The following is a 101,226-nucleotide window of genomic DNA, read 5'->3' as shown; positions in this document are numbered from 1 at the left end:
CTTTTAAACTTTAAATTCACTCTCCTGGAAAATCGTGTTTTTTGAGATAAGACGTTGTTGAAAGGAGTGATTATGATTGCCATAGGCGTATAATTTGATATACAGTATTGCCAGAATGTGGAAAAAATAACTAGAAATATATTTGTTTTCAGTAATATAATTAATGTTAATTGAAAATAATATAAAGATATTTAATTGAAATATTATATTATGTCCTATAACACCCAAATCTTTAGACAAGTTGGCAACGAGTAAACGGAATGCTTATATATGATCGCCATAAGCGTATAATTTAACATACAGTATTGCCAGAATGTGAAAAAAAACTAAAAATAAATTTATTTTTATCAATATAATTAATGTTTGTTGAAAATAATGTGTACAAAGATATTTAATTGAAATATTCCAATATGTCCTATAATACCCAAATCTTTAGACAAGCTGGCAGAATGTTTGTATATGATCTTCATAGGCGTATAATTTGACATACAGTATTGCCAGAATGTGAAAAAAATACCTAGAAATATATTTTTAGTAATATAATTATAGTTTGTTATTATTAGCAATTGTTATAACAATTTTATGGAGAGAATATTCATAGGCTTATATTTTATTCATATTTAGTATTTGGACTCACATTAAAACTCGACGTTTAGCATTAATTAACTGGAGATAACTAATAAAAAAATAATTTTTTTTTGAAATACTATTCAAAGTATTCAAAACATAGTACGACAAAAAAGATCGTAAAAACTTGATTGTTAAAGAAACAAAGTGAATATACGTTCAGCATACGAAGCAATTATTTCAGTTTAAATAGTCCCTAACTTATTAAGAAATTTACCAAAAAAAAATTACCAAAGACCTATTTTTTTATTAAAAAGGCAGTCTCTACTAAATAGATATCGAATAAATTGTAAAAAACGCATAATTGATTTAAAAAACTATTAAACGACTTTACTTAATAATGAAGCAAATAATTTTGTTATTTTAACTACGTAAACTCAGTTCAAAAATAAAACTTAAAAATGTCGTATTCAAACACAGAATAGATTATAGTCCATTCATTCGACATTCGAAGCAATTATTTCAATCGAAATAGTTCCTGAGTTATTTGAAAATCTCACAATTTACAAAAATAGTTACCAATGCCCTATTTTTCAAACCTACCAGCTAGACAACACACAATACTACCATGTATTGCACCTGAAGTCATTGGTACCAGATTAATTGATTATTATGATTTTTAAACGATTGTCGGCTCCTGTAAAAATACTTACATATGAAAGAACAACTCCTGATTGAAATGATTTTTTTTACTTGTACTACAACATTAATTTTCACAAAATTTGATAAATTGATAGTTACCAAAATGGCGGTTTGACATTCCATTGATGTCCTATTAAAAATTAGTAAACGTTGCCGGATTTAAAAATGTGTCAATTTAAAATAATTTTTTTAATAATTATGACTTGTAAATATAAAATCTTGTAATTCGCAACTGTGATTGTAAAACAAATCGAATCTTTCACTCATTAACTGAAATTAAAGAAAAATGTTATGTTTGTCATATCTATAGTGATGTCATTAGAATCAACTTGTAATGTTGCCAAATTTATCAATATATAATTTTTTTAACGATAAATACCATGATATTTTTCGTAGTATATCTAACCAATTATATTTATTTATTAAAAATCATATAAATTTATACATTTTATATTATTTCCATATACAACAAAATTGATATTTGTATTTTTAATTAATTAATAAGAAATGAAGTACGTAACTTGCTTACTTTTAAAACCGGTTGCATATTTACGTTGTCAGATATTTTATTTTACCAGAAATAAAGGAGTAAAAACAAAAATTTAAATTTGAAAAATACTATTTCGAATCTTTTATTTGTAATTACTACATTTATAAAAAGTATTTTGTTGAATATTTGTAAATTAAGTTTTCAAGAGTTTACTAAGTTAAAAAATAAAATTGTATAGGTAGATAAGCGTTTCAGAAAATAAAACTGACGACGTTATTTTCTTACCGGTATGTTCGGTGTTCTGTAGTTGCTGCCGCCGAAGGAAGACGCAAATGAGATAGCATATTAAACAATTTATGTACTAGAGAGAGAGAGCGTTAAAATAGATTAAATAACGAACAGTAACCTCGTTCGTTTCTATAACCATCGCGCCGTTGTCATATGTTTTAGTTTATCAGGAAAAAACAATAAGACATTTTTATTATAATTATTTTATTAGCTATTAACAGTCTTATAAATTATTTTTTAAAAGAATCTTCTATTTCGTGCAACGGTCTACCTTTAGTTTCGGGTAAAAATAAATACACAAAACTCGTACCTACAAAAGCCACAATACCGAAGGTAAAAAAAGTTCCGTGAGGTCCGTAGTTTTGGAACATATCAGGTACGCATTTAACCACACTAAAAAACGCCAAAAAAGCCAGTACAGACGATATACCACTACCGATACTTCTATGTCGTAAAGGAAACAACTCCCCCATCATCGCCCAAGGTAATGGTACAAAACCTATAGATATAAATATTATATAACATATAAGACATAGTAAAGGTACATATCCAGAAGATAATCCAGGGTGTGTTTTAACTAAATAAGTGTATAAACTGAGGGTAAATAAGGGAATTGTGGTACCAAATCCGCTTATCAGAGCTAAGGAACGTCTTTTTAATGTTTTTAATAGAACACACGCTATAGACGACATAAAAAGCCTCATAATATCGATGATGAGAGTAGCTAAATACTCATTAACTTCATCCCCTATAGTATCCCTCATTATATTCACCGAATAAAATGTTATAGCGTTAATACCGGCCCATTGATTCGCTACAATATACACAGAAATTATCCCTAACGGTTTCCAAAATTCCGGTTCTAAAAAGTTGTCCAATTGCACGTTTTCTTCTTGGGATTGTTTGTTTTGACGTTGAAGCATTATTTGGATTTCTTTTTTTGCTTCTTCGGTATTGCCTCGACACCAATAGAACGATCGTTCTGCTTCTTTTATTTTTCCTTTGTCGGCTAACCAAGACGGGGATTCTGGAGTGAATAGCATCGAGATTTGGCTTAAAAATGGTAGGATTGAGCATATTAGAGCCGTATTTTGCCACGACAGGAAGGTTCCTAACAGATGTGATAGAAATAAACCTGAAATAAAAGTTTTACAAATTGAAAAAAATAGAAAAAAAAAGTTTTATAATTGAATATTTTTTTAAAACACTATTTAGTATGATTTATAACAATTAAAATCGATATTAAGTCATCTTTATTTAGAAAAAATGTTTATTTCCTATAATATCTGTTGTTAAATAAAACTTGACAACGTGGCATTAACAATATATCATGTACCTGGTCATAAAATATTGAAGTAGTTTTTTATTTTCATGAATAAATTGAATTAAAATTTGTTTATTATTTAGAAATGAATTCCACTCTATTTTTGGTAATAAAAAAATCGAAAAATTAATATTTATTACGTTAAGTTAGGTTAAGTGTACATTAGGTTAGGTTAGGATTCTAATTATTCATGCTTCATGAATGAAAAAATTTTGAAAATTCTCAATAATTTATAAAAATTCTTTAAATTACGAAATTCAATTGTTTTTTTTTGCAAATTGTTCGTTTTTGAAGTACTTTCCAAAATAAGTCATATTTTACGAGAAAAACAAATTTAGCGCAGTTTGAGAAATAGATCGGGAAATTTATGATTTTTGTTTTTCTTTATTAACCAAAAAAACAGTTAAAACTTCAGTTTTTTAAATTAGGTGTCATCGAAAAAATGAACAAAGGGGAAAAAATTGTTGAAAATGTCAATTTTTCGATTGTTTAAATAATTTTTATTCGATAAATTTATCAAGAAAACGTCAATTAATATATTTTAAAATTTTGTTAAAAATATTAATTTCTCATAATTACTTTTGTTAAATTCAACTTGGCATCACAGCATACCGTTAGTAATAGATTATCACCGTTTTGATGATTTGTAATATGTTCACGTCATAATATATAGGCGCCATATTTGAATAATTTTATACAGTTTATTGCCACTCAAAAAATGATTATGAAAGTAATAAGAGAAATTTGACTTGCAATTTATATCAAAATAATATAATAATAAGATGTTAGCTATTATAATATATAGTCTCATGTCTGAAAAAAGAAAAATTTAATACTTTTTTGGTTAAAAATAAAAACCGTAAATTCTCTAATTTCAGTCAGAAAACTCTACTAAAAATTTTTTTTCAAAGAATGTATTTATTTCAAAAAAATACATACAAAAATCAAAAAATTACAAAAAATAATTAGTAAATATAATAATTTGAGCAATTTCTACATATTATAAAAAATTTTGAAAAAGTTTTTTTTTTAAATTGATAGAAAATTAATATTTACAACTTTTTTTTCCTTTTTTTACTCTTTTTTTCACTTTTTTGATGCACTTAACAAATATGCTCGAAACCACTTTCTTGGTTGATATTACCTAAAATTTTGTAAATTTGTAAAAATTGGTCCAATTATGATTACCTATTATTTTTCTTTTGCAAAATTTTCTTTTTTGTATCTAATTTTACAAAAAAATATCAGAATTAAAGAAGAATTAATAGTTTTTAGAGACAAATCGGAAATTTATGATTTTTGGATTTTTTATTGGCCAAAAAAGTGTTGAAATCTCGATTTTCAAAACTTGAATCTCATTTTTTTTTTCAAATACACTAGAAAAATACACAAAATGAACAAAAAAAATATCAAATTGTTTATTTATTATAAATAAAAATAGGCTGGACCCAATTTCCAAACAATAAAGTTCATAATAAGACCCAGAATGTATTTTAAAATTAAAGTTAAATACGTTTTCCCTTCCTACTAACACTTTCTGTAAACTTAGAGTAAAAACTTTCAAGCTGGCATCACTGTAATGCTAATAAATTTCTTCTTCCATAAAACGATAATTATTGTTCACCATTGTGTTACGTCACACTTACCAGTACAATATGGCGTCAATTCATAAAATAATTACTGCTGATCAAAAAAACTGATATTTACGTCGAAATATAAGTTAAATAAATATAAAAAACTTAATCAAATATTCTTTATGTTGTAAATGATAAATTTGATGTTTCTATATTCAATATATTATCATATTTTAGTGGTGTCACCTACCGAGAAGTGGAACAATTAATAATTTATTGTAATAAAATGTTTCGCAAACAATATTTTTATATATGTATAAATATATAGAAAAACGAACCTAAAGAAACGGAGAACGATATACCAGCTAATAAAAACCCCCTGTTGGCAGGATCAGACGTTTCTCCAATATAAACCCCTGTGACAGATGCGAGCATTCCGGTTACGAATCCTGATATGAACCTGCCTGTAAGGATCATTTTCGTATCTGTCGCTAAATAAATCAGGATCCAACTGAGGAAAGTTGGTAAACAAGCTAGAGTATGTGTCCTTTTTCTGCCTAATTTTGCTGAAAAAAACCCGCCGAAAGCGGAGCCCAACGCCATCGGGAGAGCCGCCATTGACGCTTAAAAAAATTAAAAAATACTCGTCAATTTTTTTTAACACAAAATCTTCGTCTGAAGTATGAAAATATGTAGTTCATGAATAATTCTCTATTACTATAAAATAAATTAAAATTCTTGAAGGCTTTATTTGATTAAAACATATCAACTTTTTTCATATCAGTGTTCCCAACTCTCAAAAATTTATCTCCCTAAAGCGCTAATAAAAAAACCCTAAAATCCCATCCAGCAATTACTAGAGATTTCCCCTAAATAATTTCATTCACCAACATTATTTTTTTAAATTCTAAAAGTGTATTTTTTCCCAAATAACCATTATCAATAGTTTTTTTTAATAATAAAAAATTTAATTCTTGTAGATTCTCTCCCGTACTATACAGTGGAATTTCTTCACCTTTCTAGTCCGGACCTGTTTCCACGTCATTGTATATTTTTGTAAGAAGTTTTTTATCTTTAACTTTAGGTGTTTTAACGAATGGATTACTGATAAACGTATAAATTGAACAAGAAAATAACTAATAAGAATCAACGTATTTGTAGTAAACATAAATGCAGTTTTTAACCACAAATTCTTACGAGTATGTGTTAGACAACATGGCATTATCAATTTTGCACTGCTAGTAACAAGCAATCCCACTAGATGGCACTAAGGCGGTGTATATATATATAAAAACGAATAAGATTCGGTAGATAAAATTACCCCAGGGCCTATACTATTTAATTTTTAATTTGCCTGATTTGAAATAAAAAAAATTAATAAATATCTAAATCTTACGACGGAATATCCCAATTTCAAGAGTTTTAACATTCTTAAGAGTCTGAAGTTTTCTAATTTGTATTTCAAGAAAGAATTAATATATAAATATAAATTAATTTCTCTACTTGGCAAATACCTCTAAAAACATGTAATTCCATAATTTTTCTCCCCAAATTGAAGTTGGGAACCCTGAAGTCAATAAAGAACAAAAAATTATAATATAAAATATAATATAATATAATGTTTTTTTGAATAATATATTTTTTTGAGAAAGTACATGAAAAAACGACCATTTTGAAAAAAAAGCAATTGAAAATCATACTTTGAACAATTTTCACGAAATATTAAACTTTTTTTGAGTTGGTTATGTTGGATTAGGTTAGGATTTCCTTTCTTCATATTTAATGTTCCAAAGGTTTTTCAAAATTTCTGATAATTCGTGAAACTTGTTTTAATTACGATATTCAATTGTTTTTTATTCCAAATTGTTATTTTTATGTAAGTTTCGAAACAAAAAAATAGAATATAAAAATTTTAAGTACAGTTTTCGGAGACAAATGGAGGAATTTATGATTTTTGGATATTTGTATTGACCAAAATAGTATTGAAAAAAAAATATTGAAGAATATATGTCTACAGTTTCCTGAAATACAATCAAACATCCATTTTCTAGCTTTGCAGATGAAAGTAGAGATGGCGTTAAAACAAAATCATAGATATACAAAATTAATGACTAAGTTTAAGAGAATGATTATGTAAAACGTTTATACTCAAATTATTTTGTTTGTTGAGGGTAAACAACGTTTCATCAACTATTTTCTCACTTTATTAAATTTGTACTTACGTAAAATTCTTAAATCGATATAAGGAGTTACTTAAAATTTAAAAAAAATTAAAGGTCAATGTTTCCTCTCAACATATGACAAGTGTAGTCGCCATAATGTAATATCGGTGGTTTAAAATTTCGCACTGTTTAATAATAAATGTGAAAGCAAAACAAATCTTGCATTAAAACAAATTATTAATGGTAATGTACTTGATCACGATTTAGACGAAGCGGATAATTATAAACAATTAAAACGTTATTGAACAGCCATAGGCGTCCGCTAATAGTTAAAAAAAGTGCATTTAGCTGCAGTTTTTAGGTCAGTTTTCAATATTTACTTCAAATGATTTATATTGTGTTTAATATTTTGTGGGTAACAAAACTATAGTACTTTCATTTTTTATTTAAAACACTCTGTTCTAATAATTTATTATGGTGTTGAGGAATTATTATTAATTAATAATTAAAAGGTGATTGAAGAGGCAACTGATTTGGAGGTTAGTTGTCAATATCGTTCATAATATTTTGTTGGTAACACAATTATAGTCCATTCATTTTTTATTCAAAGCACTCTATTTTAATAATTATTTATGGTGTTAACATGTTTAAATGATTATGTAAAGCATATTCATCAGGAAATTTTTTACGCTTACCAATCCATGATGCTTCTTCTTTATCAATAGATATAGTGCCGTTGTTTAATGTTTGTAGTTGGGGTAGTAGAATAGCTGAATATCCAAATGTCATACCGGAACATATCGTTAACAGCAATGGCCCCAATGCAACTAAAGTCTGTAATTTTCGACATATACATAAAAGGATGAAAGCGTATTAATTAATTTTATTTACTATTTCACATCAATTATTTTATATTGAGAACCCTCGAAACTAGAGGAGCTGACAACAGTGCATTTTTAAATAACATTATCCTTAAGTAGTCTGCAATTTAATAATTATAATTAGTATGATATACGAGTACCTGTTTTAAAAAAAGTGTATGATTCAATCCAAAATTAACATTTCCATCTTGACTTTCGATTTTAGTGTCTTTTGAACGTAGTTCTGATGGAAAAAAACTGAGTCGTAACCTGGAAATCAAATTCAAATTCTAATTTAATTAACAAAAAATCGTGATAATTGGATTTATAGTGCGTTTCATGAAGTAACGTAACTAAATTTAGATTTTTGTAACGAGGGGTGTTCGAAAAGTATCGGACATGACAGCAAATGACAGCATTTGCGCTGGAAGGTTTTTACCATAATTTCAACCATTTTGGATGCTTAATTTGTATTTGATAATCGTATATGAAAAGGAATATTGGAAAAAGTTAATCAAAATTATACGGTTATTATAGAGACAATCACCCCAATTAACTTTGGGTCATTTTCTTTTTGTATCATAGATTAATTCAAACTGATTCGTATTTATATTAAAGACGGTAATTTCGTGTCACCTCGTATATAATTTACAGTGATATAATTTCCGATTTAAATAAATATTTCTCAATGTTACCTGACAATTTCTCTATGATTGAATATATAACAAAAGATATTATACAGTTTTTACCTCCGTTAACTAATTGATACAAACATCGTCAAATTAATGGTGAAAGTTTCACATTATTATTCATTATTATCATTACATACCGTATTCTTATGTATTAAATATGTCAACGAATCGCGTTTATTTTGCGAGAAATTTTGTAGAAAGTGCTCGCAATTTTTCGTAATATAGGTTAAAACTTATTAAACAACCAACGCCATCTATTGTAATTAATCCAGGGTCTAGTACGTGTATTGACGATTCTATTTGTAGCGACATTTTGTTTTGGTAGTGCATAAAATCACTTTTAGCACAAATGTCATACCATATTTTTTGTATAACTGCTCTATGGATTACGAATGCTTTATTATTTCAATACTCTCTCAATACATTGGACAAAATATGGACGGAGATACGTAATAAAAAATATATATTTTGTCCGTCTGAAACCGAATTCGAGTTAACGCTGTCTCGAAAATGGGGGAGAGCGGAGATATTGACCCATATACCAAAAATCGCTGATTTTGCATTTATTTCACTATTTTCCGAGAAAACTATGCGTCCCAGCGGAGAACTTAACTCGGACGAGTTGTAGATAATTGAATTTCTCCCAACTTTGTGATTGAACATTTTGTCGTACGTTGCATAGTTAAGCCGCTAGAAGGCGCGCAGAAAATTTCAAAACTTATTTCTTCCATTTTATGGAAAACTATGCTTTTCCGGGGGAAATAGTAAATGACCAAGTTGTAGCATATGAAATTCCCGACAACTTTTATTCGAAACTTTTTTCTGATTAACGCATATTTTCGTCGCTAGGAAGCGCGAAACATTTTGAAAAATCAGTTTTTCCAATTTTCCGGGAAAACTATTCGTCCCAGCGGAAAAACTAACGCATATGAGCTATAGATAATTAAATTTCCTCCAACTTTGTCATTGAAAATTTTGTCGTACGTTCCATAGTTAAGCCGCAGAAAATTTCAAAACTCATTTCTTCAATTTTCTAGAAAACTGTGCTTTTTTGGGGAAAATAGTAAATGGCAAAGTTGTAGCATATAAAATTCAACTTTTATCCTAAAGTTTGCTTTGATTAACACATATTTTCGCCGCTAGGAGGCGCGAAAATTTCCCCAAAATCAGTTTTTATAATTTTTCGGAAAAACTATGCGTCCTAGTGCAAAAAGTTGATTAGCAACCTTATAGATCATAAGATTTCGCACAACTTTTGTCTGAAACATTTTTTCCAGTTCTGCTTAGTTTTCCCGATCGTCGGCTTGGAAAAATCATGTAATTGGGTATTTGCGTTTCTTCCGACCCCTTGGCGAATAAGTTACGATTTTTCAGAAAAAATGGATTGAAAAGTTGTACAATACAGAATTCCTGACAAAACGTTTTTCGCTGGAACGCATAGTTTTCTTGCAAAATAAGAAAATAAGTGCAAAAGCAGCGATTTTTGCTAAATGTGTCAATATCTCCGCTCCCCCCTAATTTTCGAAAATGCAGTCGGCCAAAATACATCGGAATTGATTGGTCTCGTTGCCGTAGGGAAAATTTCTCTGGAAAAGATTTAATCAACTTTATTTTGGGCACATATCATCGGTAACGTATATGATTCAGTTTTATGTAACCTCTGCCTAACATTGAATACACTCAAATTAAATATTTCACTCACAATTAAGACTACGTCCATGTACAGTCATCTTAAAGTATCGAAGTCGAATTTATTATTAGTCAACAATCAATACAGATGCAAGAAAGTGAAATTTCAAGGTGACAATTTTCACGGTGTTAGCTAATTCGCTATTGTATAAATTTCTGAAGGATTAATTCGCAATGTTCATTTGAGTGAGCAAATTTTGCCATTTCTCTTCAAAATATACCATGAATAATTCGGAACTATGCTGGGGATCATTCTCCTGAACGGAATTTTGTTCTAAAATTTTTCCATAGTTCCATCAATTTTTATTAAATAGCCAGCTCCATGGTTAGAAAAACAACCCCAGATCACAATTAAACCATCACTTTGCTCAATTATTGGGACAACACAGTCCAGCGTAATCTTTTCTTGGACTTAAATTCTTCGTTTTTCGAACTTGTAACTCGTAGCTCGAAACCTTTTTTGAAATCTTCTTCAGCCCAATCTCGATGGACAAGGGTCCATCGCATCTGTTTTTTCCTGTTTTGTTGCATTAGCGGCCACCATGCAACCCCTATTCTCTCAGTTCCCGTTCTACTGTAGTCAACAATGAAGGTTTAACTCGGGTTTTGTTAACTTCAACGCGGATTTCCGCTATGAGTATTCAAATTGATTCCCGTCTTGATCAACGCATTTACGGCAAAGTTTCTTAATGGAGAAGCAGGTTCGGTGAGGCAAGTCAAGCTATCCGCGAAATGTTTCAAATTCTTCTCCAATTGCAGTTCGGAGGTTTGGTTGGTGGTCCTTCTGCATAAACGCGATCCTTGAGAAGGACCCACAGAAAGCAATCACAAGGTGAAATGACGGATGCTCGCCATTGATAAATCGTTGTCCATTTGCCCATGTAAATCTTCGAGAATTTCCAAATAACTTTGGCCCGTCACGTCATCCTAGTACGAGACCTGTCCACACACTCATAATTTGATTAGGTTTAATTTTTCTTCAGCTTGAAAGTTGCTTTTGATCGAATCTATGTAATCTCAGGTAATAATAAGTCGAAGGTACGTGTTTTTAGATGTTGAATAATCCTTGAACCGATGGTAGACAAAAGCGAAGCAATCAAAATTTGATTAGAACTCTACTTCCTTGCTTCAAAGCAGCGTTTGTTGGTGTTTGAAAAAAATCTATGGTTTTATCGTTTAATTGTTTTTATTCATATTATTTAATCACCAAATAATTGGTTATTTATTATTCAACTGTTTCAACTTCTATAATTTTGTTATTTTGTTCTAAAGATGAATTTAATTAATGCTTAACTAACTATTAATTAATATTTTATAGAAGATAATGTTAAATAATTATTTACTAGTATATATAAAACTTTCTATTGATTGTTATTATAACAAAATTCTCACCAAAGACGAGTTAGTTTTTTTATTTTGCAAACAAGCAAGCGATTCGACTCTCCTAGCAGATTTAACATCGATATCCAGGTCCAAGGTCATCTTCATCATGTTCTCCATATTTTCTTTGAAGATTTTCTCATCTTTTCTAGTCTAGTATCTCCATCTACTCTATCTATCTCTATTTGCATGAAATATCTTGCTCGGTTTCCTTCTGGATCATTCCATTTTATTTCCTTGCTCCTTTTTAATATCCTTAACCAAAACTTGTACCTGTGGCCTCCAACAACTGATGGGACCTAACCGACGAAAGTCTCGTTCCAGTATGGATCTCGTACGAAGAGTTTGTTTCGTTTCAGTCTCGATCTCGTTTCAGTCTCGATTTTACTGAATTAAAGAAAAAAGTCTTGTTTCATTATGGATCTCATTCAAATGAAGGGAGAAAATCTCGTTTCAATCTGGATTTCGTTGAAATGAAGAGAGAAAATCTCGTTTCAGTCTCGATTTCGTTGAAATAAAGAGAGAAAATCTCGTTTTAGTCTCGATCTCGTTGAATTGAAGGGAGAAAATCTCGTTTCAGTCTCGATTTCGTTCAAATGAAGGAAGAAAATCTCGTTTCAGTCTCGATTTTGTTGAATTAAAGAAAAAAGTCTCGTTGGAATATGTGATATTTATTTTGAAGAAAAAACTGCCTTCCACTGCTGCGAACTAGATCCAAGCAGCTGTGTTGCTTTGGAAACATCTAAATCTTGCTTGTAACTTGTACTTGTGGCCTCCAACAACTGACTGGACACAATCGGAGACTTTTGAAATAAAGAATAAAGTCTCGTTTCAGTATAGATCTCGTGCGGAGAGATTGTTTCGTTTCAGTATGGATTTCGTCCAAATTAAGGGAGAAAATCTCATTCCAGTCTCGATCTCGTTCAAATTAAGAGAGAAAATCTCATTCCAGTCTCGATCTCATTCAAATGAAGGGAGAAAATCTCGTTTCAATCTCGATCTCATTCAAATGAAGGGAGAAAATCTCGTTTCAATCTCGATCTCGTTCAAATGAAGGGAGAAAATCTTGTTCCAGTCTCGATCTCGTTCAAATGAAGGGAGAAAATCTTGTTCCAGTCTCGATCTCGTTCAAATGAAGGGAGAAAATCTCGTTCCAGTCAAGATCTCTTTCAAATGAAGAGCGAAAATCTCGTTTCAATCTCGATCTCGTTCAAATGAAGGGAGAAAATCTTGTTCCAGTCTCGATCTCGTTCAAATGAAGGGAGAAAATCTCGTTCCAGTCAAGATCTCTTTCAAATGAAGAGCGAAAATCTCGTTTCAATCTCGATCTCGTTCAAATGAAGGGAGAAAATCTCGTTTCAGTCTCGATCTCGTTCAAATGAAGGGAGAAAATCTCATTCCAGTCTCGATCTCGTTCAAATGAAGGGAGAAAATCTCGTTTTAATCTCGATTTCGTTGAAATGAAGGAAGAAAATCTCGTTTCAGTCTCGATCTCGTTCAAATTAAAGGAGAAAATCTCCTTTCATTATCGATTTTACTGAATTAAAGAAATGTCTCGATGGAGTATGTGTTATTTAGTTTGAGAAAAATACTGCCTTCCTAAGATAGAATCTCCTACCGGGGAAATTAGGGTTACAAGTTATAAAAAAAATTTGACATTTCGATCTGTCGCGGCTTTTTTTTTAAATGTGAAGTTATATTTTGATAAAAACCGCAAAAGTTGGAAATTTATACCTGTTTTTTGAAGAAAAAGATCTAAGAATTTAACATGAAGAGAATTTTCTAATACGATCCCTCGTTTTTGAGATATAGGACTTAAAGTTTTGAAATTGGAATTTTGTAGGCATGTTTTCTACATTATACTTTATGAATTTCTAATAGATGATTACGTATGTCCATGTAGGGTATTTCAAAGAATAAATAATTTTATACTTCTATCTAAAGGACAGGAGCGGATCTTGCCTGATTGTTAACGATTCGTTTCTTTTACAGCGACAATCTGTACAAACTAAAGATAGAAAATAACTTTGAACAATACAAAAAAATAAATCAAATTTAGGTTTAAAAAAAATGACACTATTAATTGGGGAAAGTTTACTGAAAATATTTAGTGATGTTTACTAATAAACCCTTTATAATTAATTCAAAACTTACCCTTTCATTTTTTTGTCAGCGTCTATGTTTGAATACTTTCATTCCCATAGCACTTGCATTCACTCGTCACGATGTTCACCATGAATGAAACTGAAAATCAAGGTAAGTTTCTCCTTCCGATCAGTACCACCCAGGTACTCCTACAAGTAACCGTTATTATACGAGGTGCAAGACACGAGAAAACGTGAGAATCGTACATTAATTTTGAAAAGGAGAAGTCTCGGTTATTATTCAATAATATTTTTAACGCTAATAAAATAATTTGATCGTTTTTAATTGATCCGAAACCCAAAAATGAAAGTCAGAACTTAGAGGGCTATTTTGTTAATGTGAAATATACGAAATTTTTATTTTATTCATCTGATATTAATGTAAAAAAGGACTCAAAAATTTTTCGCCAAATCGGTCGATAATTTTTTGAGTTACAACACGAGAAGTTTTCAAAAATATAGTTTCGATATATGTATTCAGAATGTAGATCAATTTTTTTTATATAAGGATGCTTTTTATCAAAACTGACTCATAAATATGATTTAGAAACTTATTTTGAGAAATAATTATTTTAGTAACGAGAGGAATCGACAAATTTAGTTACGAGACGAGACGATCCGGCTCGTCTCGGATGTAGCTTCTGCTACAGTTATAAATGACAATGGAAAATTTACATGTTTGCATACAGGATAAAATATAACTATAGGGTGTTGAAGTTGAAACTATTGGTTTGTTATTTTCATAATATCTCATCTTGTTTTATCGAATTTGGTATATAATTACGCTGCGGGATGATTTGGGAATTTTGTTTTAAATTATTTTAGTTTTAACACCTTTAATCGAGTTGAAACGAATAAAATTTGTTACGAGATGAGATCAAAACTGAAACGAGACCTTCTTCTCTCATTTTATGGAGATCGAGACTAAAATGAGACTATTTTTTCTCATTTTAACGAGATCGAGACATTTATCTCTATTTTAACCAAATCGAGACTAAAACACAATTTTGTGCGCAATTTTAAGAAATCGAGAATGAAACGAGACATTCTTTGTACATTATAACGAGATCTCGACTAAAACGAGACTTGTTTCCTTATTTTGATCCATATCAACCGTGAAATGAGATTTTCTCCATTTATTTTATCGAGTTCGAGATTATTTTTTCTCATTTTAACGAGATCGAGACATTTACCTCTATTTTAACAAAATCGAGACCAAAAAGCAATTTTGTGTGTTATTTTAAAGAAATCGAGAATGAAACGAGACATTCTTTGTACATTATAACGAGATCTCAATTAAAACGAGACTTGTTTCCTTATTTTGATCCATATCAACCGTGAAATGAGATTTTCTCTATTTATTTTATCGAGTTCGTGATTATTTTTTCTCATTTTAACGAGATCGAGACATTTACCTCTATTTTAACAAAATCGAGACCAAAAAGCAATTTTGTGTGTTATTTTAAAGAAATCGAGAATGAAACGAGACATTCTTTGTACATTATAACGAGATCTCAATTAAAACGAGACTTGTTTCCTTATTTTGATCCATATCAACCGTGAAATGAGATTTTCTCCATTTATTTTATCGAGTTCGAGATTATTTTTTCTCATTTTAACGAGATCGAGACATTTACCTCTATTTTAACAAAATCGAGACCAAAAAGCAATTTTGTGTGTTATTTTAAAGAAATCGAGAATGAAACGAGACATTCTTTGTACATTATAACGAGATCTCAATTAAATCGAGACTTGTTTCCTTATTTTGATCCATATCAACCGTGAAATGAGATTTTCTCTATTTATTTTATCGAGTTCGAGATTATTTTTTCTCATTTTAACGAGATCGAGACATTTACCTCTATTTTAACAAAATCGAGACCAAAACGAAATTTTGTGCATTATTTTAAAGAAATCGAGAATGAAACGAGACATCCTTTGTACATTATAACGAGATCTCAATTAAATCGAGACTTGTTTCCTTATTTTGATCCATATCAACCGTGAAATGAGATTTTCTCTATTTATTTTATCGAGTTCGTGATTATTTTTTCTCATTTTAACGAGATCGAGACATTTACCTCTATTTTAACAAAATCGAGACCAAAAAGCAATTTTGTGTGTTATTTTAAAGAAATCGAGAATGAAACGAGACATTCTTTGTACATTATAACGAGATCTCAATTAAAACGAGACTTGTTTCCTTATTTTGATCCATATCAACCGTGAAATGAGATTTTCTCCATTTATTTTATCGAGTTCGAGATTATTTTTTCTCATTTTAACGAGATCGAGACATTTACCTCTATTTTAACAAAATCGAGACCAAAACGAAATTTTGTGCATTATTTTAAAGAAATCGAGAATGAAACGAGACATTCTTTGTACATTATAACGAGATCTCAATTAAATCGAGACTTGTTTCCTTATTTTGATCCATATCAACCGTGAAATGAGATTTTCTCTATTTATTTTATCGAGTTCGTGATTATTTTTTCTCATTTTAACGAGATCGAGACATTTACCTCTATTTTAACAAAATCGAGACCAAAAAGCAATTTTGTGTGTTATTTTAAAGAAATCGAGAATGAAACGAGACATTCTTTGTACATTATAACGAGATCTCAATTAAAACGAGACTTGTTTCCTTATTTTGATCCATATCAACCGTGAAATGAGATTTTCTCTATTTATTTTATCGAGTTCGAGATTGTTTTTTCTCATTTTAACGAGATCGAGACATTTACCTCTATTTTAACAAAATCGAGACCAAAACGCAATTTTGTGCGTTATTTTAAATAAATCGAGAATGAAACGAGACATTCTTTGTACATTATAACGAGATCTCAATTAAATCGAGACTTGTTTCCTTATTTTGATCCATATCAACCGTGAAATGAGATTTTCTCTATTTATTTTATCGAGTTCGAGATTATTTTTTCTCATTTTAACGAGATCGAGACATTTACCTCTATTTTAACAAAATCGAGACCAAAAAGCAATTTTGTGTGTTATTTTAAAGAAATCGAGAATGAAACGAGACATTCTTTGTACATTATAACGAGATCTCAATTAAAACGAGACTTGTTTCCTTATTTTGATCCATATCAACCGTGAAATGAGATTTTCTCTATTTATTTTATCGAGTTCGAGATTGTTTTTTCTCATTTTAACGAGATCGAGACATTTACCTCTATTTTAACAAAATCGAGACCAAAACGCAATTTTGTGCGTTATTTTAAATAAATCGAGAATGAAACGAGACATTCTTTGTACATTATAACGAGATCTCAATTAAAACGAGACTTGTTTCCTTATTTTGATCCATATCAACCGTGAAATGAGATTTTCTCTATTTATTTTATCGAGTTCGAGATTGTTTTTTCTCATTTTAACGAGATCGAGACATTTACCTCTATTTTAACAAAATCGAGACCAAAAAGCAATTTTGTGTGTTATTTTAAAGAAATCGAGAATGAAACGAGACATTCTTTGTACATTATAACGAGATCTCAATTAAATCGAGACTTGTTTCCTTATTTTGATCCATATCAACCGTGAAATGAGATTTTCTCTATTTATTTTATCGAGTTCGAGATTATTTTTTCTCATTTTAACGAGATCGAGACATTTACCTCTATTTTAACAAAATCGAGACCAAAAAGCAATTTTGTGTGTTATTTTAAAGAAATCGAGAATGAAACGAGACATTCTTTGTACATTATAACGAGATCTCAATTAAAACGAGACTTGTTTCCTTATTTTGATCCATATCAACCGTGAAATGAGATTTTCTCTATTTATTTTATCGAGTTCGAGATTGTTTTTTCTCATTTTAACGAGATCGAGACATTTACCTCTATTTTAACAAAATCGAGATCAAAACGCAATTTTGTGCGTTATTTTAAATAAATCGAGAATGAAACGAGACATTCTTTGTACATTATAACGAGATCTCAATTAAAACGAGACTTGTTTCCTTATTTTGATCCATATCAACCGTGAAATGAGATTTTCTCTATTTATTTTATCGAGTTCGAGATTGTTTTTTCTCATTTTAACGAGATCGAGACATTTACCTCTATTTTAACAAAATCGAGACCAAAAAGCAATTTTGTGTGTTATTTTAAAGAAATCGAGAATGAAACGAGACATTCTTTGTACATTATAACGAGATCTCAATTAAATCGAGACTTGTTTCCTTATTTTGATCCATATCAACCGTGAAATGAGATTTTCTCTATTTATTTTATCGAGTTCGAGATTGTTTTTTCTCATTTTAACGAGATCGAGACATTTACCTCTATTTTAACAAAATCGAGACCAAAACGCAATTTTGTGCGTTATTTTAAATAAATCGAGAATGAAACGAGACATTCTTTGTACATTATAACGAGATCTCAATTAAAACGAGACTTGTTTCCTTATTTTGATCCATATCAACCGTGAAATGAGATTTTCTCTATTTATTTTATCGAGTTCGAGATTGTTTTTTCTCATTTTAACGAGATCGAGACATTTACCTCTATTTTAACAAAATCGAGACCAAAAAGCAATTTTGTGTGTTATTTTAAAGAAATCGAGAATGAAACGAGACATTCTTTGTACATTATAACGAGATCTCAATTAAATCGAGACTTGTTTCCTTATTTTGATCCATATCAACCGTGAAATGAGATTTTCTCTATTTATTTTATCGAGTTCGTGATTATTTTTTCTCATTTTAACGAGATCGAGACATTTACCTCTATTTTAACAAAATCGAGACCAAAAAGCAATTTTGTGTGTTATTTTAAAGAAATCGAGAATGAAACGAGACATTCTTTGTACATTATAACGAGATCTCAATTAAAACGAGACTTGTTTCCTTATTTTGATCCATATCAACCGTGAAATGAGATTTTCTCTATTTATTTTATCGAGTTCGAGATTGTTTTTTCTCATTTTAACGAGATCGAGACATTTACCTCTATTTTAACAAAATCGAGACCAAAACGCAATTTTGTGCGTTATTTTAAAGAAATCGAGAATGAAACGAGACATTCTTTGTACATTATAACGAGATCTCGACTAAATCGAGACTTGTTTCCTTATTTTGACCAATATCAACTTTGGAATGGGACTTTCTCCATTTATTTTATCGAGTTCGTGATTATGTTTTCTCATTTTAAGGAGATCGAGACATTTATCTCTATTTTAACAAAATCGAGACCAAAACGCAACTTTGTGCGTAATTTTAATAAAATCGAGATTGAAACGAGACATTCTTTGTACATTATAACGAGATCTCAATTAAAACGAGACTTGTTTCCTTATTTTGACCAATATCAACTTTGGAATGGGACTTTCTCCATTTATTTTATCGAGTTCGTGATTATGTTTTCTCATTTTAAGGAGATCGAGACATTTATCTCTATTTTAACAAAATCGAGACCAAAACGCAACTTTGTGCGTAATTTTAATAAAATCGAGAATGAAACGAGACATTCTTTGTACATTATAACGAGATCTCAATTAAATCGAGACTTGTTTCCTTATTTTGATCCATATCAACCGTGAAATGAGATTTTCTCTATTTATTTTATCGAGTTCGAGATTATTTTTTCTCATTTTAACGAGATCGAGACATTTACCTCTATTTTAACAAAATCGAGACCAAAAAGCAATTTTGTGTGTTATTTTAAAGAAATCGAGAATGAAACGAGACATTCTTTGTACATTATAACGAGATCTCAATTAAAACGAGACTTGTTTCCTTATTTTGATCCATATCAACCGTGAAATGAGATTTTCTCTATTTATTTTATCGAGTTCGAGATTGTTTTTTCTCATTTTAACGAGATCGAGACATTTACCTCTATTTTAACAAAATCGAGACCAAAACGCAATTTTGTGCGTTATTTTAAATAAATCGAGAATGAAACGAGACATTCTTTGTACATTATAACGAGATCTCAATTAAAACGAGACTTGTTTCCTTATTTTGATCCATATCAACCGTGAAATGAGATTTTCTCTATTTATTTTATCGAGTTCGAGATTGTTTTTTCTCATTTTAACGAGATCGAGACATTTACCTCTATTTTAACAAAATCGAGACCAAAAAGCAATTTTGTGTGTTATTTTAAAGAAATCGAGAATGAAACGAGACATTCTTTGTACATTATAACGAGATCTCAATTAAATCGAGACTTGTTTCCTTATTTTGATCCATATCAACCGTGAAATGAGATTTTCTCTATTTATTTTATCGAGTTCGAGATTATTTTTTCTCATTTTAACGAGATCGAGACATTTACCTCTATTTTAACAAAATCGAGACCAAAAAGCAATTTTGTGTGTTATTTTAAAGAAATCGAGAATGAAACGAGACATTCTTTGTACATTATAACGAGATCTCAATTAAAACGAGACTTGTTTCCTTATTTTGATCCATATCAACCGTGAAATGAGATTTTCTCTATTTATTTTATCGAGTTCGAGATTGTTTTTTCTCATTTTAACGAGATCGAGACATTTACCTCTATTTTAACAAAATCGAGATCAAAACGCAATTTTGTGCGTTATTTTAAATAAATCGAGAATGAAACGAGACATTCTTTGTACATTATAACGAGATCTCAATTAAAACGAGACTTGTTTCCTTATTTTGATCCATATCAACCGTGAAATGAGATTTTCTCTATTTATTTTATCGAGTTCGAGATTGTTTTTTCTCATTTTAACGAGATCGAGACATTTACCTCTATTTTAACAAAATCGAGACCAAAAAGCAATTTTGTGTGTTATTTTAAAGAAATCGAGAATGAAACGAGACATTCTTTGTACATTATAACGAGATCTCAATTAAATCGAGACTTGTTTCCTTATTTTGATCCATATCAACCGTGAAATGAGATTTTCTCTATTTATTTTATCGAGTTCGAGATTGTTTTTTCTCATTTTAACGAGATCGAGACATTTACCTCTATTTTAACAAAATCGAGACCAAAACGCAATTTTGTGCGTTATTTTAAATAAATCGAGAATGAAACGAGACATTCTTTGTACATTATAACGAGATCTCAATTAAAACGAGACTTGTTTCCTTATTTTGATCCATATCAACCGTGAAATGAGATTTTCTCTATTTATTTTATCGAGTTCGAGATTGTTTTTTCTCATTTTAACGAGATCGAGACATTTACCTCTATTTTAACAAAATCGAGACCAAAAAGCAATTTTGTGTGTTATTTTAAAGAAATCGAGAATGAAACGAGACATTCTTTGTACATTATAACGAGATCTCAATTAAATCGAGACTTGTTTCCTTATTTTGATCCATATCAACCGTGAAATGAGATTTTCTCTATTTATTTTATCGAGTTCGTGATTATTTTTTCTCATTTTAACGAGATCGAGACATTTACCTCTATTTTAACAAAATCGAGACCAAAAAGCAATTTTGTGTGTTATTTTAAAGAAATCGAGAATGAAACGAGACATTCTTTGTACATTATAACGAGATCTCAATTAAAACGAGACTTGTTTCCTTATTTTGATCCATATCAACCGTGAAATGAGATTTTCTCTATTTATTTTATCGAGTTCGAGATTGTTTTTTCTCATTTTAACGAGATCGAGACATTTACCTCTATTTTAACAAAATCGAGACCAAAACGCAATTTTGTGCGTTATTTTAAAGAAATCGAGAATGAAACGAGACATTCTTTGTACATTATAACGAGATCTCGACTAAATCGAGACTTGTTTCCTTATTTTGACCAATATCAACTTTGGAATGGGACTTTCTCCATTTATTTTATCGAGTTCGTGATTATGTTTTCTCATTTTAAGGAGATCGAGACATTTATCTCTATTTTAACAAAATCGAGACCAAAACGCAACTTTGTGCGTAATTTTAATAAAATCGAGATTGAAACGAGACATTCTTTGTACATTATAACGAGATCTCAATTAAAACGAGACTTGTTTCCTTATTTTGACCAATATCAACTTTGGAATGGGACTTTCTCCATTTATTTTATCGAGTTCGTGATTATGTTTTCTCATTTTAAGGAGATCGAGACATTTATCTCTATTTTAACAAAATCGAGACCAAAACGCAACTTTGTGCGTAATTTTAATAAAATCGAGAATGAAACGAGACATTCTTTGTACATTATAACGAGATCTCAATTAAAACGAGACTTGTTTCCTTATTTTGATCCATATCAACCGTGAAATGAGATTTTCTCTATTTATTTTATCGAGTTCGAGATTATTTTTTCTCATTTTAACGAGATCGAGACATTTACCTCTATTTTAACAAAATCGAGACCAAAAAGCAATTTTGTGTGTTATTTTAAAGAAATCGAGAATGAAACGAGACATTCTTTGTACATTATAACGAGATCTCGACTAAATCGAGACTTGTTTCCTTATTTTGACCAATATCAACTTTGGAATGGGACTTTCTCCATTTATTTTATCGAGTTCGAGATTATTTTTTCTCATTTTAACGAGATCGAGACATTTACCTCTATTTTAACAAAATCGAGACCAAAAAGCAATTTTGTGTGTTATTTTAAAGAAATCGAGAATGAAACGAGACATTCTTTGTACATTATAACGAGATCTCAACTAAAACGAGACCTTATTTTGATCCATAACAACCCTGAAACGAGATTTTCTTCATTTATTTGATCGAGATCGAGACTGAAACGAGATTTTATCCCGCCATTTCAACGAAAATAAGACTGAAACGAGACGACATTAATTTTTCCTTTTAACCAGATCTATACCGTAACTAGTCTCTTCTTAATAAGAAGCGTTCATATGAAATTAGAAGAAAAATTAGTTTCACACACAATCACAATCATTTATCACAACTTAACACGTTATAAGCGATTTTTATATTTCATAACGTGTGTGGATCGCTTTAGGAAATTTTTGTTGGTTTTAAAAAAAATATTAAAAATAGCTTTTAAATACTAATTTTAGGTTACTGTCCAAAAAATAAACTTCTCAGAAATATATTAATATTTATTCTCTATTTAAAATTCGTTTCTTTTTGCAGGTATGTTCATTTTTAAAAGCATGTTATTCACGAAATCGTTTTCTCATTTCAACGTACGATATCTTTAAATAAAAATTTCTCCAAATAGATTGAGTAACTTTGAGAATATGTAATCGAAATGTATAATTGGGTCGAAGGAGCATGACTGTGTGTCATAAGGTGACTAGAATTTTAAGCGGCACTTACGAAATTTGGATTTCTACGTTTCGAAGAAATAATCCAACTGTGTAAACTACAAATAATTTATACATAATATCGTTAAAGTAATTTTCATTTTATTATTAGATACGAACCAAAATCCCATACAGACATCCACGAGCAATGTATGAAAATAAAGAAAGTTTACTAGAGATGGGAGTTTCTCGTAGCAACGTTACAAATAACAGTTCTTCAAAACAAATTCTTAATGACTCAATATGGATGACTGAATATTATATAATATGAACACAAATAAATTACAAAAATTGGAGAAGAAAAAAATTGTTTTCGTTAGTATTTCGATGGTTAGATGGCGTTATTTTCATTTTATTATTACGAATCGAAATCTCATACAGATATCCACGAAAAACGTATGAAAATTAAGTTTAATAGAGATGGGAGTTACTCGTAACATCTTTAGAAAGAACAGTTCTCGAGAAATTAGTTACCCGAGAATATACCGGATGTCCCAATATGTATAAAATACTGTTATAACCGGAAAAAAAGAATTATTACAAAAATGGAGTCACATAAAATTATTTCTGTTCGTATTTTCATGGTTTTAGTGTCTAATTGAATTAAAACACTAAAAAAATTATTTCAAAAAAATTCCGCTTCAATTTTATATTAGAACTTACAGTCGATTCATTCAAATGAATTGCGGGGATAAGAAGGAACCTCGAATTGGTATATCGGGTTATAAATAAAACGAAATATCATTGAATAATTGTTTATTTAAAAAAAAATCGTTTAAAAAAATTCTACATTCAAATCGAATTCGAATTTCGTCGATTTTGATATACAGAAAATTAAATCTCCATCCAATTTTATCGGAAAAATTTAAATACTAAGTTGTAAGTTTTTCTTCCACCGGCTTCAATCAGTCCCGCGAAAAATTTCGAAAAATCGAAAATAGAATTAAAGTGTAATTACTACTAACCCCCGTATATTTTTGTACCCATAGAAGACTAAAATTTATTTATACAAACAAACAATCAGAACTGATCTAGCCGCGAATAACATTTTTGAAAGTGCGCATGCGATTAGTTCCTGAACCGATTCGGAATCGGATCCGCGATCGAGGCAATTGACTGCACGATATTTAATAGACGCACGTAAATGAACTCGGAAATATACACTGGCCTACACAATTTTTGTTACAATATTTTTTAGTAAAAATCTTCAAAATAAATTTCAAAAAAACTTTTTTACTCTAAAATCCATATTTTTGACGGTATTCAGTAAAATTTTAAAACTTTATATCGCTCCGTTGCGTTGGTAGAAAAGTGACACAAGTCAATAAATAAATAAGAGGAGAATTCTAGCCGTTATTAGAGTTGTGACACTTTTTCATAAAACTAATCTTTACTCAACTTATTAATATCGGTTTCAATTTATGTACGATAATTTTGACTTGTGTCACTTTTCTACCAACGCAACGGAGCGATATAAAGTTATAAAAAATTTGCTGGATATCGTCAAAAATATCGATTTTATAGAAAAAAAGTTTCTAAGAGATTTTTTTTTAATATTACGAGGTAAGAAAAGGGAGGAAATATTTTATCGTATTCCGAAAAAATCGCAATTTGATTTATTATGAAAAAAATGTACAGTGCGGAAAGGAAATTTTATCGATATAACGGAATTAATTTATAAAATTTTTATATACGAGGTGAATTTAAAATTATGTATCGTTCCGTTGGTAGAAAAGTGACACAAGTCAAAATTAGTACATGTTCAATACAGCAGTTTAAAAATTCTGAGCATTTACTAATTTTGACTTATGTCACTTTTCTACTAACGGACCGATACATAATTTTAAATTCTCCTCGTATATGAAAAAATTTCTGAATAAATTTCGTTATTTCATTAATATAAAAAATCAAATTCCGCCTCTTTTTTCGCGATAGAATTAAACAATTACTCATCCACCACCCCTCGTATACGATAAAATATTTCCTCCGCTTTCCTTACCTCGGAAAATTGAAAAAAAATTAGTTCCAAACATTTTTTTACAAAAAAATCGATATTTCCGAAGATATTTAGTAAAATTTATGGAAATAATTGAATAATTTTGAATTTACCTCGTATATAGAAATTTTCAAAATTAATTTCGTTACGTCAATAAAAACTCCTTTCAACCCTGTACATTTCATTAATATAAAAAATCAAATTCCGCCTCTTTATTCGCGATAGAATTAAACAATTACTCATCCACCACCCCTCGTATACGATAAAATATTTCCTCCGCTTTCCTTACCTCGGAAAATTGAAAAAAATTAGTTCCAAACATTTTTTTACAAAAAAATCGATATTTCCGAAGATATTTAGTAAAATTTATGTAAATAATTGAATAATTTTGAATTTACCTCGTATATAGAAATTTTCAAAATTAATTCCGTTATGTCGATAAAAATTTCTTTCAACCCTGCACATTTTGTTAATATGAAAAATCAAATTTTCCCTCTTTAAACGCGATGGAATTAAACAATTACTCATCCACCACCCCTCGTATACGATAAAATATTTCCCGCGATTTCTTAACCCCACAAAATTAAACAAAAAGTATTCGGATATTTTCTTTACCTCGGAAAATAAAAAAAATATTTTTTTTTCTCTAAAACTCCCACTAAAAAATATTTTTTTTGACCTCAACTTTTGAAAGCATCCTCGATTTCGTGTAGGGGTTTTCCCTTAGTTTCCGGTAAAAATAGATAAACGAAAATCGTACTAACGAACGCGACCAAACCGAAAATAAGAAAACCACCGCTCGGTCCGTAATTTCCAAATATAATAGGGGTAGTTTGTACTACCGAATAAAACATCGAAAAAGCCACGAAAGACGAAACCCCACAACCGAGTCCTTTCAATTTAACCGGAAACAATTCCCCGTTCATAGAACTAGGTAACGGCACCAACCCTATACTAACAAACACGATATAAGATATCAAAAACAACATAGTGAAGTAACCAATTTGATTCGAGGGATATATTTTCACGAAAAACGTCACCCCGCTTAAAAAAAATAAAGATACAAAAGTACCTATACCGCTTATTAACGCCAAATGTCGTCGTTTGAAATTTTTTATGAGAAAACATGCCGCAGTCGCCATCACGACACGGATCAAATCGACTAACAACGTTGCCAGATACTCATCGACGTTTCCCACTGTATCCTTCATTATGGCGACCGAATAAAAAGCTATGGCGTTTATTCCACACCATTGTTTAGTCGTCACGTAAACTGTCAGTATTATTAATGGTTTTAAAAATTCCGGTACGAAAATTTCGTTGAATTTTTCCTTGTAATTTCGATTTTCATCTTTCGGGGATTGGTTACGACGTTGTAGTATCGAATCTAATTCTTTATTAGATTCTTCTGAACGTCCTCGACACCAAAAGAATGACGTTTTGGCTTCTGCGATTCTTCCTTCGTTTGCTAACCATATAGGTGATTCTGGTACGAAATGAATTATTATTTGACTGATCAATGGGAGTATGGAACATATCAGGGCCGTATTCTTCCACGTTAGGAACGTTCCTATTAAATGGACCATGAACAAACCTAAATATTAAAATTTAATTAGTTTTATTAATACCCTGTATATTTCGTATCGTTAAATAAATATTTTGAGGGGAAAATTAACATTGATTATATTTGAAGAAATTTTCTAACGGAAAATTGTGAATATTAGATTTTTTACATACAGGGTATGATCAAAATATTCTCCTGTGTAATTTCTATAAATATAAAACTAACAGAATCAAATGTGGATATTTATTTAGGGACATATTTTTTTTATCGATGGATACACAGAAGTAATCGATATTTTTTATAATTTTTCTCCTATAATTTTTTTTCCAGAAACTGATTTTATTTCGAAACTCTCGTATCAAAAAACCACTATATGCAAAAAGTTTTATACCAAAGGGACCCTTTGAAATTGGATATTTAGTTTCGAAACCTCAAATTTTATTTTTTTAACTCGCTTTGTATAATCTCGAAAACGCTGTTATTTTTTTATGGTAATATTAATGTTTTTCTTTGGATTTTTCCATATTACAACGTTGCCATTCCACAATTGTAGATATCATGAATTAATATTAGTTGTCAAAAACATTCTCACTTCAACTTCCACCCTGTATAATTTCCACAAATACAATATTGGGGATAATATATGAAAAATTAATAGGCACATTTTTTGCAACGATTGATGTCAAAAAATAATCGATATCTCGTATAGTCACAGAAATATTTCATTTTTTATACAAGTATGATGGAAATTTTTCAAAAATTTCGCGGTTTTTGGAAAAAATTTTACTGAAAGTATGTGGAAAACTATGTGATATTATGTATTTTCTTCCAGAAATTCCGGAAATCGTCACAATTTTCATAATGAACGCTTTGTTTTCCAGTAAAATCCAATTTAAATGAATTTTCTTCACCTACAACCATTTTTTTTCGAGAAACTGATTTTTTTGAACTTTTTTTATGAAAATAACCTTTTTGCGAAATTCCATAAAAATCAAAGATACAATTTGTTTTAATTTTCATACCAAAACGACCCTTGATATCGGAACTTTCATTTCCAAACTTCAACTTTGATGTTTCATAATTCGCTTTGTATAATATCGAAAAACATTCCGTATTTTTTCTGTGATAGTATCAACGTTCCTCTTTGAATTGTTTCATATTACAACGTTGCCATTCCACAACTTTAGATACTATCAATTTCCAAAGTTCTACTTTTCAAAATCATTTTTACTTTAACTTTCACCCTGTATAATTTTCACAAATACGACACTGTCAGAATAAAATTCGAAAATTTACTTAGAGGCACACTTCTTTTATCAATTGATGCCCAAATATAATCAATCGATATCTCGCATTGTCACAGAAATATTTCATTTTTTATACGAGTATGATGAAAATTTTTCAAAAATTTCCCGGTTTTTGAAAGAAGTAGTAAATATGATTTTATACTGAAAATACGTGGGAAATTAAGTGATATGAATTTTTTTCCAAAAATTTCAAAAATCACCTCAATTTTCAAATCAAACTTAAAATTTTCCGGGAAATCAAAGTTTCATGAATTTCGCTCAATTTTTCATCAATATTTTTTTTTTCGAAAAACTGACCTCTCTACTTAAGCAAAAGTTTTTTTCCAAATTTTCATACCAAAGGAAATTTTGTTTCAAAAACTATAACCAATGAATTTATTTTTTTTTCCAATTTTTACCAAAAATTCATATAGAAATTATTTCGTAGAAAAAAAATATAAATTCAAATAATTTCCACGAAAAACAACGATTACGCATAATCTAACGATTCATTTCAAACAAAATTCGTTTTAAATGTCCCCCTATCGCCCCTACAAACCACCTGTATCCAGACGACGCTGTACCGAACAAATCTAATGACCTTGCCACGTGGAACTATCGAGTCCACAAATTTCTCCCAACAACATAAAACTGGTTTTACAAAAAAATGATAAAAAAAACGAAATTTTCAAATATGTCAAATATAACAATCAATTATTCACATAATTCGATATATGTACGTACCAAAGGCAACAGAGAACGATATACCGGCTAATAAAAACCCCCTGTATTTGGGATCAGAGGTTTCTCCTATGTAAACCCCGGTAGCAGTAGCCAGTATACCATTAAACAAACCGGTTACGAATCTTCCCAAAAATATAATTGTCACATGATTCGCCATGTATATGGAAAACCAACCTAAGAATATCGGTATGCAAGAAACCGAGTGGGTAACTTTTCTTCCGAGTTTGTTTAAAAGGATTCCACCTATAACGCAGCCTAGCGCCATCGGGAGAGCAGCCAACGAAGCTGAAAAACGAATTTTACAAAAAAACCAGATAGACAATGAAATTTTCACGAAAGTTAAAGTAGTTGATATTCCGAATTAAATATATATGAAAGTTGAAAATTATTACAATTAATTAATTTATAACCTCCATTTTGTTTATATTTACAGATATTAATATTAAAATTGATTAAAACATTACTAGGTGGCGCTAATTTATTCAACAAATATTATTAAGTGAATTACAGACAATTATACATACACGTTGAATATACGTACGCGTAATATTAGTTGCCTACTTTCTCTTGTATCGAGTTATTTTATAAAATGTTTGTACTGGCAACCTTGTATGTGTAAGGTGAATGACAGTTATGTTCCCGCTAAATCTACCGGCTTATAGTCCAGTAAAATTTGGATTTAAATTTCTATCGAAGAGGTAAGTTCGCTTTTTATAAAATATAATTTGATTTCCATATAAATTATTCATAGTTTTCTCACAAGGGTAGGAAATAATTGGAAAGTATACAAACATCTATTTTCTTTCATATATTTTGAAAAGTTTGTAAAAAATTTTAAACAAAAAATATGAGGATTGTTTTTTTTAATACCATAATACTTTAATTTCTTATTGATTATTACGAAAAATGTAAGAATAAAAATTAATAATTGTTATACGAGGGTTTCTCTGAATTTAAGTCGTATAACAAGTTTTTAAATCGAAATAAATAGACATGGAAAGGAAAACGTTGATTTGGGAAATTTTTTAATAAATTATTGTAAAAAAAATGAACATTTATAACTTTTAAATAATATATCATCCTTGACATTATGGTGTGGTAAAAAAACATATTTTTGATTTCTTATAGACCTAAAAGCTGAGTTTTAAATTTTTACAATTTATTTCAAATATTTTTTTTCTTCTGCAAATATGCCTAAAGTTATTTGAAACAAGATATCAATTTCCAAATTTTTGCTCGAAAATTTTCCTTATATCTTCATTAATTTTCGAGAAAATTCCAAAAAAGTGATTTTTGGAATCTATTTAAACCAGTTTTAACCCCCCTAAATGAAATTGAACAATTTTTAACATGAAATATTCTAAATTTATATTAAGATCAATTTTTTTTAAAAAGCGATAATTTGGACTATATTAGGAAACATTTATGATACAAGGGACCGAGGAAACAATCAGACAGAGATCGATGATGGAGTTCAACATCCGCATGATCACATGTTTTGTTAAACTCTGATATAAAAACTTTAAAAGGAGTTGAGGAAATGAGTCTCTGAGATAGATTGACAAGGCAGGATATTGGAGAAAAACTAGAATCCAAGATTGAGCCTCAAAAATAGAATAAAGGCGATATATAGAGAAGAGCTAGAGAATTCAGGATAGAGCCTCAAATATATGATGAAGAAGACGTAGAAATTCAGGATTAAGCATCAGACATAGAAAGGAGAAGAGCTAGAGAAACCAAGATTGAGCCTCAAAAATAAAATAGAAAAGACGTATAAATCCAGGATTAAGCCTCAGACATAGAATAGAGAAGATATAGAGAGAAGAGCTGGAGAATTCAGGATAGAGCCTCAAATATAAGATGAAGAAGACGTAGAAATTCAGGATCAAGCGTCTGATATAGAATGAAGAAGATGCAGAAAAAGGAAGAGCTGGAGAATTCGAAATATAGCCTCGAATAGAAGATGAAGAAGAGTTGGGAATTCATGTATAAACTTCCCATATAGGATAGAAAAGAGCTATGAATTCAAGTTAAAACTTCACTTATAGAATGGGGAAAAGCGAAATCAAGAAGTGATTCTCCGATATATAATTGAGCGGAGCACAGATATTAGAATTAGAAGGCAGGAAATCAGAATTCAGGAATTATGCTAGAAAACAGATAAAGAAAATGGATAAAAAACTAAAAAACAAACACAAATAGACTTGTATCATAACGTGAGGCTTTCCAGATCTGACGAATCCTCCAGGAGTCGATGACTTTGCGCTCTTCCACTAGGCCAAATCCTCTGTACTAATATAACAAGATAAAAACTTGTTCCATGTGTTGAATCAATAAATTGAAGTCCAGAAACGATTCACTGGAATATAGCACAACTTAGGAGTCTCGTTGTATTTGTACCATCAGGTGAGGCTTTCCAGATATGAAGAATCCTACAGGAGTCCCTGGCTTTGAAACAAAGCTTTTCCACTAGGTCAAATATGGAATCTGTCGCTCGTGTCGCGAGAAGAGCTCGGGAGGAGGACTTAAACAGGGAGAAGAAAGGATCGGGGCTAATATGGCAAGATGGCGCTATGGTACAGCAGAAAACATCAATAATGTGTAGTTTTCAACTATTTGGATAATCTCTTATAATATAAATTACTAAAGACTGTATATAAAGCAGTCCTCAACTATATATTCTCTTACCTATCCAAGACATTTCGACTTTGTTGACAACGATGGTAGAATTGTTTGACTCCAATTGAGGTAGTAAAATAGCCGAGTAACCAAACGTCATTCCAGCAGAAGTTGTTAATAGTAAAGGACCCAAAGCGACCAAAGTCTAAAATTCAGATTCACGTACAACAAGTCACATAAAGAACTTCTTAAACTTGATAATTCGTTTTTTTTTTACTAATAAACTACTCAAGAGACAAAACTACCTCCATAAAATCGTAGAATTTTAGCAGAAAAATGTATAATTCAAACGATAAATGCGCTCGGATTGTGAACTAAATCGAGATAAGTTGTAGAAGCGTTGAAAAGCTCGAAGGTTGACATATAGATGGCGTCAGTTGGATCTAACCTTCATAAGACATGTGTATAAATTTGACAGCTCTAATTAGATTGTGAGTGATAGCAATTTGAAAATTTTAAAAAGAAATATCGCGTGTTAACACAACTATCTGTGTTTATCGTGTTTCATTCTGTTCTGGTTCTCTTCTCACTACTTTATTTTACACCTCGTATACTCTAACATGATTTGGAATATACAATCAGGAAGATCTGAGTAGTTAGAGGACTTTCAGTCGATGATTTGTGGATTTTCTTCAACATTTCTTGAGTCGTCACCTCATTTGGTCGACAACTAATTTGCACTTCGGTCTCGTCAAAACTTACGTACCCAATATTATACTGTTGATAACGAAGAATTATTCTCACCCAGAGTATGCTGTATAGATAGTAAATAATTGAATGAAATGTTGGAGATATCAAAGAACCCCCATAGAAAACAATCACAAGGGAACAAATCGAGAAATTGGACCAGCCACTGCAAAACGCGCTCGATTGAGAAGTGTTCCAAGGAAGTTAGTCATGGAATCATACAAAAGGAGATGAATCGCACGGCCAAGGGAAAAAACAAATCTCAAAGTATTGAGAATCGTAGTTCTACAACTTCTTAAAACAAGAAACGAACCTGTATTGTAGATCGGGATGAAATGATTTTTTTTTTGGAAACTAGAGGTCTTTGTACATCCACACGAATTTGATAGCGCGATTTACCATAAAACGACAAAACTTATTCTATTACACGTTTACCTGTTTTAGTAATAAGCGCCATCTATTTTCCACTTCTTCATTATCGTTGTTGTCAACGAAATATTGGAAACATATAGGCAGTGAGCTAGAAGTGAATAAACGATTTCTTTAAATAAATGATAAGTTGATATTAGAGGGTTGCTACTTAAGATTTGACATATGGCAACACTAATGTAAATATGTCAAATCTGACGTCATTAATTTTGACATTAATGGTGAACGTATTCAGAACGTGTTTACAGATACTTGAAACTCCATGCGATGATTTTCTAGGACTTACGACGTAAATTCAACCAAAAATATTTGTTAGCATTGGATGCCGCATAATGTAACAATCGCTCAAAATAATCTAGTGTCGAACGAAAAAAATTAAGGAAACCAATCGCAGAAGACGAACCATTTTCCAAAACATCCAATTGATGGGTCATTCGGCGTACAGTCCTTTTTTGGCAACAGGATTCTTCTTATTCCCGAAGATCAAAAATAAATTGCGAGATCAACGTTTTTCTACTCCTGAAGAAGCGGTTGATCTGTTCAAATTATATGTTGGAAAAGGAAAAATGTATTGATCTTAATGGAGAATATTTTAAAAAACAATAAAGCCATATCCAACTACAAATATTTGTTTCTATTTTCCTCAAAACTTAAGTAGCAGCCTTAGTATTATATAATGAATTTTATCATGCTAGATTTTCATGCTTGCCACGCCTCGAAAGGCGCCCACATCCGCCATGTTTGCTTACACAGCTTACCTATCGTAACACACTCGTAAACGTGTGAAAATGTTTTTAATTTGCTCCAATACTAATATCATGGATCTAAATATAATATACTTTATAAAACTCTAAATGTTTGTTCAAATTATATAGTTAAATTTATTAATATTGAATAAAACGTATATTTTTACGTAATTTTCAGAATTCTTCCTCCGTACTTCTATGTAAATACTTATTGTTTATTGTTGAAGTCATAGATTAATTATAGTGTACAACTTGATGCAAACTGAAAACTTCATCTGAAAATGTTATGACTTATATTAATACTATTTAAATCGATTTTAACGGAAACATCTAGAAATAAATGTAACTAAAAGTAAAGGTAATAGAAAAAACATAAAGAAATTTTATCAATGTTTGATATTTAAATAAAAAAAAACTTTCTGATAAAAAAAATCGAACCGTCGTCATAGAATGTAAATGAAAAACAAGAAATTCTCACAATAAATCTGACAACACCGTAGATTAATGTCACACGGCTACCAACTCAATATTTTCTGATATAAGATTAATAACCTCGTTTAATCATTTTAAATCTGTTTAGTTACTGAAACTTCGAAAACCATTAACAATAATTATTGGAAATATTTTTAATTTAGTTCTGATTAATTTATTATTAGTCTTAATTGACATTTGACAGTATCTAATGATACATTCCTTATTATATAACGTATAATTAAATAGTATTGAATGTATAGTAAACTTGAATCAAAATTATTAGCATTTTTTTATAACCTAACGAATAAAACGCTGTGATAGAAGAAACAAAAAAATTTGATCAATGTTTGATATTTAAATAAAAAAAAAACTTTCTGATAAAAAAAATCGAACCGTCCTCGTAGAATGTAAATGAAAAACAAGAAATTCTCACAATAAATCTGACAACACCGTGATATATGATTAATAATCTCATTTAATCATTTTAAATCTGTTTAGTTACTGCAATTTCGAAAATCACTAATAATAATTATTAAAAATATTTTTAATTTAGTTCCTATGAGTTTAATTGTCATATTTGACATTTGACAGTATCAAGTGATAAATTCATTATTATATGACGTATAATTACATCGTTTTGAACGTATACTAAAAATTAATCGAAATTATTAGTATATTCAGTTTGCATCAAGCACCCTGTATTTAAGATAAACAAAAACTAGTTTTCTATTAAAATGTTCAAAAACTAGTTTTTAAACCTTGTTACTAAGATAAATACATATATAATTTTTATTAAATATCTTCTAGTTTTGTTACATTCCTAAGTTAATATCTTTGTATCAGACGTTTCTAAATTTGATTTCAATACTTATACTTCTTAGGTAATTGTCTATAAACTTTGTCTATAAATTTAATGATATAATAAAATTACTTTGAAGTGTGACATCCTGCATTATAATGACAACATTAGACAATTGAAACGTAGTGAATTAACGTATTTTAAATGCGTATAACTTCAATCTGATGATATATGAGAGAAAGTATTACAGATTTAATTATTTGAATCTAACTATTTACGTGATTTTAATAAATGGAATTAAAGGAAAATAATTCAAATTATATTTGTACTTACATTTTCATTATGTTACATTGAAGATGGAAATGAAAAGATGTTAGTAGACACACGAGTGGATATAAACACTTTCTTCGCGAACCACATTCCGCTCCCCCTACTATAGTTTAAGATGGCTTTGAAGATCAAGGTTTTTTCTTTTTGCATATATTTGATCATACAGGTTCGATTTTTGCGGGAAATTCAATGAAATCAACCGTCGCATATTCAAAATTTTTCACCACAAACCGTATTTTCATAATATACGATGTGATATCGAAATATTTAATTTTCTCGAACATTACGGGTCAGTTGGCGCGAAATTTATAGTTGCTTTCGAATTTATAAAGTGTACGAAATCCGTGGGCTCGACGTTCACGAGTTTGACACACAAGAATCTATTGGAACAAACTTCGGTACGTTGTGTCAAATTTGAAAACATGTCACTAATTAATTATGTATTTGTTGCCGTGATCCAAAATACAAGATACTTAATTTAATATAAAATACGAATAGTTTGAAACTATATATACCTTCTTAAGCCCTTTTATAGTCTTTTTCATTAAGTAATAATGCAAATCTTAAAAACGACGATCTGGAACGTATAGTGAAGTATTGCGCACTGATGTGCTCGATCGGGTGTACTTGGAAAGTGACTTATATACACTACTAAACAAACGTACACGATTAGGCAAATAGCAAGTGTTCATTTATCTGTTAATTGTATATTAGAACGAAAAGAAGAGAATATGCGATCAAAATAAGTGATATGGCATCACGATGTATGGCTGTCTATATTAATTTATTTTTTTCCTAGTTTTAAATGTTTTATTTCAATCTGTTTCTTTAATTTCGTTTTTTTTTCATAAATTTTTTATTTCTTTCTTTATTTCGTATCAATTTCTTAATTTCTATTTTCAATTTCATTTTTTTTAGCTCTTACTTTCTTTGTATTTTCTTTTTTATCTATTTCCTCTGTTATTTTATTGATTTCTAATTTTACTTCAGATATTTTCTTATATATCTTTCACTCATATTTTATTTTTTGTCTTAAATTTTTTCCTTGTTCATTTTCTTTTTTTTTATTTTCTTTTAAACTTTTCTTATTTCTTTCGGTTTTCCTATTTTATTGTTTATTTCCAATCTTTTGCTTTCTATTTTACGTTTATCTAGTTCTAATTCATTTGCCCTCATATATTTTTATTTTTTCCCTTTTTTTCGTTTCTTTTCTTTTTCTTTCATATTACAAAACTTTTTTCTTTTCTGTTTATTCACTTTCTTTTTATTTGTCTTCTTATTTCATTTTATTTGTTCTGTTTTCCCATAATTTCCTCACTGTTTATCTTTTTCCTCATGATATTCTCTGCTTCTTATAATTCTTTCCTATCTTCAATTCCATTTTCTTCGTTTATTTCTTGATTTATTCTCCTTTTTTATGTATTTCTCCTCATCGTCTTCTTCTGTTTCATCTTTTTTTCTCTTTCTCTCTTTTTTCTCTCCCAATGTTTTTGTTTTCTTTTCATTATAATTTTTCCGCTATTTATCCCTTCCGTCTATTCCGTTCAATGTTCTATCCTTCTCCTACTATTTTTTTTTCTTCTTCTTTTCTTTTTCTCCTTTAGTCTTATTCTTTATTTATTTTCTTATTGTTTATTATTGTTCATTTCTACTCCTCTCTACTTCTCTTCATTTGTTCCTTTTTCTTTATTGTTTCCAATTTCCGTTTCTTCTGTTCATCTTTTTCGATTTCTTCCTGTTATCATTTTATTTTCTGTTATCAATAATTTTTTCAATTTCATTCTTTTCTTCCATTATTGTCTTCTCTTTTTTCTCTTTCAATTCTTATTTTATGATTTCTTCTTCGTTTCTTTATCTCCTTTAGTCTTCTTCTTTATTCATTTTCATATTCTTTGTTCGCTTCTATCCCTTTCTGTTCTTTCTTCATTTGTCCGTTTTCTATTCCACTTTTTTTCTATTATCAATAATTTTCTCTATTTCATTCCTTTCTTCCTTTTTTGTTTCTTCCATTATTTTCTTCTCTTTCAACTCTTATTTTGTTATTTCTTCTTCTTTTCTTTATCTTCTTTGGTCTTCTTAATTTATCTTCTTATTCTTTATTCCTTTCTTCTCTATTTATTCCTTTTTCTTTTTTTTTTCTCTATTATATACAATTTCCGTTTTTTCTGTTCCCCTCTTTTCTACAATTTTTTCAATTTCATTCCTTCCTTCCTTCTTTGTTCCTTCCATTATTATCTCTATCTCTTCTTCTGTTCTAAGCTTGTTATCACTTCCTTTACCCTTATTTCCATTTTTAACAGTTGCAACCGTCGATTTCTCTCTATTTCGTTTTATTCTTCGTTCTCAATTTTTTCTTTCTTTCTAAATTTTAATTGGATAAGGAAAAAATAATACGATGAGGTTCTATTTATAATTTATTAAATTAAAAATATTTCTATTAATCGGTCACCATTTCTGTCATTGGCATTGATTTTTGCAAAAAATGGCTAAAACTCTTGATATTACATTCACAACATGAAAATTGTTACGAAAAAATGAAAATCGAATATCACTGTCTTTAACATTTTCCTTTAAAAGTTAAAAACTCAATGGAAAATTTACAATCAAAACATTAAAGAAAGTCCAGTCGAGAACAGTTTTGAAATGGCGCTATAAATTAAAAATATGAACGAATATTTTACTGTGGTGTGAAAAAAGCCCAACCTGAAAACGAAATTAGTATAAAATATTCAAAAAATTAATTGTTTTTTTTATATTTTTATTATTCACTCAACTATTAATGTCGATTATAAAAAAAATTATATTTTAAGTTGTTTATACCGGAAACTGTCAATCACAAATCAAAACGTCATTCTAAGAAGTCTATTTCGACTGATATAATTATTGACATTTCGTTACGTATAGTTCTATGAAATGCAAATATACTAATGCAGGCAATCATTATGTACGGCGCATATTTTTTGTTATTTTCTTATGTTTTTTTTTATACAATGATACAATGAACTGATTTTTAATTAATAACAAATGTAGGCAACCATTATAGCGCGCATTGTACTGTTAATTGCCTACATCAAATAAAAAACACAATGACAGAACATACACTATAAAAACCATAGAGATATTACAGATAGACTAGGCATGCTATAGGCGCCCATACAAGTGGGAACGTCTGGCCGATAGAAAGAGAGAGAGAATAATTTATGTATTGCTGTCTCTGTCTAATGGCGCATGCGCGTTGATTGGATTTCGTGTACGCACTTTACCGTTGCCCGTTGAATCAGAAACACGCATGCGCAGTACGCAACAAAAGAAAGAGATAGAAATACATAAATGATTCTCTTTCTCTTTTCAGCGAGAAGCTCTCACTTGTAGGCATGCCTACTCTATGGTAATACCTCTATGATAAAAACGGTTATATGAAATGAAAATCGAACATCGTTGCCGTACTTTTACTATTACTATGAAAAATGAGGAAATATGATATTTAAATGTTACTAACCATTTTTGTTTTTGTTTGGCTTCTTTTAACGTATTATCAGATTCGTTGAGCAGATACCTTCTGATGCCCCTAATGTAAAATCTAAAAAACTGGAGCCAATTTACGAGGGTCATGCTAAACAGAAATAATTTCTTATCTCTATCGTCGAGTTTTTCCCACAAGTCGGTCGTATTTTTATTGGAAAATTTCCAACTGCGTGTCGAAAAGTATGAAATACTCGTTGTGAATTTGTGTACTTTTTTATAGACTTCAATCATTCTGGAAAAGATTGAGATTGAAGTTTCGAAGTATTAAAATGAGTTGATTTAACTCACTTTGGTTTGTGTCTGGTTAAAACTGCGAAAGCGTCCAATATTATACCGGGGATCATATGTAAACATAACGTTAATAACCAAAAAATATATTTGTTGTGGGTTAATACGACAAAAGCGGTCCAGAGGGCGTTCGTTACTGGATAATCATATTTTTGAAGGATGTTTAGTTGTATAAATTCTTGCCATTTTACTGGATTTTCCACTTCGGATACGTAATTATATACAGTTATTTCCGATTTTCTGAAATGTAACCATTCAGGTTTTCTTCCGTTTTTTTTTGTATTGTTCACGAGAAATGAATAATGTTTTTAATGTACATTAGAGATGGGCTGCTACTTTTTTTGAATAACACTTACATATGTAACCAATCAACAGTTAATTTATTTTTCAATGATTTCACATTAAAAATGACTTTATTCTATTAGAGATGAGTCGGTACTTATATAACGTTACTTTGGAACGGTTTTTTCACCATTCGAATTTATATAATCAATAAACAACAGCTGAGTTTTTTCGTATTTGAGATGGGTCGGTACTTTTATAAAGTTATTTTGGAACGGTTTTGATTTTTCTCGAAATAGAGATGAGTCGGTACTTATTTTAACGTTATTTTGGAACGGTTTATTTACCATTTGAATATTTAATATAATCAATAAACAATAGTTGATTTTTTTCGTATTAGAGATGGGTGGGTACTTTAATAACGTTAGTTTGGAATGGTTTTCATTAACATTGACATAAATAAGCAATTAACAACGGTTATTTTTTTTTCAATTATTCTACATTAAACACTCATTGTTCATAAAAAGATGAGTCCGTACTTTTATAAAGTTATTTTGGAACAGTGTTACAATTTTTTTCCAGTTCTCCAATAAAAACCATTGTCCATATTAGAGGTGATTAGGTAATTTTATGAAGTTATTTTGGAACTGTTTCACAATTTTTCTCCACTTTTTCATCAAAAAATTATTTTTCGTATTAGAGGTGGGTCGGTACTTTTATAAAGTTATTTTGGAACAGTGTTACAATTTTTTTTCAGTTCTACAATAAAAAGTCATTGTCCATATTAGAGGTGAAGTTATTTTGGAACTGTTTCACAATTTTTCTCCACTTCTCCATCAAAAAATTATTTTTCGTATTAGAGGTGGGTCGGTACTTTTATAAAGTTATTTTGGAACAGTGTTACAATTTTTTTCCAGTTCTCCAATAAAGACATTTCCATATTAGAGGGGGTAGGTACTTGTATAAAGTTATTTTGGAACAGTTTCACAATTTTTCTTTATTTCTCCATTAAAAATTCATTTCTCGTATTAGAGGTGGGTCGGCACTTTTATAAAGTTATTTTGGAGCTATTTCAATGGGAGTCGTTTCTGTCAATGACTTCCTTTATCAAATAAACAGTTACTAAACTCTGGAACTTTCAGGAACGTTTACGTGACAAATGCCATTTCCACCTTCAGTATTTAAACCAATCAACAATTGATAATTTTTCTTTTGATTTTCAGAAAAAAATATTTCCAATAATCATTAGAGATGGGTTGGTATTTTTGTGAAGTTATTTCGACGCGATATTTTTTAGAGATTCATAATATAGAGTAACCGGTTACTAAATAACTGAACAATGTTGATGTCTGCCGAAACGTCTCTTTCATCAAAAATTGTAGACATAAATATATTTCTCAGTATTTATTGAAAATTTATCAGTATTTTGAAAACTTTATTTAATCTCAGAATTTTTTATCATTTCAAAAATATAAAAAGTAACCTTCTACAAATTTCGTTACCAAATCAAATCAATTTATAAAACTCGAAATTCTCCTTAAAGGTTACTCAATAACTGGTGCCTCCATCTCTAATATGTGAAACATAACTTAATCAAAAAATTGTTTGTTATTAAAAATAAATAATATTGCAGTAAAATTTATTTTATTTCGTTTTTATTCACCTATTATTTATCATGTATTAATGAAAATTTACTAAAAATATTGAACTTAATATGATTTTGTTTAAACAAAAATGGCGTACATCAAACCCAGCGCCTACTACTACTTCTGTGACAATGACTTAATTCCCGCCAAGTTACAAGAACATTATTTGTTAGACGCGTTGTTGCCAGATTTATTGATTGAAATTTCACATTGTAGATTAATTCATTTTGATTGAATTTAACTGGAGTATTAAATCCACACTGAAAAAATGTACAATTACACTTACGTATCTGATTTCTTAGTTGTTAGATCCCAAGCTATGGAAATAAGAGCAGATACACACGTATCTATGGGAACGATATCGGCGACGAGATTGGGATCACAATATAATACTCTTAATACCCCTGTAACCACCCCGGCGCAACATCCCGTTGGACCATACAAATTGTCTATCCATCCTGGGATAGGCTCTTTGTAGGTAGATACAACTAAAAAAAATTTTTCGATACAAGATAAACGTCATTCAAAATCACAAAAGTCTTTAAATACTTCGGAAATCTTAATATCTATATTCTAATAAAATATGCTAAATTAATCCAAGTAGAGTAAAGAGGAAAGTAGAGGAAATATATTGAATTTGATGGAAAATTAGAGAAAACACGCGAAGAAACTTCAATTCCTTTAGCAAATATAATAAAAAGAAGCTAGAAACAATAACATAACCTCAAATATATAAGTTTCAATTTCAAAATTATTTTAGAACAGTTCTTCGACTTTCCAACAACAAATAAAAGGCTAATCACTTTGATATATTATACAAAAAATGTTTATGAAATAGACTTACTTATTGAAGGTCTAAATATAGCTAGAGGTAATCCTTTTCCTATATCATTCACCAAATTTTCAGCCAATGCTTTCGTGTATGTATACGTGTTCGGCCATTCTCCGAGAAGTCTGTGAATATAAATTTTACACAAACACAAAAATAATCAATGAAACACTATTAACTTTTTATTTTTTTGTACTACACAACTTTTCGAAATTATTCACGTCTGCCATATTATCTTCCATACGTTTCGTTTACGAATAAACCCGAACAAATATGGAATGGGTCAAGTTGATGCAATTAGTGTGCCGTTGAAATATTTCCTTTAATATGAACTATTTTATCCGAATTTAGAGAATTCTTAAATAAAATTGTATATTTATCAAATATTCTAATAAAATTGTAAACAAATTGAATTTTTGTTATATAAAATATTCAACAAAACACTATTCATTGATCAATTTTAAAGGAAAACTTAATGTATGTCATATAAAAGTTTCGAATCATTTCGTTGCCGAACACACGCGAACAAATACGAAGTGGGCCGTTGATAATTAAACGTGATTCGTGAAGAAACAAGTGTTGCCAGAGCTTCAATATGAACGATTTTATACAAATTTGGAAAATTCATAGACAAAATTGTATATTAAGCAAATATTCTAATGAAATTGAAAACAAATTTTAATTTTCTCACATTAAATATTCAACAACATTATTCATTACTGAATTTTAAAATGCGTATGAAAATATGAGTTCATTCGAGTCGTTTCATTTCCGAATAAATACGAGAAGGGAACATTTACGAAGAGAAAATAAGAGTTGTTTCACGAAGAAAAAAAAATCAATATATTTCTATTAACTGTATTTCGCACTAAAATTTCACTAATGCAGCATTGAAAGCTTAAAAATTGTATATTTAGTATATAATTCATTTATTTTATCAACAATTTTAATGTTAATATAACAAAATGCCACCAAAATATTTGTTTTGTTTCCAATTTTATCATTATAAAATATTTTGTTATACCGATACTACTTTAAAGAATATCAGAATTTTGTTTACGATCGAACAAACATGACAACACTGGAATGGGCGGTTAGTTTTTTCCCATCGAGACAACAAAGTTCAGATAGCCTCGTCTACTATCGACAATGTTGACAAACTTATCACACAAAAGGAAAAAAATTGGACATGTAATGAATTGTAAAACTTTATTAGAGGTATATAAATAGAAAGTATGAAGCTGTCTCAAGGTCACATGTCTGTCATTTACTTAGTGTCAAGGATATATATGATAGATCATTATCACTTGAATCAGATGACACGATGTTATAATAAGAAATGTGGATGTTATTATTTTGAATAAAAAAATAAGTATTAGAAATTAAAAAGAAATAAAAATATCATATCGACGAGTTTAACAAAATTATAAATACCTTGGTGTTAATGCGTCTGCTTCTTCGTGAGATATTTTTTCCAAAATGCGCCCAACGTCTTCGTAAGATAATGGGCAATCATAAATTTTCTCTTCGATCACTGATCGCGTACAATTCGAATAAGCCGTCGAAACGTGAACGATTGACTGAAACAGTAAAAAAACACGTTTTTATACTAAAATTTTAATCGCATAGAATAACCTAATCAAATAACATTCGCATCTTTTTTCATAAAAACTTATTTTCGGTATCCAACAGTGCCGCCAACTCAGATTTTTAAAAAGTAGTATATCTACTTCTTTTTTTTAGTAGGGTGAAACGAAAATTTCATTATATACTTTTTAATTAGGAAAGAGTTATAACGGCAGCATTCATAGGCTACGCCATCCATTTACTATCTGACAATAGATGATTTATTGTGATGTGATTTGAAACGTCGGCCATATTGTCATGGTGGATACAGAAAGACTTCATTTTATTTGTATATATAGAATTTATTTTTCGAGCGTTTTTTTCAATAAAATGAATATTTTTGGTCATAAAAATTGAAATAAAACACCATAACTAATAATAATTTCGATATAATTAACAAGATAAAATGGCGGCTAGTTGTGACATCATCCCGGTTAGCAATCTCAATAAAATTAGTAAAAATTTTGCCACTGTTTTCAAGTAACGTAACTAAAAATATACTTTTTACCGCGATAAGTGATATTTAACAAATTTGTATAAATATAAAGAAAATATTTAAACTGGGGTTCGTAGGTATACAAAAAATGACAAATTACATAGATATACATGAAAAACGTACATTTGGCAACAATTTTCTCAATTAATATCTATCGCTTACTACGCTATAGATGAGAGAGAGATAAAAAATCGAGCGAGGGAATATATGTGTCTAACCTTGAAAATAAATAGTGATACAAAATTTGATTCCCGCTTAAAATTATTTTATTGTATCAATTATTTCGGATTAATAATACATATTTTTCACTTTTATATAGGTGTTTAATAGTATATAGCTGTTAACCGTGAACTGAATTTATAATTTCGTAGAAGACGAAACTGAGGGATTTTTTGCAGTGAATATTTTTATTATGTTGTGAATCTTACTCAACAGACGTCTAAAAAATTCATTACTACGTGCTTAATATACTTTACAACATAAATAAATTAAATAATTCGGGTTCTGTGTTTGTGATTATATATTGTGCAGTTGTAAATTCCACCAAAAGTTAGGAATATGATTAAATTTTTAATAACCAGGTAAGCATTCAAAAAATTCAATATACAGGTATAAACCATAGATAATATTCGTATAGTAAGTTGAATATTCAAAATTTTTGTTGATTATATAAGAAAAAGTATAGTATATATATATTGAAACTTACCTTTAAGTTTGTCATTTTTCTGGCTAAATCAATGACGTATTTGATTCCGTTAACATTAATATCGTATGCTATTTTTATATTTTCGTCAAATCTCACTGTAGCAGCAACATGGAAGATTATATTAACTTTCGATATTAAAGTTTGCATGTCTGTGATATTTAAACCTAAACCAGATAGTTGACATTCCCCGGAAATCGCCTCAATTTTGTGCTTAAATTTCGGACATTTCTTCTTAACCTCATCGAATATCTAATAGAAATATAATTATATAGTTGAGGATACATAAGTTTTTCTATTAGTTTGTACTTACTACATCCTCGAAAAGCTCGTCAATTCTCGTGTGTATACTTTTCCCCTTTTTCTCTCTGACAAGTAGATAAATGGTATTCACTTCCGTTGATCTGAGTAATTTTTCTATGAGAATTTTCCCCATGAAACCAGTACCACCTGTGATGAAAACATTCGCGTTTCTAAATAATTTTTGTATAGGCGTTGGTTGGTCCATTTTTGAGTTCTGGGTTGAAAGAAAAAATTATCACTATCAAGTATTTTGTAATTACAGTTTATGATTAATTGAAAGTACTACCCACTAGATTCACAAGAAATTCATAGGGTATAAGACAACTGGACACTTTTTAATGTTTCTGTCCAGGCAATAATTATAATAATGCAGTAAACTAAACAAAAATATTCCTGAAAAAAGCGAAATTCATCATTTTTTTGTCCAGTGGGGTGGTTTCTCCTCAATTTCATTCGTCGAATGTTACAAAGCTTTATTTTCTTTGATAATTTTGACTTTTTCAAGACGTCACGTTTTTACATTCAAATGAAAAAGTCTTTGTCTTCATTAGAACCGGTTCTTGTTTATCAATATGTCAATTTTAAATATTTTCAATTCTACAACCTTCCATTATAGTTTAATAAAAAATATAAAAATTTAAAATTATTAACAATTATAAGCGAATTAGTGATTTTAGATGAATATTTAAAGCCAAAACTAATATATATTTTTTCGTGAAATTTTCTTAAACTCTGTTATTTAAATATACATATGATCAGTTTTTTCCATTTTCACAAATTCATTAAAGAAAATTCACTATTTAATTAACAAAAATGACAATGCAAACATATTTTTAACTTAGAACACCCTGTATACATTATTACTCATATACATAAGTATATAAAATTAAATATTTTAATTGTACCATATTTATAAAAAATCTGAGTTATATTTCGTATCCTTTACCTTAAAATTAATAACGAACAATTAAATTTATATAATAATTCTATATTAGATTACCCTCAAGATTACCCATTCACATTAACAATTAATAAAAAATAAATTTATTAATTACTTTTGACCATTCTGTATTTGCAATAAAAAATTTGCTGCTCACGACAAGCCGCCATATTGTTATCTCTCCGTACAGCGTTGTCAGGCTTAATTGAAATACTATTCTGTGACATTTTGTTGATATTTGTATATATTTCTATATTCTATGTTTTTAGAATAAACGTTACCCTATACTTTCACTTAGATTAGTAATAAATTGAATACGTTCCCTTCACATCTATGAATCTCTTTATATAATTTATTTTTGCGCCTACTTTGTTAGATGTGGATCAAATTGATAAAAGATTTTTATCCATACGATGGAAAGCCTAATAAGTAAGATTTAATAAATTTAGTAATCGTTATAAATTCGCGTCTGCATATAAGCTAGTTTCACATGAATGTATGTACTATAAAGCCGCTTCATTGAAATTTAAGAAGTAAATACAATTATTTAAATTTAAAAACATGCTTCCCTTATAACACGTTTGAATGAGATTGAGTGATATCTACGAAAACTACAATTATTTCTACAAATATATGAGTTTTATTAGTTCATGACAGTAGACAATTTGCTTTTTATAAAATTTCGTGAAACATATTCTGATGTAATTCGTGGCAGTATTGTTTGTTGCCTACCCGGTTGGCTGGAGTATAATTCTAAATTATATTTTTGTTTTCCTTCATTTTCATCAAATAAAGTATATTTTTCTAATAAAAGTCAATTATTTACTTGAACCATTTTGAAAATACGACATTCGATATACATAAAAGATATTTACGATTAGATAAATTAACTAAATAGATGAAATAGCGGCAACGCCGCAACTATCATATGTTCGCGCTTTACAAAAAGGGGGAATTAATCAGATGTCGCGGGAAAAAAATCAGGTGAATTTTAATATTATTAGAAATTGAATTCATTTTGCCAGGTTATAATTTTGTATAATAACAGTTCATTAACGATGTGGAAAAACAAATATTACATTAACTAAGTGAACAGTTTTTTTTTTCTTCTGTTTGGATTACGAAAGGTAAAATTTAAACTTCAGTTTCCTGTAAGATTATTTTTTTTTCTATTTGACATCCTTTTACTTAAGGGTATCTGACCATGAGACTTCAAGGTCAGTAAATAATTAAAAAATCGTCACGTATTGTTTATGTTGATATCTATTGCATCAGAATAATATCTAGTATAATTCAACATATATTTATGTCAATAGAAATAAATATAAAAGTAATTATAACTTAAAGAAGTCCGAGTAGGCTTTATCAAGAATTATTTTGATAATTTTACAAAACGATATGAAAAAATATTATGGATATAACGCCTAGACAAAAACTTTGTATAATATATAGCCCTAATCAGTTATGATGTTCTTGTAATAAATAATTACAATATTTAAGAAACAAACTAACAGCTGTTTCCGAAATTCAAAAACACGTACTAAATTATTTTCTCTAAATTAGAAGTAAAACAATAGATTGCAAATTTTGCTTTATAAAAACCCAAAACATCGACTGAAATAATAAGTAACCTTTAATTCGAAATTAAATACAATATGGTTAAGATACCATGAAAGTATACAGGGTGATTGATTAGTATGATAAAATTCAGTACCTTCTTTAATGGAGACTAGGTTGGAAAATAAACAGTATTCTGATTCGACAATAGCATAAAAATCACGTCATATCCTAAATTAAATACAAAGTGGTTAAGGTACCATAAAACTATACAGGGTGATTGATTAGTCTGATAAAATTCAGTGCCTTCTTTAATGGAGACTAGGTTGGAAAATAAACAGTATTCTTATTCGATAATAACATAAAAATCACGTCAAATCCGATATTAAATACAAGGTGGTTAAAGTACCATAAAACTATACAGGGTGATTGATTAGTATGATAAAATTCAGTACCTTCTCTAATGGAGACTAGGTTGGAAAATAAACAGTATTCTGATTCGATGATAACATAAAAATCACATCAAATCCGATATTAAATACAAGGTGGTTAAAGTACAATAAAACTATACAGGGTGATTCTCTAATATGATAAAATTCAGTGCCTTTTTTAATGGAGACTAGGTTGGAAAATAAACACTATTCTCATTCGATAATAACATAAAAATCACATCAAATCCGATATTAAATACAAGGTGGTTAAAGTACAATAAAACTATACAGGGTGATTCTCTAATATGATAAAATTCAGTGCCTTTTTTAATGGAGACTAGGTTGGAAAATAAACAGTATTCTTATTCGATAATAACATAAAAATCACGTCAAATCCGATATTGAATACAAGGTGGTTAAAGTACCATAAAACTATACAGGGTGATTGATTAGTATGATAAAATTCAGTGACTTCTTTAATGGAGACTAGGTTGGAAAATAAACAGTATTCTGATTCGATAATAACATAAAAATCACATCAAATCCGATATTAAATACAAGGTGGTTAAAGTACAATAAAACTATACAGGGTGTTTCTCTAATATGATAAAATTCAGTGCCTTTTTTAATGGAGACTAGGTTGGAAAATAAACAGTATTCTTATTCGATAATAACATAAAAATCACGTCAAATCCGATATTGAATACAAGGTGGTTAAAGTACCATAAAACTATACAGGGTGATTGATTAGTATGATAAAATTCAGTGACTTCTTTAATGGAGACTAGGTTGGAAAATAAACAGTATTCTGATTCGATAATAACATAAAAATCACATCAAATCCGATATTAAATACAAGGTTGTTAAGATACTATAAAATTATACAGGGTGATTGATTAGTATGATAAAGTAAAATTGTAAATAATTTCAAAATGTGGAGATTTACGATAGGTATAATCCCTCAAATTTTCATTTTGATATCTCAGGTCAAACTTTTTTCACATTAATCAATCATCCTGTATAATCATATTTAGTTTTATTTCTAACGATTTTTATTGCTTTCAGTTAGGATTTTTTTATAAATCATTTATTTCTCAAATTTTAGTTTATATACGTTACGGAATTGTCGATCTCGTTTTTTTCCTATTTTGAAACATCAGATTTATACAAAATTTTGTATATATATTAAAGGCAAATGAAAATGCAATAATTTCATAAATTCGCTCCATTATCATTAACAGATCAGTGGGATATTTTCAATATTCAATAATTTAATATTTTCGAAAATCTCGTTCATTCTAATATCTTATGATATACTAGTAATTTATTTGTTTAATATACAGAGTGTTTTAAAAAAGTTTCTTCGTCAATAGGATAGATAGAGAAGTAAATACTAATTTTGGTTTGCTTGGCACAAAATTATCGTATTTAAGATAAAGGGAGTTTAAAAACAAAAATAATTTTCTTCATTTTTACGATTTTACCAAAACTACTGGCAACTTTGAATTGAAATTTCACACAAATACGTTTTGGAAAATTGATCTAAAACATCAAAAAGATCGAGTTTCATACAGTGTTTTACTTTTCGGAAAATTTTGATTTAAAAATTATGAAATAATAAAAGCGATATTGGTATGAAATAATAATAAATTCATTAAACGTAAAAAATAAGAAAACAATTATTTATTAATCTCGTAACGATCCTAGAAACGGGGTTAACTTTTTTCGAAACACCCTCATGTTTAGTTTATTTATAGAAATCGATTATAAAACTTACATCAAAAACCCTGTACGATCTTTTCACTTAACGACAAAACCAAAAAAAAAAAATCGAAGTGAGAACTTAAATTAACAATCGAAGTACTAAAAGCGAGTACCACTTCCACTAAAGAACTGAACGTTGTCTGCTGTACAATTACGAATCTTAAATTCAATATATATTTCTTTCTTTCAATCTTTGGTGGGGCTTGGCTTATCGGTTTTAATAATTTTTTAATTATAATAATATTTATATTAATATATATTTAATTACGTAACGTAATTATGGAAATACCCTGTAGACAAAAGGAGAAAATTAATTTTTAATATTTATTCAGTTTATCTACTTCTATTAATTAATAAATTAATTATTCAATTACTTTAAAGTAATTAAAATATTATTAAGAAGAAGAGGGATCTTTGAAAAGTTCCCAACTTTTTGGAATTTTTGGAAGCGTTGGTGGGTTTCATATTGAACACACTGTTTAAACTACAATTTCCTTTTAATTTAAATCCCTATATATAAAAACGAAGCAATTTTAGACAGCAATATTAGAATTTCTTCAAATTAAAATGTCTACTATACTACAGTTTCTTAAATTTACTGAGTTATTTATAAAAAACTGCTTATATCTTTCGAATTACCATGTATAACATTGCAATGTTGCAAATTATGTAAAGGGTGTTGTAAAATTAACAAGATTTAAAATTTTGAGCTGGATATTGATGTGATTTTTCTATTTAATTCAAATTTTGTATCAATTTTGGGACACTCTTTATAATTGGGTGGGGGTATATTTATAAAATATACTTTCATGTTTATTTTGATTTTTATTTTAATGAAATAATTGAATCGAAAGAATTTAATTGAATCTCTTCGCACTACCCCTGTATAACGTAATAATGCTGTTATTCATTCATTAAATTCAATTTTCTGATTACTGACAATATACACGCTGCCATTTTTGATCAAAAAAACGAGAAATTTATTTAACTGCCGATACTTATTGAAATCCATGTAAAAGAAAGTTTATTATGCATATTAAATGCATTTTTTGACTTCCCTAACTTAAATAATGATCATTTTTAAGTGATTTTCGTTGTTAAGTTTAGTTTGGAAAATAGATTACTTCACTTCCGGTACTAATACAAGTTTAGTTGTGTTTCGAATCATTAGACCGCGCCCTTTTTCAGTCGGTAAAGTAGATTCGTAAATTTGCACAACCTACAAACGTTCTTTCGACCGACCTCAAGATTTTACGTATTCTGAGCAGTTTCCGATTTGAATAATCATGAAGATTTGCTTAGTGATAGTTCTTCTCATCTTAATGATAAATTTGATATTGATTTCGAATATTGAATAGATCGTATATATACAATACGCATTCAAATTGCGAAAAGTGAATTACATTGACGTCAAAAAAATTTACGTCATGATACAGGGGCTGACACTAATTACGAATATTGATTTTTATGAAAATTTTTCGTTTAAATTTTCACTAGATATTAATACGACTACCCAGTAAGACCTCTATTACAATATATCATAAAATGTAAATGAGCAAACCATAAGAAATTAATCAAAGAAGATTGGATAGTAAATCGTGGAATTTAAAACCCTCAATTCACATATTTGTCTTAAAGAAGCGAAAAAATAGCGTGTTGGGGAATTAGACCCACCCCAAAACAGTAATGGTGGATATCTTGAGCTTGAGGCACTTGGGTATTATTATTCAGAAAATGAATGCAACCAGAAGGACTCTAGGAATAATCACATCCAGTTTATATGGAGTCCTAAACATGTGTCCGTGGAAATAGCTCGATGATTTCATCAAAATTTTAATAGACCAAAGAACTGGCTAGAAACCACCAGCTAACAAAGACCAAAACACTCCTCCTAGAGTCTTTCAAGGTACCAAGAGACATCACGCTGATCATTAAAGACGCGTATCACGCAAGAAGCTCAATATCCACACGCGAATCGTTCTTCATAGGGCTCAGGATACTAACAAAAATGTTTCAAATGAAAATAGAAGCAGAGAAGATGAATTATCTTGAAAATAACGAAAATATATATAAGGAAGAGGCTAAATTGGTACTAGGAGATATTAAAACCCCAAAAACTGAAATGGTATAGAGACCTAAGACGGTTGAGGAATAAGAACCAGCTCAAGACATAGATACAGCTCATAGAAACACCACCAAACATATAGGATCGTCGTAAAGAGAAAATTATCGTAAACAAAAGGTTTATGAAGACCAAAACGACGATCCTGGTAAAAAGAAACCAAGGGGTTTTCAGAGAGATCCGTTTGATGTCGTTAGACAGGTTGTAGGGTGTTCAAATCGAGTTCGATTAAGTGCAGGACACTCACAAATAATGTGGTCTGCAGTTTCGTCCTTCTTCATACACCAGAGGCTCTCCGTATCCTCCGTGATGCCCATAGTGTGAAGATGGCGTCTTAGAAGGCGTCTTAGATGGAGATGGCGTCTTAGGAAGTATCCGAAGCATCAAAAAAACTTCGCTTTTCTTTTATAAAATTGTTGATTATCTTAATCCGGTACTGGGTACTATATATTCAAATATAACTTCGGTTATGAGTAATTGTTTAATATTTAGTAAATAATAATATTGCAAATAAATTAGATACAATATTTGTACGTGCAACAGTGTCCGTTGGTCCATTTGACGACATTTATAAACGTGTTAAATTTAAGGTCGTCGACGAATTTTAATTTGAAGGTTAATAATTTTAGAATAATTTAAAAAAAAATATTAACGTATAAAAATTAACGTTATAACTATAATTGATCCAATTCGCGATCGATAATTAAATTATGATGTATTTTTGATATATATACAAGATGTAATAATAAATAATTATACAAAAAAAACACGAAATTTGAATTTTTATTGTACTACATGTATGGTTACAAAAGTTTTTGATCCTACAAATGAAATTTTGGAAAAAAAAAATATTCATTTTTCAACGTAATTTCCTTTTAGCTCCATCCACTTTTTCCAGGGATGTTCAATAAGTTCGGTAATAACAAAACCTCTCAAAATACCTATTAACCAACGAAATCACCTTTTCATTATTGGAAAATCTTTGACCAACTAGCCAAATAATAATCCTAGGGGGCTGTATCTGGTGAATAGGATATATGAGATAGCAATTCAAACTTTAAATCGTTAATTTTATATACGCCTTTCAATATCACCAATGGTTCCAGAAATTTCCTCTATTGCAGCAGTCTTGACACCAAAAACCTCATACATTATAAAAAGGAGTAAAACTACGGGAAGCCTAGCTCCTGCAGATCTATACCTTAAGGTATTCTGTTAAGAATAGAAAAAGTAAAACCAGAGGAAAGTTTCGAAATATTGGAAAGAAAGGAAAACAAAGAAGATCCAGCAGCTCCACGTAATGCAATAATTCGTTGCCTTTGCTGTTCTCCAAATCGTGTAAGTTTCTTCTTCTTTTTCAACGTATTGTAGGCTTTAGGTCATCCTTGAGATGTTGATGTCCATGAATCCATCCATCTTTTTGGAGGTCGTCGTGTTCCTGGTTTACCGTCTCGTGTGATCTTTAATAATCTTATATATGTGTAAACACTGTGCACTTGATGCGAGGGATTTTAGATTTCGAAATATTCCAAAAACTCTAGTAATTTTATTATATGTTTTCATACTTTCAGTTAAGGCAAACAGTTCGTTAGAAATAATGACAATAAACATCCAAACTTCAAAACTTCTTTAGCTTTAGCTTCATTATCTCAAAATGTTGATAGCATTGTTGGACGTAGCTAAATAATGATTCATAAAGGGCGTATCCCTTATTAAGGTCTTATGGGGCATGCAATTTATACAATTTTTTTAACTGTCTGACAGAAACATGAATTGGTAATCGGAGATTCGCAGGACATTTAGCATTTGCTAGTCTAGCTGCGTGGTTGATCCAAATATAATAAATTGAAAAAGAAAATGGGACTTGGACGGAGAAAAACATATTTCATGGAAATTTTAGCTTCCTTAAAATGAAGACATCAGCGTCATTGAAAGGAACGAAGTTAAGTTGAAACTCCCCAACCAAACATCACTGAAGGAACTGCTTGTGCCGTTTCCAGTGGATTTGTCTTCAATTCAAGAAAATTTACGTAACCTAGTATTTAAAAACCGAAGTAAAACTATTTTCTTATTATCAGAATCAGATGTAAACAGCTATCATTATTATTAAGTATTAAATCATGAAATTTAGATGAAAAAGAAGAATTTAATTACTATACCAAAAAATAAATGGAAATTTCACAAGATCAAGTACCAAATGTACCATGTACCTATAAGGAATTGGCCCTTTGTTTTTATCTAAGAAGTTTCTACAATTCTGTAGCTAATTGCAGGGGACAGCATTTCAACATTCTTAGAAAATTCGTCCAAAAAACGGAGAATCGCCAATTGTAGCAAAATATGTAACTAAAACTTGAAAAAACGAAGAAGTCACGTGATATGGTCGGAAGATGATCGGGATTTTCGCAAGATAGAAACGAAATATGGATAAATTCTAATTAGTTAAAGTCGAAAAATTTTTGGGTGAAGAATACAAATTTGAGAACTGTTGTTTAGGAAGCATCCACAGGACAAGACCGAGGATTTACGCGCTGCGTATTAGTACAGTGAACCAAGCAAATCACCAATGCCAATGTATGCTTCTACCCCAGGGGTGAATGCCACCGTTACTCAAGGGTTGAAATTTAAAATTTCAAAATAATACCGGGAATCGATAGAGAATTGAATTTTATGAAGAAAATGTAGAATGAAGTTTTTTATTTAACTCAGTAATTTCTGAGTTATTCGCGATTGAAAATTAAAACAAAACACGTTTTTCAACAGTTTTTGATGAAAAACTCGAAAATTATGCATTTTATGGAAAAAATTAGTCTCATCAAAATTGAAGCTCATAAAAAAACAAAGAAATTAGTCAGTTTAAATTTAATTTTTTAAATAATATTCAGCAACTTATGAGTCACTGAAATCTAATTTTTTTTTTTCGTTAAGTTTATGCAGAGGTTTGAGCTGAAATAACGGAAAAACGATCAATTTTTGATGAAAAATTCTAATAAACATTTTAAAAGTACATTTTCAGACCTTTAAACCGAGCTTTTATTAAATCATCTAGCATGAAAATTAAGCGAGTTATGACGAAAATAAAAAAAAACATGTTTTTCAACAGTTTTTCATGAAAAACTCGAAAATTATGCATTTTCAGAAAAAATTATTCTCATCAAAATTGAAGCTCATAAAAAAACAAAGAAATTAGTCAGTTTAAATTTAATTTTTTGAATAATATTCAGCAACTTATGAGTCACTGAAAGTTAATTTTTTAGTTAAGTTTATGCAGAGGTTTGAGCTGAAATAACGGAAAAACGATCAATTTTTCATAAAAAATTGTCACGAACATTTTCAAAGTACTTTTTCAGACCTTTAAATCGAGCTTTTATTAAATCATCTAGCATGAAAATTAAGCGAGTTATGACGAAAATAAAAAAAAACATGTTTTTCAACAGTTTTTCATGAAAAACTCGAAAATTATGCATTTTCTGGAAAAATTATTCTTATCAAAATTGAAGCTCATAAAAAAACAAAGAAATTAGTCAGTTTAAATTGAATTTTTTGAATAATATTCAGCACCTTATGAGTCACTGAAAGTTAATTTTTTAGTTAAGTTTATGCAGAGGTTTGAGCTGAAGTAACGGAAAAACGATCAATTTTTCATAAAAAATTCTAATAAACATTTTTAAAGTACATTTTCAGACCTTTAAATCGAGCTTTTATTAAATCATCTAGCATGAAAATTAAGCGAGTTATGACGAAAATAAAAAAAAAAACATGTTTTTCAACAGTTTTTCATGAAAAACTCGAAAATTATGCATTTTCTGAAAAAATTATTCTTATCAAAATTGAAGCTCATAAAAAGAACAAAGAAATTAGTCAGTTTAAATTTAATTTTTTAAATAATATTCAGCAACTTATGAGTCACTGAAATCTAATTTTTTTTTTTCGTTAAGTTTATGCAGAGGTTTGAGCTGAAATAACGGAAAAACGATCAATTTTTGATGAAAAATTCTAATAAACATTTTTAAAGTACAATTTCAGACCTTTAAATCGAGCTTTTATTAAATCATCTAGCATTAAAATTAAGCGAGTTATGACGAAAATAAAAAAAAACATGTTTTTCAACAGTTTTTCATGAAAAACTCGAAAATTATGCATTTTCTGAAAAAATTATTCTTATCAAAATTGAAGCTCATAAAAAAACAAAGAAATTAGTCAGTTTAAATTGAATTTTTTGAATAATATTCAGCAACTTATGAGTCACTGAAAGTTAATTTTTTAGTTAAGTTTATGCAGAGGTTTGAGCTGAAATAACGGAAAAACGATCAATTTTTCATAAAAAATTGTCACGAACATTTTCAAAGTACTTTTTGAGACCTTTAAAATGAGCTTTTATAAAACCGTCTAGCATGAAAATGAATCGAGTTATGACGAAAATAAGTTGAGTAGCTCGAATTTGAAAAAAAAAACTGTCGTTAAATTTGACACTATGTGCGGTAAAATTAAAATTAAGCGTAGCCCATGTAAAATTATTTTTTTTTGTGCCCTAGCAACACGTTCCAAAAATTTGAATGGTTTGGAACACGTATATTTTGAAAAAAGTTGTTTAATGTGATTTTTTTTCGATTTTTAAAAAAACGTTATTTTTTCAAATTACCTCGAAAACTATTGGATCAATGAAAAAAATTTTTTTTAACTAAAATTTAGCTTTTATTTTACTGAACATTTTGCTTTTTTTTAAACTCACGTAGCTTGAAAATTAAACGAAATATAAGCGTTTAAAGTATTGATTTCAATGCTAAGGGAGTCTTTTTAACCATTTAATATAAAAATTCTCGTTTCAATTCAAGTCATTTGAAGTCAATCGGCGTCTGTTTCAATCAATTCGTGTGTATTGATGCCCATTGATGTTGTTTGATGTCTATTGACGTCGATTTATGTCGAATCACGTCTTAAGTCATTTGTCAACTCATGTCAATTGACGTCCATTACTACCGTATAACCCCGTATAATACAGAAAATTTTTATATTAGAATAGGAAATAACAAAACAAACCTGAAAACATTGAAATTTCTTTGCATCCATAATATAAACGTTCCTGTATATTACAAACTAATTTGAGACAGTGTTTTTACTAACCTTGAATGTCCAAACGAGATTTTATTGATCATTTAAAACAAAAATAGGACATAGGAATCAAAAATTCTATAGTATTTATTTATTAATATAAATCTACTAACATCTTTCAAATTATAATTTCTATTATATATAATATAATATAATAAATAATATATTAGAATAGAAAATAACTAGAAAAGTCTAGAAATATAAATTTTGTTGTCACTGTGAATATGATTAACCCAGTATATAAATTAAAATTATCCATTACGTATTATTTTAATAAAAGCAAATATCTGTATGCAAAAACTGTGTCTGTGAAACATACACATAGACACGTTGATAAGTGACCTTTATCCATGTTTAGACTTTTTCTTTCATATTCATTACGTTTATTCAAAGTTTGTTTTTTAATTAATATATGACACGCGTTTTAAACGATGTTATCCATATTAAATTACAGTTAATATCCGAGGTAAAAACAAAACAAAACTATGACAAAAATATCTTATTCTTTTTAAGGTTATGTTTCATAAGTGATCGTTTTCTCTCTAGTCCTTTCATTAGCGAAAATCACGTGTCACTAGATGGCGCTGAATTTGGGTTCTATAGTATTACAATCTGTAAAGGTGTCTGTTGCTACTTAGTTTTTTTATGTGGTTATAGTGATTTCGGTAGGATTTTCTTTATTTTTTCAATTTCTGGTATTTCCTAAACGTCTTTGTGTGGTTAGATCATAAAGTCGTGTTTAATAATCGGTGTAAAAATGACGAAAACTCAAGTAATAGTCCAGGATCCAAAAGTAAAAAACGTTAAAACTGTGGAATTTTGTTAATAACGTCGATTTTTATGAAAATTTGGATTTAAGCTCTACCTTATTAAAAATCTATCTTTTGTTGAAGTGTACTTTTTTATATTCTTTTTACTTTACTTTACTATTAACATTCTCGAACACGTTTATGATTAAAGAATTCCATGCAACCCCTCCAAATCATTCCCTATTTATATGAAAAATAAAAAAATAATCTCAACGATTCTTTTATAATTAAAAATTATTCAAGTGTATTTATATCGAATTAAGAATATTTCGTCAGTATTTTTAGAAAGTGTTGTTTTTTAAATTTTCCAACCCTTATGAAAACCCACCTTCAATGACCAAAAATAAAATTTTCTTACAGAAATAATACAAAAATGAAAATATTTTTTTAAATCAATGCAATTTTTTATTTAGAGAATGATATAAAAAACAATTTTCAATAAATATATTTCATCATCATTAATATCATCTTCCAATGCTCTAAAATTCTTGCTCCGAAATTTTGATTTTTCGACAATAACACGCTCAATTTTCAACCTAGAAACTTTTTTCAAAAAGCGTTTTGTAGAGGATTTCAAGTACTTCAACGTCATAATAATTAAAACTTTTTTTAATCCCCGGTGTCGAATAGGATGAACATAAATAAAATTATTTGGTTGAAAAATAATAATTCCCTCCAATTATTTAACAAATTTCGGTTTAAACAACACGGCAAGGGGTTGCCCCATGGCAATATGTATTTATATCATCATTTGAAGAGGATCGCATGAAAAAATTGAGGTCGAATAGTTTTCTGTACTAATGTGCCGATTGCTCTAGACTAAAAAAATTTGTTATAGAATATAAAAGCTTAATACTTCTAATTAGATAACTTCCATATATAACTGCTTAAAGTGTTGCCTACACTGTTCGACATATATACAATTGTCAATTTTTAGCGGCATTTGTTGTAATTATGTGTGTATACGTAGTTTTAAATATTTCTTTTAATATTTACTTTACACTTAAACGACCATGTCTAATATTTTAATACAACAATTAATAAATAACGAAATCAGTTTCGATTGTTTCAAAAATTGGATTTTATCGCAAGTAAGAACGTTATCAAATAAATAAATATTCATATGAGTTAACCTCACTTTTATTCTTTTCAGGATAATGGAACGAATTTTAAATGTTCTCAAAGTGATTTTTTAACTTATTTCCTCAATTTCATCCACGGGGAAATTAATATGTACGTATTATATGTTTTTTTATTTATATAAATTAGTTTTAAAATACGATTTTTAGTGAAAAGAAATTCGGTAGTGATAGCGTTAAAAATACCCCGACGAAATTAAAACCGACAATAGAAGTACAAGAATTTAGTAGTAAAAGTAGTTTATCAGATAAATCATCAACGTTTCCATCATCGTCTCGTAAATCATTAGAAAAATCATTCAATTTAAGTACCCCGAAAAGTTCGTCTAATTCCGAATTATTCTCGGGATATTGTAGCCCTATTTCTCCTTTATATAAGGAACGTAATTTCACGACTCCTAAGTATAAAAATAGTGTTTGTTTAGGTGATTTTTTAATAAAATCGACTAAAAAGAAAAGTGTTTGTAAAAATATTTGTGATGGGTCTAATAGAAGAATCACACCGACGAGTTTGGTCAATATTACAAAAGAATCTTTCGTTTCATCGAATAGTTTTAATAATTTCAACGAAACTAAAGAAATTAGTGGTAAAAATACGAAATCGAACCGTTTATTTCGACCCGAATCTTCACTGGAAAATAAACTCGATAATAACCAATCAGATACGTCGATTAGCGATCAAATAGAACCGCAATTAAATTTCGTCTCATATAAAAAACAATTAAATATATTTTCCGATATTTATATATTTTTATTAAGGAATAAATTAGTACTAAACGTCACTGCGGAAATGTATTTTTTAATTTCGTTGTTAGTTGTTAAAAAGCCCGTTTCGCAATGTAAAAACGAATACAGTGACGTAGGAATCGATTTTTTAAAAGACGACGTTTACACATTAAATATCTCAGAATATTTCAACAATGTACATAATATAATTTATTTTACTGTAAGATGTTTGGAAACAATGTTCGATGTGTTGAAATACTATGATAAATCAACTTTGAAACTACTTTCTTTAAATGGAAAATTAAAAGAATTTTCTCCGACGTTTTCCGAGAAACTCGCGAAACTCTCGGAGACGAAGCCAGAAAGGAGGTTTGAGACTGTTCGAAGGGGGTGCAATGTGTGTTATAATTTGGATACCGATACGAAAAGTAATTTTCCTAGCGAAATGAGTTTTCTGGCGTTCAGGAAACAGAGGGATCTGTTTTATGAGATATTGAGAATTTGGGAGAAAAATCGTCTTTTGGGCGGGTGGAGTTTTCAGGTCGGTTTGGGGGGGAAAATTAGATCGTTGATGTGTTTGCATAACGATCCTACTAATTTTATGCATTTGGCGAAGTTGTTTAAGGCGCAATTGATCGCGTCTTGCGGAATGGCCGAAACGGTGAGTTATATTTTTTTATTTACTAGTTTCACAAAAAAAAATCGTGAAAATTGTGGAAATGTGTATAAATATGGCAACGTTTGAAATTTACCATTAGTATTTACGCTAAATAATGAAACGTAATTATCGCAGTGTTGCCAAGTGTTTACCATTTTAGTAGGATATATGTACAATTAATATATATATTATTGTATAATTATCCATAGGCGTACGTAAATTAATTTCGATATGGTTGAATGATTTTATTTTAAAATTTGATTTGTTTATATTTTATCTCGTTTATTTCGCGCGTTTGCCGGTTTTATCAGTCTTTAACGACAAATCAATCGAAATATTTAATCACATTCCATAGTTATCGCAGCGTTGCCACGTGTTTCCCTATTTCAGAAGATGTATATAAATTGGTAAAAAATTGATGATATTTGAACTCTTTGAATATTAATGTACAATTCATTGACAGATTATTTAAACACATGAGTTTAGCGTTTTTAGAGTTCGTACAATCCATTTATCGACATTCCATATATCGACATTCCATATATCGAATAGCAGGTTTCAATAATTATTGGAAAAATCGAGCAGATACGTAACTATTTCCGGAATTTTTTTTCGGAAATTATTAATACGTTTCTCAACTTTTTCAAATATTTTGAGGAAATGTTATTTTTCAAGAGACTAAATTGCGTCTTTGTCGATTTGACAAATATAACAATTGTTGCTTGTAAAATTGAGTTTATAGTATAAATAAAAAAATTCTTCAAAAAAATATTCAAATTGTAAAAATATTTGTAAATATGGCAGCGTTGTAGTTTCATTCCAAATTTACTAAGACAATAAAACGTAATTATCGGGACGTTGCCAGGTGTTTACTATTTTCGTGAGATAAAAGTATAATTCGATATCATCAAATGATGATTTTATTCTAAAAATTTGAAATTTACTCTTTAAAAACAAATTGTAATTTAACTTTATACATATTTACATTGAACCCATAGAAAAATCAAAACATTTTGGGAATATTTCAAGATCGGCCCTGGTTACAATTATAATTGAACACTTTAGCGTTTTCGATGTCGTAAAATCCATTTATCGACATCCCAGAAATCAAAAATTAGTCCAAAAAGCCAAACCGGAAATCACGTGACTTAATTGTTGGAATAACTGAAAGTATCAATTTCCAACGTACGAAATATCGATAAATGGATTTTACGACATAGAAAACGCTTCACTAATGTGTTTAATTATAATCGTAACCAGGACCGATGTTGAAATATTCCCAAAATATTTTGATTTTTCCATGGAATCAATGTAATTATGCTAAATTACAATTTGTTTTACAACAGTAACTTTTGAATTTTAGAATAAATCATTCAATGATGTCGAATTATACTTTTATCTCACGAAAAGTAAATTTCAAACGTTGCCATATCTCAACATATTTGCACAATTTTAATAAATATTTAATACGAACTATGGAAAGTGATTAAATATTTCGATTGATTTGTCGTTAAAGACTGATAAAACCGGCAAACGCGCGAAATAAACGAGATAAAATCTATATATTAATTGTACGTATATCCCACTAAAATGGTAAACACTTGGCAACGCTGCGATAATTACGTTTCATTATTTAGCGTAAAAACTAATGGTAAATTTCAAACGTTGCCATATTTGTTCACATTTCGATAATTTTAGTAAATATTTAATATGAAGTATGGAAAATGATTAAGATTTTGATTGAATTGTCGTTAAAGAGTGATAAAACCGGCAAACGCTCGTGAAAAAATGTAAACAAATCAAATTTTAAAATAAAATCATCATTCAACGATATCGAAATTAATTTACGTACGCCAATGGATAATTATACAATAATATATCAATTGTACATATATCCCACTAAAATAGTAAACACGTGGCAACGCTGCGAGGATTACGTTTCATTATTTAGCATAAGTACTAACGGTAAATTTCAAACGTTGCCATATTTAAACACATTTCCACAATTTTAATACGAACTATGGAAAATGATTTCGATTGAATTGTAAATGGATTTTACGACCACGAAAACGCTATAATAACGTGTTTTTATTATGATTTCAAATCGGGCAGATACGTTATAAGATTCCTTATAAAAAAATTGATTATGTAAATAACAGAAATTGGTTAACCAGTTCTCGTGTAAATCAAAGTGACTTTGATTTTTTTTGGTGAATAAAAGTATGTTTGCTGAATTCGTAGGAAGAAGGGTTAGATGAAGATCAATTACTTAGTAATTTTCCAAATATCGATCCAGGAAAATTGAGCAGATTAAAAAATCGTCTGGTAACCAAACAATCTTCAAACGGTTTAAATTCTTTACCGCATTTTTTCGGTTATCAAGAATTTTATAAAGAATTCATATTAATATCAGCAAATCACAATTTCAACGTACATTTACGAGATGCTTTCATAGCTGAAATAATCGAATTAAATGCGGCAACGTTCGATTTGGCGGGCTTGGAAGAATCAGGTAATATTTCCAAAAAAAAAAAAAAATTCAATTTGCATCGTCGTATTTGTTTTTTTCTAGATATCGAAGTCGATTCTAATATCAGACAATCTTTTTTTATAAATATAAAAAATTTACGAATGCTCGCAAAGTTTTTAGGATTCGTTGAGAGTATACCGTATAAGTCAGAAGTTAATAATTATCCCGAAAATACGCTCGAAAGTCATTTCAAAATAAGAGATAAGGTTTTGTATAATTTTTCTTTCTTTTTTTTGAACATTTCGATTGAAATTTTCGTATTTTTAGAAAACGCCTTGTTTCGACGTAAAAAAATTATTGTTGTCGTCTATAAAAAACAACAGGGTGGTACTACTAATAGCTTGGTTAGTGAAGTATCTTTCGATGTTGGATTATGTCACGTTGAGGCTCCCTTATTATTTGTCTTTATACGAACTGCTTTATCAAATTTATCATTCTTACGAAAAAACTTCGAAAAAAATCGATTACAACAACGCTTTAATACAATTTTCTTTGGGTTGGTTATTCGATTTACCCAAATTCCCCGATGCCGATTATACGACGTTTCGGAAAAGTAAAAACGTACATTTTATAAGAAAATGTAATACATTGGACGATATTTCTATAGTGGATCAAAATATTTTATATTTCTGTTGTCCATATTTGGAAGAAATTAAAAAAATATTGACCAACAGTATAGGGAATTGTACGGTGACTGTAAAACACATTACTCCAGTATCTGCGGTGGAATCTTCAGAACAAATATCGAAAAAACGTTTGGAGGTGAGTTAAAAATCTTAAATTGTGACAAAATTTGTTTAAAACTTGTGATTTTGGGGTAATTATATGCAAAAACTTGAAGAAACCTTTCCAGGATGAGAACTTAGAAAAAAACTATCTACCACCATAAATCCCAACCAAAGTACTCGATATTCTTTACAGTTACCCTTCTTTTTACTTTTATCCAGCTGATCATGATCCTATACACACAAAAACTTAAAGAGAACTTCCAGGACGATGGATTTTGGGAAGAACTACCTTCTAACCTAAATCTCACCCCATGGGGTCGATATATGTTACTGCTGTCTCCTTTTCAACTTCTATCTTCTCTGGTCATGGTTCTTTGCCCACAAAAACGTGAAAAGACCTTCCAGGACAATGGATTTTAGGAAGAACTACCTTCTAACCTAAATCTCACGGCGTGGGGTCGATATATGATACTGCTGTCTCCTTTTCAACTTCTATCTTCTCTGGTCATGGTTCTTTGCCCACAAAAACTTGAAAAGACCTTCCAGGACGATGGATTTTGGGAAGAACTACCTTCTAACCTAAATCTCACCCTGTGGGGTCGATATATGATACTGCTGTCTCTCTTTCAACTTCTATCTTCTCTGGTCATGGTTTTTTACCCACAAAAACTTGAAGAGACCTTCCAGGACGATGCATTTTGGGAAGAACTACCTTCCAACCTAATCCAATCCGATGGGGATCGATCTCCTTTCCTGCTGTCTCCCTTTCAACTTCTATCTTCTCTGGTCATGGTTTTTTACCCACAAAAACTTGAATAGACCTTCCAGGACGATGCATTTTGGGAAGAACTACATTTCAACCTAATCCAATTCGATGGGGATCGATCTTCTTTACTGCTATCTCCTTTTTCTACTTCTATCCTCTATGATCATGCATCCCCTTTCCACTTATATGGTTCATTGTATATTTATGGTTTCGTCTTTGTTACCTATACAACGACAACATGTCTAATTTTGCACAAGTCTCAATACATCCATTGGGATTAACCTCAACTAGTGAAGATTTTCGATTCATTTTCATAAAAAAAGGATAAAATTTTTCAAAAAACGATTCAAATACATGATCTTATTTAACATTTTTTAGACCAAAATAGCAATCCAAGCAATTGTATGGTCTACGGATCAGACCTAACCGAAAATATCTATATTTATGTTAAAAGTTTCCCATTTTGAGGTTATATTCGTGTGCATTTTGGAATATTCGATTTTAGCAACAACTAGAAGAAACATTTTTCAACGGTCAACCGGATTCCGTTAAAAAAACAATCGAATTCGTGAGTGAACGTTTAGCTTCCACTTGCGTAAAACATATTTGTAATACAATAGTACCAACTATTAGAAAAGAAGCATTGAAAACAATAAAAACATTTTTACAATCACAAACAACATCTACGATACAAGAAAATAATCACCGGGTAAGTAACGCTGAATATACGAGGGCGATTCAAATATAAATCGGAATTTGTGAATAAACGCGCGAAAAAATTTAGTCGGAATCGTATAACCTCACTTCTTAGTTGAGGTTGTACCAGTAGCCGTTGCGCAACGCTTCATTTTTCGTTTTTTGGTGATAAATAATGTAAAATACGCGAAAATTCGTGCTTCTCCAGGACTCAATTATATAAAAGGTGTTCCGCTTTCCGGAAAGGTCGAAAAGTGATGGTAAACTTGCCCTAGAGCAAGTGTTACCCACGAGAGCGTCACCGTAGTACAAATAACTCATTTTGGGAGACGATATGGAGATGAGGAAGAAAGAAGAAGGCGCCCCAGTTAAAGCGGAGGTTATATTATCAAAGCGGGAAGGTGTTGGTGTTGATTTTCTAACCGAACAACGAACTGTGACTGCGCATTGTAGTAACCTGTCTACAGATCAAAATGACGCCGTGTTCCAATCCGTATTGCTGCAAGACAACGCCGCACCGCTTACAGCTGGGTTAGAAAACATTGGAACGCCCTTCTTATAGCCCCGATTTATCACCACGCGATTATTATATATCTGGATGACTAGCCGAGCGATTATTACGAAAAAAACATCCGAAACGTTTAGAAGATGTGGTAAAAGTATGTGACGTAGAAAAACTGTAAAAAATTTCAGTTCTGTAACTAATTAATTAATTTTTTTATTATTGAACCACCCTCGTACACATATCATAAATGTAGAAATGATCCGATTTTAATGCCGGCAGTAAACGTGTTTAACCTCGAATTATTAATAATTCCAACTAGTACAACACTTTATATACTAGAAACAGCGTTGCCACCTTGTATAAATATGTTTGAGTATATTGATAATTTATTTCGTGAATCGTAGTTTAACTAAATAATAATCGATGTCTATAAACAAATATTTTTACGACGCGGCAACACTGTTTCAGAAGTTGTAGTGTTCGTTCCCGCGTTTATCTGTCGTCAAGTCGATCGGGAACTGTCGGTAACACGATAATGGCGGGTTAGCTACGATTCTCTTGACTTTGTTGTCACTGTTATCAATTTGTCGCAAGTTATTCGTTTTTCTAGATTATTCTTAGGATGAAAATTTCGCAGTTAGCTCAAGAAAATCTAATTTTCTTAAACGAAAAATGTTCGGCAGAAGTGTCTAGCATTCTTCGTGTGAGGTTACCGATCAGTATAGAAAATCTTCTAGCTATCGATACCCTTTCTCAAACGAAGTTGACGTGCGTTTCGATAGCTTCTAGAATGTGTAAAGAAAGATTGACACAGTGGATGAATTGTCACGTGACTATTAGTATATTTACGAAAGATTTCGAAAAGGAGTTGAATAAAATTTTTATCAACGGCAATAAGAAAAATGGGGATGATAAAATTGTTTTTTCTTTACCTTCGATTGGTAGAAGGGAAAGTCACGATGAGGATTCTTTGAGCGCTTTTCATTTGTTGGAAAAAATTAAGGTAAGTTCTTAATTTTGATATTGATTTACTTTTCGATTTTTTTATAAAAAAATTATTTTTGATAGGAATTTCTACAAATTTTTCATTATTTAAAAAATTTCTCGAATATACGGGGTATTTAAATAAATAAAAATTTTAAAGCACAAAAATTTTACGTATTCTAACCTTAGTTTTTTGAAATTTTTTGTCATTCTAATCGAAAAAACTTGGTTTTTGCAATTTTTATACCGGGTGTTCAGTTTAAAAGGGTCCTATGTCAAAAATTAGTTAACCCAAAGGTGAAAAAAATTGTGACTAAGACAAAATGTCCAAACTTATTATTGAATTTCTAAAATGGCCGAAAGGGGGCGTAATATCATTTTTAATTTTGAGATTCAACGTTTTTTGGAGATGTCCAAAATTATTATGGAATTTCTTAAATGGCCGATAGGGGGCAAAATATCGTTTTTAATTTTGAGAATCAACGTTTTTTGGAGATGTCCAAAATTATTATGGAAATTCTAAAATGGCCGATAGGGGGCAAAATATCGTTTTTAATTTTGAGAGTCAACGTTTTTTGGAGATGTCCAAAATTATTATGGAATTTCTTAAATGGCCGATAGGGGGCAAAATATCGTTTTTAATTTTGAGAATCAACGTTTTTTGGAAATGTTCAAAATTATTATGGAATTTCTAAAATGGCCGATAGGGGGCGTAATATCATTTTTAATTTTGTGAATCAACGTTTTTTGGAGATGTTCAAAATTATTATGGAATTTCTAAAATGGCCGATAGGGGGCGTAATATCATTTTTAATTTTGAGATTCAACGTTTTTTGGAGATGTCCAAAATTATTATGGAATTTCTAAAATGGCCGATAGGGGGCGTAATATCATTTTTAATTTTGTGAATCAACGTTTTTTGGAGATGTTCAAAATTATTATGGAATTTCTTAAATGGCCGATAGGGGGCAAAATATCGTTTTTAATTTTGAGAATCAACGTTTTTTGGAGATGTCCAAAATTATTATGGAATTTCTAAAATGGCCGATAGGGGGCATAATATCGTTTTTAATTTTGAGAGTCAACGTTTTTGGAGATGTCCAAAATTATTATGGAATTTCTAAAATGGCCGAAAGGGGGCATAATATCGTTTTTAATTTTGAGAATCAACGTTTTTTGGAGATGTCCAAAATTATTATGGAATTTCTAAAATGGACGATAGGGGATAGACGTAATATTTTTAATTTTGAGATTCTACGTTTTTTTCGAAATTTTTTTATCATTTTAATCGAGAAAACTTGTTTTTTGTAATTTTTATACCGGGTGCTCAGTTTAACAATTCCTATATCGATAATTAATTGACGAAAAGTTTTCTAAAATGGCCGAAAGTCGATAATTTCAAAATGGTTGAAAGGATTTTGTCAAATTTGGTATGTTTGAAAAGGAATTTTTCTAAACTGACTCTATCTATCTATCTATCTAACGGATATACAATCTAAATAAATCTCTTTCTGTGCTAATAACTTGAGAAAACGACTACGAGTTTAAAAAAATTCGTTCAGCCATTTTGAAGGTATCAACATTCATTTCCGGTCACCCCCTACTACTTTCGCTGGAAAAAAATAGAAAAGGTGGACATTTAGGGAAAATTATTCGAATTTATCTCCAAAACTGTTTTATTTCAGTTTTCTATTGTAATAAACAGTTATGCAGCCATTTTAGAGTATACACACAGATAAATACTCATTTTACGGATGTTTGTTTATCTAACATTAAAAGTAGGCGTCAATTATTTCAAATATGTCAAAATTTTGATGGTATGTTTCTAAATCGTCTTAAATTTATGTCTGTTCTGATTTGAAATTATTTTTTTTAAACGTCAAATGTGTTCTTCTTTTTTAGCACATAATACTTTCTCTACATAACCTTAACATTAGTTAGAAATGCTATTTTCACATCATATTATGTCAAAATTGTCGAAATATTGACAGTTTTAGACAACGCCGAGTTTTCTTTTCCTTTAGCACATATACTTTCCCTACATAATCTCAAAATTAGTTGGAAATGGTGTTTTCACACAATATGATCTCAAATTTGTCTAAATATTGACGGTTTCTAGCACATAATACTTTATCTACATAATCTCAAAATTATTTGTAAATCCTATTTTCACATCATATTATGTCAAAGTTGTCAAAATATTGACATTCCCAGTCAACTCCGAATGTTCTTCTTTTTTAGCAAACCATACTTTCTTTACATAACCTTAAAAGTAGTCGGAAACGACATTTTTCCATTTTATTACTATAATATGTCAAAATATTGATGTGATTTTCAATTCAATATGAAAGTTATATTACTACGAATACACTCAAAAATAATAATTTTCAACATTATATATTGGCCACTTCGGTCATTACTTTTTTAAATGACCTTTTTTGCTTAACATCCGATCCTTTCTCTACAAAACCTCAAATTTCAAACATTCTGAAACCTTGACGTATTCATTTCCGATTTTCACTATACTCGAAAAAATTTTAAGTTTATTTATAATGTTATTGGAAAAATAAACTGATCTCTGTTTTCTCCGGGGGTATTTAAATAGTTATTTAAATTTTCAGACCACATCTGTAGATATTTTAGATGGTACTGATAACGTCGATAAAAAAACAGTCCTTGACATTGTCGCGAAAGCTTATACGACTTTAACCGCCAGATGTGACGTCAACGACATCATAACCTCAAATATTTGTAACTGTCTATTAGATTTTTCGTTGTTGCTAAGTGAGTACGACTATATTTTTTACCCGATTTAAGTAATTTGTTTATATTTTTTTAATTTTTACTTAGTTGCTTTAAATGACTTCTAGCTTGTTGAATAGTAGTAACGTCGCGATGTTGCCAGATTTTCAATTACATATAGTAAAATTTTTATTTGATCGATTTTTTGAAATGAAATTTTACTAAAAAAATAGTAAATTAGAAATCTTTCAATTTTGACAACGCTGTAGTGATTTTTAGAGGGGTATCTTCTCAGGTATAACATTTTCTCGGTTGTTTCACTTTTTGATTCAATTCCACTTCATATAGATTGAAATCCTTAAATTCCGGTGAACCTGTAGCCACTCCACGCCATTTAGAAGGAGTTCCTTCAATTCTGGCAACGCTGTAGCGATTTTTAAGATAAGTATCACATTTAAAATGAAATTTTTCCAATTGTTTGACTATTTTGATTTAATTTTATATCAAACTCCTTCATATCAGAAGAAATCTTTCAATGCTAGCAACACTGTAATATATTTTTCTCCATATCAAAGGAAATCTTCCAATTCTGGCAGCACTGTGTGATTTTTATGAAGCTGCTCGACGATTTGATTTAATTTTATATTAAATTCAATTTTTTAATTCTGGCAACATTGGATGATATTTTTTATTCGTACCGAAGGAAATCTTCTAATTCTGGTAACACTGTGTGACAATTTTCGAGTTACTGAACGATTTATTCAATTTTATATCAAGTTCCTGCACATCAGAGAAAATCTTTCAATTCTGGCAACGCTGTGTAATATGTTTTTAGTTGCTCGACGATTGGATTTAATGCCCCAAAACGATCTATGGAAATTGTTAATAAAAATTTGGATTTGGTATTCAAAAACTAGAGACAATTTATTTAACGATCTTTTATCGCCAAGGAATATAACTTTGATGAATGATAGTAAAAATCAACGGGCATCTTGGAAGGCTTTTGCCGAGTTAGTAGCTCTTCTTATAATCGAAAACGTCGTTCGCTGTGATAATTTCGAAAGCCAATGCATCGCTTTCTTTAGAAAAGATTGGGAACAGGTAATAAACTGATGATTTATCTATGTCTCCCCTTTTTTTAAATATACATTTTTCTATAGAAATTAAAAAAATCCATTAATTGGAAAGTAAAACTTGGCAACGATGTAATTAATTATGTGGCTTTGTTTGAGAGAATGGGACCGCCAATGTTAGGTTATAAATTCAAGGTACATCATGTTGCCAAGTTAATTTCTATTTCATCAATTATTGGAAATAAATATTTGAGACGAATTTTTTGTGATAAAGAATTTTTGATATCAATTTTTATTATTTTTCGTTTAGTTTAGTCGAGTGTGTTTTGTTTTAGGCTGTTGTTAATAATGTTTGTTATTTTATGCGAGAATTTGTGAAAATATTTAACGAAAATAGGAGTAATTGTAATCAGTTTACAATGTTGCTCGAATTTTTGGCTGATTTTTGCTTGGATACGGAAAATAAGTGATTTCATATATTTTTTTTAACTTGACTGTATATATCATAATTATATTTTATCAAAACATGCAGAAGGTTTTATTTTATTTTTTTTCACATCGAAACATACCTTTAAATCACAAAACCTCAAAAACGATTTTTTACAGTAAATAACCTCAAAAACGATTTTTCACAGTAGATAACCTCAAAAATGACAGTATATAACTTCAAATATTTTGAAATTTTGACGTAGTGGGGCAATTTGGTTGCCAATTTTGAAGTTTTCGTCAAAAAATCTTTCAAAATGACCGTCTAAAGCTCAAAAATAAATCAATAAATCGATTACTGAACTATTCGAAATATAATCGATTATAGAAAGTAGATTCAGCGATTATTCAAGGGACGGCGAAAGGAAAACCCGGAAAAATCTCGTTTTTGTATCACATAATCTCAAAAGTAGTTATAACCCATATTTTACAGTATATAACCTTGAATATTTTAAAATTTTGACGCGTATTGATGGAAATTGAAATTTAAGTCACAAAATCTTTGGAATTGACATCAATTGACCAAAAAATTGTTTTATGATATACAAAAATAGTTCAAACAAATCGATTAAAGAAAGAAATATAATCGATTATAAAAACAAAAAAGTGACAATTTCTGGGATTTGCTTCCAACTATATAAAAAAATAAGTCGTATGAATGAAGTTTGCGATTATTCAAATTATTCGGTGAAAAAACAGAAAATGTTCTTTCTTCACATAACCTCAAAGGAGTTGAAAACAATATTTTGTCAGCACTTAACCTCAAATTTATTTTTTATAATTTAATCTCAGAATTTTAACGTTTTGCGTCAAATCTGATACTCGATGTCAATTTTACGTAGAAAAATTATTGAAAATGTTCGTTTCATATTAGATACAAAAATGAATCGATTAACGTATAACTCGATGCAGAATCGATTATAAATACAAGAAAGTGAATCGATATCTGAGATTTATATCGAAATGTGTGAAAAAATAAGACATATGAAATGAAATTTGCGATTAGTCGAATCGGCGGTGAAAAAACAGAAAACGTTCTTTCTTCACAAAACCTCAAAGGAATTGAAAACAATATTTTGACAGCACCTAACCTCAAATATCTCAAAATTTTAACGTTTTGCGTCAAATCTGATACTGCATGTCAATTTTACGTAAAAAAACAAGCTCTGAAAATTGATAGATGAATTATGAGTTAGCAGAAAGAAGAAAAATAGAAAATGAAATCTGCCATTATTGAAACAAACAGTAAATAAAGAAAAACAAAAAAATCGTTATTTCCTTCACATAACCTCAAAAAAGGATAAAAACGCACCTAGCCTCAAATACTAAAAAATTTTGGCACGTCGATCTAAATCTGACACTGGATACCATTGTCACGAAAAAAAATCATGGAAAATGATCGTATCAGTTACAAAAATAAATCGTTCAACGCATAATTCGATGTAAAATCGATTATGAAAAGAGAAAAGGAAATTGAAACCTAAAGCAACTCAAATTCTACACCCTGCACTTTTCGAGTGACTAGATGAACCCAACTACCAACTTCTGTTATAAAAAAATCAAAAACCACCTTAGAAACCAAAAAAATCGCATTTTCAAAAAAAATATTATTTACTTGGCGATAAATTGTCTAAAAAAACTCTACACTTTGTGTTACAATCCACTCAATGTCTGTGATTGTTGTAGACGAAAATTAGAGGTGGAACGCATATGTTAAGCGTTACAAAATAACGGTTGAGTCGAAACGTGAAATCAGAAATAACTATTGCGCATGGAATTGGATGATATTTGATCCTATCAGATTACCGAAAGCATTTTTGACCCACCTGACTGTATTAGAACATTTCAGGATTGTAAAAAGTGAAAATATTTGAATTACTCCCACTTTTCTGCTAAAGTCCTGTAAGCGTTATATCGTTAAGAGTGTTAAATTCTACGCTAAGTATAGGAGCAAGAAATGTATCGTATCGTATTGCGTCGATGAAGAATTTTTAAAAAAATAATACACAATATGAGATTAAGAGAAATTTATTGATTTTTAATAAAAAAATGAATTATATTTGTCAATCAAATATAATAAAAATGTTTTTGCAACAAATTCCACTGCTTTTCGGAAGAATCTTCATGGAAATTACAGTTTTTCTGTTACATTTTGTGTGGAACATCCTTCCGGTTCATCTGATCCGTCGATGCAGTCCGTAACACCATTGCAAAGTTGTTCTATCTTAATACAAGCATTACTATCGCAAGGATGCTCTCCGGCTTTACAAGCTCGTTCGTAGTTACAATTTTTTTCATCGCTACCATCCCAACAATCGATTCTTTTATCGCAAATGTGTGTTTTGGATACACAAGACGTTTCGTTGCCGCAATGGAAATGAGTCGAATAATCACAATCTGAAACAAAAAATTTCACTGGAAAAACAAATATCATTAGAATCCAAAATGCGTTAAAGTTGTGTTAGAATACATTGTATTATACTCAGTCAACTCAGTATATACGACCGTGTATAATGAACAAACGACGCTGGTTGAAGAACAAATACTACCCTGCATAATGATCAAACTCTACCCTATATAATTGATAAATACGCTCCTGTATTGTGAACATACGACCTCGTATAATAAACGCACGACCATGTATAATAATCTCACGAGCCTGTATCATGAACACACGACCTTATATAATAAATCCACAACCCTGTAGTATGAACACACGTCCCTGTATTTATAAACACATGACCCTATATAATGATTATACGACCCTGTATAATAAATACACCACCCTGTAATATGAACATACGACCCTGTATAACACACACACACGACCCTGTATAATGAACCCACCACCTTGTATTATAAACACACGACCCTGTATAATGAACCCACCACCTCGTATTATAAACACACGACCCTGTATTATATACACAACCCTCTATTATAAACACACGACCCTTTATATTGAACCCTCTACCTTATAAACACACGACCCTGTATAATGAACCCACCACCTCGTATTATAAACACACGACCCTGTATTATATACACAACCCTCTATTATAAACACACGACCCTTTATATTGAACACACGACCCTGTATAATGAACCCACCACCTTGTATTATAAACACACGACCCTGTATCATAAACACACGACCCTGTATCAAACATACGACCCTATATTATAAACTCACAACCCTTTATTATACACACAAAATAACTTGTATAATAAATACACCATCCTGTATAATGAATATACCACCCTGTATAATAAACACAGGACCCTGTATTATACATAAATACACGATGTTGTATAATGAATATACGACCCTGTATAATATAATAATAATATAATTTCCACGGGATCATAGAAAATTGACATACATGATTCATGATAGATGTGATCATAGAATACATACATACCATACAACATGGAATATACACGTAACAGTTCTCACTTGAGATCATAGATCGTAAAACTCTTGACGTACAGGATTGATGTGATAAATGACACATGACAGATTTCAATTCACTGTAATATAGAAGATTTGTGATAATTAAATTCTATATTAGAGATAGACAGGTGTAGTAACGCTGCATTAGAGGAATTAGGGTCAAAGTACAATATATATCATATAATTGAATATTATTATTGAAATTGGAACACAGAATATTGAAAGGTTGATAACCGCTAATTTAAATTCATTACTATGAATACTTACCGCAATTTTGTTCATCAGATTTATCTGAACAGTCTATGAAACCATTACATCGTTTTTCCGCATTTATACACATATTTCCACAATTAAATTGATCCTGTGCGCAATTGAGAGTAGTTTTTCTTGGCGAACATTGATATACCTGATACTTTCTACTCAAAATTTGACAAAATTCAATGTTGATTTGGCATAATCCCCCACAACCTGTAGGGTCGTATTCATCTATGGTTGGGACGCATTCAGGTTTAGACGTACCATTGAGTTTCAAACAAATTTCTTTTTCTAACGTACAGTTTGTACAATAAGGCTTCTTTTCAAAAACCATCTTCTAAAAATATATTAATAGAAGTTATTAATTTCAGTACATCATATTTATACTAAAAAGATATATAACTCCCAAAATGGATACAAATGAATGAATCCAATACTAAAATATGTTTTAATAAATAATTTGTTTATTTGAGTCTGAAAGCCGACCCTGTTTGTTACGTTTAAAGATTGTACACTAACCATCGATCTTCGATTACTTTCCACGAAATACAAAAGATCTACTAGTTATTAACATGATTTATAGAAAGATATATTATTTGAAATAATTAGTAATGGTTAAAATTGAAAGTAATAATAAACAATAGATTATGTATATACTCGTATATTCTAAATTGATAATTACACATAATAGTTTGTATGGCGTATGTTTTTTCTAATCTTGCAACGTACGTTATAGAATATTACACATGTAGTAAAAATTGAATGAAATAATGAATAGATTTACAGCATTGTCAGATTTCTCGTTTTTAAGGTAACATTGGTAAATTTAACGTAAATATACATTTAGATGTATTTAAATCTAGTAAATTGAAATAATTAAATAAAACTTACAGTTTCTTTAGTAAAAACGTCGTTATTGACATCAGTGACTAATTCTTCGTTAATTGTATCATTTATTGACATTGGTTTTGGTCTATTGCGAAAATTCACATCTTTAGGATAAACATAATGTTTTACCATTTTTTCTTTTTTCTTAAAAACCGTATTATCTGTAAATTAATATGGTATTAATACACTCAGGCGACATTTCTACAATCGCAAGTCACTAGTAACAAAACTGAACACAGAATTCTATTTTTTTTGAAATCTTAAAGCTTCAAATTATATTCAAAATATTGTTGTTTTTTGTTCTCATAGTCCAACATTTTTTTATGATCGGTAACCACTTTTTTTAAGCTGTGTTAATTTAAAAATAACCGACCCTTACAAAGGGTCGAAATTCATCACGGTCGTCCAAGGACAGCAAGAACACTCAGTAGCAGATTCTGCGAGCTGACAGCCACGACTCAGCGTCTAAAAGCGTGAGTCTCAACTGGGATTTTCAAGAAAATACAATGTTAGCCAGATTTAACAATTTCAACAACATTACTAACAACTCTTTAGCTGCATTGAACGAGTTGTTCTCAGAAAAGGTGATTTCGCGAAGAGGTGACATCGAGTAGCCACTGACTTGACCCCACCTGATTTTTTTCTTGCGTGGGGTTATCTTGAGAGCGAGAATAATCCACGAAATTTGACAGATTTAAGAAATAATATTAAAGAGAAGATCAGGTGTATTCCTCGACCACTTCTTCAAGAAGTTTTTGAAAATGTCAACGCGATGGCCGTCATTTGAACAACGTCGTGTTTAAAAAGTAAAATTTTGTTCAATGCCTTTTAATTTATATCAATAAATACATATAATAATGTAGTTTTTTCCTACAACTTGTCACATGCAAGTTAAATATAATAGGTTCGATCCAGCCCATCAAAAAACCGTCTTGGTACGGTGACGATTCTGCGCAATAGAGATTACAATTTATTATATAAACGCTCCCAATAACCGTTCCGAAAACGGTCCAACTAAAAGGTTATAAAAAACCTAACAAAATGATCGTAAAATAGAAAAAAAATCAACGTTACTTACCTAATGTTAAAAAAATTCCAAACCCGACTACTAACAATATAGATAAAAACACTAACATATACACTAAAACTTTCACTTTGGAATTTCGTTTAATTCTAACGCCATCATCATTTATTTGCAACACCCATCTATGTCCGAAAACATTCTTTTTAATGATAACTTTTTTATTACCAAAATTTTTATCATCTACTTTTTTACTGATCGTATATGAAGATATATTTTGATTGTTTTTTTCGTAGTAATGTATTTTAGTTAATTCCACGTTACTCGGTTGCAATATCATTTTGATTACGTCGATGTAAATGATAAATTTACGATACAAACATTGTTAATTTGTTTTGAAAAATGAGACGATTTGTAACATGTGCCATTTGCCATGTGCCTCGAACCACTAATAGCCGCCGGTTTCAATTAACTCGAAATAAAGGTAACGTCCGAAAGTGAGGAAAGGTAAAAACATACTGGTAGAATTAACGCCGTAACTAGCCATAGGAGGGATCGAGAGCGATTCATCCACTCCGAAATAAAAAAACAAATGTAATTATTCAACTTTATGTGTTGTATGTGATAATAATTTTTCTCGGTGTAGATTCTTTTTCCTTATTGTACTGCAAATTTTTTTGGCCCTTACTGACTTTAATGACAGTTAAAAAAACTTGAAATTTGTCGCACTATAACACTAATGAACCAAATGTTCCAAATTCACAGTTATAGTAGACTTTTCGTCATTTGGTTTCTTACAGTTATCTATACATTCTATGTGCATAAATGATTCACTTTCCAAGTCCCCAATATCGTTATTTTAGCTAGAAATCACACATTTTTATAAATATTTCGACTTCTATTTAGTTATCGAAACTTTTTTGGCCCTTACTGACTTTAATGACAGTTAAAAAAACTTGAAATTTGTCGCACTATAACACTAATGAACCAAATGTTCCAAATTCACAGTGTATAGTAGACTTTTCGTCATTTGGTTTCTTACAGTTATCTATACATTCTATGTGCATAAATGATTCACTTCCCAAGTCCCCAATATCGTTATTTTAGCTAGAAATCACACATTTTTATAAATATTTCGACTTCTATTTAGTTATCGAAACTTTTTTGGCCCTTACTGTCTTTAATGACGGTTAAGACAACTTCAAAGTTGTTGCACTATAACACTAATGAACCAAATGTTCAAAATGCACAGTGAATAGTACACTTTTCGTCATTTAGTTACTTACAGATATCTATAAATTCTAAGTTCATAAATGATACACTTCCCAAGTCCCCAATATCGTTATTTTAGCTAGAATTCACACATTTTTATAAATATTTCGACTTCTATTTAGTTATCGAAACTTTTTTGGCCCTTACTGTCTTTAATGACAGTTAAAACAACTTGAAATTTGTCGCACTATACTACTAATGAACCAAATGTTTAAAATGCACATTGTATAGTACATTTTTCGTCATTTGGTTACTTACAGTTATCTATACATTCTGTGTGCATAAATGATTCACTTTCCAAGTCCCCAATATCGTTATTTTAGCTAGAAATCACACATTTTTATAAATATTTCGACTTCTATTTAGTTATCGAAACTTTTTTGGCCCTTACTGACTTTAATGACAGTTAAAAAAACTTGAAATTTGTCGCACTATAACACTAATGAACCAAATGTTCCAAATTCACAGTGTATAGTAGACTTTTCGTCATTTGGTTTCTTACAGTTATCTATACATTCTATGTGCATAAATGATTCACTTCCCAAGTCCCCAATATCGTTATTTTAGCTATAATTCCTACTTTTTTTATATAAATATTTCGACTTCTATTTAGTTATTGAAACTTTTTTGGTCCTTACTGTCTTTAATGACAGTTAAAACAACCTGAAATTTGTCGCACTATATAACATTAATGAACCAAATGCTCAAAATGCACAGCATTTAGTACACTTTTCGTCATTTGGTTACTTACAATTGTGTACATATTTTGTGTGCATATGTGATTCATTTCCGAAGTTCCCAATATCGTTATTTCAGATAGAATTTCCACTTTTTTATAAATATTTCGACTTCTATTTCATTGATCTGAACTCCTATCAATGGGCCTGTAAGATTACTTGGAATCGTTATTATTTCTTATCGAAATTTTTAGCCGGTCTCCAATAGTACTTCATCCAAATCATCATCGATCTTTTAAAATCGGGATATCTAGATCTAAGATTCTGAGATCCATAGATTCATTGATCTGAGTTGCTATTTCTAGGCCCGTTCGTTTACTGATGGATACAATACGGTTTTCTCCAGCGGTTGTGATTTTTTCGATGCTGCTCTGAACGTTTTTTAACGACAATGTTCATGGTAAATTCATAATTTTCACAATCCGTAAACAAATTTCAAAAAAAGATGTATGGGTCATAAAGTTATAAATGACAGCACGTTCTTACGTTTCACAGGGCTAGCTGGGACTAAACTACAATCACAAACACCTAAGAAATAATTTACAGTTGAAGAGAAATAAAAAAATTAGCCGGTACTTGTCGTAGTAATTTTTTACATTACCTTCGTTTTGTCGTTTCGAATTTGAAAGGTTAACTAAAAGTTCAATTCTTTTCTTCACATGAATATACAACAAAAATCTAATGTGGCGTACCGAGAAATGTCAATTCAAATTAAGATCCTTAAATTATAAGTTAAACTCATTTAAAATTATATTGATACTAATTTTTGTATCATCGAAAGTATCTGGAAATGAATTGAACTCGGTGTAAAAATCATTATAACAAATAAAGAAAATGAAGATGTTATTGAGAAAAATTATGAAATGGAAATGTAGAATAAAACTTTGTTTTTTTAGAATTGCGATATCTCAAAAACGGCGATTTTTAACAAAAAAAGTAATTGTACTGTTTTTGTAGAAAATTTACAACTTTTATTTCAATATTTTTTGCGATATGAATCGCCGTTTACGAAAAATTGAAAAAAGTGTTTAAGTCGATCTTAATTTTCAAATAACTTTTCTACTACTCACGGTATCTATAGATATTGGAAATATTTGATAAAAATCGCTACTAGGTGAGCAAAAATATATTTTTTGATAGAGTAGTGCCAAAAGGGAGCAAATAATTCTAAGCGCGTCATTTGAAAGCATCATGATGAAAAAATTTGACAATTAATAATAGATAATAATAATAAATTGTCTGCGCCGGGTGTAACTTAGATAATGCGACGATGGCGTGTTTTGTTCAGCAACACGTACTTCAAGGGAGATGATAATTGAATCCATGTATGGTACTACTAAAGACCTCTTCTAGTATCCTGAAGTTTTTTCTGCTGGATGATTGCTTCTATGACGTTGTTTCCCCGTAATACGCGGCATTGATGTCCTCCAGTCCGACTTTGCAGCAACAGCAGCTTCCTTTATAATTTCTTTTGCCACTTTTCCGGCTGGTCTTCAATTAATTAAAAGGAACAGCCTTTAAACGAGGCGTTGACCACATCTAATGCTACAGATTGGACATAATATTTACATAAAATCTACTTTTTCAATGTATTATCATAATTGCAATAAATAAACATTAGAAATTTACAAAAAAACTCAGCGTAAGAAGAAGGGCCGCGCCCGGCCCGCGGGCCACTTTTTGCCCCCGGTGTAGAGTATAACGAATCCAATGGTACGTTTCCTAATATCTGTTATCGGCAAAAAAGAAATTAATTAATTATATCTCACTGTAACGAAAAACAATTATACGAGGATCGTGCCAGAAATACCTGGCCCAACAAAGAAAACACAAAAATTTTGGTAAAGAATATATTCATTTTCCAAAGTAATTTCTTTTTAGCTCCATACACTTTTCTAGGCGATGTTCAATAAGCTCGATAACAATCGTCAAGATTCTCAAAATAATTATCAACTTCTTACATCACCTCTTCATTGATGGAAAATCTACGTCGGAGCAAAAAAATCATCCGAGGGGGCTAAATTAGGTGAATAACGTTGCAATAAGCTGGCATAATAATCGTCGTTGATAGTTTTTCCTTTTTCAAGATAGTCAATGGAAATTAACCCGCGCGCACTCAAAAAAACAGACATTATGACCTTGCCTGCAGATGGAACCTTCTTTGGACCCGTTTCTCCTTTTTCAGTCCATTGTTTCGATTGTTCTTTTGTTTCTGGTGTGAAGTGATGGACCCACATATCAACCATTGTTATGAATGGGCGCAAACATTCATCGATGGAAACATCTTCGACGTTTTTGTTCCATTCACGATCATCTAGTACGGTGGATTTTTTTCGATATTTCTGGAGTCATCACTTCATTTGGTCAACTACTGCTACTTAACATTTTTCTGAAGCAACTACCGTAAGCTCGAGGTCATGCCAGGTACTTCTTGGATTATCCTTGTAGACTGACCGTGAGGCAAGGGGAGAATTCGATCCGCTGTCATTAGCTGTCATTCGATGTATTGGAGTACGACTTTGATGAAAAATATGCCTTTGCGCTAATTGAATATTCACATTTCCCTTGCCTGTTGTTCAGTATACTGTTGATTCTTTGTGTAAAACTTAACGATTGCAAAGTGTTGTGATTTAACAGGCCCTTAATGCCTTTAGATCCGATTGTTGTGGTAAGAATTGTTGCGCTCTTACAAGATGGTAGGGGGCAACGTGAAACTGCAAGAATTGTTGGTGCTAGTCATTGTGGTGTGCAGCGCTTTCTGGAGACTGACCTGATCACTAGAAGACCAGGGTCTGGGTGAAAAAGAGTTATCACTCAACGAGATGACCGTTTTATGGTATCCACAAGTTTGCAGAATAGGACAGAGAAATCAGTTGGAAGAAGTGAGAAATGTCAACGTTAGTGAATGGAACGTTAGAAGAAGACTTCATGCTGCTGGACTGTCATGCAGAAGAATGGCTACAGGTCCCCCGTTGCAACGCCAGCATCGTACTGCAAGATTGACATTTACCAGAGATCACGTTCGCTAGAATGATGATGACTGGAGCTGGGTATTGTTCTCAAATGAGTCGAGTTTTTGCCTCACTGAGTCAGATGGACGTCGACAAGTGTGGAGATGACCTGGGGAAACATATGCTGAAGTTTGCATTGACGGGTGTCTTCCATTTGGTGGTGGGTTAGTTATGGTTTGGGCGGGAATTACTACACAAGCCCGAACAGAGTTGTTCTTCATATAAAATAGCTCCATAACCTCTCACAGGTACAATACGGAGGTGCTAGAAGACCATGTTACGCCTTACATGGTAATTATGGGAGAACGAGGCATTTTTATGCAAGATAATGCGAGACCACATACAACCAGAATTTTCAGGGAGTATCTGGATGAGGTTTGACTGGCTAGTCCGCAGCCTAGACATGAATCCCATAGAACATGTCTGGGACGAGCTGGGACGAATGATCCGCAGACACACACCAGCACCAGCCCAGAAGCTGAGAAGATTGCTGATGTAGGAATGGGATAACATCGACCAGAATGTAATCCGCAACTTAATTCAAAGTATGCCGCACCTACTTCCAGCCGTCATCAAGGCAAGAGGAGAGAATAAACGTTATTAGTGTTTATTATCTCCCTAACAACAAAATGTTGAATTCCGCCCAAAAAGTTAATTCGTTGCTTTTTTAGAATAAATCATTAAATCCAAAAAAAAATGCATTTTTATTTAGTATAGAGTATCACATGCAGCTTACAAAAGCACATGCAATAATGTACAGTTTACGAATACTATCTGAAAACGTAAAATTTCAAAGAACATGAAAATTTTAAGGTTACTTCAAGTTTTTGCTCGAAGTGTATATTTTATTATTTCATTTATAATAATTGATTATTCTAAAACGTTTTGTTTTAATGTACTGACTAAAAATCAAAACCCAGTATCGAATAAATATCACGTGATTAGTGATAGATAGATAGTTGTTAGTGGTCAATACAAACTATGACACACTACCGGAAATGACACGCAACATGGGGAAAAATTGATCAAACACCATATGTTTCCTGTTATATCGAGCATGTCATTCAGGCATGTTGAAATTTCTTGATAATAAACTAAATTTAAATAAATATAATACCGGGACTTTAAGAAGATTCGTATTTTTGATAAAATTATAATTTTACGATAATTTCATAAAGACACGATAGATTTTTTACATTGTTGTCATGTTGTGTCCAGTTAAAAACATACCATGATATTGTTGATTTACTATGTACATGTAATTCAATTTTGAATATTATTAACCAAAGAAAAAAAATTATAATGAAATAATTATGTAATCAAATGAGAATCGATCGATACAAAACTGAGAAAATTTCATAGAAAGTAAATCTCACAACACCGAAGATCGAAATCACACGGCTGCCAACGCTTAGAATGTTATTTCTCCTGTTATACGAGTCTTGATTTCACTTACAATTTGAATAATTAGATTTTGTTGTGTCCAAATTACAAATTTAATGTAAAATGCATAAAAAAAATCAACTTTATGTGTGTTTTTGCTGTTTGTAATTAAAAATTCTTCAATTTTCATGTCTTGATACAGGGGCGGACTTACTATCCACCATATTATATTTTTGGACTTCTGGAAATACCGAAAATAGCTGGAAAGGTGGAAAAGAGCAAATTTGAAACATTTTTAAACATTTATTTCCACTAAAAATATTTATACTAAAGTCTTCTTTTATAATTTTTTCTCACAATAGAGTTAGTACTTCTTCTGGAGTCTAGAATAGGAAAATTTCGCTGTTTCACTATTTATCGATTTCTAATCATGCTTATCGATATTTCGATTCATAACTATACATATTTATCGATTACTTTCGAGTTGTATTGATATCTAAGGATTTACTACAACATTTATCGATATAAATGTCATGTTTTTTCCAGATTTAACGATTTATAACCACATTCAATAAAAACTATCGATTTATATCTAATATCTATCCATATTCATCGATTAGCATCGATTTATAATCACTATCACTATCGATTTACTTGAAACTCATCGATATCTACGTGCTATCGATTCATATCGATATCTATCAAAATCTATCGACATTTGTCCATATGAATCGATAACTATCAGTATCTATAGATAACAATCGATTTCTAATCAGATTAATTGAAAATTATCCATTTCTGTCTAATATATTATCAAATATTTATCTATTGAATGGTATCAATATCTGACCTTAAGTGTTATCAGTATATATCGATGATAATCTATTTATATTAATATCTGAAGATTTATAACTACATCTAATCGACGAAACCATCGATTTTTATAGAAATTCATCGAGATCTAATATTAATTAAAAATTATTGATTTATATTCATATCTCTTCAAAACTATCTTAATTTCAATATATTTATCGTAAATTACGGATTTTGACATACATTTATCGATTATGGTGTTTTATTAATATTTAAGAATTTTTTATAACATTTATCGATATAACTATCAATATTTTCTATATTTTACGATTTCTAATTATACACAAAAACTATGGATACCCATCGAGTATCAAACTATTTTTTACAACAGTTAACAAAAGCTATCGATCTCTATTTAATATTTATTCATATGAATCGATAATTATCGATTTCTATTCAATCGAAAGATATGTGTCAAAATATCTCATAAACTACAGATACCAATCGATATGTATCGATGTATTTGAAAGTATAAAAAAATTATCTTCACGAAGTTTACTGTATGACACTTACTTGATTGTTAGTGATATCTAAAAGTTCTTTTTTTGATAATTTTTCGACAATGGCGGCTGTATAACAATCTCCCAACATATTATTTGTCGTTCGAATCCTATCTCTACGGACAAACATAAATATTCCAGTTAATTGTTTTATATTTGAACTCGTTTTGGGTAATTAAGAAAAAAGAAGCGGCAACATCGCGCTGTAACGTAAAAATCTTATTATCCAAGAATTCAAGTTACATAAATGATCTATTGAAATTGACGGTTCACAATAGCGGAAGTCACGGAACAGATAATTTCATATAAACATTGCGCTGTTGCCAGCTGTCGTCAAGCGTTTGCTGTAATATAACATGTAATATTTAACACTAAACTTACACGAGCCAGTCAATAGCAAATAATAGAGGCAGATCATCAACTGGTATACCAATCGAAGAAATAATCATCAACAGCAGCACTATAGCCGCACTTGGGACACTGGCTGATGAGAAAGACAAAATTGTTGAGGTGACCCTAAACAAAAAATTCTTCTATTAATATAACTACTTTCGTCCATGTCACTATTGCGCAAGCGTCATAACATAAACTGCGCAGTTTTAGAACCACCCAATCCATTGTTGCCAGATTTGAAAAAAATCAATTTATATAAAGAAATTTCAACTAGAATTATTACTTACGAAAATTATACTTTTTCTATTGAAATTATAAGCATTTTGATACAAAATTGTTTATTTATCATAAATTCTAGTAATTATATTAACAAATTTAATCGAAAGCAATTAATAAGGTGCGTGAAAAGGAATACGAAACGTCGTAATCCCAAAGCTGTTTTGTTATTTAAAAAATCCTTCCGTAATTTAAAGTTTTTTTTGTAAAATTTCTACAACGTCATCCACCTAAACACCCACTGCAGTTTTGAAGATTTTTTGTCTAAATTTCAGGAATGTCGTCAAGAAAATCTGGCAACACTGTCTATAATATTAAAATGTGTAATTATAATGAAATGGACGTCGATCTTTAAATCCAAATGGTTGTAAGCAAGTCCGTACTATCAATATAGAATCTAACTTAACCTCTTTTAGTGTCAAATGTAATAATTAGAATAAAAACTATACCATATTGTGACCAATGTACCAGCTCCCAAATAAAAACTGTTCATTTGAGCCATGAATATCGTGGCAACAGCTAAAAATAACGCAGTACCATTCATATTAATATTAGTCCCTATCGGCATCACGAATCTAGTAATAGATGAATGAATTTTCAGCACATTATCCATAACCTCGAAATTTATAGGTAAAGCAGCCGCCGCAGAAGCTGTGGCGAATGCAGTTAAAGTACCTAAAACAATGTATTTAGTTAAACTAATCGATTTCTGATCATATTAAATTTAAAACTACCGATTTATAACTATTCTACCTAGATAACTATCGATTTATATCGATATCTATTAAAATCTTTCGATATTTGTCCATATGAATCGATAACGATCAGTATATTACTATAACAACCGATTTCTATTGAAACTAATCGATTTCTGATCATATAAATTTGATACTATCTTTCTAACTGATATACATCGGTAACTATCTATTTTTAACTGATATACATCGATAACTATCGATTTATATCGATATCTATCGATATTTGTCCATATGAATTGATAACTCTCAGTATCTCTCTATTACAATTGATTTTTACTGAAACTCATCGATTTCTGATCATTTTAATTAATAACTATCGATTTCTAACTAATGTACATTGATTACTATCGATATCTATCAAAATCTATCGATATTTGTCGTTCATATGAATCGATAACTATTGAAACTAATCGATTTCTGATCGTATTAATTGAAAAATATCGATTACTAACTAACATACATCGATAACTATCGATTTATATTGAAATCTCTAGTTTTATAATTATATATAATCGATATAACTATCGATTTCTATTGAAACTCATCGATATCTACGTGCTATCAGTTTCTATCGTTAACAAATCGATTTATATTGATATAACTATATCTAATCGATAAAACCCCATAGAAATTCAATCATATTGTACAAGGTGAAGCGAAAGTTGAAAGAAAAAATTGTTTAGCATATCAACGAATATAATATAAAAAGCTTACCTTGTACGAGAGCGCAATAATATTTAAAGGGATTCTTTCTAACGATTAAAAAGTATATTAACTGCATAATTACGAGTTGATAAAGCAAAATCCCGATCAGAATTGTTAGTATGAACCATCCCAATTGTGATATAACTAAATATATATCATCAACTAATATTATTTTGGCGGTTATGATACTGCATACTCCGATTGGTGTTAACCATATAACCGATTTTACCATTCTCATGGTAATTTCGAATACCGCTAAAAATAAATCTTTGACTACTTTTCCTTTCGGACCGATTGCGCCGAGAATCGAACCGAAAATGATACAAAAAAAAACAAGGCCGATGTTATTGGTTCCTAGTCTACAAAACAAATTTATTGAAGTGCGAATTTATGAGAAACCCGCGAGATTTACCTGTAATTAAGAATTTTTTCCATTTTATTTTTAGTTAATATAGTTTTATTAGATACTGAAATTACAGTTGTAGAATTCACGTAATCGGTATGAGCCTAAAAATGGAAAAAATGTTTTTTCACTATAAATCCTTGGTTCACATGACATTTTCAAAATCCGGCAACGTCGTTTAATTGTACGATATGGTAGATGACAGGGCCGTTTAAGGAAGAAATTTCGATTAAAAAATGTTTAAAGGTGAAGCTGTGATATGATGCATTAAGAGATAACAAAAAATAGTTAAATAACTTTTTTATAGTGTGAAAATGGTAGAAAATGAGTATTTTGTAATTTATTTATTTGGAATTTATTCTTCTCAAGAAAATGGAGATAATTGATGGTCTCGCTTTTTAACACCAGTTGGATCTTATATTACATCCCTCAATAAGTCGTGTGACTGACACACAGATGGCGCTGCCATTGTCAAATCCACATGACATTTCAATTAGTGACAGGCGTTTAAGTGAAGCTACTTTTGTTATTTTCAAAACATGTGTTATTTAATCATTGTTTCTTGATGGAAAAAAATACTGTACAAGCTTATCAATGGCTTCAAAAGTGTTATCTCTATTAAAAAGAACAATTTATTTTACTGAATTTAAACGTTTACCGATGATGGTGAACGTTCTGGTCGTCCAGTTGAGGTGGTTACTCCAGGAAACATCCAAAATGTGCAGAAATTGGTTAGGTGAGATATCCAAGGCTGTGAAGATGTCAGAATGCAGCGGGTTTACAATTATACATGAACATTTGACCATGAGGAAGCTTTTTTCAAAGTGGGTGCCGCGTTTACTTTCAGTCGATCAAAAACACCAAGTATTGATGATTTCCACGCGATAAATCAGATTTTTTGCTTTGATATGTGACAATGGATGAAACATGAATCCATTACTTTGCTCCGGAATCAAAACGATCATCATCTGAGTTAACTGCAGCCGGTGAACCACGTCTGAAACGTCTCAATGGTCAGTTGAGAAGGGAATAATGTTCATCAACTATCTCCAAAGGGGAGAGATAATCAATAGCTAATACTGCTCAGAGTTGTTGGAATATCGTTTGAATATAAAAATAAAGGAATAACGGCCTCATATGTCGAAGAAAAAACCAGTTTCACCAAGACAATGCACCTATATATTAAATTAAACGAATTTCACTTCAAATTGCTTCCTCATCCACCGTATAGTTCAGATCTGGCCCCCAGTGACCAATTCAGCTCAAATGAAGAAGCAGTTGTTGAAACCAAAGCCTACTTTGAGGCAAAAGATAAATCATTCTACAAACACGGCATCGAGAAGTCAGAGAATCGTTGGAATGATCGTATTGCATCTTTTAGAAAGTATATAGAATGAAATTTAGCCATAATTCGATACTGAAACGGTCTTCTTCTTTATTAAAACAGTTTTTATACAGTAGGGTGACCATTATTCGTTAACCACTATAGTTCTTGAAACTACAGTTTCCTTAGATAGTGGAACCAGTCAGCTGGATACCGTCGCCTAAACAGGGAGCCAACACCCTGTTTAGCTACTCTTGAAGACGTTCAATCCAATCCATGTAGCGATCTGGACCGCGGGATTCTTAAACTGCATCCACAACATGGTCAGTCGGATAGGGAACTTTCGTTTCTTCTCATGACGCAGCAGTGAAGTCCGTGAAACACGTTGAATATTCTTTATCCGAACTGATCATGTAGCACTTAAGTGATTGATGCAGTTTAAGAATCTCGAGGCTCAGATCGCCACATTAATTGGATTGAACGTCTTCAAGAGTACGATTTTGATATCCAACATCGACCTGGTGTCAGCCAACTCCCTGTTTAGACGAGGGTGTTCAGCTGACTAATTCCATTATCTAAGGAAGCTGTTGTTTCAAGATCTATAATGGACAACTAGCCGGTGTCAGCCAACTCTCTGTCTAGGCGACCTAGACGACGGTGTCTACGAAAGCTGTAGCTCCAAGAACGACAGACAGAACGAGATATGACTGGTAGGAGAATTGCTGGAGTGTTTCAGTGGTTTCATAGTAACTTTTCGATTTAGAAACGTTGCTCAAAATAATAATAGAATTGTTTGTTATTGCGTCTATAAATGGTTCTGTTTCCAGAACTCTTCTTCTCTTTTTTGTGTCATATATTGGTTCCCATACTCAATTGGGTAATAAATTTCATAATTATATTAAGAAATTTCATTTATGTAGAATGTTCTGAATGCTTTATTATCAAGCTCAACAATATTATATAAATCTGGCAGTACAAAAACTGTTTAAATATACAGTAGACGTCCTGGTTTGTGTTTTTTCGTTTTTATTTTGTCATTTCAATTGACATTATCCTGAATGTGACTCTGTCCAGTGAGAAATCAAGTTTTCAGTGACGCTATACATTCAGGTGTACTTAAAATGATACTAATTAGTGGTAGACTTATCATTTTTTTTATCTCTCAAGTTTTGAAACAATGTAATTAACACGACAATTAGGATACTAACCTGTTGGAACGTGGCTTGAAAAATATTTTCTGCTATGAGATTCCTAAAAAAAAACATAACGACAAAAAAATTTGAGAATTTAGAGCATTGAAACCGCCGCTTTTCTCTTCAACGAAACAATTTAAAACTTGTTGAGAGAAAATTAAACTTTCTAAATAAATTTATTCAAAGATAACAGCTATAAAGATTCATTCATACTATAGTTCGTCCAATATCAATTGCAGAGTTATAAAAACTGGTTCAAAACGCCGTAATTTTATTCCTACTTAGAAAAAAATCATTATTATACTTCATTAACTTACTATAACTAAATATTAAGTTATAAAACGAAAATAGACGAGTAACATGTACCTGCCTGTAAGGGCGTTTGGTTTTAACAGGGTACCAGACATGAACTGAGCCCTTTTCGTACTCCATTCGTTTTTTTGGAAAACGAAATTTCACAGCAAAAACCATAAAGAAAAATAGAATTTTAGGTAAAAGCTGTTCATTAAACCACTTTTCACATAATTCACAAATCTCACTAAGCCACGACACTGCTTATCGCAGGCTGTCTGGCAGAAATAGTTCGAAGAAATGATGTAAATACGCTTTCCGACAGCTTCGGGTAATAAAAATGCATTTATGTTTACGATTCGATCTTTTTATTATGAGTGGACTGACGTTTTGTTTTTCATTTCTTTTATATGAAATATTGATTGTTTTTTTTTCGCTTAACTGTCTTCTGCAATTAATATAGGAAGAATTATACAAAATTTCCACTATATTGTACTGAGGAATTTCAAAAACGTTCGTCAATCAACGTGAAAATTAATGGGAAGACAGCGCAATCAAAACGCAGCTGTCGATTCCAGTGAATCAATCGAATTTCTTAAATATTGTGTTCGTTTGCTTTAACTATGTGATAAATTAGACTTCTAACTCTTAAAACAAATATAACTACGTAACTAAATTAGTTTTTAGGTAAATAGCGATATAACTAAATATATGCATACACTCAACGTCGCCATACAATTATTTTAAAGCAAATAAGATAGATAAAAATGTAAAATTTACCCTACCTCTTATGTATATAATACTAAGACTTCTTAATATCCTTTTCTTTGAATAATTTACTTACTAAATAAAAGGTATTCAACATACCATATAGCCGAAGTCCAATTTTATTGGTGATCATATTAAATACCGAAATCTAAATACCCTGTACTATGGATCGCGATTCTTTCTAGAAATCGATTCGAATAGCAACCTGATGAATCGATTCATGAAAAAATCGAAGTCTAAAAAATCGATTTTTTCCCAAATTTGTATTCACAATGTAAATATGAATCAATTTTTTGAGAAACAAAAACGATACTGTGATACACAACTCTGCAGTTCCACTAATCACTAGCGATGTTGCCGGTAATTCCCACAATACTCTTTTTCTTCTTCATCATCGTAGGTTAGGACTTAGTCCTGTGTTTGTATCAACGATTGTCTAGCTGAGATGATGAAGATCAGTTTCCATACCATCTTGTAGGTGGTCGCCCTGGTGATCGGGATCTATTCGGTTTTTCTTCCTTTGCAATCTTGGCCAACCGGTCATCTGACTTTCTGTTTACGTGGTCTCTCCATCCCCTTCACCAGTACAAGTTTAAGATCAAAATGTGGAGAGCTGCTTTCTAGTTTATCTCCAGTTTTATCTTAGGTTATAAAATCGGTCCTAAATACTTCAAATAAACAAACGGGGCCGTTTTTTTTTCAACCTCCGAAGAGACAACAACAGACTTTGAAACTTCTGGAAATTCCGTAGCAGTAATGGTAAATATGCGGTTATCTTTAACCATTCTGTCAGCTCGTTGATCCAGGTGATCTGAAACGACAGATTTGCGTTTTCGGCGTCCTTAATCATGCACATCATTACGGCCATCTTTAAGCTCTCGACACCATCACTCATGAAGTTTTCCCCGTATACACGGCTCATTCTCCGATGGATTTCTGCAGCCTGTACAAAAAGAAACGCATTTCGTAATTCACACTTGGCGGGAGCATCAATAATGGCGGACATGTTTACGTGGTTGTAGCACAACGCCGACTGATGCTTGGATGTCAACGATGGCGGAATGTGTAGTGCTTCGCAGCCTCTACATTTAAACGCCATATGGATTTACGTGATTTAGATGGATTAAAATTATTATGAAAAAATAAAATTTTTAAATTCGAATATTTTGTTAAGATTTCGTTGTGTAACAAATAAAAACTATTACCTGCCTAAATCCAACAAACTATCAAGTACTGAATTACCATTTTTGTTATCAACAACTTTATTTAACGTATTTTTCAATCCAGGATTTCCAGGGTGTATTAGAATAGCCAGTATCACACCTAACGAAGCGTTGAATGCCGATGTGAGAAAAAAATATATGAAAGTTCTCATGGCGATTTTTCCGTTAAGTCTAGCATTAACACTAGACGTGCCCGTGATTAAACTCGAAATTATTAATGGCAAAATCAATAATTTCAACAATCGCATGTATAATTCACCAGGATACGAAATTAACAATACTGTAGTTTCTGATAATTTCAAAGGACGAAGAGAATAACCTATAAAAAGATAAGGTTGATATGTATGACGTCATAATTTAGTAAATTTTTGATTATTTGGCGAATCGTTTTGGCTTTTCAGCTACCGGTCAAAAGTTTTTGCCTACCCCATAATCCATTCAATTAATTTCAAAATAATAAACTTTTTTGTTTATTATTCTTCAATTGTGAATTATTTCTTCGGTGCTTATGATTGTAGTTTAGTCCCAGCTGTGATTTATACGTTTTAAACCAATACATCTTATTGTGAAGTTCGTATACGAATTGTTTTCGTTCTCGCAAATTCAGACTTGGAAGTTTTAGAATGAGTAAAATCAAGGAACTCAAGTCGCAAATTTAGATGAATATAGATCTAGGGATCTCAGAATATCAGATCTAGATATCCCGATTGTGGAAGACGGCTGAAGCTCGGTGATGATTTGGGGATGTTTTGGAGGAAGGGCGTACGAAGAAATTGTAAAAATTGAAGGGTTTTTAAAGAATGGAGAAAGAATGGAGAGAATGGATCCCGTTTGAGTTGTGGAACAAACTGGACAGTGATATTAGAAAGCAGTATCCGACTTCCATTTCACATTGTTGGAATTCACTGAAAAACGAATGGAACCAAATAGACGTCGATTATTTTTAGAAATTGTTACAGAAAATACCAAAATTGTGCACTGAAATAATAAAAACAAAACTCAAATTATAGAGTGGAAAAAACTTTTGACCGGTAGAGCATCTCGAAAAATATATGATGGAGTGTGTCAAGTCGAAAATATGAAACAAATACGTCATAAAATTCTTAGAAAAGTACCCGAAATATGGTTGAATATTTTGTGTAAAATCTTTTGGGACATATGTTAACAAAAACTAACGTTTTCATAATATTTTCGACTATTCCAGCGATGAGGCAACACAGCAAGTTCGTTACCACATGAATAAACTGTAACGTTTAATATTTAACTATTTTACCGATCGAGTATATTGATTATTATTATATAGTTTTAAATATTTTTCCTTACCTATGATAATTCCAGCTGATACTCCAATTAAAGTTATAATTAATATAATATTTTTCTTCAACATTATCGCTATACTCATTTTTTTATTATTTCTTATTTCATTTTCAACCAATATTTGCGATCGTTCATTTTCCTTCGCCATATCTCAAAGTTATGTACAATTACAGTGAAATTCTAAAAAAACCATATATTTACACTAACAAATTTTAAATGGATAATAATAGAGATATTTGTTTTGTTTAAACCGACCAATTAAAAATATATAAGGTGTAGTCGAAAAATTTTCTATATAGCGTGCTTGATACGTCGAGTTTGTAAATTAACTGGACTAAAAATAATACTTGTTACAAAATCACCCAGTTTATATTTTTTTGTTAATTAACTATTAAGTGTTAATTAATTTTAAACTCACCAAATAAATAGTATTTTTAAATTATCAGAAGTAGAAATCGCCATCTCTATTCGTATTTATCCCCATTTTTAAATAAATAACATTTATACAGTTTCCTATAGAAAGTTTAATCCACTGAGTTCGCTATAAGAAATGAAGATGGCGTATCGATAGCTTTTTAGTCCTATAGTACCTAATATTGAAAACCTCGTCTTGTGAAAAGATTATAGAAAGATGACGTGGTAGAATATGTTTTAGTAGTATTGAAATGGCCTAGCACATAATTGACTTTAGTATATTAATAATTCTTCAGAACTTTTGTTTATTCAAGCCGATCTATATTTTTTAATACCACTATGTATCACTTTTTGTTTTGATTGAATTTAAATTTTAAAACTAATTACCCAAAGTGTACAATCAAGTTTACATATTTCATGCATATAAGTACTTTTATACGGTGATCAAATGAAAGATTGAAGTCGTAAAGAGTATAAATAATAATTTCTTTTTTGTAGCTTTTACGAGTAATCTAAAAACCGCATTTACAAAATTATTGTTTAATGAAGCATCATGTTGTAAAGATTAACCTTATCAATGTTATCTTTATATGGTATATTATTTCTACAAAATATCATTTGTTCAATCCAACCTTATTTTTAACAAATATTTTGAAATATGTGTTCAATGGCCCAGTAATTGAAGAACATGTTTGCAAATATTTCAATTGAACTCAACCGGTGCAAATCGTATCGACGCGAAAAATTGCTTATACGTCAAAAGTCAATTGTTATTTCTATTATTGATTTTGTTTGAGGTATTAAAACAATAATAAAAATGGAAATAGAAAATAAAGAAATAACAGTAGATTCTATAGAATCGTTAACTAAAGAAGCTGAAATTCTTAAAAAGAAATTGGAAGACGAAAGACAAAAATTGAATGACGTTACACGTAAGTATCGATATCTTAATTTGGTATTTCAATGAATACTATTGTAAATAAATAAATACGATTAATAATTTGAAATTTATTTATACGACTTTATATTTGAATTTCAGTAGCTCAAATTGCAGAACGACTGGATATTATAAACTACATGAACATAAAACCGAGACGAACTTTAAAAGGGCATCAAGCGAAAGTTTTGTGCTCGGATTGGTCACCCGACAAAAGGCATATTGTTTCCTCTTCACAGGTAATTTAATTAAAACATTTATCGCTACTTTTTATCTGTTCTATTCATTTTGAATTAGGTTATTTTGTTTTGTTTAGATATTTTAATGAAAATTGTTAGGCAGATATTTTGTATCGATCGAGTAATTAGAAAATTTTCGATAGGATGGGAAAATGATCATCTGGGATGCTTTTACAACTAACAAAGAGCATGCCGTTACAATGCCGACGACATGGGTAATGGCATGCGCTTATGCACCTTCAGGGAATTTGGTGGCTTGCGGGTACAAGTTTATATTTCTTTTTAGATTAGTTATTTGAAAAAAAAAAATTTATTTAAATTGATGCAACCAATATCATGGTTTATTTTTTTAACAGAATCTTCTTACAATTTTTAACATCTGACAACGTTGTGATCATTATGATGCGCATCAATTTTTATAATATACGGACTATACAATTGACATAAGGAATCAATATGGTTGGTTAACGTTAGAAGTAATAAGAAAATTTAATTCACCATGTTCATTATTAAAGATTCGTGTTTTGTGGCCTGAAATACTTAAATTACAACTTTTAAACATCATTTTATTATTGTAAAAATTTTGTTTTTCAATGAAATTCCAGGATTTTTGATAAGGTTTATATATGTATCGTTCTTTATAATAAATAGGTACAAAAGTTGCTTTTAAACGATGCATAGTTTAGTTTTATTAATTCCTAAATTTGGAGGACAAGTGAAGGTTATTTTGAGTTAAAAAAAATCAAAAAACCTTCAAATTATTTCAAAAAAAATTTGTTTTTATAATTTTTTATCTAGAATCATTTTTAGGCAAAAAATCAAATAAATTTCAAAATTTTCCCATTTTTAACATTTGCTCTTGGTGTAGTTGTTTCTTATATTATTTGATTGAAAGTTGATTTCTTACAAAAGCACCATGATTGTATACGATAGTTTCTTTTCTTTTGAAACTTCTACCTTACCATATTAATTTTTTGTATCAATTCAATTATTAGGGGTGGTATATGTTTCATTTACACCCTGTATACTCATATATCTATAGTTGTATCAATATTTACAGTGGTTTAGATAATAAGGTGACTGTATATCCGTTGAGTCTTGAAGAAGACGTGTCGTTAAAGAAGAAGACTGTCGGTACGCACACCAGCTACATGAGCTGTTGTATTTTCCCAAATTCTGATCAACAGGTATTTTTTTTTCATCAGTATTTACAGTAGGAATTTTCACATTTATTGATTTTTTGAAACGACATAGATTCTGACAGGTAGTGGTGATTCAACTTGTGCTCTATGGGACGTAGAATCTGGACAGTTGCTCCAAAGTTTCCATGGTCATTCATCCGATGTTATGGCTATTGATTTAGCTCCCTCCGAAACCGGAAATACTTTCGTATCGGGGGTGAGTTATGAAGGAAAATATCATCCCAACATATTATATTTGCATTATTACGTTTACAGGGTGATTCAATTTTATTTCAAAGTCCTTTACAACTTACCACAAATTATATTAACTTTTAATATTGTATTTTTAAATAGAACACCCTATATATCATCCCAAATTTATGACTTTCTTCACTTTAATATAGAATTTTGTTAATATTAACACTTTAACGACCAAGCACCAAGCCATTTGAGTGGAATTTTTTTCTTTTCCAAAATTTGTAATACGTTGTTAAAAACATTTTACATTAGAATAAAATCTTGAATTACTTTAATTTTTATCATGATAATAAAATGAAAAGTATGATCCAAAATAGTAATATTCAAAAATCACTCTTTAACATTATTATTTTCAAAAAATTTACCGACTGGCCCTAATAACAGGCGTATACGCCCGCCGAGGTATCTTAACGCCCGCTGATGCATCTTAACGCCCGCTGATGCATCTTAACGCCCGCTGGAGTATCTTAAAGCCTGTTGATGTAGTTTTACACCTAATATTGGATGAATCAAAATACAAAAGCAATTTTTTTTAATATATTGTATCATGTGTTCAATACCCGCTTTTTAATTGAAATTCATATTTATATAAAAATTAATTGTGAAATTGACATATTTAAATCGGTATTTTATATATTTATTATTTTTCAAAAATTTTACACAATTATAAACGAAATCCAGCCACTCCAGTCCTGTTGTCTGTTTACACTTTCGAACAAATTTTCAAATCGACATTTTCTAGATGTTTCTACTAGAATTTTTTCGAAGGAGAGTGCTCAAAGATTTTATAAAATATATTTGAATTTAGCTATTATTCAATTATATTTGATTTTTTATAAAACAAAGTGTCAAAGTAACTTTTTTATGTAAATTATTTCAACTTTACTGTCAATTTTTATTATTTTACAAAAATTTTTATCCAAAATCCAGCCACACCGAACCTGTTGTTTGTTTACAAGGTTCCAATATTTATGAACTGAACATACTACAGGTCCGGACTGGCCGAAACGAAATTTTTTATACGTGTTTGAAATGAGATGAAATTTGTTGTTGTTAGAGTTGCGATAAAATGGTTCTGATTTGGGATATGCGAACAGGACAATGTGTCCAATCGTTCGAAGGGCATGAATCTGACGTCAACAGCGTTAAATTTCATCCGAGCGGTGATGCGGTGGGAACCGGTAGTGACGACGCGACTGTATGATTAAATATGACCTTTTGGTTGATGTTTTTTCGTTAATTATTCAATTTTAGTGTCGTCTTTTTGATCTAAGAGCCGACAAAGAAATCGCTGTTTATAGCAAGGAGAGTATAATTTTTGGGGCGAATTCAGTCGATTTTTCTGTATCAGGTTTGTATTATTTGAAAAAAAAAATATTTCTAAGATGATTTTTTCAATGTATTTTATTAATTGAATGATTAATTGGACTGTAGTATTTTTTGCATCGTTTTCTGTTTGGTTCTTGTGTTTTTTTTTCTTGTATTGGTTTCTGATCATACCTGTAGATGTTTTGTCGCATTTCATTTACGTTTATCTGGCTTGGGATTTACTTTGGTGAAGTAAAAAAAAATCAAAAACCTTTGAAATATTAGTAAAATTTTCTTCGACATTTTTCCAGTGTAAATTATTTTCTATAGTATTTGATATAAATTCACGTTTCTTCTCACTTTTATCATTAATTTCACCTTTTGATTTGGTCACTTAATAAGGATCATTTTGAGACAAAAAATCAGAAATTTTTTGAAATATTTCGAAAATTTTCATTCTCCAATATTTTTTGCAGTGTAATAATTTCCCATAGTATTTCATCTCAAGTTTTTTTCCCTTATATTGTTGGTTGTCCTCACCATTTTTTTTTTTGATTACCATTGCATAATTTTGAGGCAAAAAAATGAAAAACAATCAAAATATTATGGAAATTTTTCTTATATTTTTTCAGAATAGCAATTTTTTGTTGTATCCGATTTAAAGTATGGTTTTCCTTATATTTTTCATTATTTTTGAACCGAAAAATAAAAATAACTTTCTTCTTTTCTTTTCTTCAAAATATTTTCATTGTAGCAATGTCTTATTGTATCCGATCTAAAGTATTGTTTTTTTCACATTTTTCATTATTTCTATGTTTTTGTTTGTGATATTTTTGGACCAAAAAATTGTAAAAAATCTCAAAATGTTACGAATAATTTCTATTCTTGGAAATTTTCTGTTGTATCCGATCTAAAGTTCTACTCACATTTTTCTTTATTTCTGTTTTTGTTCTATTTTTAAACCAAAAAGTTAAAAAAAACTCAAAATGTTTCGTAAAATATTCGTTCTCCAATATTTTTCTCAGTGTAGCAATTTCTTGTTATTCTCGATCTAAAGTATTTTGTCATCACATTTTTTGTATATTCAATTTCCCTAAGACTAAATACCTATTTCATTCAATAATAAAACTTAGCATCGCCGTAGCGTCTTCTACCATCTCATGATCACGATCAAAATTATATTTATGCATTGTTGCCACAACTAACTCGTACTTGTGTGATCATTGGAAATATTTGAACAAAATTTTTTTTGTTTTCATCGAATAGGAAAAATAAAATTTTTGTGTTTTAGGTCGATTATTATTCGCTGGATACAACGATTATACAGTAAACGTTTGGGATACTTTAAAATGTGCCAGAGTATGTTTACTTTACGGTCACGAAAATAGGGTCTCATGTTTGCAAGTTTCTCCTGACGGTACAGCCCTTTCAACCGGTTCCTGGGATTATACGCTAAGGGTGAGTGTTATTTTACGCTTAAACTGGAATTTTTCGTAAAAATATCTCGTTTATTATAGGTATGGGCTTAAACTGAAGCATCTTGTGTTGTTCGATACAAAAATCAATTGAAACGTTCACAAATCTCTGTCAAAGTTTGACAACATTTTTCGAAATTTGGTTCATATAATCATATTCTCATTTTCCACCGTTAATTCTGTGATTAAACCTGGTAATATGGTTTTAGATACTTTTTTCTATTTCCCTGTATAACTAATTCAATAAATTATTTATTAGTTTTAAAATTTGTTTCATTTTCCCAATCCTTTTTCATGATATTATAAGAAAGTATTGACAAGAAGAAATTTTGATATTTATGCAGTAACGAATTCAAAATATCCCTAGTTTGAAAGAAATTTTTACCAACAAATTAGGAGAAATTACATTCTAAACATTGGTAACTCTGCGATATCGCAATTTTGTTTTATGAGATACAGATATATGCAACTATCATTACAAATTGTATTTGTGGTTGCATAAACCACAGAAATATATGAGAAAGATTTTATTCACGTTATTCATTCTTTTCTTTGTCTTGTATTTAAGGAAGACTAATTGTTTTATAAGAAACAGATATATGTAACTATCGTTACAAACTGTATCCGTGGTTGCATAAACCACAGAAATTTAAAAGAAATGTTGTGATCATGATATTCAATCTTCTTTTTTCTCGAAATAAACTTAGACTAATTGTTTAATGAGAAGCAGATATATGCAACTATCATTACAAACTGCATATGTGATTGCATAAGTCACAGAAATATATGAAGATTTTTATCATGTTATTCATTCTTCATTTTTTCTCATATTAAATCCCTAGTTTGAAAGAAATTTTTACCAACAAATTAGGAGAAATTACATTCTAAACATTGGTAACCCTGCGATATCGCAATTTTGTTTTATGAGAAACAGATATATGCAACTATCATTACAAATTGTATATGTGGTTGCATAAACCATAGAAATATATAATGTAGATTTTATCACTCTGTGTGATTCGGTGAAGGCGCCGCCTTTGATGGAATACCCGAAATTCGTTTGATCTTTGTTTTTAGGTAGTTCCACCCATTTATTTTTTTTTATTTTCTACAACTTTTGAAAATTTCTTTTGGGATATATGAGTCTGTGTAGAGCAGTTTAGTTCAGTTTACAATAAATAGTCGAAATGAACAGAACAAATTAGCAAAATAATGGAATAATTTAAATAAATTAGTCAAGTGATAAGTGATTTATTACAAGCTAGTGTAGTGATGTGATTACTCCATAAAACATCGAAAAAGTCCACTGGTGCAAGTGACTATGTGTTAAAATTTAAACGGTTTTAACCTTACGGTGCAAATATATACATCAGGATTATTTTGCTAGTGTTATGGTATGTGATGGGAAATGAAAAAAAAAAAACTCTACAAACTTGTTGAAGGTTTATTGAAAACAATAGTAGTAAATTTGAACGAAACCTTGTAACACACAACTATGTCACGTAAATCCCTTCTAAAAAAAGATCATTTTTATACAGGGTACACCAAAACTATAACAATTTTGCAAAATATTCAGTAGATTTAATGTTAAATATATTATCGTTAAGCCGTATCTCGTTTTGACTTATATTTACTCTATTGAATATTTAAGCAAAATTAACGTATTTTCAAAATTTTTTCAACAATATTTGCGTGCAAGCACCATATTTTTTATTTAAATCTATCGAATTTGCAAGTAGAAGACATTTTTTTAAATGGAAAGTTATTAGATTTCAAACTTTCAGTTATCTTACTATTCCTATCTCGAAAAGACAAATGGATTTTTATTTTTATAATTAATAATTAAAGAATTCGATTAACTCCTTTTTAGACTCTTTTAGACTCATTTTTGTTAATATTCTACTAGCCAATTGAATATGAAGCAATAATAGTTTATCAAAAGCTTTGTTATGGTTCATAAATCAGTGATCGGATCAAGAAAGCTTTTTTATGGTTGGACATTTTTGGGGGTTTAATTCATTTATTTGATACAAAAAATATTAATTAAGTATAATGAAAATAATACTGAGGAAATGCAGAATAGAATTTTATGAAAAAAATTGAAATTAGCAATTTCTGTTTATCGAAACGATGATCCTTCCCAGAACAAAAAATTTGGTTTTTATTTGGATATATAGCCTACAATTTTTTTTATCATATATAATTGAAATATTAATATATTCAAAGTTTTTTTTATTTTTTCGCTGTATTTGAGGAATGAGTTCTAAGTTTAGAAGCTAGAGATTCAATTCTTATTTAATCAATAAACAATCTAAAAACCATCAATTCCTGCAATGTTTCTGAAAAAATTTTATTCGAAATTTTTTTTCTAATGGCGTATTTTTTTTCTCAAAAAGTACTTATAATGACAAACAATTTGGAAAAAAAATAAATTGGTTATTATAATTAAACAATTATTAGAATTTTTAGGTTAGGTTAGTATTTCTTTTCTTCTTATTCATATTTCGGATGTTTTTCTGATATTTTGATCACCATTTCCATACTTCAACCATCTTTTCCACATTTTAGCCAATTCTTTGCACAGTTTTAGCGACTTTTTCACGTTTAATAGAACTTATTTTCAGCCACCTCTTCACTTTTTTTATATTTCTATTTTTTTGTCTCGATTTCATTTTAAAGCAGTTTTTAGCAATTTTCACAACTTTTCAAGTCATTTTTGTCACACTTTTTAGTATTAAATTATTATAGGTAGTTTTTTAATGTTTTCATCCACTCTTATCCCAATTTTAACCACTTTTAGTGATATTTTCTACAAGTTTCCATTGTTCCGCCACGTTTTCACCTATAAGTTTTTAGACGTTTTTTAAATTTTTTTTAGCCATTTCTATCAAGATTTCAGTTACTTTTCCATATTTTAAACAATTTCTGTCCAATTTTTCATAGTTTTAGTAACCTTTTCACTTTTCACCAAATTTGCAGTTACTTTTCCATTTTTTGGCACGTTTCCACTTATAACCAGTTCTTCTAATTTTTTTTTCAAATTTCAATCACTTTTCAACGTTTTTA

At 30.0% G+C, this 101,226-nt stretch overlaps 6 protein-coding genes across 9 annotated transcripts; 2 read left to right on the top strand and 4 right to left on the bottom strand.

The window, feature by feature from the left end:
* Positions 1-2,234: 2,234 nt before the first annotated feature.
* Positions 2,235-13,968, bottom strand: LOC130447024 (facilitated trehalose transporter Tret1-like). 2 transcript variants are annotated; one of them, XM_056783626.1, is made up of 5 exons: positions 13,883-13,968; positions 8,129-8,237; positions 7,803-7,941; positions 5,284-5,568; positions 2,235-3,182 (listed from the first exon to the last, which is right to left on the bottom strand). In XM_056783626.1, the coding sequence occupies exons 1-5, from the start codon at positions 13,888-13,890 to the stop codon at positions 2,278-2,280; spliced, it is 1,446 nt and encodes a 481-aa protein (XP_056639604.1). In that variant the 5' UTR covers positions 13,891-13,968; the 3' UTR covers positions 2,235-2,277. The 2 variants fall into 2 exon arrangements, with proteins under 2 accessions (XP_056639604.1, XP_056639605.1); XM_056783627.1 differs by lacking the exons at positions 7,803-7,941; positions 8,129-8,237; positions 13,883-13,968 and adding an exon at positions 7,168-7,447.
* Positions 13,969-23,863: 9,895 nt separating this feature from the next.
* LOC130447023 (facilitated trehalose transporter Tret1-like) lies at positions 23,864-49,376 on the bottom strand. Of its 2 annotated transcripts, XM_056783624.1 has the most exons (10): positions 49,241-49,376; positions 44,546-44,749; positions 44,236-44,484; positions 42,842-42,987; positions 41,423-41,532; positions 40,865-41,066; positions 32,495-32,579; positions 31,382-31,517; positions 28,694-28,978; positions 23,864-26,693 (listed from the first exon to the last, which is right to left on the bottom strand). In XM_056783624.1, the coding sequence occupies exons 2-10, from the start codon at positions 44,738-44,740 to the stop codon at positions 25,780-25,782; spliced, it is 2,322 nt and encodes a 773-aa protein (XP_056639602.1). In that variant the 5' UTR covers positions 44,741-44,749; positions 49,241-49,376; the 3' UTR covers positions 23,864-25,779. The 2 variants fall into 2 exon arrangements, with proteins under 2 accessions (XP_056639602.1, XP_056639603.1); XM_056783625.1 differs by lacking the exon at positions 28,694-28,978 and having other exon boundaries at positions 23,865-26,693; positions 49,241-49,373.
* An 8,807-nt stretch (positions 49,377-58,183) lies between these two features.
* Positions 58,184-70,348, top strand: LOC130447022 (codanin-1). The gene is made up of 11 exons (XM_056783623.1): positions 58,184-58,361; positions 58,424-58,503; positions 58,560-59,796; positions 62,035-62,305; positions 62,366-62,529; positions 62,591-63,085; positions 64,323-64,526; positions 65,629-66,021; positions 68,624-68,786; positions 69,580-69,845; positions 70,153-70,348. The coding sequence occupies exons 1-11, from the start codon at positions 58,284-58,286 to the stop codon at positions 70,285-70,287; spliced, it is 3,486 nt and encodes a 1,161-aa protein (XP_056639601.1). The 5' UTR covers positions 58,184-58,283; the 3' UTR covers positions 70,288-70,348.
* A 1,967-nt stretch (positions 70,349-72,315) lies between these two features.
* Positions 72,316-76,437, bottom strand: LOC130446756 (sortilin-related receptor-like). Of its 2 annotated transcripts, none has more exons than XM_056783181.1 (4): positions 75,979-76,437; positions 74,904-75,061; positions 74,025-74,349; positions 72,316-72,700 (listed from the first exon to the last, which is right to left on the bottom strand). In XM_056783181.1, the coding sequence occupies exons 1-4, from the start codon at positions 76,259-76,261 to the stop codon at positions 72,435-72,437; spliced, it is 1,032 nt and encodes a 343-aa protein (XP_056639159.1). In that variant the 5' UTR covers positions 76,262-76,437; the 3' UTR covers positions 72,316-72,434. The 2 variants fall into 2 exon arrangements, with proteins under 2 accessions (XP_056639159.1, XP_056639160.1); XM_056783182.1 differs by having other exon boundaries at positions 74,025-74,346.
* A 6,178-nt stretch (positions 76,438-82,615) lies between these two features.
* LOC130446762 (excitatory amino acid transporter 2) lies at positions 82,616-92,511 on the bottom strand. The gene is made up of 9 exons (XM_056783194.1): positions 92,355-92,511; positions 91,014-91,350; positions 88,765-88,807; positions 86,242-86,336; positions 85,839-86,188; positions 84,816-85,041; positions 84,079-84,213; positions 83,711-83,813; positions 82,616-82,707 (listed from the first exon to the last, which is right to left on the bottom strand). The coding sequence occupies exons 1-9, from the start codon at positions 92,494-92,496 to the stop codon at positions 82,678-82,680; spliced, it is 1,461 nt and encodes a 486-aa protein (XP_056639172.1). The 5' UTR covers positions 92,497-92,511; the 3' UTR covers positions 82,616-82,677.
* A 911-nt stretch (positions 92,512-93,422) lies between these two features.
* Positions 93,423-98,427, top strand: LOC130446260 (guanine nucleotide-binding protein subunit beta-5a). Its single transcript, XM_056782390.1, has 9 exons — positions 93,423-93,694; positions 93,802-93,938; positions 94,082-94,200; positions 94,999-95,125; positions 95,193-95,336; positions 96,435-96,575; positions 96,632-96,728; positions 97,977-98,143; positions 98,203-98,427. The coding sequence occupies exons 1-9, from the start codon at positions 93,580-93,582 to the stop codon at positions 98,212-98,214; spliced, it is 1,059 nt and encodes a 352-aa protein (XP_056638368.1). The 5' UTR covers positions 93,423-93,579; the 3' UTR covers positions 98,215-98,427.
* The last annotated feature ends 2,799 nt before the right edge of the window (positions 98,428-101,226 follow it).

The sequence above is a fragment of the Diorhabda sublineata genome, chromosome 7 (genome assembly GCF_026230105.1).
Source record: "Diorhabda sublineata isolate icDioSubl1.1 chromosome 7, icDioSubl1.1, whole genome shotgun sequence".
Taxonomy (NCBI): Eukaryota; Metazoa; Arthropoda; class Insecta; order Coleoptera; family Chrysomelidae; genus Diorhabda; species Diorhabda sublineata.
The sequence above is the reverse complement of the archived record's forward strand: the minus strand, read 5'-3'. Positions and strand labels throughout refer to the sequence as shown.

Bases quoted from the DNA above. Each gene is read 5' to 3' on its own strand.
- LOC130447024 (XM_056783626.1), bottom strand. The intron at 7,942-8,128 runs GTACTCGTATAT...CGAAAATTACAG, and splicing joins ATACACTTTTTTTAAAACAG to ACTTTAGTTGCATTGGGGCC. The intron at 5,569-7,802 runs GTAAGCGTAAAA...AATTTTTTTAAG, and splicing joins AGAAGAAGCATCATGGATTG to CGTCAATGGCGGCTCTCCCG.
- LOC130447023 (XM_056783624.1), bottom strand. From the start codon at position 44,740: ATGGACCAACCAACGCCTATACAAAAATTATTTAGAAACGCGAATGTT. The intron at 44,485-44,545 runs GTAAGTACAAAC...TATTTCTATTAG, and splicing joins ACGAGCTTTTCGAGGATGTA to ATATTCGATGAGGTTAAGAA. The intron at 26,694-28,693 runs GTACGTACATAT...TTTAATATTTAG, and splicing joins ATCGTTCTCTGTTGCCTTTG to GTTTGTTCATGGTCCATTTA.
- LOC130447022 (XM_056783623.1), top strand. From the start codon at position 58,284: ATGTCTAATATTTTAATACAACAATTAATAAATAACGAAATCAGTTTC. The intron at 64,527-65,628 runs GTAAGTAACGCT...TCGTTTTTCTAG, and splicing joins TACAAGAAAATAATCACCGG to ATTATTCTTAGGATGAAAAT. The intron at 66,022-68,623 runs GTAAGTTCTTAA...TTAAATTTTCAG, and splicing joins ATTTGTTGGAAAAAATTAAG to ACCACATCTGTAGATATTTT.
- LOC130446756 (XM_056783181.1), bottom strand. From the start codon at position 76,261: ATGATATTGCAACCGAGTAACGTGGAATTAACTAAAATACATTACTAC. The intron at 75,062-75,978 runs GTAAGTAACGTT...ATTAATTTACAG, and splicing joins TGGAATTTTTTTAACATTAG to ATAATACGGTTTTTAAGAAA. The intron at 72,701-74,024 runs GTAAGTATTCAT...TTTTTGTTTCAG, and splicing joins ATCTGATGAACAAAATTGCG to ATTGTGATTATTCGACTCAT.
- LOC130446762 (XM_056783194.1), bottom strand. From the start codon at position 92,496: ATGGCGAAGGAAAATGAACGATCGCAAATATTGGTTGAAAATGAAATA. The intron at 84,214-84,815 runs GTATAGTTTTTA...TTTTTTGTTTAG, and splicing joins GGTACATTGGTCACAATATG to GGTCACCTCAACAATTTTGT. The intron at 82,708-83,710 runs GTAAGTGTCATA...TTCCTATTCTAG, and splicing joins TAGATATCACTAACAATCAA to ACTCCAGAAGAAGTACTAAC.
- LOC130446260 (XM_056782390.1), top strand. From the start codon at position 93,580: ATGGAAATAGAAAATAAAGAAATAACAGTAGATTCTATAGAATCGTTA. The intron at 93,939-94,081 runs GTAATTTAATTA...AATTTTCGATAG, and splicing joins ATATTGTTTCCTCTTCACAG to GATGGGAAAATGATCATCTG. The intron at 95,126-95,192 runs GTATTTTTTTTT...GAAACGACATAG, and splicing joins TCCCAAATTCTGATCAACAG to ATTCTGACAGGTAGTGGTGA.